Genomic DNA, 144,179 nt, shown 5'->3' on the forward strand with positions numbered 1-144,179 from the left:
GGAGAAAACCGGAACACCCGGAGGAAACCCATGCAGATACGGGGATAACAGACAAACTTCTTACAGGCACTGCAGGATTTGAACCCCGGCCTTGGGTGCTGACGCTGTAACAGCATTGCACTAACCGCTACGCTGACCATGCTGTCAGACAAAACACTGAAGAGACACATAAATAAGAGACACAAAAGCAGGTCAGAGGTTCAGTTTCTTGAGGTGAATGACTCAGATCTGACATCCCAAAGTTTTCCCACCATCTACATGTTACTCACCTGGACGAACGCAGCAGCCACATCTCAACAACCATCCTGTACAAAGCAACCTGCTTGATTGGCACCTCTTCCAGCATTGTCATCATTCATTCCCTACACCACCAGTTCCAGCGACAGCCGTGTTTACCACTGCACAATGCACTGCAGTTACTCATTTAGACTGTTTCGATACTGGAAACATATAACTTCTAATATTGTGAGGGGAAGGAGCGTTACTACCTGCAGATTCCTCTCCACGACACAAAGTATCCTGATCTGGAAATATATTATCCGTTTGTAACTTTGCCAACAGCACTGGAAACTGAAAAGCCAAAAAAAAACCTGTAGATGCTGGTAGTCTGCAATAAAAGCAGAAAGTGCTAGAAATATACAGCAGGTCAGACAACATCTGTGCAAAGAAAAACAGAGCTAATGTTTCAGATCCTTCCAATGAAAGGTTATTTACTGAACTCTCTCCATAGATGCTGCCTGACCTGTTGAGTATTTATTTTGTTCTTTTATTCCATTTGGAATTGTCTTCTATTTTTAAGCTGATTTTAAACCACTAGAAGTTGGGCCAAGAAGTCTCAAAATGCCCCATTTTGTTATTCCAATTAATTACATTTTGTTTCTCCAATAAGAAACTCTTTTATTCCGTGGCTACATCCGAGGATAGTTTGGGAATGTCAGAAGCGCATTCCACAAGTTTTCTTGCTGTTGCTGTACTTACTGAGCTTGAACTATGCGATCTGTCCCCAGTCACCTTGCAATGCAAGACTTGTTCATGTCACAGAGATGTTAAATTTAAAAAGCAATTTTTTTTTATGACAGGCAGTGCTGATCTGTTGGCTTACATTTCTCCTAAAACGCATCATTAATTCAAGTATCTGCCAAAAGGACTTGCAGTAAATTCATAATGTATTGGCTGAACTTACAGTTTAAACTTTTTTAAATGAGCTGTCATAGGCTGCAAATCACATTTTATAATCAAGTCTGTTAAAAATGAAAAGCTGGTGCCTTATGCCAAAGGCTTCCTTTGTGAATTGCTAATGCTCCAAACATTTTCTTTATTAGTAACTTCCTACATTGTGGAATTGCAGATTCCACAACATCTATGTGTCAGATCAACTGACCCACTCCTACTTTTAGGATGTCCTCCTGGGGTCTCTGACCTCTGTCTTGGCCTTTTCCAGGGACTGTTATCTGTCCAACCAAACACAAGCCCTGATTCTCCTGTGGCTGGAGGCAAGCCTGCAAATTTCGTCAATCACATCCACAGATAAGAGAAATACAGTAAGTAGCAATTCATCAATGGATTGAAGGAAAGCGAATGACAGATGTTGTGCTAAAACATTCCATCAGCATGACTTAATAGTATGAAGTAAGCAGTTTACAGAATTACGACAACCATTTATGTCATTTAATCTTTGTCCCAATCCGACTCCCACTGCAAAAATGAAGATGCTGGCTGAGCTTTGTAAATTTAAATCACAATAATTAGTTATTACTTTTCAACAATCTGTCTCTCTTACCTGCAACTCAGCCACAATATTTTGGAAGTTCGTCTTGTAATGGATTTTTGTCATTCATTCGTGTTCATCTGGAAAGGACGGTTCAGGAACTCCTGCTGTTGTGCAGGCAAACACTGCCTGCAACATACCCGACAAATGGCAAGAACAATTGAGCATTGGAGAGGGTGTTTCCCAAGGAGTTAAACTTCTCAACTGCTTCTTCAAATCGTGCAATAGGATCACGGCGTTCATATAAATTCCATCCAGGAACGGCAATCAATATAACGCTCTGTCACTTCTGCACGATGAGTAAAGTGGATCGTATCCTGGATGAGAGTGTGCGGAAGATTCTGAATTAAAGGCAGTTCTTTTAAAAACTAGTACATTTTTTATCTTCTTTAGACAGAATCCTTGCAAACAACAAGTCTTTGCATTATGGTCTCGAGGGCTTATATCTTTCACTTCACTCTGCTCAACAAATAATCCACTCCATGTTGTAATTTTATTGGAATGAAACTACAGCAGTGAAGCCATTGAAATATACAAAATAAAAGGAGATTGTTTGGCTGATTTACTGTATAATTGAAGGAGCAATCAAAAAGGACAAAACTTATGGCTCTGTATATTTCCCTTTATTAACTCGATCTCCTTTTAAAAATTATTATTGAATCTGTTTCTGTCACCTTTTAACATAGTCCAATCCAGATCATAATGCCTTGCTGCTTGTAAAAACATCCCACCAATTTCTTTGTTCAAAATTAGACTCGAAACCTAAACACAGTGCCTTCTGACAGATAGTAAAAAGATGTGAAGTTTGACTTAACTTGCCCCGGACAGGGTGGCATCTTGAATAGAGCTGACTTTGTCCACTTGGAAGAGCTTAAAGAGCAGTGGGACAAAAAAAAATTATGAGAAGTAGTTTAGGTGGTCAAGAGAAGTGAGGTGGCTGATTTGAGTTGAGGTGTAGTGTAGGAAGGTGGAAGGGGCAAGGTTTATTTTCAGGGTAAGCTGTAGTTTGAGATTGTGGATGAGGATGGGTATAAGTGGGTCCTTGGTCAGGGTGAGGGTTAATGTAGGTGGTTGGTAGTCGTGAGGTGGTGCACCAAGATTGGGTGTTTATGTTAGGAGGAGTGATGTTTTTGATGAGGGACAGGGGTAGCAAGGATGTTTGGTAGTGAGTCCAGTCACTCAGCTCTGTGGGGATGGACCATTAAGGCTGGTGTTGCCTGTGAATGAAGAGATAATAAAATGGCGAAGATCCACAGCCATTCAACCTCATCCATCCCACACCTCTCACAACAGTTGCACTTCCACCACAGGGTGAATGTTTCCTTGTAACAACCAGAGCAATTTCAACTGTTCACTGTTACATTAAGCACTTCTACACAGCCATTGAGGGGCAGAAACTTTCCGAAAAAATTCTGCTCTGGCGGCAGTGTGAAAATGTCGGGACGGAATTTTTATGTAAATTTCATCCTGTAATCTTTCCACTCGTACCCCAACACATTTTTACAGAGCAGCTGCAGTGTAAATTGACTGCAGGCACTCTGTAAGAGATAATGAATACGACGTCCACCCTCTGACAAACTCCGCAACTCAAAGGCAATGTATAAGTGCTGTGTAAACGACCATTCCTGAGGTAAGCATGCAAATTCTTAACAAAATTTTCCTTTATTTAGTGTAAAAATCACAAATGACTCTGTCTTCATTATCTGGCTTTCTGAACTGATTAGTGGTGCCATTAGGCATTTCTACACAGCCACTGAGGGGCAGAAAATTTCCAAACAAATTCTGCTCCGACGGCAGTGTGAAAATGTCAAGACGGAATTTTTTATGCAAATTCCATCCCGTAATTTTTCCACTCGTACCCCTACACATTTTTATGGAGCAACTGCAGTGTAAATTGACCACAGCCATTTCAGTAAATCAATGAATACGACATTCCCCCTCCAACAAACTGCCACACAGGAAGGCCGAGTAAAAGTGCCCTAAAAGATCCCCTGTGTAAACAACCACATTGGACGGATTTTTCTTCAGAATAATTCCAGTTTCTGTGTAAAAAAAATGCCAATTTCCTTCATTACCATCCTTAATTCTTACTGCACATGGTGATTGTGCCTGTGAATACCAAGGGCTGCCTCCAACCGGAGATGGTCATGACATGACAATAGTGTAGTTGAACAGACTAACATTTTCTCAATCTCCGTCTGATCATCTGTCTACAAACAGGTAGGGGAAGCCTCATTTTAACAGTCATTGCAAATAGAATCGAACAACGTGCAGTCACTGAGCCAACAGTGAATAGGGTCCAGACCTGGGTTTGAATCCCGCGCTGTCTGTAAGGAGTTTGTACGTTCTCCCCATGTCTATGTGCATTTTCTCCGGGGGCTCTGGTTTCCTCCCACCCTTCAAAAATGTACAGGGGTGTAGGTTAATGGGGTGTAATTTGGATGGCACAGACTCGTGGGGCCAAATTAGTGTGTTACAGTGCTGTATGTCTAATTTACATTTTAAATTTTAAAATTGTAAAATAAATGTTCTCTGACATAACTTAAATTTTTGGTGAAGATGAGAGCAAATATTCAGCCAGCAGAGTATTTGGCTCATAGCAGCTGTTTGAATAAAGTTGTGTTTGAATGAAATGGCATTGCCCAAGATGAAGAACTGGTTGAAGACGCTCACAGTTGGGGTGACTCTCTTAAAGTGTCTCCTTATCCCTGTTTAGTAAGAGTCGCTCCGGTCAGAGGCTTTATCTATAAACTTGGGAGAAGAGGGGTTAATTATCTATAATGATATTGTTTGTCTTTCAGGCAGCTCAATGGAGGGGGAGAAACCTGCAGATGCAGCGAGGGTTAAATGGTTTCACAGAATGTGATTGAAAATAAAGAAAAATGCTTTAAAAGTTTATATATTCATGCAAGGGAAGTTTGTTCAGTGTAAGAACAGCATAGTATTTTTGTCTTTTGTCTTTTAAACTGTTTATTCTTAATGTTGGTGGGTTAGTTAGGCATTGTTAAGTCTCAAGCAACACAAATACACTTCTCCTGCATCTACCAATCACCAGAGGTGCCAGATACCAGGGGTTTTACTGTGAGCATGTGGTAAATCTGACAATGTAGTAAAAGGAATTTCACGTTGATTATATTGTCAACTCATAACATAATAAACATATTAATTAAATAAAAGTTAGTTTTAAAATGATCCATTCTTCAGTTCTGAATTGGCAGTGGACATACAGATGCAGACAAATATGAAAAATCCCATGAGTTTTACCATGATAACATTGCCCCTTATTTGTGCTACAGACAGCTATTTCTGCTGACGCAGCAATCCGGTACGTACAGAATGCAATTGCTTCTCTGAATTAGCAAGGTTCCATTCCTCTGCAGTTCTGAGGACACACAGGAAATAGCGATGAATTCCCTTTCCAGAAAAACAGCCGCTAAGAAAGACAAGCAAATGCAAACAGAACAATGCAACACTTCTTGGGGACAACAAAAGCTGAAGACTGTAAGGTTTTGGATCACACACAAAGCCCCAAGATAAAGTTACTGGTGGAGGGGTGTGTTTGTTGGGGGGGGGGGGGGGGAGGAATTCATAGATAGTAGCAGCAGAATGACCTTGCAACAGGTCATATATATAGCTGTGAGAATGAGGAAAAGTGCTTTGAAGGAATTGAGCTTCAATCTACTGTATGTCGTCTTGCTTGAACTCACTCTGTTGTAAAATGAGAGAAAGTCTCCTCAAAGTTTTTTTTTTTAATTTAGACCTACAGCAAGGTAACAGGCCATTTCGGCCCATGATTACACTCAATTAACCTACACCGCCGGTATGTTTCGAACAGTGGGAGGAAACCAGAATCCCGGGGAAACACACTCAGACATGGGGATAACTTACAGACAGCATAGGATTCAAAATGCTGGTGCTGAAACAGCGGTGTGTTAACGGCCAGGCCAACCTCGCTGTGCTAATGTCTACTCTCTTGTCATGTTGTAACCTTAAGACCATAAGACATAGGAGCATAGATAGGCCATCAGTCATGAGCTGATCTATTTTTCCATTCAGCCCCACTGCTCAGCCTTCTCCCCATAACCTTTGACACCTTGGCTAATCAAATAGCTGTCAATCTCTGCCTTAAATGCACCCAATGACCTGGCCTCCACAGCCACCTAGGCAACAAATTCCACAGATTTACCACCCTCTGGCTCTAAAATGTTCCTCCACATCTCTGTTCTCAGCGAATGCCCTTCAATACAAATTGTGTTCTTTTGTCCTTGACTCTCCCACTATGGTAACCAGAGTGTAGACCCTCAGGTTAACAGCAGGAGATGGAGTACGTATTGAAGTGTTTTCGAAGTAGCAAGTATATTATATGCTGAATAGTAAGGTATCCTATTAATGTGCGTTATTAGATCCTGATAGGATGGAAGGATATATATGGTACTTTGGCTTGGCTTCGCGGACGAAGATTTATGGAGGGGGTAAAATGTCCACGTCAGCTGCAGGCTCGTTTGTGGCTGACAAGTCCGATGCGGGACAGGCAGACACGGTTGCAGCGGTGGGAGGGGAAAATTGGTTGGCTGGGGTTGGGTGTTGGGTTTTTCCTCCTTTGTCTTTTGTCAGTGAGGTGGGCTCTGCGGTCTTCTTCAAAGGAGGTTGCTGCCTGCCGAACTGTGAGGCGCCAAGATGCACGGTTGGAGGCGAGATCAGCCCACTGGCGGTGGTCAATGTGGCAGGCACCAAGAGATTTCTTTAGGTAGTCCTTGTACCTCTTCTTTGGTGCACCTCTGTCACGGTGGCCAGTGGAGATCTCGCCATAGAACACGATCTTGGGAAGGCGATGGTCCTCAATTCTGGAGACGTGACCTACCCAGCGCAGTTGGATCTTCAGTAGCGTGGATTCGATGCTGTCGGCCTCTGCCATCTCGAGTACTTCAATGTTGGTGATGAAGTCGCTCCAATGAATGGTACAGTATTGAGTTAATTAGCACACAGCTCATGTTCATGATACCTGCCTACCATGATAATCACTCCACAGTTGATGGATTATCGCTGGCTCTCCACTCAGCTCTGGATTACCTAGACAACAGCAACACATATACCTGTCTACTCTTCATTGACCACAGCTCAGCTTTCAATACCATCATTCACTCTGTGCTGGTTGACAAGCTCCAAAATGTGAGCCTCTGCCCATCTCCCCTGCAACTGGATTATTGTCTTCTTCATCAGAAAAGACCACCGAAAGTGCAAATTGGAAACGTCTCCTCCTCAACGATGCTCCACACCGGTGTAACTCAAGGATACATGCTTAGCACACTGCTCTATTCACTTTGACTGTGAATTCACGCACGATTCAAATGCTGTCAACAAATTTGACGATAACACCACGGACGTCGGCGGAATTTCATACTAGGGTTTGTTGTTGCGGCTGAAGGAGAGCGTCATCGTTCATTTTAAGCATCACACTTTTGTACAAGCATTGGTGACCATTTCTGTTCTTGTCTTGTGTGCCCAACAGTTTTGGATACCATATTGGGTGCTCTTTTACAGAAAGGACACTAAATTGCAAAATAAAACCTACCATCAGGAAGGAGGTAACAGGAGCCTGCAGGTGAGCACTTAACGGCACAAGGACAACTTTTTCCTGTCCGCCATCGGATTACTGAATAGACAATGAACCCCAGACACTACTTCACTTTCTCTTTTATTTTTTGTAGTATTTACTTATTTTGAAATGTAATTTTTCGCATTATTTGCTTTGTAATGCTGCCACAAAACAAATTTCATGAGGTGTTCTTGACAAAAATTCTGATTCTGATACAACTGCCCATTTAATCCTTTTTAATGTTGCCACCTGGCAGAATAATGCTTTTGAGAGATGGAATGCATTTTCTATACTGTTTCAGATAATCATTAACCTTTTCCTTCTTCATGAACAAACATCAATTTATTAATTCATCCAAAAGCTGTTAATAAATCCAGGCATGTGCCAGACGTGCCCGTATTGTTAATTAGCAAAAATCAGGGGCCATCTCCTTTAATTTGGAATACTGGATCAGAATTGCTGTTCACAGTCCTACATTAGCACACCCAAGGGCTGTGCATGAGCCACGTGTGACCAGGTTATCTGCACCCTGCCCTTGAATGTTGTTCAGCTGGGTCTGCTCTCATATTGTATGGGGTGAGGTCTCCTAACAACATTTAAGTAGTTCTATAGTTCACAAGCAATTGGAGACAACAAATAATTAAAAGGAAATGTATTATTTTTAAAAAAATCCAAAACACACAAAAACAAGTTCCTAAAAAGATTACAACAAAATAATGTAAAAATAACTGCCTTTAATCCACAGGCCACAAATCTCCTTTGTAATCAGGTGTAAAGGTGCAACAGACTATCAAGAAAGCATATAGACTGTTGGCCTTTGATGCCAGAGGGAATGAATTTAAGAGCAAGGAGGTTGTGCTGCAACTGTACAAGGTACTGTTGAGACCGCATCTGGAGTTCTGCTTGCAGTTCTGGCCTCCTCACATGAGAAAGGATGTAGTGGCTTTGAAGGTTGGGCAGGGGAGGTTCACCATGCTGATTCTAGGGATAAAGGGGTTGGTCTATGAGGAGAGACTGAGTCATCTGGGACTGTACTCGCTGAATTTCAAAGAATGAGAGGGGATCTTATAGAAAGGCAGAGATAAGATAAAGGTTGGTTAGTTGTTTATTTTGATAGGGGAGACGAGAACAAGGGGACATAGCCGTAAGATTCAGGGTAAATTTAGGACAGAGGGTGGTGTATTTGTGGAATTCGCATCCCATTGAAGCAATGGAGGTGATCTCAGTCAATATATTTAAGACAAGGTTGGATAGATTTCTACATAGTCGGGGAACTAAGGGATATGGGGAAAAGACAGGTAGATGGAGATTATTTTATCATCAGATCAGCCATTGAATGACGGAGCAGGCTCAACGGGCCAGATGACCGACTCCTGCTCCTATATCTTATGCTCTTATGTAATCAGAGGAGCCTCCGATGCCCTGCCACATCTGAGCTGGTATTGGAGCCATGTGACAATTCTCCAGAGCAGGTTTGGAGGAAATGGGTGTCTCTCAGCAAGACTGGCCTCTGTCACTCAACTCCAGTCAAGGAGCTTAGTGACAGATGTAGTGTCATTTAATGGGTCCCAAACATACAACCAGAATTCACGGTATTTCAAGCTCAGAGAGATCCACACCTTTTTTTTTTCCTTTTCCCACTCCTTTGCTGGGGGACTTCTTTGCACCCTCGTGAGCTGAATGAAGAGGAGGCATCGTCTTCTATCCTCTCACCACCCATCAGCACAGGTAACAGGGAATGTACAAGATCTTGTTTCTCTCATCTTTTCAAGTTCAGCTGGCTTGAAAATTAAAATTACAAAATGAATGCACACTTTGACTGCACATGTACAACTGATGAAACAGGAGCTCTGTGCACAACACAAGCAATGCATAGTCCATAATAATCATATATACATAGATTTAAGTTAAAATAAATATATATAAATATTTTGAGATGATTTACTCAATCTCATAGCTTGCAGGAAGAAGCTATTTCCCAGCCTGGCAGTGCTGACTTTGATGGCCCTGAACCTCCTCCTTAATGGTTAAAGATACTGTGTGTTGAATGGAAAGAGGTTTGTATAATTCTTTGAGCTTTATGTTAACAATGTTCCCGGTAAAACTGGCGTCAATGAAGACCCCAGTGGCATACCAGATCCTGCCGTTTTGATGATCCTCTCCATTGATGCTTTGCCACTTTTAAATAATACTTTACCTATACTTTGCACCTGAGCACAATTGCAAAAGTGGTATTCAAATCAACTTCCAAGGTTCATATATTTGAAAAACAAAATGCAGATGGACATTCAAGTGCAGGATATGAAAGAATATTGCACTGTTAGGGAACCACCAATGGTGTGCCAGGGTGATCTCATGGTGGTAGTTCAAGGAAGGCTGTGAAAAATTCACCCATCCCCCTCCATCCAATGTCCTAGGCAACGCTACTCCATCAATCATCACCCAAGTACAAATTAACTAGTCATTAGCACATTTGCTGTCTGAGATATGGTTGTCACATTTGATTTACTGCAACAGTAACTACATTTAAAATGTAATTAATTGGCAGTGGAGCGCAGAAAGAACTTCTTGATGCTGTGAAAGCTCTTATCTAATTGCAAGTTATTTCTTTATGGTATGGAGATCACAGCTGTGAATAAGGATCAACTGAAAATCTGACATAAAAAAGGAAAATGCTGCAAATGGTCGGCAGGGCAGGCAGCATCTGTGGAAGGAGAAACAAGAGTGAATGTTTCACTTTGATGACTCTCCGTCAGAACTGCAACAACTGAGACATAATCCAGTACAATGACCATTTATATTAGCACCATAGAACATGGGGCAGCACAGTTAGCGTGGTGCTTAGTGCTACGCCATTACAGCGCCAGCAGCCCGGGTTTGAATCCAGCACTGTCTCTAAGTTTTTAGATTCATCCCGTGATCACATGCATTTACTCCGGGTGCTTCGGTTTCCCCCCACCCTCCAAAATTTAGGGGTGTTTGTAGGTTAATTGGAACATTTGGGTGGCAATGGCTCATGGGCCATTGTTATCATGCTTTATGTCTAAATCAATGGTTCTCAACCTTTTTCTTTCCACTCACATACCACTTTAAGTATTCCCTATGCCGTAAGTGCTCTGTGATTAGTAAGAGATTGCTTAAAGTGGTAAGTGGGTGGAAAGAAAAAGTTTGAAAACCACTGTTTCAATCATACCTCACTGACTCGTTATGTGCAGGGTTTCAGAACTCCAAAGGAAATGGGCCAATGACCATTTTTCTCAAGCAAAACATTTCAGTAACAATTGGGTCGAGAGCAGTGATTCTCAACCTTCCCTTCCCACTCACACACCACCTTAAGCAATCCCATACTAATCACAGAACACCGACGGCATAGGGATTGCTTAAAGTGGGAAGTGAATGGAAAGAAAAAGGTTGAGAACCACTGGTCTAAATTTTTGAAAAAAAAAATTAACATCAATGAGTACAGCCCTGGAACAGACCATTTAGTCCACAGTGTCTGCTGAATACAATGTCAAATTAAATGAAATCTTGGCCTGCACATGACCCATATGCCTTCCATATGTCTCCACTCCCTGCAATGTTCATGTATCGATCAAAAACAAAATCGATCATATCTGCTTCTACCACTCTCCTGGCCACCTATTCCTGTGAAATGAACATGCCCTGCACATCTCCTTCAAATGTTTCTTCCCACCTTAATTCTGTCCATCTAGCATTTGGCAATTTAACTCTGGGAGAAAAAGAGATTCTATCCATCCCAGTGATTCTTAACCTTTTCTTCCCACTCACATACCGCCTTAAGTGATCCCTTAAGGATCACAGAGCACCTGTACCATGTGAGTGGACAAAAAAGGTTGAGAATCACTGATCTACCTTATCTATGCCTCTCATAATTTTATAAAATTCTATCAGGTCTCCACCTTAGCCTCTGATGTTCCAAAGAAAACTTTTAAGTTTGTCCAATCTCTCCTGATTGCTTAAACCTTCTAATCCGGAAGCATCTTGATAAATGTCTTCTATAGCTTTTGCCAAGCTTCTACAACCTTCCTGTAATGGGGATGACTGGAATTGCATACAATATTCCACAGTTCAATGATACTTTATTGTCATGCAAATATTACAGAAAATGTAATATTACTCGAAAGTTCCTTCTGCCTGACTATGAATCATCATTAGTACTGCCTGGCGCCCCTTAGAATACGAGAGTATCAAAAGAAAGTCTCTTCAGTGACACCGAGTGTCCACAGATTCACTTCCAGTGCACTCACAGCTTCTGCAGCCACACAGACCCCTGTTCGATCCATCAGCAACCCAAGCTCCAGATCACACCTCTAACACAATCAGGATGCGGCGCTTGAGGCCCCTCAGGAACCCTTTTTTGCCCTCAGCACCCTCACAAATCCCAGTTCCATGGGTTCCTTAACCAAGAGTTTCTGAATGCCTAATCGCTCAACCGCTGAGCCCCTCGCTGGTCAGCTCACTGTCCTGTCAGGTTGTCTCCTCTGTTTCTCCTTCTCAACAGGGGGTTTTGCCCCCGTTTCTGATGCCCGGTGCTCACACAGAGTCTGCAACCCCTTGTAGCCACTGCCGAGCAGAGGCACGGCCATCTTGGGCACAGAGTCCAAGGTTGCAGGATTTTAATTAAAAGCACAGTCAGCTCCTTTAGCAGGAGATTTAAAGCATGTACGAAGCTGCCAACATACGGATTGGGTGGCTGGACCCTGTGGAGCAGCAGTGTGTCTCCATTCCCCCACTCTCCTGGGACCACACCAGTGGCAGTGCTGCCATTACAGTAGCTCCAGCAGCGCTTCAGCCAAATCAAGGCTTTCTTTTGTTGTATATGACTTCCTTATCCTTGGTCAGTGAAGGCGGACATGCCTTGATGAGGTGCACTTGCCTGAGGAAAAAGACGCTCTCACAATATTTAAGAAGCACTTGGATTAATAACATGTGAATTACCAAGGCACATCAAATGACAGACTGCTGGAAAATGGGATTAGTGTCAATAGGCATTTGATGGTCAGCATACACATGATGGGCTGAAGGGTCTGTTTCTGTACTGTATAACAAATAGCAGGATCTTGTTCCCCAAATGGCAACCAATGCTTGCAGCAGGGGTCACACTTCAGCACTACAAATAAGCAAAACTTGTATTCCTCAAGCAGTATTTAAATGTGTTGGCCATTCCTTCCAATCATCTGGAGAGCTCTGCACCTTCATTAAGCAAGTTCTAATCCAGATAATAACAAGCAAGAAATGTTTTTTTTCTAATCATCTCTCAATGTTTCATACAAGTTTGCCAAAAATGGCACAAGCCGACTTTTTGCTATTTGGAATTCCTGCCTTTGATTAATATTGACTTTATTGTTAAAAAGAAATTGAACTCATGCTCGCATCCATTAGGCTTAATAGGTCTGTGCTTAAACTTGAGCTTCTCCGAATGGACATGGTGCAAGGAACCACAATGGCATAAATCTCTGACTCACAGAGACAACTGATTTTTTTTTAAGAATTAAACTCCTCTACCGTAAAATAAAGCTTATTTAATCTCATTTTTCTAAATACAGGCTGGAATGTTAACAAAATGTGGATTTATGAGAATTTATTGTCATAAATAAGTACAGTGGGGCTAAAGTTCTTACTTCAGCTGCAGCGGTGCTTGAGCAATGTTAGAATGCCACAATGCTCATAAGACAAAGACAAATATAAAAGGATGGACAAATATTCGCAAATGTAGTTAGTAACTTATAATATTGAATGTTTTGAAACAAATCTGTTCTTGAACGGAGGTAGGTCCTTTCCTTCTGTCTGAAGATAGCACTTTGAGAAGAGATCATGATGGGGTCCTTTATGATGTTGGGTGTCTTCTTGAGACAGCACCTCACACTGAATGTGGTCAATGAATGGAAGGTCATTGCCTTTGTGGGCAACAATAGACCCATCCCAGCAAACATTTTGCTGCAAGTATGTTGGACATTTTTTTGTAGGTTTAACGTCCTTTAAATTAAAAGAAAACACCCAACACTGTATCCAAATTTTTGGGTGCACAATTGCTTGTGACCACAAGCAATGATCGAATACAGCTTTAACGCGAGTGATGAATGATGGCATTCCTCTCCAGCAGGAACAATAAACCCTTAGTATATTTGGACAAAATTCTTGGATGAGCCCTTGTTATGATGCACTCCATAAACCCATGATTGCATGGGATTGCAATAATTATTCTTTATTGAGCAGTGTGAACCAAATAGCTCTTTCTGCATTAGTAATTTCTATGAACTCTCATTCCACCCATCAAAATGTATTGCTTCACTGATCTCCATTGACAACATTACTGAAAAGTCAAATACAAAACCAAATAGAGCATATATTGCAAGAATCTAATTTCCACGCCAGCTCTCTGAGATTTGCAAACTTAGAAGGGTGATATAGAGCACTGAGCATTAATTTTAGCATTTGATATTTAAGAGCAATCAATATCAAAATAACAGCAAAAGTTTGCCTCCATCGACTAATTGCATTGTTTTTGGAACAGGATCAAAGCCCATAGTTGAACATGCACTGTGTAAATTGTATTTTGCCGTTTAGTTCTGTGGCTTATTGGGGTCCTGCTCGTCTCCTTGATGTTCTGGATATCCAGATTAAAAGCTAAAATCAATGATTTTTTTTCACATTTCTTTTCTTTAAGTTTATTTTTAAATTTCAGACTTACAGCAGGTTAACAGGCCATTTCAGCCCACGAGCCCATGCCGCCCAATTACACCCAATCGATCTACAACCCCAGTACGTTTTTAAGGGTGGGAGGAAGCCTGAGTTCCCAAGTGAAAAAAAACCACACAGACACAGGGAGAATGTACAAGCTCCTGACAGACAGCGCAGGATTCGAATCCCAGTTTCAATCGCTGACGCTGTAATGGCATTGCCAACCACGTTGCCCCACTGCTAAGGGGCAGCTGGGGCAGGAGGAGCAGTATTTATTCTGTCTACAGCACAGTGCAGGACCTTCGGCCCCCAGTGTTGTGCCAAACCATATATTCCTTTTTAAAAAATTACTAAACCATTCCTACCTATTTTCCTTCCATTCATGTGCCTGTCCAAGAATCTCTTAAATGCTCCTAATGTTTCATCTTCCACCACCATCCCTGCCAATGCGTTCCAGGCACCCACAACTCTCTGTGTAAAAGTCTTACCCCCTGATGTCTCCCCTAAACTTCCCTCCCTTCACTGATTTATTTTTTTGCGGTATGATTAGCATAGTGGTCAAGAGCGGATAGGAGCGGCAAGGTTAGCATAACAGTTAGCGCAATGCACCTACAGTGCCAGCATCCAGGCCTGGGGTTCAAATCCAGCACTGTCGGTAAGGAGTTTGTACGTTCTCCCCATGGTTTCCTCTGGGTGGTCTGGTTTCCTCCCACTCTTCAAAACTTAGTGAGGGCTGTAAGTCAATTGGGTGCAATTGGGTGACACGGGCTCGTGGGCCCAAAGAGCCTGTTACTGTGCTGTATGTCTAAAGTTAACATTTAAATTTAAAAACTGATTCACAGAGTTGTACAGTGTTGAAGCAGAGCCTTCACTTCACCGCATCTCTCCTGAATAAGGTTTTAAGACAAATGGTGTAACTTTGTGTCTGGCAGTCGTCAAGCAAGAGAAGACATTACCAGCTCAGCTCACATAGACATCAATCTGCAGGGATTTGGGGGAAATATGCGGCGATACCATTGAATTTTACTTTGCTCACCCAGGGGACAGGAAGAGAACGGATCAACACGTTCATCAGTCAAGAGAACTGCAACCCTTCTCCATCGTCATCTGGGAACAAGACTACTTCCAGCAGTTCATCATTACTTTTTCAAAGGAACAGGTAGACTTCAGTCACAGCACACTGTGGATTTCACTGGGAAATGAAGATTTTGCTTCCTGAAAACTTTAGGGTATATATTATGGATTTTGGGCTGTTGATCATGAAAACCTTAAAATTTTCCTATCACGTACCATTATTTAGAATATGAGCTATTTTTGTGATTTCCTGTTCTATTTTAAATCTACTTCATGCATACAAAATCATGAAATATAACATGTCACTGGAAATTCATTTTCTGCATTCGCACTTGGACTTCTTCCCTGCTGATCCTGGTGCAGTCAGCGACAAACATGGTGAAAGGTTTCACCAGGACATCGCGTCCATGGTAAAGTGGCATTAGGGCAACTGGAATCCATCAATACTGGCCAACTATTATTAGGCACTGACATGAAGCTGAGTACAAAACAAAATCAGTGGAAAAACAGTTTTAGTTCAGTTGAACTAACGTAATGTGTCAGCATTATTATGCGATTAAACCTGCTAAATTCAATTAAAATTTAATTTAACGTTTCTCCAAATTTCTACATGATAGTAAATCTGAAATTATCTTTGTCTTCAGCTTGAAGTTGTCCATCATCAACTCCAATTATTTTTCAGGAAGCAAACCTTCTGAAAAAAAATTTGTTGCCTCGTGTTATTGGTTCTCCAAATCTTCCACAAGCGAAGAGTTGGGATAGAAATGGACAGTCAATGCTTCCGGTCAGGAAATTTTTTCTTGACTCATTAAAGGGTCCAGAACAGAATGGCCAGCAATGCTGCCTGACCTGCTGAGTTCCTTCAGCTCCTCTGTTTAAAATTCCAGTCTCTGGAATTTCTTGTGTTTCTCAAAATCTTCTCTGTATATTCAGAACATCCTCTCTGAACCATTTCTGAACATTCCTTCAAAAGACTAGAAGTTACATAGAAGCTGATAGGCTTTTATTAGTAACAGAATGGAGACAATTCCATGCTGGTTTCACTGTCCTGGACTGAGGAGGGAGTTGTGGCACAATTGCCCGCATTTAGGGGTCTGTGGGAGGAGCCACAGGCACAGTCAGCAAGGGGTGTGTCCAGACAAACTATAACAAGTAATAACACAGCTAAAACATATATACAGTGGTTTACCACAATTATCACTGAGTGTGTGTAGGTGTGTGTAACCAGATTTCCACACAGCCACAGTCCTTCACCATCATCTGACACGAATGATAGGAATGTCAAGAGAAATTGGAAACATGACTAAAAGAAATCATGGCACAAACGACAGTTGTCAAATCTGGAGGGAGGAACATCCCACTGATTCGCAGGCTTTGCAGTCAGCAAAAGGACAATGAGTATGAATGCTGAGCAGTACATGATGGCAGTAGGCCATCTCCCACAGACTCCTTCTATCTGTATTTCAGTGGGCAGGTGTTTCTTCAGAACATCATCAGGTCAATTGGGAGCAAAGCAAGAGACAAATCAACTTGCAAATAAGCAAAGAAACCCCAGCAGCGCTTAACATTTGACAATTACTTCAATTGTCTTTTTTCCTTGGAGCCACAGAGAATGAGGGGTGACCTGGAGGAGGTGTAGAAGATGGTGAGAAGAGCCATTGGTCGTGTGAATGATCAGAGGCTTTATTTTCCCCCAAGGCTGAAATGGCAGACACAAGGGGCCATAGTTTTAATGGGCTTGGGAGTAGGTATGGTGGGGGGAAGAATGTAAGAGGTCAGTTTTCCACAGATTGGCGGGTGCATGGAATGCGCTGTTGGCAATGGTGATGGAGGCAGGTACTAGGATTTTTAAAGAGGCTATTAGATAAGTAAATGGAACTGAGAAAATAGAGCATTATGCAGAAGGGAAATTCGAGGCAGTTTTTAGAGTAGATTATTAGGTCAGCACAACATTGTAGGTCAAAGGGCCTGTACTGTGCTTCTATGTTCTAAAGTCCAGCCTCAAAGGATTCCAAGAGACTCAAGAGGCTTTGCTTGGATTTTATTACCATTCATTTACAGATTTCATATATAGTGAAAATTTTTCAGTGTTTTATGAAAATAAATATTGTACATAAACAGTTATGGCTATTGTGGCAACACCATGTCTCTCGTGACACTGCGTTCAGATCAACACATGCAAACAATGAGACAGTGAATGTTGTAGCATGGCGAGAGGGAATCACTCTCTGTGGCTTAATTTTAAACCTTCAGCTAATTGCTTATTTATTACTCAACCACTGGAGTGTGACTGTTATGTACGAACAAAAAAAATTTAAAACAGAATTGGAAATAATGAGAATCAGGAAATCAATACTGCAGTCCAGGTAGAGAGCCTTTGGCTTCTACAATGCAAAACCTCAAGAAGGCCACGTGCGTGTAGATAGCATCAGATTTCTTAATGAGGTTTTAGCAAGGGTTTTAATGAACAGTTCAATGTTGGAGTATTTAGGGGGGGGGGGGCAGCAGGTGCAGGGGGCTCCTTCATTCTGAAATACCAAGTAAATCAAAGCTGACCAAAGGATCATCCTGTCACTCCTTTTGTAAAACAGAAAGCAATTACCTGAAAAAGAATCCTTTCTCCATTCAACAGCTATTAAAATGTGTCTGCTATGGTTAGAGTGAGGGCAATTTTAACCCAGATCTCTGGGCAACATGCGTACATTGACAATTTAGCCAGCTAATTTGAACCCTGCCTGATTTTCCAGCAAGTTGCCAAACAGCTTATTCATTTGACCACTCTCTCCCTTTGCGTATCCTGACCAAGTCCTCTGCCCGGAATTAAATTTATGTTGCACCTTGCAAAACTTATGTAGATATGAAGTAAAGACAAGCATAAAGATGAGGGTGGCACAATTCGTGTTACCATTAGCGCAATGCGTTTTTTTAGCACCAGTGACCAGGTTTCAAATCCAATGCTGTCTGTAAGGAGTTTGTGCGTTATCCCCCTGTCTGCGTGGGTTTCTTCCAAGTGCTTTGGTTTCTTCCCACTGTACGGAATTGGAGGTTAATTTGGGTGTAATTGGACAGCATGGGCTCGTGGGCTGAAAGAGCCTGTTACTGTGCTATATGTCCAAATAAATTAAAAATTTGTAAAACTCTGCTTATAATTTCTGTGATATGAGAATAGATTTGTGTGAGATCCTAACCACATATACCTACGAGTGTCACAAAACCTGCAGAACGCAGGGCAGTAAATGGGGATTGATGTATTGAGAATTTCTAATAGGATTTAAATCAAACTACAATCAAGTAAGAGAACTCTGCCTTTAAGCACCTGTCAGGTAGAGACAAAGAGGAATATTTTAAAAGATGATGTTCTATATGCTGTGCCGCAGAATTGACTGCGCATGTAGTATTGCTCTAAATAAAAGGAAATATTTTCTTTTAAGTAATTTATAAAAGGCATTTTGACAATAATGTCTAAACCAGTGAATGGGAGGTATGGCTATCAGAAAACAGAATATTCCACACCAAACTGTCAATTTACTCATAATTTAAGGGAAGAGGAAACAGAAGTTAAACTAACGTTCCATAAAAGCTGGGAAATTTTTCCACTAAAAATGCAGTGGGTTGAGGATATTAAAAATAAATTTTGAACAGAAAGAATCACGAGGCCCCAACCTTTGCCCAATGAAAGAGAAGGGGGGGGGGGGGTGGAATGGGTTTTAATGAGCGCATTCTACAGTTTAGAGCCTAGCCATAGAGACCGAAGGGAGAGTGAGTGAGACCAGAATTGGAGGAGCTCAGGATTGGAGGAGCTCATCAATATCAGGGGTTGGAAAGGAATAGAGATATCGTCAAGGGAAGTTTATTGTCATGTGATTGCTCAAGTATAACCTGACGAAACCGTGTTCTCCAGTCCTCAGTGCAAAACATGCAGACACGCATCGAGTCAGAACACATATACAGACAGACAGATATTCATACATACAAATAAATAAATATTGTTTCATGAATATGACCGTCAGCTGGTTAGTGTGAGCAGTTCTTTTGGGGGGAAGGGAGACCCCAGTGATCCTCTCTGCCACTTTTATGATCCTGTTGATTGACCTCCATTCCATTTCTCTGCAGCAGTGATCTACCCAGTGATCCACTGTGATCCAGCCAGCCAGGATTGTTTTTAGAAAGCTCCTGTCAAAGTTTGACATTATGGTGACAGAACGCCTTGCCCGCTACAGTCTTCTCAGGAAGTGCATTTCACTGTTGCCCCTTCCTGACAAGCAAGGAAATGTTATGTTTACATGAAGGGTAATTAGTTAGGTGAACTTCAAGGAACTTGGTGCTGTTGATATGTAGTGTTCTAGCCCAACATCTTTATTCTGGCCTGCAGTCTCCTCTACGTCCTCAGCACCATCAGGAACTGCGTTATGTTCATGTCAAAAGTATCACTGTTAGTGCCTGATTATTAGGTGGTAGAGCTGCAACTGAGATGCAGAGCAAAGGAAAGGAATGACATCTGTATTTCAGACTTCATTTCTACAGGAAGGGCAGGTGAACTGGAGAAAGGATGAGAGGAGTGCAGCTTAATTTCCAGAATGCTAGGACTGGTCAGGCCAGGAAATTACAAAGGCAATCAAATCCAGCGATGGGGCCAAGTGCCACTGTTGCTCAGCCTCCCAATTCAATAGTAGAACAGCAAAGCCAAAGTTAGCCTCCGCTCCCAAGGCAATGGCCCAGCACTTGGTCACTCTACACCAGCAAGATTGATACCCTCCATGGCCAACACCAGGCACTGGACTCTCAGTGATGCCATGGAAAGAAATGGTCTCCAAGTGGAATCCCACCAAAATCAAGCTGAATTATCCTGGAGGGCAGCAAGAACCTTGAGCATCTTTGCTGAATCCTGAGAAAATGGAGACAATCCCACCTCCCATGCAAATCATCCATCTGTCCCATCAAGCACATCCTGCCATATGTGGCAGCACCTGCGGGACCCATGTTGACATCGTCACCACAAGACTGGAGTGGAGCCAAGTCACCCTTGACTGCAGGGGATAACCCAAGAAGTCCAAATCATGGAACCGCTGGCTTTTAAGGGGGTTTTCTCCATGTGCTCTAGTTCCCTCTCACTTCTCAAAGATATCCTGGTTGGTGGGGGTAACTGGCCACTGTAAATTACCCCTAGAGTGTAGGTGTACTGTAGAACTTTTGGGGTGGGGCTAATGGAAATGTGAGGACATTAAAAAAAATTAGATGAATACAGTTCATTATCTGGAATTCAAGCAACTGTTAGCCCGAAGCAACTGGGAAAAAAAATATGTGGAAAATAAATTTAGTAGGCATGCAGCATGGTAACAGGCCCTTTCAGTCCATGCCGCCCAATTACACCCTGGTTCGTTTTGAAGGGTGGGAGGAACCGGAGCTCCTGAGAAAAACCTATGCAGACACGGGGAGAACATACAAACCCCTTACAGACACTATGGGATTTGAACCGCTGTTCCGATCGCTGGCACTGTAACAGCGTTGCACTAACTGCTAACCCCCAGCAAATAGTTCATCAATAACACAACATGCAATCTCAAGCAACCGGCAAATTCATTTATCTTGCATCTACCAATCCCCATAGATACCAGATACCTGGGCCTTTACTGTAGTCAATCAGGCTGGTTTATGGCCAACATCGACTCATTGGACTGAAGGGCCTGTTTCTGTGTTGCATCTATGACTCTAAGAAGAAACAACAAGAAGCAGACAAGGATCTAACAAGGGGGCATTGAGTACCGAGTGGAAGCAAGTGTGACTTTCTCCCATTTTTCAGTTAATTTTATTGTGTGGGACTGTCCCTTCAAGGGACCAGATTTAGCAAAAGCCTGCAGTCTTTGGAAAGTGACTGCGAATTAGCAGCAGGCTTCAGAAACAGCATATTCTTTACTTGATACAAGTTGAAAATGAAGGGGAGAAGCCCTGACCCAGAGACCATGTGACCAGCTTCTTTAAAAAATCAGTACACATTTTGTTCAAGAAGCCATTTTAAGAAGCCAGCACAAGAGAAACATCTCCTCGACCTCCTTTGTGGGATTGAGAAACCCATTTGGCCTCATTGTATGGTTAGAGACTGAATTGTCAGATTTCTTCCTTTTTCTTACCAAGGGACAAGAAACCACTTCAACAGTTCCACAAAGGGGCTTCTCTGTTGCAGAAGAAATACTGCACTCTACTCAACTGACCCATGAAAATGGTTCTCTGTTGGCAGAAGAAATATTTCACTGTACTCGAATGACCCATGAAAATGGTTCTTTGTTGGTAGAGAACTGCACTCTACTCGAATGACCCGTCAAAAGGGTTCCCTGTTGGCAGAAGCAATACTGTACTCCACTTTGACTGAGGTGTAAAAGGGGTTCTAAGTGCTCATCTAAAAGGGACATTTATCTGAAGTACCTCAGCCACAGGGTTTGCGTGAGTTAATCAACTTTCTATCAACCCAGGTTTCTTTCATCCACCTCACAAACTGCTCATTCCATCTAAGTGCGTGTTTCACCATTTAAGGCCTGTGTGTCTCCACCATTCTAAAGCCTGCATGTCTCACCATTTATCTAAGGCCTGCATGCCTCAACCATCTGAAGCCTGCATGTAGCATCAATCTCAAGCCCATGTGTCATCACCAAATGTCTGAATTTTGAACTGCCTTCCCAGAATTGAGCCTTGAGCTGTGGTGGCTTAAGGTACTCTACACATGCCAATGTATTCGCACATAGTTAAAGGTTAAGTTAGATAATTGTATATAAATTTAGTTACGTTTAAATAAGTTCGTTAAATTAGATTAGATGTCATGTAATTGTTGATTAATCGTTAAAAATATTATTTTAAATAAAACACCATCTGGGCAAATCTTTACTACTGCTGTCATGTACATAACACAAAGGAAATATGAAATCTCATGCAATAATTTTAACAGCAGCCTCACTTCTGTTTTGTTTTTCTTTTTGTTCTCTCTTCCGGCCATTTGGAAATCAATTTGTTATTGAAGTCTGTAGACTACTGTTAGTTGTTTAAAATCTGCATGAATCGGGGCCACTCATGAATAGTTTCCTTCCTTCCCCAGGCATCCAGATGGCAATGGCAAAAGCAATTAGAGTTGAGAAACTTGCCCGAGATGCAGGATGCTCCTACCCTCCCACCTGCTCACTCAATGAGCCATGCAAACCATTCGCAATGACCTGTTCCACCTGGAGAAATTAGTGAAAACCTCTGTCTACAATCTGAAACCACTGTTGTCACAGAGGCAGATGCTGAGAGAAAGGGCAAATGGATGTAATTTCAAAAGCCTCATGAATGCAAGATTAAGCGAAAGTCAAGTTGGACACATGTCAGCACCAGGAGACATCACGCTTTTTTGAGAATGAAGTGGACCTCAGAACTCAGATAGAAAGGAACATTTGCAATTGCGTGGTATTCCTTCTTGTTGCTGAATGTAAATGGCAGGTTGGACCAGTTGGGAGAAAAGGATGATTCTGTGCTGCATCCAGTCCTTTTGTGAACATTATTTCATTTTACATCAAAGTAGAAACCGATTCCAGCCATTTAAACGTGTGCCGCCTAAGTCCAACCAAATGAACCCTGTCACTAGCACTGTAGTAGCATTGTGCTAACTGTTGCACCCTGTAAATTATTTTGGTTGTTAGTATTGCAATGTGGGACACACAAGTGCTGATTTGTACTCAAGGTCCCGCTAACCTGGTGCAGAATTTGCATCCACTCGGAATGATTGGATTGAATGGCAATTTCTAAGCATTGTTAAAATCAGAAGAGGCCCTTTGGCCCACTGACTCCAATGTCAACCATCAAGCACCCATTTACACAAATCATTTTTCTTCCCACTTTTCCATCCACTACTGCCAGATCTTTCAAACATTGACACACAGGGAGCAATTTGCATTGGTCCAATAGTGTTGGAGGATATCCAAGTGAACACAGGGAGAACTCTACAGGCAGCATCAGAAGTCAGGATTGCATCCAGTTTGCTGAAGCGTCATAAATACTTCACTTTTCCTGGGTGGGGAACATGGTGCGGCATGGTTAGTGTAGCGGTTAGCTCCACGTTGTTACAACGCCAGCGATTGGGACCAGGATTCAAATCCCAAGCTATCTGTAAAGAGTTTGCACATTCTCCCCAAGACTGTGTAAATTTTCCCCGGGTCACAGGTTTCCTCCCACCATTCAAAACATACCGGGGGTTGTAGTTCAATTGGATGCAATTGGACAGCACAGACTCGTGGGCTGAAAGGGCTTGTTACCGTGCTATATGTCTAAATAAATATTTCTTGAAACCCTCAGCTAAGGAATCTATTTCCATTTTAGGGACAGAAGTAGTGTGCGGTTCAGACTAAATTGGCTGCTGTTTGAGTGGTTGTAGCTTGTGGTCCCCTGGAATGAAAATACAATTGGGAAAGAAAGCATTTTTGGCATTATGTGTACAAAACAGTGCTCAGAAGAAAGGTAATGCTTGGAGATATTTGAATGTATTAATCCAAAGGATTAATCTGTGCTTGAGAAAGTACTTTGAAGTGTATGAAAGTTAAAGAGGATTAGTGTGAGCTTTTTATTTGCTGACAGACTGCACCAGTTAAACTATTCCCGATATAAAATCAGGTGCCAACAGATGACCGCTCAAATAAGTCATCTGATGGCTTAAGGAACTTTTCAAAGATCATTTCACTTGAAAGCTTCTGATTGTTCTTTGAGTTTGAGCAGAGGAGCCAGTTGGAAAGGATCAGCATTTTAGCACCTTATGGGAATCACATCTAAGGTTGTCTGAGTGATAGACCAAGTGTGGAATAGAAGCAGAGCACAGAATCCACGAAAGGCAGGCATTTAGATTTACAAAAAGCCATAGCATCTCAAATTGAGTAATTAAAATGGAAAGAGAGTCATGGAGCACAGAAAAGGACTCTTCTGCCTATCTAGTCCATCCTAGCCCTCAAGAATTCACTTACTTAAAATGCCATTGTGTATATTTAATGAGAAATGTTTGTACATATTTTGGTTCTTATGGGTCACAGGGTGAAAAATAAAAATTTCTTAAGAATTCACTTATATTAATCCCATTTTTCTCTCCCTACATTCTATCCTCTTTTGCCTACACAATGCAGGTAATTTACTAATTAACCCATCAACCTAAACTCCTTTGGGATGCAAGAGGAAGCCAGAGCACCCAAAGAAATCCCATGCAGTCACAGGGAGAATGTGCAAACCACACACAGAAGAGGAATCACTCGTTGGCCAGAGTTGGAAAATTATGTTGCAGAATGGGTACGTGAACCAAGACAAGATTGCTACATAGTCACCCAAAATAAAATAAGAACATTTGCATTGCTGTGGTATAAGTTAAACCCAGACCTCAGCAATGATTTTGAAGCTACAGTCGGCTGGTCCAACTGTTTCATGAACAGGAAAAATCTGGTATTACGACGAAAAACAAAAATTGCACAGAAACTATCAAAAAGATCTCGATCATAAAGTTGTACGTTTTCACCAGTTTATTATACGTAACCGGCAGAGACACAAGTTTGCATTGGCAAATATCAGAAACATCGATGAAACCAACCACCCCACCCATGAATTTTGGTATTATAGGCAATAGAACAGTAGAATGGAAAGGTGTTAAAATTATGAAAACCAGAAGTACAGGCCACGAAAGGTCCAGGTTTACCATGGTGTTATCGTGCATGGGTGACAGAATGAAGTTAAGACCCATGGTAATCTTGAAATGGAAAATTAAACCGAAAATAAAATTCCCTGCAGGTACTTTTGTACATTTTCATGAAAAAGGTTGGATAGATGAAAATGGTGTAAAAATAGGAATAGAAAACATGTGGAACAGGCAGTCAGAGGGTTTATGCAAGGAATGAAGTTTGCTGATCTGGGATAGATTTTGTAGCCACTTAACTGAGAAGACTAAAAGTAGATTAGCATGACATGGTACTTATATGGCAGTTAGCCCAGGTGGTTTGACATCTATATTGCAAGCTCTCGATGTCTACTTGAACAAGCACTGAAAGACCATGTGCGTGAGGAATGGAATACATGGATGTTGAGTGCAGAACAATTATTCACAAAGGAAGGGGCAATGTGCGTTACATTGCTTGATATGCTGTGTGACTGTGCTCAAGGCATAAGACAAAGTTAAAATGGAGGCTGTGATAAAATCGTTTAAAAAGTGTAGTATCTCTTGTGCAATTGATGGTACGGAAGAGGATTTATGGGATATGGAAGCTGAAGCCACCTCATCAGATACAGGCTGGGACCCATATGATAACTGTTTAAACAGTGAGAGTATGATGAGCTCGGCATGATCTTTGCCTCAGACAATAATAGAGAGTGATTTTGAAAAGTTCTAAATGTGTAATTGTTTACAATGAAAAATCTGTGGTAGTTGGGTTTTTATTTTGTTTATCAAGGGTCGACATCCGCCAAATCAGTTTTTCAAGGGTCGATTTATACAATGAATTGATGTGGTTTTTGAGCTGATTTTAAAGTCTCAAAAGTATATCCGGTGTACAAGTCGAACCCCCCCCCCCACCTATTTTTGAGAGATTTTTTAGGCCAAAATATACGGGTATAGAAGGTAATCTTGATTTTTAAACTATAGTCACTTCTAACTTGTATTTTTTTGATAGATAAAAGATCAACAACCAAGATTATTTATTCTCAGGACATAGCTGTCAATGGCAAGGCCTGCATTTATTCTTCATCCCATACTATTTAACTGATGAAAAGCTTGTGTGAAATTTAGCAACTGCTATCGACATTCAGATAGCTCAGTTAACATGGTAAAATGTGGCAAGGTGCTTGACAGGAGTGTTAGCAAACTAAATTGAATGCTGGACCTCATGTGGAAATATCAGGGTCTTAAACACAATCTCAATGGGCTGTTAAAAGCCAACTGTGCAGACTGAAGTGCAAGATAGTATAGCTGATGAGGAGCTGGAAGAATTTTAAATGAGTAAAGATGACGACACTGGAAAACAGTACTGCAATTTTGGCTTTGCAACGAGCAAATAAGTTAATGAGCCTTCATATAGATTTGTGGAAGAAAATAGATTTTTGTTATCAATAAAGAGGCCAAGAAAAGATTATGGAGTTGCAATTTTTCAAGGGCAATGGACCATGATTGGATTTTTATTGCAATTTGTCATTCCTATTCAGTCCTTGCCTTGCACAATCGATCATAGGAGAACGTGGATGGACTAAGCCAAAAGGTGCATTCCATAAGCCAAGAGAAATGCTGATATGTACCACGATGAGAACTTGATTGAATTTGACGTGCTTCTGACCGAGAGGGTGCCCTGATGATTTCACTCAATCAATATCACTCACGATTGCATCCCATACATCATTTAGATTATCAAAAACATAACTATTGAAAAGATGCAAAGAGATGTTTTTATCAAAAAGGTTCATCAAAGTTGCGTACAGTTTATAATATATTTCAGTTCTGTGCAACCCAGAATTGTTGCAGTGCAAGTGCTGAAAGAGTAGCCAGGTTACCAATGCAAAGAGAAGCTCGCCTGAGGAGGATCTACTCAGTAAGCATGCAATAACTTAGACAAATAAATCATGTGCCAATCAAAAAATGTAGAACCGGTATCCTACTGCAAATGTCAGGCTTCAATCACTGATGATTTTTACTGATTTGTGGGTTCCAGCGAAACTTCAAAAAGAAGAAAATACTCCATTTTGATGAGGTACAGAGAGTGTGTTCTAATGTCAAAGCTCTTTGATTAGAAACACATTTGAAGACTGCAGATGCTGGAATCTGAACCTCAACACAATCTGCTCGGGGAACTCAGCAGGTGGAGCAGCATCAATGGGAGTTAAAAAAAAAGTCAACCTTTTGGTATTCCTTTGTCAGGATATTGGTGCTACTGGCAGGCCAAGCATATGTTTCCCACTACGAACTTCCTTTGAAAGGAGCTGGTGAGCAAGCGTCCTTGAGGACATCAATAAGGGAGCAGGTCAAGGCTGTTCAGCCTTCACGCCTGTTCTGCCACTCCTTAGGATTATGGTAGATTGTCAGGTCAATGCCATTTCCCTGTCTATCCCCATATCCCTTGATCAGATATTTAAAAATCTATCAGATTAACTCATGACTGATTTTCCACAGCCCTCTGGAAAAACAAATTTTAATGACCATCACCTTCTGAGAGAGAAAATCTACTTTACTCAGTCCTTAACAGCTTTATTATGGGACCCTGACCCCTGGTTCTACAGAACCATAGAAACATTTTTAATGATTGTACTTTGTTTGTTAGAGAACCATGGAGTCCTCAGCCAGGTAAAGCATCAGTCTACATCCAACCTATTGAGCTCTGTAAACATTCTTTGAGTTTCAGTGAGATCTCTTCCCACTCTTCCAAACTCTTGAGAATATAGCCCCAGTCTAATTCAATCACTTGTCATGCAACAAATCTGCCATGTCCATTGTACACCCTGAACGGCAAGTACAGCTTTTCTTTGTAGACACCAACACTGTTCATAAAACTCTAGGAATGGTCTCACCAAAACCATAGGCAATTGCAGCTTTCTTGAACTGATGGTGAAATTCTCCCCGAAGTACTGAGTGATAGTGAATGATCATCAAATTTCCAAGTCAGGATTTTATCCAAATTGGAAGAGAACTGTTCTTCCCATAAACCAGGTGCCCTTGTTATTTTTGTGATAATTCTCACCACTATTGGAGGTGTGGGTTTAGTAAACAATTACAGTAATTGTATCCAGAATTTAAGTAACCAGCAGTCTCAAGCAACCATCAAAAAAATTTGAGGAAAATAAAGTTAAAACATTTAAATAAATAAAAATAAAATAATAGGTAAAAAATGAAAGTTTAAAATTGTAGAAGTAAATATTCTCTGAAAACATTTTTTTACCCAGAGAAGTGTGAATCTGTGGAATGCTCTGCCACAGAGGGTGGTAGAGGTAGATTCGCTGATTATGTTCAAAAGAGAGATAGATAAGACTCTAGTGGGCAAAGGAGTTGAGGGTTATGGGGATAAGGCTGGAAAGGGGTACTGATGGTAGTGATCAGCCATGATCTGTAAAATGGCGGTGCTGGCTTGATGGGCCGAAGGGCCTACTCCAGCTCCTATTGTCTATTGAGTCTGCTCACTGAGCTCAACCCGTCTGGTTGCATGTGTAATTGGAGGAGCAGTGTAACCGTTACTACAGTAGTGTCATTTAAAATAAAAAAAAAAGAAAAAAAATTGAAGTAATACATAAACTGTTGGTGAAGATGGAAGCATATATTCAACCAACGGAGGGCTTTGGTTGTGCTTTGCTCGTAGCAGCTGTTTGAATAAAGTTGTGTGAAACAGCAATGACGTTGCCCAGGATGAAGACCTGGTTGATATTTCAGATTTATGATTGAGATGTCATAAGGAGGTAGGTTATTTTCTACATTCTACTTGGTCATGTGAGACAGTGAATCTCTTTTGGAATAAACTTAAGGAATTTCTTTCTTTTTCACACATATACAGTGACTTTTTCTTCCCCCCACCCCTCCCTCCTCCCAAGCCACCCCCCCACCCCATCCATTTTAGGTATACAATCTAGGTTACATTAAACCAGTCAGACAATGTTGTCATTCAACAAAAATACACCAGAAATTCTACTGAGTCCATTCTTTTCTTTCCTTCTCCTTCCATCAACTTAGGTAATGATTGTCCCCGGTAGGTTTTCGCTATTGTATTTAATGTAAGGCTCCCATACTTGTTCGAATATTTCAATATTATTTCTTAAACTATATGTAATTTTTTCTAATGGAATACATTTATTCATTTCTATATACCATTGTTGTATTTTCAGATTATCTTCCAATTTCCAGGTTGACATAATACATTTTTTTGCTATGGCTAGAGCTATCTTAACAAATCTTTTTTGTGCATCCTCCAAATCAATTCCAAATTCTTTGTTTTTTATGTTACTTAGGAGAAAGATCTCTGGATTCTTTGGTATGTTGTTTTCTGTTATTTTATTTAATATCTGATTGAGATCTTCCCAAAATTTTTCTACTTTCTCACATGTCCAGATTGCATGAATTGTTGTTCCCATTTCTTTTTTACATCGAAAACACCTATCAGATACTGTTGGGTTTATTTAACTTTTGAGGTGTAATTATAGTCTGTGTAACCAGTTATATTGTATCATACGTAGCCTCGTATTTATTGTATTTCTCATCGTTCCAGAACATAATTTCTCCCATGTTTCCTTCTTTATCTTTATATTTAAATCTTGTTCCCATTTTTGTTTAGTTTTACCATTTGTTTCCTCATTCTCCTTTTCTTGCAGTTTAATGTACATATTTGTTATAAATCTTTTGATTAACATTGTATCTGTAATCACATATTCAAGGTTACTTCCCTCTGGCAAACTCAAATTGCTTCCTAATTTATCCTTCAAGTAGGATCTCAGTTGGTAATATGCCAGCGCTGTATCTCCAGTTATATTGTACTTATCTCTCATTTGTTCAAAGGATAAGAATCTACTTCCTGAAAAACAATTTTCTATTCTTTTAATCCCTTTTTTTTCCCATTCTCTAAAGGAAAGGTTATCTATTGTAAAAGGGAGTAACTTATTTTGCGTCAATATTAGTTTTGGTAATTGATAATTTGTTTTATTTCTTTCTACATGAATCTTCTTCCAAATATTGAGGAGATGATGTAATACTGGAGAAGTTCTATGTTGTACCAATTTTTCATCCCATTTATATAATATGTGTTCAGGTATCTTTTCCCCTATTTTATCTAATTCTAATCTCGTCCAGTCTGGTTTTTCCCTTGTTTGATAAAAATCTGATAGGTATCTTCATTGTGCGGCTCTATAATAATTTTTAAAGTTTGGCAATTGTAAGCCTCCTTGTTTATACCATTCTGTTAATTTATCTAGTGCTATCCTCGGTTTCCCCCCTCTCCATAAATTTTCCTTATTATTTTCTTTAACTCTTTGAAGAATTTTTCTGTCAGTTGTATTGGCAATGCCTGAAATAAGTATAATATCCTTGGAAAAATGTTCATTTTAATACAGTTTATCCGTCCTATTAGTGTTAGTGGTAAATCTTTCCAATGCTCTAAATCGTCCTGTAATTTTTTCATTAGTGGATAATAATTGAGTTTATATAATTGGCCGAGATTTTTGTTTATTTGTACACCTAGGTATCTTATTGCCTGCATTTGCCATCTAAATGGAGATTCCTTCTTAAATTTTAAGAAATCCGCATTATTCATAGGCATTGCTTCACTTTTATTTACGTTTATCTTGTAACCCGACACTTCTCCATATTCCTTCAATTTCTTATATAATTCTTTTATTGATAGTTCTGGTTCTGTTAAGTACACTATAACATCATCCGCAAATAGACTGATTTTATATTCCTTGTCTTTTATTTTTATTCCTTTTATATTATTATCTATTCTTATCAATTCTGCGAGTGGTTCTATAGCTAATGCAAACAATAAAGGTGATAGTGGGCATCCCTGCCGCGTTGACCTGCTTAAGTTAAATTGCTTTGATACATGTCCATTTACTGTCACTTTCGCTAACGGTCCCTTATATAATGCTTTAATCCAATTAATATACTTCTCCGGTAAACTGAATTTTTGCAATACTTTGAACAAATAATTCCATTCTACTCTGTCAAAGGCCTTCTCTGCGTCTAAAGCAACTGCTACTGCAGGTGCTTTATTTCCTTCTACTGCATGAATTAAGTTAATAAATTTACAAATATTGTCTGTTGTGCGTCTTTTTTTGATAAATCCAGTTTGGTCTAAATTTACCATTTTCGGTACCTGCTCTGCTAATCTGTTTGCTAATAGTTTAGCTATTATCTTATAATCTGTGTTTAGTAAAGATATTGGTCTATATGACGCTGGTGAGAGTGGATCTTTCCCTTGTTTTAGTATTACTGTAATTATTGCTGTTTTACATGAATCTGGTAAGCTTTGTGTTTCATCAATCTGGTTGATTACATCCAGGAGGGGCGGAATTAATAAGTCTTTAAATGTTTTGTAGAATTCTATTGGAAATCCATCCTCTCCTGGTGTCTTATTATTTGGTAATTTTTTTATTATCTCTTGTATTTCTACTGTTCCAAATGGTTCTGTTAATTTATTTTGTTCCTCTGTTTGTAGTTTTGGTAGTTCAATTTTAGTCAAAAATTCATCTATTTTCCCTTCTTTCCCTTCGTTTTCAGTTCGGTATAATTGTTCATAGAATTCTCTAAAGTTTTCCTTAATTTCTTTTGGATTATATGTAATTTGTTTGTCTTTTTTCCTTGATGCCAATACCATTTTCTTAGCTTGTTCTGTCTTAAGCTGCCATGATAGGATTTTGTGCGTTTTTTCACCCAGTTCATAATATTTCTGTTTTGTCTTCATTATATTCTTCTCTACCTTATATGTTTGTAATGTTTCATATTTTATTTTTTTATCCGCCAATTCTCTTCTTTTAGTTGTATCGTCCTTCATTGCTAATTTTTTTTCTATATTTACTATTTCCCTTTCCAACTACTCTGTTTCCTGATTATAGTCCTTCTTCATCTTGGTTACATAACTTATTATTTGCCCTCTCATGAATGCTTTCATTGCATCCCATAGTATAAACTTATCTTCCACTGATTCCGTATTTATTTCAAAATACATTTTAATTTGTTTTTCAATAAATTCTCTAAAATCCTGCCTTTTAAGTAGCATGGGGTTTAATCTCCATCTATACATTCTTGGAGGGATGTCCTCTAGCTTTACTGTCAATATTAAGGGTGAATGGTCCGATAGTATTCTAGCTTTATATTCTGTTTTTCTTACTCTATCTTGCATACTAGCTGATAACAAAAATAGGTCTATTCTTGAGTATGTTTTATGTCTAGCCGAGTAATATGAATATTCCTTTTCTTTTGGGTTTTGTTTCCTCCATATATCCAAAAGTTGCATTTCTTGCATTGATTTAATTATAAATTTGGTTACTTTGTTCTTTCTGTTAATTTTTTTCCCAGTTTTATCCATATTTGAATCCAAATTCAGGTTGAAATCCCCTCCTATTAGTATGTTCCCTTGCGTATTAGCTACCTTCAAAAAGATATCTTGCATAAACTTTTGATCTTCTTCGTTAGGTGAATATACATTAAGTAGATTCTAAAACTCTGAATATATCTGACATTTTATCATTACATATCTCCCTGCTGGATCTATTATTTCCTCTTCTATTTTAAATGGCACATTTTTACTAATTAATATAGCCACTCCTCTTGCTTTTGAATTATACGATGCTGCTGTTACATGTCCTACCCAATCTCTCTTTAATTTCTTGTGCTCCAATTCAGTTAAGTGTGTTTCTTGGACAAATGCTATATCAATTTTTTTCTTTTTTCAGTAAATTTAGCAGTTTCTTCCTTTTAATTTGGTTATGTATTCCATTAATATTTAAAGTCATATGGTTCAACGTTGCCAATTTATACTTTGTTTATCTTCCCTTTCCGTTTTTCCATCATTACCTTTCCTCCTTTTCCATTTCTGTTTTCTTATTTTAAACACTTTATAAGACAACATTCCTAAAACATCAAACATTTTCCTTATTCTCCTATTTATAACTTCTTTAGTCCCAATCTCCCCTTCCCCTCCTGAGTTGTCCTTTATCCCTTGTCGGACAACCACATCTCCCCTCTCCATTTGGGTTTGCGAATTCACTCGCAAGCGTCAGCTGATTTTGCAGTGACCGCTATTCCCCCCCACCCAGCCCCCCCCAGAAAAGATTTCACTTTTCATATGTAACAAAGGTCACTCTTTTAATTCCTTCCTTATTCTCTCTATTCCATTACCTTCCCTTATTAATTCTTGTCTTTACTATCTATATTTTCCTCTAAATACAGATACATTCACGTATGCACATTATACCTATACACTCTTATACCTCTTTACCCACATACATATTAATCGTGATCATTTTTACTCTCATTACACGTCTTCATCCCTCAGTCTATTTTGTAATTGTTCTGCAAATTTTCGTGCTTCTTCTGGATCCGAGAATAGTCTGTTTTGTTGTCCTGGAATAAATATTTTCAATACCGCTGGATGCTTTAGTATAAATTTATACCCTTTCTTCCATAAAATCTCCTTTGCTGTATTGAACTCCTTTCTCTTCTTTAGGAGTTCAAAACTTATATCTGGATAAATGAAGATTTTTTGCCCTTTATACTCCAGTGGCTTGTTGCCCTCTCTTACTTTTTCCATTGTCTTCTCCAGTACCTTTTCTCTTGTAGTATATCTTAGGAATTTTACTAAAATAGATCTTGGTTTTTGTTGTGGTTGTGGTTTAGAGGCCAATGCTCTATGTGCCCTTTCTATTTCCATTTCTTGCTGTAGTTCTGGACATCCTAGGATCCTAGGGATCCAATCTTTTATAAACTCTCTCATATTCTTGCCTTCTTCATCTTCCTTAAGGCCCACTATCTTTATGTTATTTCTTCTGTTATAATTTTCCATTATATCTATTTTCTGAGCTAACAGTTCTTGTGTCTCTATAGCCTTTTTATTAGATTCCTCTAATTTCTTTTTTAAGTCCTCTACCTCCATTTCTGCTGCTACTGCCCGCTCTTCCATCTTGTCCATTTTCTTTCCCATTTCTCTTAAGGTCATATCTATTTTATTCATTTTCTCTTCTGTGTTGTTTATTCTTCTTCTTAAATCATTAAATTCCTGTGTTTGCCATTCTTTAAATGACTCCATGTATCCTTTAATAAGAGAAAGTATATCCTTTGTCTTGCCTTTCTTTTCTTCTTCTATTTCACTGTACTCTTCCTCTTCCTCTTCTTCTTCCTCTGGGTTGGCCATCTGTTGTTTCTTTGTTGCCTTTTTCTTCTCTTCTTTCTTGTTTCCATTGTCTTCTGTGTTCTCTTCTTGCTGCAGGTGTTCTGCAGCTGTCGTTGCCGGCTGTGGAGATCGACTCCCCAGCTGGTCCCCCCTCCCGTCGGTGTGTTTTTTTTCATGCGCGGTTGCGCACTTTTACTCGGCTCTGCGAGCCATTTTTGTAGTCCATTATTTACCGACCTGAGGGAGCGGGTTTCTCTCTCCGCAGCGGCCCTCTTCGGACAGGTAAGGCCTTCACCTTTTTCCTCCTTTGTCTTCTCTTCCTCTCTTCTTACCGTTGCTTTCGATTTTTCTTTTTTTGTCGCCATCTTCTTTCCACCTTTATACTCACTTTTCTTTAACTTTTATTTCTGTGCCTTTGTGTTTTCCTTTGTTTTTTCCGACTTTTCTGGAGAGGGCTGGAGTTCACCGTCCGCCCAGTACTCCATCACGTGACTCTTCCTCAACTTAAGGAATATTTTGAAAGTGAAATTTTCATTAGATCCTGTGGTGTTCTTGTTGGGTAATATTAAGAGGATTAGTTTAGAATTGAAATTAAATAGATTTCAAATTGCTTTTTTGAGATTGGTTTAGCTGTGGCAAGAAAATGTTTGGCAATTACTTGGAAAAATGAGATTGATTTGAATATTCAGAGATTGCATATGGAGATGAGGTCTTGCATTCCATTGGTAAAGATTACATAATTTACTTAATAATTATTCTTTTTTAGTAAAACTTGGAGCTCGCATTTGGATTATATGGGGTTGAATTATTAAATTCCCTTTCTGCACGTTAGTGGCATTGCTCCAAACCATGGTAATTAACTGACAGATTTTTATGTTATTTCCTCCTTCTTTCTTCTTTACTTTTTCTTTTTAGGGGTAGGAAGGGGTGGGTGGGATAGGGAACGGGGTGGTAGGGGATTAGTTTTTTAAAAAAAAATCATGTATGTATTTTGAGGCTTTTTTTAAGTTTTATTCATTAATTGCATGCTTAACATATGTATCACAATTTAATAAATAAAATTAATAAATTTTCCAAAAAAAAAATGACCTGGTTGATGCTGCTCGACTTTGGGGTGACTCTCAAAGTGTCTCCTTATCCCTGCTTAGCAAGAGCTGCCCCAGTCAGAGGGTTTATCTGTAAAGTTATTTATTTAATCTGTAAACTGTTAATTACCTATAATTACCTGTACTTGAAGGTACAGAAGAGAGAAATGCTTATGGAACAGCCTTTTTTTTAAAAGACTCGTCTACATATTAGCAAAGTGCTCCAAGTTCACACGTCAGTCTAAATCAGTGGTTTTCAAACTGTCCCCTAAATTCACATTCCACCTTAAGCAATCCCTATGTCATCAGTGCTCTGTGATGACTAAGGTATTGTTGAAGGTGGTATGTGAGTGGGATGGGAAGGTTGAGAATCACTGCTCTAGACCAATTGTTACTGAAATATTTTGCTTTGAGAAAAATTGTTATTGGCCCATTTCCTTTTGAGATATGAAATCGTGCACATAATGAGTCAATTAGGTACAATTAAAACCTTTTCCCTTCCACTCACATACCACCTTAAGCAATCCCTTACTTATCACAGAGCATCGATGGCAAAGGGATTGCTTAAAGTTGAATGTGAGTTTGGGGGGGCTGTTTGAAAACCACTGTTCTAAATTGATAGGATCTGAATGACTCTGGAGCAATGAGAACAAAAGGTGGCCAATACTCACTGGATTTAGAACAGTAGTTCTCAACCTTTTTCTTTTCATTCACATTCCACTTTAAGAAATCCCTATGCCATAGGTGCTCTGTGATGAGTAAGGGATCACTTAAGGTGGTATGTGGGTGAAAAGAAAAAGTTTGAAAACCACTGTTTTAATCGTACCTCATTATGTGCATGGTTTCATAACTCCAAAGGAAATGGGCCAATGACAATTTTTCTCAAACAAAAGATTTCAGTAACAATTGGGTCGAGAGCAGTGATTCTCAACCTTCCCTTCCCACTCACATTCCACCTTAAGTAATCCCTTACTCATCACAGAGGACCAATGGCAAAGGGATTACTTAAGGTGGTATGTGAGAGGAGAGAAAAAGGTTGAGAACTACTGGTTTAGAAGAATAAGAGTTAATCTCCTTGAGAGGGTTTAACAAAATTGATGCAGAAAGCCTCTTGAATATCCTAAAGAGTGTCTAGAAATAACATACAAAATAGAAGATGAAGGAACTGGAATGAAAAGAAATAGCAAACTTTGGGGTTTTCTGCCCATTAGAGCTCCACCGTTTAAAACTTAAGGTGAGGATGGCTGGTTAATGGGATAAAGGATCAATCACATTCTTACAAAAGGTGGAAACAGAAATGCTGGATGAACTCGTGGATCTTGTAGCATCCATGGAAGGTAAAGCTATATTACTGACATTTCGAGCCTGAGCCCTTCTTCAAGGTGTGAGGAAGCAGCTGAATAAAAGAATTAGTAGGGGGAGGAGAACAGATCAACAGACAAAAGGTAATGATTAGATATGGAGGGGAGAGGAGAACTGATAGGGGGATGGGGTGTTGATTCTGCGAATGCAGAGCTGAGGTAAAGGAGAGAGGTTAAAGGGAAAAGAGAGAGAGAGAGTGCGCTACAGGAATGGTCTCCTTTAACTCAGCTCTTCATTCACAGAACCAAACCCCCCCCAATCAATTCTCATCATTTCTTTCTCCAGGCCTCTCTTCTCTCTGTTCAATTATCATCTTTTGTGTGTTGGTCTGTACTCCTCCCTGCCATTACTTTTATTGAGATGCTACCTGCTTTTTCCACACCTTGTAGAAGGGCTCAGGCCCAAAAAATCAGTATTAGATCTTTACCTCCAATGGACAGTGCTAGACCAGCTGAGTTCTTCCAGCATTTCTGTGTTTTACAATCACAGCGTCTGCAGACTTTCGTGTTTCCACTCCTTACAAAAGGTAGATCAGGTGTCAACTTCTGTTCCTTTTTCTTGTGTTCTTATCTATCATTGTGAACATGAGAAAAACACCACATGCTGTGTTTATTATGTTCCTGTCATGTTAGTTTTAATTTTTTTAAATGTAGACATACAGCATAGTAACAGGCCATTTTGACTCTTGAGTCTATGCTGGCCAATTTATACCCAATTACGTTTTGAACGATGGGAGGAAACAGGAGTGCTCAGGGAATACTCACGCGGACATGGGGAGAATGTACCAACTCCTTACACAGCATGGGATTTGAACCCCGGTCCCAATCACTGGTGCAGTAAAGGCATTGCACTAGCCAGTATGCATCAGAGCAAAATGTATGTCATAAAATTGTCCAAAATGAAAATATCCTTATAATTCATATGTGACTACATTTCCAAGTCAGTCGTGTTCTGCTTCAGAACAACCTTGCTTATTTTCTGAGTTTGAAATCATTTGCAAACTTCCAATATAAGGACAAATAAGATACAAATTTCTGTTGGATTTCTACTGGTGTCTCCAAAGAAACTGTTGAATATCAGGAATATAAGATACAGGAACCAAAAATAAAGGGATTTAAAAGAATTATTACAGTTCACTTCAATAACATAATCGACAAATGTTTTACTGTTGCTTCAGGGCACAAGTCTCGATGAGAGCAGTTTAACTAGAATTCCAAGTTTGCATTAAAAGTAATTTCTGATTAGGAACCATACATTTCCAATGTATTTATATTTGGCGAGCATGTCACAGTTTCTTGATGTAAAGTATCGTCATGGTCATATTATTGAGATATACATGCACAGAAAGTTGTGATAAGACATGAATATTGCTTGTCTTTCTCCAGACAAAATTACAATAGATGTTCTACGACTGCGTGGATCTTAACTTTATTTCTCTGTGGCGACTCACCTAAACATGTGCCAAACCGGCTCCAAAAGTCCTGAATGCCACGCAGACGTCAGCCAGCGGGAGGATGCTGACTGCAGGGCAAACAGCGATCAAGAAGATGACATCACTTCTGTCCCGTGTACGCGAGGTTTCCTGAGAGTGGGGTTTAAAAACGTGTGTGTGTGGAAAATCTAGTAAAGCTTTTCCAACTAGATGCCAATCAAGTAAGACTTCTTTCTCTCATCACAACACAGTGCGACTACAGTACATTAATTATCTCTGCTTTTATTTTAATGACCCCCATAGTTATTATTATTAGTCGTGTGCTCCTCAACTTAGCCAGAAACCCTCTTAGGGTGGGGGTTGATTATTCGCTTAGGAATATATTTTTTCTTTTACTTTCTTTCCATTTAACACCATGGGTTCATTTGTACCTTGTTTATCGTTACTTGAATCTTGTAACTTGATATTAACTTACTTTATTATTATTATTGCTAGATGTAGCTATGTATTTTGCATATATTAAAACCAATAAAATGATTGTAAAAGAAAGATTTGAACATTGCTGAATCAACATGTTAATTCTGTGTAGGATATGATGCATTTCAGGTTATTACTGTATTCTACTGTGCATATCCAACAGGCTATGGACAGTAGGAGGCATTTATATATTAAAGACAACTAAATCAATCAAATCCTGGAAGCAAAATACCAGTTCAATAAATAATATGGGCAACACCTGAGCAAAGTCAGCTTTTAATGTATTGGCCCAGAGATTGCTGTCAGCAGTAGAAATAAAGCAATCAAACAATTTTGGAGAATTGGTAATGTACATTATAAAAATGGCATTGCTGTAACTGGTGCGGTCCCACAGAAAGCAAGGAGTGGAGACACAGTCCTCCCACGGGGTCCAACCGCCGTCAGCTCCATACAGGCTTTAAACAGACTGTTTATGGATGCGGGTGTGCGCCCAAGATGGCAGCACCTATGATTGCCAGCAGCCACCAAGGATTGCAGAGCCTGGGAAAGCAGGGCACCAGAAAACAGGGAGAACACTTCCCCCTGGAGAATCAGTGGAAACAACACACGGGACGGTGACCATAGTGTCAGTGAGGGGTTCTGCAGCTGATCCACAGCAAGGAACCTACGCAGGCTGCAGGTGACTGCGGTCAAGGGATTCACACCAGGTGATGGACAGCTGGAAACTGGATTGAGTCTGGCTGAAGGGGTACTAGGCATTGGAAATGGGATGTGAGAGGGTGCTGGAGGTTTCCTGATCGTGTTGGAGGATCAGATCTGGAGCTCAGACTGCTGATGGTTTGGACTGGATTCTATGCTGCTGTGGGGGCTGTGGAAGTACTAGAGGCGAATCCATTGACACCCGGGGGCCCTGATGGGACTCTCATTTGCTTCTCTTTTCCTGACTGTAAGGGACAATTCAGGCAATTTCTGCCGATGGCAAATCTGTCTGTCTTATGGCAGTTAACAGCAAATTCCATGTAATATTGCAGTGCATTTATTACATGACAATAAAAGGAATCTTGAAACTCAGCAGATCAAACAGTGTACTTTATATAGCAAAGATAACCAATGTTTCGGGCTTGAGCCCTTCATCAAGATATGGACAAAATGTGGGCAGGTGCCTGAACAAAATGGTGGGTAGGGGCAGGGGGAGGAGCACAGGACCAAAGGCAGGAGATAATAGGTGGATAAGGGAGGGAGGGCACACAGGAAGTCAGTGGAGGAGGGATGGCTCTGTGAATAGAGAGAGAAAGGGAAGGAGAGATGGAGGAAAGAAATCAGAGGGATGGAGAAGAGAGAGGAAGTAGGCTAGAAGAAACCAGACAAGTCGACGTTAATGCCATCCAAATGGAGAGGGTCAAGGTGCTCCTCCAATTTCTGAGTGATCTTGGTCAGAGAGTACGTGAAGCTGTGGACAAACACGTCAGTGTGGGAGTGGAGGACAGAATTGAAATGGTTGGTCACTGGGAGATCCGGACAGAGTGAAGGTGCTCAGAGAAATATACATTATTTCCTTAGAAATGCCATTAGCATTCCTGGCACCCCTAATAGTAAGAGAAAGAGAAGCCTACCGCCTCTGCAGTCTCACAGACCCCCATTCGATCCATTAGCAATCTGAGCTCCAGATCCATACCTCCAATATGATCAGTGCTTGAGGTCCTTCGGGAGCCTCTCACCCTCAGCGCCCCCCTCAACCCAAGTACTGATACCTGGTTCCCTTCGCCAATGTCCAACAGCCTGCAGCCTGTAGGGGTCCTTCGACTTTAAGTCACCAGTAGCCCACAGCCTGTGTACGTCCTTCAGCGCTGAACCTCTTGCTGGTCCGCTGCAGTCGCCACCCTTCTGTAGGTTCGTCTCATATGCTTCTCCTCAACGAGAGGCGTTCTCTCCATTTTTGGTGCCCTGTACTAGTCCGCTGCTCCCCTTGTGGTCTGCTGTCCAGCACAGTTGGGTACAGACCCCATTGGTTGTAGGATTTGTTAAACAAATAATCACCTCAGGCTCCTTTAATAGGCCATTTTAGAGCCTGAACGGAGTCATCGGTATCATGACCAGGCAGTAGAATCCGGCTGAGCAGGGCTGTATCAGCTCCCCACTCTCCCAGATTTGCAGCAGTGGTTGTGCTGCCATTTTCCATCATCTCTTCACAGCCAATTACAGCTATGGGAAGTTTATCTCAGTCTGTCACCTTCTGCAGGGGATTTGTGAGTGAATGAAGAGTGAAAAAAAGAGCATCTCTTCAATCTATCATTGAAGAATCTTTACTAGGACGAATAAACTTGTAAAAGTGAATTTGAATATTAAATTCAGTGTAAGATATCAAAATAACGAGGGATAGAGAGAGTTGAAAGAGGAATAAAACAGAAAAGACAAAGTTACTTTTTACTTTTCATGAACACCAGCAATATTAAAGACTGAAAAATGAGACTTTATTCTTCTGAAAATAAATTTTGTGTCAGAGAGACTGGTTGGCAGTAATCAAGATTTATCATTCCAGTTAAAAATAAATCACATGCACTCAAATGTGCAAGCCCAATTTTTCCTGACCTGTTTAGTGGGAATCAGCCAAGCAGTACAGGAATATGACATCCCTTGGGTATTAATGCTGAGTTTCTCCGTGAGTTTAGTGTAGTTTGTGGAGCATCAGAGCTGAGTCGGGGCACTGCGATCCCCACACGTACCTCCTCAGCTGTGATTGTCAGCAGTTCCTTTTCGAATTTCTTCAGAAGACATTGAGAGCCGAACCTCTCTCATCACTCTGCTTGTTGCCTACACAGACCTCCTATCATCTTACTGCCACTCTACTCTCCCAGAGACAACAATTTAATCAGTGGAAAATGCAGGCATAGTCACAACTGCCACCCACTATTCCTGCCACAGGGAGGATAGATACGACCCAGATGAAGGTCTTTAGCAGAAACTGATGGCAAAGATTTACAGCATCCTGATGTGTGTACCACAGGCCACTTGCTCTTCTTTTTGCTCTCATTTATTTTAAAATATAATTTATAGCAACATTTGCACTACAAAGCTGCAGCAAAACTACAGATTTCATGATACGTTCGTGACCATAAATTCTGAATTATTTTGGACAGAAATACATTTCTTAACCAGTGCAACCAACCTTCAAAGAGAAAACAATGGATACTGTGGCATTGGAGTTCTGACTTAATCCAGGATGGCTCTGATCACATGACTCTGCTGTTTAACTTGAAATTGAAGGAAGGAATAATATCTCTCCAACAGGGCCACAAATTATTTTTTTCTCTCTGCTTTAGTCTCAACTTGTCATTACTATTTAAATACCAGATTTCACACATGGTTGTTTTTCAACATTTGATGTATGCATCCAGACTAGGTGGAGGGCAATTTGTCAGTTTGCAAGATTAGATTTTCCCTTGGTTTACTGTCCATCAGTAAGACATCAAGAACCCCGAATTTACCGATTTTAACACGTTCAATCTAAAGTGAGTAATCCATATCTGAAAAGAACTTGTGTGAGGAATTTGAGCAGAGATTATTCTCCCATTCTATTCAAGCAAACCTGTGAACATTTTAGGCTCTAAATATCTGGCAATGGCTTGGAACAGCCAATATAACTCTACAGCATAAAATTCTTCAGCATTTTGTGTCAATGCTAGCACTTTGAAATTAGAATCCAGTTTTTTATCCATTATCCCTGAAATGTTTTCGTTTGGAGCCTGTCAATTCTCTTTTGAAAGATGCTGTTCAGAATCAGAATTTATTGTCATGAACATGTCGTGTGGTTTGTGGACAGTCATGTGGCCCCTCTGTCTGGAACTTAGTTGGAAGTCACATCACCTGGCAATCAAGATTGGACTCTGCCCATCCATTAGTGCACTCCTGACCAATGGCCCCTTTAAATCACTTAGCGATTACTTGGGCCAGACTCCCCGGCTTACTGCACTTTAAAACCCTACCACATGTAGCAGCTCATTCTCTTTGCTCCTTGGCCCTAACTACGAATGCTGCTCCACGCCACAAACTGTGGACCTCGCTGGAGAAGTCGTTGGTCAGGTGTGCACTACATTGAGAGTGGGACCAAAGTATTGTGTGGGAAATACTTGGCATTGAGCCCTACACCGTTGGTACAGGGAACCAGGAGTACGCGCTGACGTCCCTGCAGTTGATTGGGAGTTAATACACGAAAGTTCTAGAGAAACTTGGCAGGCCTGAAACATTGGGTGTAAAAATTTTTTTTTTGCCTCTAGGACCTGCTGAGATTCCCCATCACTTTTGTGTACTAATTTGAAACATGCTAAATCCAGGCTTTCAGGCACATGACTGTAGCTTGAATTACTGAAAAAAAAACCTTTAATATCAAAGTAACAAATAATTTAGTTGCTCTGCTCCGTATCCATGATACTATGACCCAAAACACAAGACACAAAATAAGATCAACCATCTGAGCGAGGAGTCACGTGATGGAGTAGTGGCCGGACGGTGAACTCCAGCCCTCTCCAGAAAAGTCGGGAAAAACAAAGAAAAACACAAAGGCACAGAAATAAAAGTTACAGAAAAGTGAATATAAAGGTGGAAAGAAGATGGCGACAAAAAAAGAAAAATCGAAAGCAACGGTAAGAAGAGAGGAAGAGAAGACAAAGGAGGAAAAAGGTGAAGGCCTTACCTGTCCGAAGAGGGCCGCTGCGGAGAGAGAAACCCGCTCCCTCAGGTCGGTAAATAATGGACTACAAAAATGGCTCGCAGAGCCGAGTAAAAGTGCGCAACCGCGCATGCGCGATACTTCGCGCATGCGCGATGCGAATGAAAAAAAACACACCGACGGGAGGGGGGACCAGCTGGGGAGTCGATCTCCACAGCCGGCAACGACAGCTGCAGAACACCTGCAGCAAGAAGAGACCACAGAAGACAATAGAAACAAGAAAGAAGAGGAGGAAAGGGCACCAAAGAAACAACAGATGGCCAACCCAGAGGAAGAAGAAGAGGAAGAGGAAGAGTACAGAGAAATAGAAGAAGAAAAGAAAGGCAAGGTAAAGGATATACTTGCTCTTATTAAAGGATACATGGAGTCATTTAAAGAATGGCAAACACAGGAATTTAAGGATTTAAGAAAAAGAATAAACAACACAGAAGAGAAAATAAATAAAATGGAGATGACCTTAACAGAAATGGGAAAGAAAATGGACAAGATGGAAGAGCGGGCAGTAGCAGCAGAAATGGAGGTAGAAGACTTAAAAAAGAAATTGGAGAAATCTAATAAAAAAACTAAAGAGACACAAGAACTACTAGCTCAAAAAATAGATACAATGGAAAACCATAACAGAAGAAATAACATAAAGATAGTGGGCCTTAAGGAAGATGAAGAAGGCAAGAATATGAGGGAGTTTATAAAAGAGTGGATCCCTAAGACCCTAGGATGTCCAGAACTACAGCATGAAATGGAAATAGAAAGGGCACATAGAGTATTGGCCTCTAAACCACAACCACAACAAAAACCAAGATCTATTGTAGTAAAATTCCTAAGATATACTACAAGAGAAAAGGTACTGGAGAAGACAATGGAAAAAGTAAGAGAGGGCAACAAACCACTGGAGTATAAAGGGCAAAAAATCTTCATTTATCCAGATATAAGTTTTGAACTCCTAAAGAAGAGAAAAGAGTTCAATACAGCAAAGGCGATTTTATGGAAGAAAGGGTATAAATTTATACTAAAGCATCCAGCGGTATTGAAAATATTTATTCCAGGACAAAAAAACAGACTATTCTCGGATCCAGAAGAAGCACGAAAATTTGCAGAACAATTACAAAAATCAGTTGACGCTTGCGAGTGGATTCGCAAATCCAAATGGAGAGGGGAGATGTGGTTGTCCGACAAGGGATAAAGGACAACTCAGGAGGGGAAGGGGCGATTGGGGATAAATAAGATAGAAATAGGAGAATAAGGAAAATGTTGGATGTTGTAGGAATGTTGTCTTATAAAGAGTTGAAAATAAGAAAACAGAAATGGAAAAGGAGGAAAGGTAATGATGGAAAAACGGAAAGAGAAGATAAACAAAATATAAAAGGGCTACGCTGAACTATATGTCTTTAAATATTAATGGAATACATAACCAAATTAAAAGGAAGAAACTACTAAATTTAAATGAATAAATGTATTCCATTAGAAAAAATAACAGATAGGTTAAGAAATAATATTGAAATATTCGAGCAAGTATAGGAGCCTTACATTAAATACAATAGCGAAAACCTACCGGGGACAAACAGTACCTAAGTTGATGGAAGGAGAAGGAAAGAAAAGAATGGACTCAGTAGAATTTCTGGTGTAATTATGTTGAATGACAACATTGTCTGACTGGCTTAATGCAACCTAGAATGTATACCTAAAATGGATGAGAGGGGGGGGTGGGGGGTTGGTTTGGGAGGAAAGGGGGGGGGAAGAAAAAGTCACTGTATATGTGTGAAAAAGAAATAGTGTATATCATGGCTAATGTGATTTATGGTGTGAAAAATAAAAAAAAAACAAAACCATCTGAGCCAAGCATATTTGCTCATCCTTATTTGTGCTTAAAAAAAAATTCTCCTTTAATTGAAAAATATTTGGACAGATTTAGCCAGTAATGATTTGAAGCGATAGCATACCCCATGAAAGAGAATTGCTGCTTAAACAAAATCCATTAGAACAATAAATGTGCAAATGCTTCATCTTCATGTTTAGTATAATTTTATGCATCCTTCAGTGTGCTTAAAATTACTTTTAATAAAATAGCAAGTTTCTGGATCAATATATTTGCTTCATTTGAGGAATTAGAATATTAATGCTGCTAAAGAAGTAATTTCTTTGAACCATTCACATTCCGTAAACCTACAAGTTATATCCAAAGCAAAGTACATTAAAGGCACAATCACTACACGCATCTTCAGATTGGGCAGAATCTGCTGACCTTGGCCAAAGGTCCTGAAAGACGTTACTGAGCTTCAGCTGGCTCCCACAAGTGCAAGAATCTGAAACGTACAGGGACCTGCTTTTAAGATGGGGGGGGGGGGGGGGGCGGGCATGCTGCCTCCTTCACTGGTGTTTGTCTCGGAGCATAGCCTGGGGTCAAAAGGAAGGGCCCAACAATGGCGGGAATAGCATGCTGGGAAAACCTCTTCCACAATCAAGACAGGTAACCGTGAAGGGTTCCTTGAATAGGAATGCCTGCAAATGCAGGCAATACGCAAAAGTGCTGGAGAAACACAGCAGGTCATGCTGCACCTAGAGGAAGGAAAGGGGGACCAGCATTTTGGGCATGAGCCATTTGAAGTAAAGGTTGAGAAACATTTTGAGTCTGAGCCTTTCAAATGATCAGAATCCCTCTTCATTCAAATGAAGATTCCTAGCTAAAGGTCAGGAGAATGACGACAAGATTATGTTATTTTTAAAAGCTTGTTTAAGTATTCTTTAAAAAAAACAAAATTTCAACATTTTTTCATGTTGAAACAACCTTTAATAATTTAAAATTGTTTGAGAAATGCTTATGTTTTTTTTAATGTTTAGAAACATCTAAAGACTGCTAAAATTGCCTTAGAGCATTGTAAGAAGGCCCCAGTTTTATCTTCTGATGTAGGCTGTCAGGGATTCAGGGGATGGGAACAAAGTACAATGTCACCCAAACTCCATTCACTGCTGTAGCCTCACCATCCAACTTTCTGACTTGCATTACTTCTGTGTCTGACTCAGATAAGTGAGAGAGGTAGGAGGTTTCTTTTATTTTTGTAAGTACAACATGGAGATATAGCAAAACTCTTTCTTGCTGCCATCACACAGGTACAGAGGAAGGTTTAAATTAAATTAATGCAGTATGTCAAGACAGAAAAAAAAGATAATATGTATAAAAGTTGTCCTCACTGGGACTCAGCACCTCTCTCTGTAACTGAATTCTGGCTTTCCTAATGTAAAGACCAGAGTCTATCCGGGTAGGCAGCAGAATGTGGACCACTATCACTGGCTCACCTCAGGACCATATGCTCAGCATGCACATGTTCACGCTACTGACCCATAACATCAACATCAGAACCAGCTCCAGTGATTGGCCTCATCCGTAACAACGATGAGGCGCCCGACAGAGAAGAGCTGGAAAATCTCCTGAAATGGCGCGAGAATAATAACCTGAATCTCAACATGGACAAGACAAAGGAGATGATTGTGCATTTCAGGAGGACCAGGAACGACTGCCCAACACTACACATTAATAGCTTTAAATTTGAGAGTAGAGAGAACCAAGTTCCAAGGAGTCTAAGACGCGACCTATCCTGGACACACAACACTTCCTTACTTGACAGGAAGGTGCAACAGCAAATTTCCTGAGAAAACTGAGGAAAATCAGGTTATTGGCCACCATCATCTCCATCTTCTACAGGAGCTCTATTGAGAGCGGCCTGGCCAGCTGCATCACGGTCTGGTAGAGTTGCTGTAGAGCATCAGATCAAAGGTCAATCCACAGGACCATAAGGGCGGCAGAGAGGATCGCTGGGGTGTCCCTAACCCTAACCCCCCCCCGCCGCCAAATCAATATGATTTACTGGGAATGTTATCCAAAGAGGGTTCATAAAATCAGTGAGGACCCTAGCACCCCACACACAGCATCTTCTAGCTACTCCCAGTGGGAAAAAGATACAGGAATATCAGAGCCAGAACCACCAGACTGAAAAACAGTTTCTTCCCATGGGCAGTGAGAATGGTGAACGACTGATGAACTGCGACTCTACTATTTATTTAACAATTAATATTTATTTTAATATTTGTATATACATACTGCATACATATCATTTGTCTGCAAGTGTGTACATCTGTAGGTGTGTTTGCAATGTTTTTCTCCAAGGACTAGAGAAAGCTGTTTCATCAGGTAATACTTGTACAATTGGATCATAAATACACTTGCAAAAGATAGATAAATATTATCATTTGCAAATAGTGAAAGAATTTAGACATTCAGATTGTTGAGTAGGTTTACATAAATCCTCACACCATCAAGGGCTAATGGGCCAGTACTGTGCTGTAATGTTCCATGTCCTACGAAATGCTCAGCAGGTCAGACCAGATAAGATGTTGTGACCTGAAATGTTAATTCTGTTTCTCTCTCTGCTAAGGAATTTTTAAATCCCTGCAACCGTGGGGGTCTGGCATTGCCTGTATTGGGCAATGGACCCAAAGGAGTTGCAGATTCTGGGAGAGCAGAAGATTGGCACTGAGCACCAGAAGTGGGGAGAATACCCCCTGTTCAGAAGGAGATGACCCTGCAGGACAGTGAACACGACAGCAGGCTAACGATGGGCTCAGTAGATGTAGGACCCACATAGGCTGCGGGCAACATGTGATCGAAGGACCCACACAGGCTGTGCACCGCTGGAGGCTGGCTCATGGGAAACAGGTATCAGAACTGGGATTCGAGAGGGTTCTGAGAGCAAGAAGGACTCCTGAAGGGTCTTGGGCAGCAAAAGCTTCCTAATTCTATTGGAGGTTTGGATCTGGAGCTCGGGTTGTCAATGGTCTATGTGGCTCCAGAGGCTGCGGGAGTGCTGGAGATGAATCCACGGACACTCAGCAGCTCTAAAGGGACTCTCTTGTGCTTTCTCTCACTGTTAGGGACGCCGGGCAATGTTAATGGTGACTCTTACAGCAGCCAGAGGAAATTGATGTTTATTAATTTTTTTGGATTATTACATGACAATAAAAGGAATCTTGAAGTCCACTTGACCTACTGAGTGCTTACATTTCTTCAATAAAACAGCACTGGGGGTTGGGATTGAACAGAGGATCCCTGGATCTCTGAGGCAGCAGCTCTGCTAAGTGTGTCATTGGGCCACTCAAAGTTGGCTGAGAATTGACAAAGATAACACTGAACAACCCTATTATTATACAAAAATGGAAAAATTAGAAAGAAGAGGGCTCCTCAGCTGTCAGTCTTCTCCCTTTGATGAGAAAGTCCCCTTTGCTCTGTCCTAACTCTCTCTGTAATTTTCACTCTGGATTGTGTTTTTGATCACTATGTGTGGTGATACACCACTAGCCGACTGCAGGGGGCGATCTCTGTACCTGCAGGAAGACCACCGGAGGGCAGACTACACCTGGCCGGCTGTCAATCAGCCGACCTGAATAGACCCCTAGGGGGCTAACTCCACCCAGCCGGCTGTCAATCAAATATGTCTCATGAAGCAAGGTTAGCAGAGCTGGGGATTTTTCTCTTTGGAATGAAGGAGTGTGAGAGGAGTGTGATAGTAGAATAGAGGTCTTCAAGATTATGGGAGGTACAGATAAGGTAGATAGCCGGCGCCTTTTTCCTGGCGCGGGAGTAGCAAACACTAGAGGACATCTGTATAAAGTCAAGGGATGAAAATTTTGGGGAGACATCAGGGGTGTTTTTTTTAAACACGGTGAGTTGTGGGTGCCTGGAGTGCATTGCCAGGGATGGAGGTGGAGGCTGAACATTAGGGGCACATAAGAGACTCTTAGACAGGTACATTGATGAAAGAAAAATTGACTGTTTTGAGGTAGGGAGAATTTTGGTTTTTATTTTGGTAGGTACCGGTATATATGGGTCAGCACCACATTTTTGGCTGAAGGGTCTGTATTGTGCTGTAATGTTTTATACCCATGAAATACTGACTATATCTACCCATGCATGTTATCTGTCCTGCTGTTCCTCCAGTAAATTTTTGCCTGATCAAGATTCCAGTATATGCAGCTTTTGTGCTTCCCTACTGAACAGGTAGCCTTTGGATTCTCTGCAGTGAGAGTGAGAGGAGGAACCCTTTGTTAGACAGAGCGACAAGCGGAGAATTGCAGATATCTGTGGTTGGACAGAGTCAGAACAGGAAGGAGTGTGATGCTCCGAGTTAGAGTGATGCAGGTTTTTTCTGTCCCATGGACGTGGTTGTCATCCATCAATCCATCACATTGTGTGTGAAAGAGTGACAATGCCATCTACCCAGAGGAGCAAAAATGCACCTGGGTGAAATAGATGTAGTGATTTCAATACCACTGAATAAAACAACAGTGTCCAGTTCTACATTATAGCTCGAGCTGTACTTCTTGGCCAATATTTATTTTACATTTCCATCCAAGTTGATAGTAAACAGTATTAATAATTAAGTAGGCCTGACTCATCATAGAATTCACGGATTCATTCACACAATGAAATTTAATGAGCACCATTGATCCCCATGTGAATTAGATCTCAATGGTCAAATGTTTAGAAAATGGAAACTAACTTGTTATGTATTTAGTCATTATTAAGGTTAAAAAAAAACCCTCAGGTAGGATTAGTCACCAGGTGCCTCAATAATTCAAATAAATTAAATTTAAAATTTTATTTATAGCATGGTAGAAGCTGATTCCAGTCACGTCGCCGTGACACCCAAATTAACCTACAACCCCATATGTTTTGGATGGTGGGAGCACCCAAAGGAAGCCCACGGAGACATGGGGAGAAAGTACAAATTCCTTACAAACAGCGTCGGATTCGAACCAGGGCACTGGTGCTGTAGAAGTGAATGGTCAGGTGTCAGCCGCAGAATCCTATGGTTACTTTCCCAACCAGCACGTCTTCATTATTTACAAGCTTGCACATTGATCAGTACCAGGTCTTCATAAAGGCCTTCCATGAAGGTCATTTGTTTATGAGCACCCAAGTGTCACTCTCTGCTTTAAATTTCTCCATGATAGTTATGGAGGCACTTGTGATATTATTAGATGAGTGGTTAGTCAAGGACTGGGTCGTAATCACACTGTGCCTCGGGCTCTGAAGCTGACCTGAGCATCTTTGCATCTCCTCTGCGTTATGCTCGCTGCCAAGCACTGCACTTTATGATTCAGATTTAAGTTAATGGGGAGCAGAGATTTCTTGGAAGGCAGCAGGTCTGGAAAAAATACTGTTTGCTGACTTTCAAGTTCAAATAGCACTTCACTGCCCTCAACAGTAACTAAAGACTGAATGGCCACCAACCAAGCTCTGCAGGTGATGGGTTATTTCTGTGGATTTTTCAATTATTTTAGCTCTGCCTTCCCCAAGGCCTTTATCCCTTCTGCCTATAACCAGAGAAAATACAGCACAGCAATCTGCAGGCTGCTGGCCTAACAGAGATAACCATTTTCTCCACCAAAAAAAAAGCAAATCCAGTATTAATCACCAGATCTTTCAGTAGCTCCTTTTAGAATGGAAACTTCAACTACTGAACCTCTGGAAATAGCTTCTTGCTTCATGAGAGTGCAGGTAGAACATTTTTCAAATTTAATTTGCTACTCCAAAGCTTAAAATAAACGATACAGGTGCACAAGGATGAAAGGAGACCTAGATTCTCACATTACAATATATCTGTACTTTTGAACAAGCTAGGCCAGAAGTATTATATATACTTGTTAATAGTTGCTCTGGAATGAGAACACTGATTAAAGGGAACAATTACTCACACAATTCGCTTGATTGAAAGAGCTCAATAAAACAAACAATGTAAAGAGCAAGCAATGGTGATAACACTTTTAGCGGGGAGCGATATGCACAGAAAGTAAAGGTGAGAAGGTAATGGAGGTGGTGTGAGGTGAAAACAAATAGGAGGTGTTTCCAGTCAAACACAAATTACAATGTTAACAAAAGAGAAAAAAAAAGACTGAGAAGATGCTGGAATCTGGAGAAAAAGAACATAATGCTGGAAGAACTGAGTGAGTTAAGCAGCATCCTTGGAGCCAAAAGGTACATGTCAATGTTTTGCAGCAAGGCTCTGAATTAGGACCATTTTGACCAAAAAGCTAGCTTTAATGCTGAAAAATTATTTGCTGCTCTATGTACCTTACATTCTAGATGAGTATTTCTCATCTGTATCTATTTCGTTGAAAGCTAGAGAGTTCCATAACGATATCATTTATTGTCATTTACATTGTGTAATGTACATATGCGCCAAAATTCTTATTTGCTCAAGGAAGTAAACAGAAATGACTTGAAGAGAGACCACAATACTGAAGGGGAGATGCTGGAGGTGTTAAAAGGCACAAAAGGTAGGTAAATCATCAGGGGCCGATGATGTGTATCCGACATTATGAGAAGCAAGGGAAGAAATCGCAGGAAACCTGGCAGAGATATTTGCTTCAGCATTAGGCGAGAGTGAGGTGCCAAAGGGTGGAAAATGTTGTGCCTCTACTTTAAAAAGGTTGCAAAGACAAGCCAAAAAGGTTGCAAAGACAAGCCAGGAATCTAAAGGTCAGTGTGTTTAAACACAACACTAAATGTATGCAAATCCATCACAGAACAAGACCTCTTGCTGTTAAACAAGGAAACAGTGCAGGAGCAAGCAAGAGAAAAAAACAACGTGAATACATTAAGCATGCTGATACCAATCTCTGACAAAATCCTGGAATAAACAGGATTGGGCAGACCATGGAAAGAATGTTATTGATAAAGCAATTACAATTTGTGAATCATGCCATTGCATTGTCTCACATTTTCATGTGGATCGTTGACATTCAGATGATGTACTGAGCGCATTTGTAAATGCTTGACTGGATAAAGTTAGCTGCTGGGACTGGAAGGAAATAAATACACAAGACTTGCATTACATTATGCCTTCCATCACCTCAGGAGTAGTTTATAACTAGACCAATAAATTGGAAGTAAATTCATTTTTGAAATATGGGAATTGCGGTAGTAATTGATGCATAATACCCCACACGAACAATGTGGTAGCACCTTGTATTCCGTCTGGGCACTCTCCAACTGACCGCATTAACACCAACCTCCAATTTCCATTAATCTCCTTCCCCCAATCCCTCTCTTTCCTTTCCTCCAGCATTCCCTTCCTTCTCCTATCAGAGAGATACCTTTGACCCTCTCTTCTACCCACTCCCCCCACGCACCATCTATTGCCTCTTACCCTCTGGCCTATCTACCCTCTTTCCCTACCTCCTCAGCTTTTCATTTGGACCCTAACTTGTTTTTGCTTATACCTGACAAAGGGTCAAGGCCAAAATATTGGTTACCCTTTACTTCCTATGGATGCTACGTGACCTGCTGAGTTTCTCCAGCCTATTTGATTATTGTACTCGACCCCAGCATCTGCAGACTTTCTTGTTTAACAACGTGGTTGCACCCAGAGTTTAGGATTAAACACTAATACTGACTAGGATACTAGGACATGTCTCTCCTCTTCATCATAGGAACTTCTGTGCGTAGCTGAAGGGACAGATAAAGTTGTAGTCATATAGCACAATCCCATTTACCCATCGCACCCATGCTGACTAAGTTAGTATTCAAGATTATTTCATATCCTTCTAAACCCTTCCTATCCATACATGTGTTCAAATATCTTTTGAATATCATAATTAGCAGTTTGTTCAGCTAAAGACTACTCAGTGAAAATTTTTCTCCTCAGATCCCTCTTCAGTCCCTCTTTCTCAGCTTAAACCTGTGTCCCAGAATGATCACGGCTGAGGAAAAGGTTGTGAGTATTCAGTTTATCCATGCTCCACGTAGGTTTGTTGACCTCTATAAGGTCACTGTGTATTTCCTACACTCCAGGGAATTAATAATTGCTGCAGAGAAATGGATGAGTTCAATCCACAGGACCAAAGGAGTGGCCAAGAGGATCCCTCCCCCATGATCTACCAGGATTATTATTTCAAGAGGGTGTGTAAAATCATTGAGGATCCCTTCACTCCACACACGGCATCTTTCAGCTGCTCCAATCAGGAAAGAGATACAGGAGGATCAGAGCCAGCACCACCAGGCTGAGGGACAGCTTCTTCCCACGGGCAGTGAGAATGCTGAATGACCAAAGGAACTGCTCGCACTTACCATACACTCTCATATTTATTTATTTTGTATGTATGAATACTTGTCCTGCATATTATTGTTTGCCTGTACGTGTGTTATGTCTGGTTGAATGTCTGCGTATTTTTCATCGAGGACCAGGAAACACTGTTTCATCAGGTTGACTTGTGCAATCAGATGACAATAAACTTGACTTGATAAGTGTGCCATCTTTGATCCCCCACCCCACCCTATCTCTTCTATTTTATCTCTTCTCTTGCGTCCTCCCGAATAGGTTTTCTATATGTTTGGTTTGAAAGGATCCTTCAGGATGAGGTCCAATCCCAGTCTCTGCAGAAACCTTTGACTTCTAATACTTGCGCCAGCTGCTTCAACTGATGGCATTGAGCTCTGGGATTTCATGCGCGGACTGGAATCACCTCGACGTGATAGGCATTCCAACCATACATTTTGCTGTGTTCATGTAATTAATTTAGCCAGAGTCCAAACCTATAAATTAGCTGCTGTTGAAATCTAGGGGCTAAAATATCACGGAATATAGGACTATGTAACAATTTTTATATTTACTTCATGATTAAGGGAAAAGTATAAGTGGCAATCACAGCATGGAGCAAAGTTGGCTGAGTATAGTAGGGGTAGAACTGTCCTGCTCCCAAAATACAAGGGAGAGGAAATGGATGAGACGATTTAGGAGGAATGCTCAAACTGAAGGAGGTGTTGAGTAGCGCAGGAGACACAGGTCAGACCAGAACAAAGAGTATCCTGTAAGAAACAAAGGGAATGGAAGGCCAGTCTAGGAAGAAGATTAAGGCATGAGGAGTTAAGGAGAACAGAAGACATTGGCCAGACAGGAACAGAACGATGATTGGAAATATCTGGGGTAGGAATTGATTTCTGGTCAAAACAATAGGATGGTCTGATCTGGAAAATCTAAGATAAGAGGTCTACACCCGAGATAAACTGTAGAATAGGAAATTGCTGGTGATATACTTTATGTAAAAAATCTAGCAAAGGAAGCCAACTTTTGTTCTGTATGGTAATTTGGATCTATATAAACTGAGCAGACTGGACAATAGGGGTCAGTCTTGGGGAATAGCTCACTGTGCAGGTGACCTATGAACTAACGACTGACCCAGAGCTCTGTTAAGTTTTATTCTTGTACTGTATAATAAACTGATTGTTGAACCGAATACCTTCTCCTATCACTTCATTCAACGAACACGCTGGACTCAGACAACACATAGACTAAATTAAGGGTAAGGTAAAGCCAGAGTCCGACACTGCCTCTAATTGTCAGGAAGGCACGGGCAGTGAGTACAATGCTATTATAGTACCAGCAACCCGGGTTCGTATCCGGTGCTGTATGTAAGGAGTTTGTACATCCTCCTTGTATCTGCATGGGATTCCTCTGCATGCTCTGGCTTCCTCCTACGTTCCATAGATGTATCAGGGGTTGTAGGTTAATTGGGTGGCACGGGCTTATGGGCTGGAAGGGCCTGTTACCTTGTGCTGTACGTCTAAATTTAAAATTCAAACCTAACAACATGTTCATTGTGTGGGCTTTATGATATGATCAGTGTGCTGTCAGTTATCTATTAGAGACTGCAGTCACAGTAGGTCCAGCAGGCAGCTTGCTGCAGTCTATAATGTACAAATGCCCTCTAATGCAGCAGAATTCCAATCAGCCTGAAACATAAAAAGGACATTAGTCCTAATGCACAGGCAATGTCCTTTCTTTTTCTCATTACCCTGCTTAATGGCCTATCCTGCACCTTATTCACTGTAATTTCTTTCTGTGGTAATAGGCTATTATAAACATTAATGCTTTTTCCAGAGCTCTTGTGAAATAAGCTTCATTAAATGAATGAATCTCTTCAAATCTTAAATTTCACTTTTTTTATCCTGATATTATACATGTGGAACAGTGATTGTCAGTTCTTAACTTCCAATTCGCACTTATAAATCAACTCAGTTATAAATCAAATGTTATTTTTATTGTTCATTCACAGAGTATGGATGACATTGGCAAGGCCGGCATTTATTACCCATCCCTAACTGCCCTTGAGAAATGCCATCTTGACAAATAACTGGCTTGGCAATCCACTTCAGAAGACGGTTAAGAATCAACACTGTGGTTAGTGGGTCTGCAGTCACACAGATGAAATCAATATGAGATTTCCTTTCAAAGGAGCACTTGTGAAATACAATCCAGCAAATTGAGGATCACTAATTTTGACACTCCATTTCAAATTCAAGTTTATTTATCATCCAATTACACAATTACAACCCATTGAAACAGCGTTCTCTGGTCCTCAGTGCAAATCAAGCAAACACACAACCAGACATAACACGCATACACACAAGCAATGCATACAATAGATGCCGTTCTATAAGACGCTCCTAAACTTAAAATTTGCACCTTAAAAATCAGGGTCATCCTACACAAATGGACTAAAATTCTTACCTTTACGACAAAGTCACAACTCCACCACCATTTTCCTGCCAAATCTGATGCAATCTCGCGCATGCCCCATTAGTTATTTGCAAAGTCTCAGCACTCCTTTGCGGGGTCCATCCACTAACTTCATCTGCCATCAGCTCTGTACAGGTTTTAAACAGTAGTTTATTTTAAAATATCCAAATAAAATTTAAACCTTTAAATGATAATTTGCTATTAAATATTGTGATTTGCTTTTAACAGCACCCACTGCCAGATTTGAGGGGCTCATCTTATTCAAATGGAATCATTCAAAACCAATATTTTAGATGGAAATTCTGGGGTCATCTATACAGAGTCATCACTTTAGCTTAGGGGTCTTCAAAGTGGTCAATATCGACCCCTGGGGATCAATGGAACTATCCAAGGGGTCTAAAATTGCCAGGGAGGTCAAAAGGTGTTTGATAAACAACAGGGGGAAGGTTGATTGAACTTTTGGGGTCAAAAGAATTGTAGAGCCCGAGGACCTCGGTCTTGCCTGGGAGCCCAAGGTGAATTCTTCAATGCGGACAGCATCACACCCGATGTGGAGAATGGAATCGCTGTTGCCGATGCTAAAGACTTGGACCCAGCTCCATCTGGCATCTTCCTGGCTAGAAACAAAGGTTTTTTTTTAAACTGTTATTGTAACCACTTGCTTGCTTAATTTACAGATATGTTACTTGCTGATTAAGGTGTTGTAACAAAGTTTGGGTTGTTGCTGGGAGGCCCAGACACCATGCGCATGATATGCAGTTTCTCTCACAAATGCATATGGAAAGTACCCATCTATTTATTTATTATACATGCCTGGGGTTCTATGAGGGAGTAAGGATTCCATGAAGAGATTCGATAATCTAAAATGTTTGGAGCCCCTGCTTTAGCTGATACACTCCCACAGAGGGATTTGGATTCAGATGTCTGGGTCATTAATCCATCATTCTTAGCTGAGACATATATCCATGATTCAATCATACCCACACTAATATTGAGGAAGCAACTGATTATTTCTTAACTGGCACCAACAGATTTGTAAAAACACAATGCTGGATAAACACAGCAGGTCAAACAGTGTACTTTGTAAGGCAAAGATACATAACCATCATTTCAGGATTGAGCCCTTCATTAAGGGCCTTGATATCTTGATAAGGGCTCAAGCCCAAAATGTTGGTTATGTATCTTTGCCTTATAAAGTACACTGTTTGACCTGTTGAGTTTTCCCAGTGTTGTGTATTTACTTCAACCACAGAAGCAAAACACGAAAGACTTTAGACTCCAATAGAAATGAAAATGAGGCCAAGAAAATGTTGCACTGATTATTGCTACAAGAAATATTTCTGCAGAAGACTGTTGTGTAAAGTACCATACAGAAGGACAAAATGCATTGAGATTCTACTCCACTAATGTTTCCCACAATGAGACACAGCTGCTAAACAAAGAGAGCAGCAACATTCAAATTAAAATCTTCACCAGTCAAGGGAGAAATCAATTCACAATTACTTGGGAACCATGCATAAAAATGGGAAGCATGAAGAATCCTGCTCCCAGCCCAATAAATCGAACAGTTGTAGAATAGATGACAAAGTAAGTAAAATTACAGCTTCAGTATCAGTCAGCACTAAAGAAAAGCTTCCCTATATTAATATATAGGGAATGTGCGGGTGAGGTTAGAAATAGGAGAATAATGCAAATTAACGTGACTAAAGACATGGTGCAGGAGGGAGGGCTTCAGGTCTCTGGATCACTGGGTTCTCTTCCAGGGAAAGTGGGACCTGTTCCGATGGGATGTTTTGCATCTGAGCTGGAGGGGGACTAATATACTGCGGGAAGGTTTGCTCGTGCTGCTCAAGTGGGATTAAGCTAGATTTGCAGGGGAATGGGATCCAGAGTGCCTGAGCAGATAGAGGAGTGGAGGAGGGAAAAAAAATTACGTGAAAATTCCATGCACCATTAGAAGTCAACGGGTTGTACGTGTATAAATTTTCTAAAGTGCACCTATTTCAATGCAAGGAGTATTGTAGGAAAGGCAAACGAGCTTAGAGTGTGGATTGGCACATGGAATTATGACATTGTGGTCATTAGTGAAACTTGGTTGCAGGAGGAGCAGAACTGGCAGATTAATGTTCTGGGCTTCCGTTGCTTTAGATGCAATAGAATGGTGGGGGGAGGGGTCTATATGGGTAGATCTTAGGAATGGGAAAGGTATACCCACAATCATGTATTATAGACTGTCCAATAGTCAATGAGAATTGGAGGTGCAAATCTGTAGAGAGCAGCAAGAAACACAAGGTTGTGATAGGAGATTTTGGCTTTCCACATATTGACTGGGACTCCCACACTGTAAAATGGCTGGGTGGCTTGGAATTTGTCAAGTGTTCAGGAAAGTTTTCTAAATCAACTAGAGAATGCAATACTGAATCTCCTCTTAGGTTACAAGACAGGACAGGTGACAGAAGTATGTTTAGGGGAGCATTTTGGGTCCATTGATCAAAATGCCGTTAGTTTCAAGTTAATTCATAGGTCTGGGCCTCGGGTTGAAATTCTAAATTGGAGAAAGGCTAATTTTGAGGAAATGATAAAGGATCTAGAATGTGTAGATAAGGATAAGGATGTGCGAGGTAAGTGGAGGACCTTCAAAGGTGAAATTTTGAGAGTACAGTTTATATGTTCCTGTCAGGATTAAAGGCAATGTTAGCAGGCATAGGGAGTATTTCGAGGGATATTGGGTATCTGGTTTGGAAGAAAAGGGAGGTGTACAAAAGGTATAGACAACATTAAGCAAATTAGGTACTTAAGGAGTACAGAAAAAGCAAGAAAAACCTCAAGGAAGAAATCAGGAAAGCAAAAAAGACACGAGGTTGTATTGGCAAAGAATCTGAAGGAAATTCTTCAGGATTTCTACAGGTATATTAAGAGCAAAAGGATAGTAAGGGATGAAATTGGTCCCCTTGAAGATCAGAGTGGTCAGCTTTGTATGGAGTCAAAAGAGATGGGGGAGATTTTAAATGTTTTTTTAAATCAGTGTTCACTCAAGCAATGGGAACAGAATTGTGGGAAGTAAGGAAAACAAGTAGTGAGGTCATGGAATCTATAACAGATTAAAGGGGAGGAAGAGTTTGCTGTGTTAAAGCAAATAAGGGTAGATAAATCCCCAGGGATTGACAAGATATTCCCTCAGACCTTGAGGGAGGCAAGTGTAGAAATTGCAGGGGCTCTGGGAGAAATATTAAAAATGTCCTTAGCCATAGGTGTGGTGCTGGATTGGAGAGTAGCTCACATTATTCTGTTCTTTAAAAAAGGCTCTAAATTAACCCTGGAAATGATAGGCTGGTAAAGTATTGGAAGGTGTTTTAAGAGATAGGATATACAATTATTTGGATAGCCAAAAACTGATTAGGGATAGTCAACATGACTTTGTGCATGGTAGGTCATGTTTAACCAATCTTATGGAGTTTTTTGAGGAGGTTACCAGGAAAGTCGACGAAGGAAAAGCTGTGGATGTTGTCTGCATGGACTTTACTAAGGCCTTTGATAAGGTCCCACATGAGAGGTTAGTCGGGAAGGTTCACACGCTAGGTATTCATGGTGAAGTAGTGAACTGTATTTGACAATGGCTGGACAGGTTAAGCAAGAAAGTAATGGTGGATGATAGGAGTCTCAGACTAGAGGCCTGTAACTTGTGGTGTTCATGGATGGGAGAGGTATGGCACTGGTCCCAGCATGGATCGGTGCTGGAACCATTGTTGTTTGTCATCTATATCAATGATCTGGATGAAAATGTGGTAAATTGGATCAGCAAGTTTGTAGATGACACTAAGAATGAAGATGCTGTGGACAGTGAGAAAGGTTTTCAAAACTTGCAGAGGGATTTGGACCAGATAGAAAAATGGGCTAAAAAATGGAAGATAGAATTTAATGTGAACAAGTGTGAGGTGTTGCATTTTAGAAGGACAAACCAAGAAAGGACATACACTGTAAATGGTAATGCACTAAGGAGTGATGTAGATCAGAGGGACCTGGGAATTCAGATACATAATTTCCTGAAAGTGGAATCACAGGTGGAATAATGTTCGCAAAGAGAGCTTTTGGCACATTAGCCTTCATAAATCAAAGTATTGTATATCGGATCTGGGATGTTATGGTAAAGTTATATAAAAGATAGGGAGGCTAAATTTAGAGTATTATTTGCAGTTTTGGTCACCTAACTACAGGAAAGATATCAATAAGATAGAAAGAGTGCAGAGAATATTTACTAGGATGTTGCCCGGACTTCAGGAACTGAGTTACATAGAAAGATTAAACAAGTTAGGACTTTATTCCCTGGAAGAATGAGGGGAGATTTGATAGAGGTATTTAAAATTATGAGGGGGACAGACAGAGTAAATGTAGATAGGATTTTTCCACTGAGGGTAGGCGAGATACAAACCGGAGGACATGGCTTATAAGGAGAGACCTGATAGGCTGGGACTTTCTTGCATCAAGTCACCAACAGCAACTTTGTCTATGTTTCTCAGCCTCAGAGCCCCTCATTGGTCCGCTGCATAGTTACTGTCTCATGGGTCGTCTCCTCTACTTCTCCTCAGATGGGGGGGGGGGTGCAAACAGGAGCCTACCAGTCATTGAGGCCATCCCTCCGACATGTGACAGGAGGCCTTTTTTTATTGCGACGTGTCACTAGACATTGCTGATGCTTCACGCATGCTAGTGACTCGGCAGGGGGCAGGTGAGAGTCGGTAACATGCATCAACCTAGACACTACTGATGCAGGAGGGAAATGGGCGGGTCTAATGGCCAGGAATGGCCGCAACCATATGGTGGAGGCACAGCACCTCATTTGAGGGAGCAATGCCCATGGATGACCCCTTGGCACCGACTCGGGGGGGGGGGGTGGAGGGGAAGAGATGTGGTCTCCCTGTTTTCTGGTGTTCTGCGCCAGTCCTCCACTTCCCCAGAGTCTGTAACCCCTTGTGCCTGCTGCCAATCATAGGCACCGCCATTTTGGGTGCAGACCCCACGATTTTAAATAAAACCACCGTTGGTCTCTTTAACAGACCATTCAGAGACTGTAGGGAGCTAACAGCATTTGGACTGGGTGGTTGAGTTCCCATCAATGGAAACAGATTATAATGAGGAAGGATGTCAAGAACAGCTGCTTTGTGATTCCAAAAGCTGACAACACTGCCAGGAAACAGAATATATATTATTGTACCATCAGACATAAAAAGGCCAGCACAGGAGCAGGCTCTTTTATCCCAATGTCTGTGCTGGACATGATGCTAATTTCAACTAATCCCACCTGCCAAGGATGGTCTCCCATCTACTACCTGTTCATCTGCCTGACTAAAGGTCTGTTCCTGTTCCCTGAAAGTCAGAGAAACTCTACTTTAACAGTCAACTTTTGGCAGAGCCTCGTACATTTCCAGATCTCCCACGATGGCTTGGGGAAGGACTAACAAGTTTCGGCCAAAAAAATCAGAAAACTTTTCTAGAAAAGTTTATTTGTTTTGCCCTGACACTCACGCCCATCACAGTGGTTCTCAAACTTTTTCTTTCCACTCACATACCCCTTGAAGTAATCCCTATGCCATCGGTGCTCTGTGATTGGTAAGGGATTGCTTAAGGTGATATGTGAGTGGGAAGGGAAGGTTGAGAATCACTGCTCTGGACCCAATAGTTATGGAAATATTTCACTTGAGAAAAATTGGCCCATTTCCTTTTGACATAGGAAACCGTGCACCTAACGAGTCAATTAGGCACAATTAAAACATTGTTCTTTCCACTCACATATCACCTTAAGCAATCCTTCACTAATCACATAGGGATGACTTCAAGGGTATGTGAGTGGAAAGAAAAAGGTTGAGAACCTCTGCAAATACAACCTTCAATCGCACTGGAAGGGCTTCAAGGTGAAAGTATGCAAAGATTTACATTAAGCATTTATACTGGTATAAAAGTTGGATGTTGCATACCATTTTTAATGTTAAATTTGGGGTGGACTATGACCTGAGGGGGCTATAATTCCCTCTAGAATCCAAAACCCACCAGTAGCAGAAATCCAAATAATCTCCAAACGAATAAAGAATAAAAACACAATGAATTAAAGTGATAATATAAGAATGTGTGTATCAAAACACGCGTCCTACCCTGAGGGGAGGTCGGGACCTCAGGTGCTGTCTGCGAGGTCAGAGGCGTCGGGCCGGGGCCGAGAGCTCCGATGGGTGGGCGGGGCCGAGTTTGCGCGTTTGCTCCGATGGGTGGGCGGGGCCGGGAGCTCGGATGGGTGGGCGGGGCCGGGAGCTCGGATGGGTGGGCGGGGCCGCGTTTGCGCGTTTGCTCCGATGGGTGGGCGGGGCCGGGAGCTCGGATGGGTGGGCGGGGCCGAGAGCTCCGACGGGTGGGCGGGGCCGAGTGTGCGCATTTGCTCCGATGGGTGGGCGGGGCCGTCCGGGTTGGAGGCGCCGGGAGCTCGGATGGGTGGGCGGGGCCGGGAGCTCGGATGGGTGGGCGGGGCCGCGTTTGCGCGTTTGCTCCGATGGGTGGGCGGGGCCGAGTCCGGGTTGGAGGCGCCGGGAGCTCGGATGGGTGGGCGGGGCCGGGAGCTCGGATGGGTGGGCGTGGCCGAGTTTGCGCGTTTGCTCCGATGGGTGGGCGTGGCCGAGTTTGCGCGTTTGCTCCGATGGGTGGGCGGGGCCGAGTCCGGGTTGGAGGCGCCGGATGGGCGGGCCGGATGGGCGGGCCGGATGGGCGGGCCGGATGGGCGGGCCGGATGGGCGGGCCGGATGGGCGGGCCGGATGGGCGGGCCGGATGGGCGGGCCGGATGGGCGGGCCGGATGGGCGGGCCGGATGGGCGGGCCGGATGGGCGGGCCGGATGGGCGGGCCGGATGGGCGGGCCGGATGGGCGGGCCGGATGGGCGGGCCGGATGGGCGGGCCGGATGGGCGGGCCGGATGGGCGGGCCGGATGGGCGGGCCGGATGGGCGGGCCGGATGGGCGGGCCGGATGGGCGGGCCGGATGGGCGGGCCGGATGGGCGGGCCGGATGGGCGGGCCGGATGGGCGGGCCGGATGGGCGGGCCGGATGGGCGGGCCGGATGGGCGGGCCGGATGGGCGGGCCGGATGGGCGGGCCGGATGGGCGGGCCGGATGGGCGGGCCGGATGGGCGGGCCGGATGGGCGGGCCGGATGGGCGGTGCCCAGAGGCCAGGATCAACTTTTACACGAGGTTCATGCTAAATCCCAGAATTTTTATCCTAAATTAAGGCGTCAACTTATACGTGAGATCATCTTTGCACCATGTATGATGGTAAGCACCTATTACTGCTATAATGCCCACGTCAGGAGGGCACCTGGGAATTGGAAGATAAAATAGAAATACATTATGGAAAAGACCAGCATGCTGCAGAATCTGGGCCAGAGCAGTGACTCTGGGACGAGAGAGAATATTTTGGGTCAGTGCTTTCTCCTTCCAAAAAAAATCATAACCTCATTTTATCTCTCCTCAGATATTGCCTCCATTTATGGAAGGATTCCTCGTTTTATTGCTCTGCTTGGGGAAAATAAAAGCCAGTCATTGAAGCAGCCAACTTGGTGATGAGGCTCACTTCCACTGATAAGAAAAGACCACTCCCCATTCTTCCCCTATGATCATGTGTGCTTAAAAAAAGACATGAACAAATGTTCGCTCCAATGTACAGAGAGAGACCAAATCACAAGATCACAAGGTATGTGTTTTTTTTTCTTTTATACAGCATGGTAACAGGCCATTTTGGCCCTCGAGTTCGTGCCGCCCAACTTGCACCCAATTAACCTACACCCCTGGTACATTTTGAACAGTAGGAGGAAATCGGAGCCCCCGGGGAAAACCCACGCAGACATGGGGAGAACGTACAAACTCTTTACAGACAGCGCCAGATTCGAATCCCGGTCACTGGCACTGTAAAGGCATTGCGCTACACCAACCGTGCTGCCCTGATATAGAAGCAGAAGTAGACCTATTTGCCATTCGAGTCTGATGCGCCACTTATCGTCAGCTAATTCATCTTCTTTCTCAACCCCACTCCTCGCTTTCTCCCCATAGCCTGACTAATCAAATACCTGTCAATCTCTGCCTTAAATACATTTAATGACCTCAATTCCACAACCACGTTTGAGAACAAGTTCCACAGGTTCACAACCCTCTGACTAAAGACATTTGTCTGCACATCTGATTTAAATTGTTGGCCTTTTTTCCTGAAGTTATGCCCACTTGTCCTAAAATCCCCTACCATGAGAAACATCCTTGCTTCATTTATTCTGACAGGCATTTTAGCATTCAAAATGCCTCTGAGGTTCCCCTCTCATCTTTCTGTACTCCAATAAGTACAGTCCAAAAGCTAACAATCATTTCTCATATGCTAACCCTCTCATTTCTAGTATAATTCTAACACATCTTCTCGGAATCCTCTCTAACACCAGAATATCAAATGCACCAGGTATCTTCTGACTCAAATGTTCTTGTGTGGATGTTGAATAATACTAATGGCCCTTTTAACAAAAGAAAAGAGAAACAATAAAGAGGTTCTTCACAGAATGCAGACAAGTAATTCCATCTAGTATTGACTCATTGCAGTTGTTGATGTGGCAACGAGAGTGTATCATTTTTCTTTTGCTCCATGGCTCCTTCTAATTGCCACTCCTGGCTGTTTTTTTTTTTGGTAACATTTCAGGATAGCTTGTCAAAATGATTATAAACTTTGAGTGACCCAAGGGTGTCAGAGTTACAACAGTATTGTCCTATCATGTGAAATTTAATATCAACAGCATTGGATCCTGACACCTATCCATGTCATTCCATTCCTCAACCCAAGCTTACTCTCTGCAATGCGATAGCCATAGACATTTTGCCCAAGGACAATTTGTGCTTGTTGACTTTTCATCCATCAAAATGATTGTGCCTCTAAGTCTAGCCTTGGTGTTGAATGTTGTCATGGCATTTAATGCCCTACAATCTTCATTACAGAAAGCTTCATCACATCCTGAAGCACAGAAATATTTTCAAGACAGCAGGTATAAGGGAGGGAGGGCACAGCAGCAAGCTTGGAGAGGAAAGGGGTTGAGAGCTAAGAGAAAGAAGACAAGGGAGGGAGAATGGAGAGTAGGTTAGCAGATACCAGAGAAGTTGATGTTAATGTCTTCCGGTTGGAGAGTGCCCATACGGAAAATAAAGTGTTGTACCTCCAATTTATGAGTGGTCTTGGTTGGATAGTGCATGAGGCCATGGGCAGACATGAGGATGGGAATGCGACGCAAAATTGAAATGGTTGGCCACTGGGAGATCCCTGTCACTGATGTGGACTGAGTGAGAGTGCTTTGCGAAGAGAACTCCCAGTCTCTCTGATGCAGAGGAGGTCACAAAGAGAGCACCAGGTGCAATAGATCACTCCTGGAGATACACAAGTGAAATGTTGCTTCACTTGAAAGGATTATTTGGGGGCCCCCAGTTGTGGTGAGGGAGGAAGTGTGGGCACGTGTGGTAATTCCTAAAGCCACAGGAAATAGCATATATTTTAGCATGCAAGTTGAGTCTTGAAACTGTCAAAAAGCATTCATAAATCAGGGCTTGACTTGTATGCCCAGATACAGAAATGAGACGTGAAATACAACTCAAAAAACTGCTCGATTATAGATATGGCGTATAAGATGACCCAAGGAGCACCTCCCCACCATCGGCGCTGCCGCTCCCCGACACCTCCATAACCCACCAAGACATTTTACAATCGTAGAGCCTGAGGTCACCACTCTTGCCCGGGAGCCCGAGGTCCCCACTCCTGCCAGGAGCTGACATGTCGCCATGGTTCCTGCAACGAGCACACTTGGGCAGTGAGGCAACTTTTTTGATGCGGATGCCCCCACGCCCAATGTTGAGAATGGAGTCGCCGACTCTGGCTGCAGCCATTGCTGAAGACTTGGAGCCAGCTCCGTTTGGCATCTTCCCGGCCAGAAGCAAAGGTTTTTTTCACTTTAAAAAAAAAAAAAAAAAAAAAAATTGCTTGCTTTATTTACAGATTTGTAACTTGTATCAAAGTTTGGGTTGTTGCAGGGAGGCCAAGACACCAGACTCCAGCACGTTCCTTGCAGAAAATTGTGGGGGGGTGGGTTGAATTATATGCCTGATATATGATAAAACAACGAAAATGAGGCTGAAATTGTGGACCTATCTGAAGGTCGACTTATACACTGAAATATACAGAATGTTTCAACTGTCCTATTGTTCCAGATGGAAATTATGAGTTTGTTTTACGTTGAACCAAATTTGTGGTCTAGACTCAACTGGCACAATTCTGAAGTGAGCCTCATCTTTTGTTTCCAGTACTCTCGCCTTGCGTTAGTCTCAGAGCGCCTGTACAATTTTGGCCTTGGCCTTCAACCCTCCTCGGTATCAGTGGAAAATAAGAAGCAACACTAGTTTGCATGAAATAATGCCCTCCTCTGCTCCATGGACCTTTTGAAGACATAAAAGGACCTGCATGAATACTCATTTAAGAAAAAGTACTTCCCGGTGTAAAGAAGGCCATTAACGGCTGTGGGTTTTTTTAAAATTCAGCAGCAGAAAGATTGTAGTGATCATGGAAAGATAAGTAAACGTGTGCCAGGAACACATTAAGCTTGCATGTGGCCTTAACACAAGGGCAACAACTCAAGTACCGCTAAGTCTCTACAAACAAAAAATTACTTCCTTTGCTCACTGGACATTATCCAATAATTTAAATTCCGTGCTGGCAAAACACATCAATCACCATTGTTTGATCGAAGCAAGGTGTGGCTCGGGGAATAAGATTCAATCTCTCTCTAGTACCTACTAAGGAATCAACAAGCAATCCTGTCCAACAGAACAATCTTAATTTCTCTACCCAGCAATACTAGGCATCTCTCTCCTGGATTGTCCTGTTCACTGATGTTGAGAGTCAAGGAAGCTACAGGAAAAGGTGCAGAACATAATAGGGCCCAGTATCAAGGGCTCAAACAGTGATTTTCAAACACTTTACTCCAAACTGTTCTCATTTCAATTCCTCATAGAGTCTGTATTAGAAATTATTTGTTGCTCCCACACAGCCAATGTTTTTGAATATTTTAATATGAGATTTCACATCCAAAGTACAGAGGATAGATGTTAAAATTCTCAAAGATACACTACACTTAAAATCACCAATGCCTGAAGAGGGCGCACAAAATCAGTGAACCGGTGCGGACTCGAAAGCCCAACATGGCCTGTTTCCGCTCCATAAATGGTTATATGGTTATATTTTATTGGATAGAGAAGTTGCTGATAAAATGGAGACAATATTTTGGTATTGTATACATCCTTTTATTGCCTGAAGTCCTCTGTTAGCCAGCCTTGTCTGTATTCTGGCACTTTCCTGTTCTTTGCTTATTTCCTTGAAGAAGGGCTCAGGCCCGAAACGACGGCTGTATATCTTTACCTCATATGGGTCCTGCAAAACCAGCTGACTTCCTCCAGCATTTCTGTATGTTTTTACTCTAAAATTGACAATGACCTTGCAATGCTCACATCACAGCCTGCCAGCCTAAGAATCGTTCTTAACCACATTATCTTTGAGTAGAAATTGGAACTACCAGCATTATTCCTCCAAATAAATGGGTTCAGCAGGGAAATTGCAGATGAGGGCATTATCGTCAAGTGAGAGTAAAGCCAATTACAATTCTTATCTCATGTGCAAGGATAGGTTCAATCTAGCTGCATCAACACCAGTTACTAAGCATTCAGCTGAGTGAAGAGATCTTTGGTAATGTGCAATTTTCACATAAGGTCAGAAACTAAATCCACTCAGATATATTATCTAAAAAAAATCTAATGATAATTTTTATATTTTTCAAGAACAATAAAAATGCAGTGTATCGAAATAATACTAAGTGGCGTTCACAAGAGTCTTATGGAAATATCAAAGCAGATGTCAAAGGCTTGGTCAAAGACATTGGTTGTAAGCAGCATCTTACCTGAGCAGGCTGAAGGACAACATTGCAAAGTTTAGGGCAGCTGAAGACACAGCTCTGATAGCAGTGCATTAAAGATTTTGGACAGGCATCAGACTGCTGTAATGATCGGAAATAGACTCAGTTATGCTGGCTGCATCTTAACACCAAGAATCGCAAGGGGTATACGAGAGGAAGGCTGCTACCGTCTAACTATTGGATAGAAAGACGTGCATTTCTATAATGACATTCACATTCCTTTCAGGATTCCGGATTGTCCTTTTAAATGCATTCAACATTGGGTCACTACTTTAATTAATGCAGGAAATATGACAATCATTTTGACCACCGTAAGCTTTCACAGCCCCAGTTTGAAGAACGGCCAAATTATTTCTTTTTGTGATATCAATTGAAGGAGAAGCGTTTGCCCCAGGATACTGGATATGACTGCTGTACTCTTCAAAGTATTGCCACTCAATGACCCTTCAGATGCTTGAATCTGGAGGACCTCAGCAGGTCGAGCAGGATCAATTCTTGAAGGATTCATATCCTAAATGTTGACCATTCTTTTTTTTTCTGCTCGACCCAGAGCTCGTCCAGCAGATTGGTTTCTTTTTTTCTCCACGGGCCACTGCATATTTTGTTTCCATCGAGATGGTGCCTTGGTTTAATAGCTCATGTGAAAGAGGAAACCCACAACAGTTTAATACATGCAACCTCACTGGTGACATCAACATCCTGGGAATGATTACAAAAACTTGCATGTCTCAATTGTTGCCTGTGGGGGTTTTCAGCCCCACAATTACCAACTTGTTCTCGAAACAATTGATTTTTTTTTTTTGTTTTTGTCCGTGCCCTCTGAAGGCTTAACTACATTCAAAGGCAGTTGTTGGGTGCATTCAGATATAGCTTGGGCTCCCCATGAAGTGAAACAGTGTTTAGTTTTTAGAATCTTAATGGGAATTGCTTCTTCAGGCTGCTTTTGGAGATAAAAATCAAAAGTAGGAATTGTGACCAACTCATTTCCCTTCTGCTTGAGAGGATGAGCAGGGTTAGGTTCTTGGGAGTCACTATCTCAGAGGACCTTTCCTGAACCCAACACCGTAATGACATCAGGAAGAAAGCAAGTTAGCGTACCTACTTCATCAGGAGTTTGCAGAGGTTTGGTATAACAGCGAGATCCTGGCAAATTTCTATAAAAAAACATGGGCAAAGCTCTCCATACATCTACAGGGAACACTGCCATTGGAGTGCAGTATCAATCATCAAGGATCCACATCACCCAGCCCACACTCTGTTCTCGCTGCTACTATCAGGAAAGAGGTCAAGGTGCCACAAGACTTGCACCAGCAGTTGAACAGCTGAACCATCAGACTCCTTAACAGCAAATTCAATCAGACTCATTTAAGGTCTCTTACTTTTGCACTTTATTGATTTTTTTTTCTCTCTCTCTGTATTGTGCAATCAGTTTGTTTACATTTCTTTATTTGTTTACATCTGTACAATGAGTACATTTTTGATATTTCTAATAAGTGTCTGGACCGGAGGTTAAAGAATCTCAGGGTTGTAAGTGGTGTCATGTATATACTCTAATAAATCTGAAATCTAAATCTTGTGCTCCAAGGTTAATCCTAAGATTCTGGCAACGATCCTTGCTGATTGAACCCACTTCATTCCATAGATTGAATCCAGTATCTTCTAAGTTCCAATTACCACAGATTTTTTTTACACCGAGGCATGGTAATAGGTTTGACAATGTTAGTGCTGTTTGTTATATTTTCTAATAATGAAGAGCTCGACTTCATGAAAGCAGTTTCTATGAATGCAGTGAAAGAATTACCCACAAGTCATTGCCCACATGTTGTCATAATGGCCACATGAGACCATACCACTAAGGAACTATACGGATCAATCCATTGTGCCAAATGCTTTTAACAATTTTGAGTAGATTATATTCCGACAGCATTTCCTTTTATTAAATTTACAGCAATTTCTTTTATTAAATTTACAATCATGATACAGTAGACTACATTATTTTTTTCAAATGGATTTTAATCAGATCTTATTTAAGTATGCATATTTGGCCAGAAGGTTTAGTTCTATCGCTAATAGGATTGCATACTTAACGGGAAATTTTTGGAAATCTAATGACCAACTTTAAGTTAAAATATTCAAAAAGAAATCCATGTAATTATCATTATCAGAAATACTTTGAACATATGCAAATGAAGTTCAATATTGTCAAATTTTAATTAGAGACCCTATGGCATTCTCTGATAGTTTGAAGAGTCTACAGGAATACTGTCAGCACAGATTATAGCTAAAGTCTATCGTGCAATACTTAGTTTCAGGAGAAAGATTCATAGAATTTGTTATTGCAGCATTGGCAATTATATTGTGTATGCTCCACAAATAGAACCCAGACAAGGAGAAAATGTTGTAATTTCATTTAATTACATTTCGGTGCCTTTACCACTGAATCGTCAACAAAACAAAAAGTCAAAACTTGATACAAGCCACTGAGGAATATATATGGAAATGTATCCAAGGGGCTAATCTAAGATGCATGATTTAAAGAGGAAATGAGGAAGATCCATGAAGGACTTCAGGGAGAAAATTCCAAGGGTCAGCACCTTAACTTTGGGGTTGTAGATTTAGGACCAAGGTGAGGAGGAACTGCTTTTCCCAGAGGGTGGAGAATCTGTGGAATTCATTGCCCATTGAAGCAGTGGACGCCATCCCGTAAAATATTTAAGACAAGGTTGGATACACCTTTTCATAGTCCGGAAATTAAGGGATATGGGGAAAAGGCAGGTAGGTGGAGATGAGCTTTTCATCAGATCTCTTTGAATGGCGAAGCTTGCTTGACCTAGTCCTGCTCCTATTTCTTATGTTCTTAACTGAAGGACAGCCACAAATAACAAGAAAATGAGGAGAGTTGTGTTGAGGAGCACCAAGAAGTGTCTAGGTTGGAGTGTGGTTGTGAAGAAACTTGAGCATGAGGGTGAGGAATTTAAATTGGGTTGATTGAAAAACCAGGAACCATTGAGATGGGTAAGCATCCCTTATTTAGGTTTAAAAAAAATATGGGTTGTAGAGTTTTAAATGAGCTTCTGGAGACTGCAGGATAGGAAACCAAACAGGAGAGAATTGGAATAGTTAAATCAGAGAAAAAATGGCAGCTCTGTCAGTGCTGCATCAATGGCAATGCTTCTGCCACTGTGGATCTGGGTGAGCAGGGAGCAGAGATACACTACTCCTCCGCAGGGTTCTAGTGTCCAGTCCTACCACCGATGGCTCTGTACAAGCTTTAAACAGCTTTTTAAAGGAGCCGATAGTGTTTTATTTTAAAATCCTCCAACTGCAGGGTTTTAGCCCAAGATGGCGGTGCCTGCAGACTCTGGGAAGCAAAGGACTGAAGCAGGGCACCTGAAAATGGGGAGAACACCTCCTGTTTGAGAAGGAGAAGCAGAGGAGACAACATGACGTGGCAGTGACAACAGCGGCGGGCTAGTGGGGGCTCTGTGGCTGAAGAACACACAGGTGATGGGCTGTTGGTGACTCGAGGCAAGGAACCCATGCAGGGTGCAAGCTGCTGGCGACTTGTAGTCAAAGGACTCATACCGAGCTGTGGAGAGCTGGAGATTGGCTCGAGACAGGCTGTGAAGGAGTACCAGGTATCTAAAATAAGAAGCGAGAGGGTGCTGAGGGCAGGAGGGTGCTGAAGGCCTCCTGTTCGTGTCTGAGGTTTGGATCTGAAACTCAGTTTAGACTAAAGTCTGTGTGGCTGCAGAGGCTATGGTAGAGCTGAAGGTGTAACTACAGACATTCAGTGACTGTGAAGGGACTCTTCTGCTTTTCTTTCTCTCACTGCATCTGTTTTATTACATTTCAATATAAGAATCTTGCATCTTGAGAATGTGAGAAAGAAACATTGGAATCTTTCAATCAGCAGACAAAGGCAGATAATAACTGGGAGATAGACATGAGATGTAAACAGTAGAGTAGAACAGGAACTCAAACCTGTGAAGTAAACATTGAACCAGACTGAAGATGAGGAGAAGGATGGAATCAGAGGACGTGGCAGGAGTATGATTAAGTCACAGAATTTGGATTTAGAGGAATGGGTGGTTAATTTAAGGATGAGTTTGAGTACAGCTGAGAAATGCAAGTCATTAAATTCATCTCAATCTGTTTCGGTGATGTCCTTCAGGGAAGAACATTTGTAGTCTCAAAATGGTCAGGGAATACAGAATTTCAGATTCATAGCAAGGTGGTTGACTCTTAAATGGTCTGGCAATGCATTCAGTACATGGGGCAATGAATGCTAGCCAGCAGTGAGAATGTAAAGGTTGAGAAGAGAGATGCAAGAGTGGGTCAAAGGAATGGCTTCATTCCTTCAACTGATGGCTTCCTATATGCTGTAGGTTCTCTGTGGCTGGTAAAGGGTTACTTAAGGTGGTAAGTGAGTGGGGTGGGGGTGGGGGGGGGGGAGGGGAGGCTGAGAACCATTCTTATAGATAAAGGAGAGGAGTGAGGTAAAAATGCAAAGACAGATTGTTGATGATAATACTCTGGCCACAACTGAATAGACGTTTGTCCAACTCAGCAATTAATCTATTGAGAATGATGGTTGGATCAATCTTGTTAAATTTTAGAGAGGATCAAGGATTCATTTCACTATGGTCAGTGTCAAAGATGTAGCTTGTCATCAGTTAGAAAAACCTAACTGCACAACAGTTGGAATGTAATGAAAATGCATATTTGGAGATGGTTCCAAAGAATGTTACCTTACAGCTTTCTGAGTTTGAAAAGTCATGTGAAAACTGGTTTAAAAGCATGATTCGGATCTGGAACTCGAGTTGCCGATGGTTTGGACTGGAGTCTGTGTGACTATGGGAGCGCTGGAGGCGAATCCACGGACACTTTTGTTTCCTTCCTCTGAAATGTAAGAGGCGCCCAGAAATTTTGGCTGATGCCGAATTTGTCTCCCTTATTGCAGATTAAAGGAAATTTCATGGTAGATTACACCTGCTTTATTACATGACATTAAAGGAATCTTGAATTTCATTGTCTGGAAACATTGAAGCTGAACTTCAAGGATTTTCGAGCTTGGTTGCCTTAACTTCGGGTGAAACCACATACACATGGTAAAAGTGCATCAGTTGTGATTATTAGATGGAATAGCAAGATCCCACCAATAGTGTTAGGTCATTGGGAAATACTTTCACTCTTTGCCAAACTTTTAAAATAACGGAGATTCCAACAGATGCACCCCAGCATCTAGCATTGCCCATCCAATTACTCTAGAGAACAATTATTTCAAAAAGTTTTCTTCCTGAAAAAAATTGGTTATTATGATATGCATCTTCAACCTGAACACAAGGATAACTTCAGATTTGCTGCATCACATAGGAAGTTGGTGAAACATTACATTAACATTTATTGGATTTAGCCTGGTTAATCGCATAATGCTGATAACACATTGTGTGAGTTCAACTGACCTAAAAGCGTTTTCCCACTGATTTTCGTTTGTACTCAGCATCTGATGGCTCTTGTGTCAGTGTCAAACAATAATCAGCCAGCATCGATAGATTCCAATTGCCCTGATCCATGATCGCCATGTCCTGGTGAAACCTTTCACCATGTTCGTTAGTGGGAAAGATGTCCAAGTGCGAATGCAGAAAATTAATTTTCCATGACATGTTGCATTTCGTGGTTTAATATGCTTGAAGGAGACTGAAAATAGGACAGGAAGTCACAAAAATAGGTTATATCTGAAAAAAGGTACATAATAGGAAAATGTTAAAGTGATTTTCATGATCAGTAGCCCAAAGTCCATAAAATAGACCCCAAAGTGTTCAGGAATAAAATCTTTGTTGTTCAGTGTATTGATTAATTTAACTATTAATTAAATAATGCCCACATGCCCCCAACCTCATTACTTTTAGCAATGCTATTCAGAATGGAGATCATTCTGTGACTGAACCATTGCGCGGAAATGATGCCAACTGCAAATGTAGATTGTGGCCTGATCCTCCGTTCTCGAACTGTGAGGCAAAATAATAGCCGTGTGCCTGAAGGTGTTAACAATAAACTTTTGTTTTTTTTTTATACATTAAATTCCTTTGAACTTCCACATTTAAATACCTTTGCGCTTCTGGATGCTCTGATGTCAAAGAATGCATGAATGAATCTCCCATCACTGAAGTAACCTGTCAATTGCTGCTAATTTGTCAGTCGCATGCACAGTCTGATAGTGTCGAGCACAGCGTGGAGCCAACAATTTTCAGTCCTGCCACTTGGCCCATCTGGTAGCATCAGAATGAGTTAAGGCAAAGCTCCCCTAACATTGGGCTTGGAAGAAGCGAATTGTTTTTGTCAATAACAGCGTGACAGGAACGAAATCTTACCTTTTAATTGAGCCAATTTCTCACAATGCCTTTGCAGCAACAAAGGGATTAACGTTGGTTCTGTTATCAGTTTAGGCCAGCTTTGAGTTGATGGACTTGGCTCGAGTTCAGACTGAATTCGACCAAGCGATCAGTTCCAAGCTCATCATTTATCCCGACAATCCACTCAATATAATGCTCTGGTACCCATCATTTTGGAAACGAGGTTACATTAAATTTGTAAAGTTGCTGCCAATTTATATAAAATAACTGATGGCTTGTAGTGAGATTTAGAGCAATAATTTTGCTGAAACGGCACACCTGATATCTTGGCATGGGGGTTTGACATCTCCACGAAACTCCCTTCTATCGTAGAACCTGGGCAATGGGGATATTGTAGCCAGTGGTATAGCTGGGGAGGGGAGCGAGCAAATTTTTCAAAAGTGGCACCTTTTCAGCTCGGCAGCGCCCACGGCCCTCATTTGAACTTCTGAAAACACTTTGAAGTGCAGCGAGCTAGCAGGAGACCGCGAGAGTTGTGCAAGTGCACAGTTCAAAAAGGGGCACCTTTTTTTTGCACTGGTAGACCACTAGCACATTGCAGGGAAAGTGTTGTTTCCCCTGGATGGCACTCTTGTACTGAATCTGTGCACCAAGGACTCACCCAGCCTATCCTCATTGCACGTACAACGATCCGGCCTTGGGCTGGGGAGCAGTTCGCAATGCATCCCCTCCCCTCATCCCCAGGAATGAGCAGGAAATCCATTCGCAGATAAACAGACTTTACCCTCGCACACTCAGAAATTGCAAACATTTCACTGCTACATCGCAAACTGCTGGAAAATACTCGGCAAGACCAGTGGACTGCCTTCAGCATTTGTTTGCGTTTCTAGCATCTGCAAGTTGCTTTCTTGAACTCTCATGCAATCCGAGAGTCTCTTTCTCTTGGCCTACGTCGATCGTGATCGACCATTAGTATTGCACTGCTAGTAGTCACTGGTTTGTTTAGCAGCGTTATCTGTGGCCATGGAGGCCGATCCTAGAACGGGAGGCTCTGCCGCAGTTGCTGCAAATATAGCGCATCGTTGAATTGTTGTCTGCTGTCCGCTCTGCTTTTCACTTAGCTCGCCGCTCCTCAAACTAACTCAAGATCATTCTTTCGCCTTGCTCTAGGTGTTGATGAAGAGGACCTCACCATTTGTTGTCGTCATCTGCTGTATCCTCCCAACATTCTGTGTTGATTTTTAAGGCTTTCATGTAGCGCTTGCAGAGGTCCTTGAAGCAAAGCAGGGGTCTACCAATGTTCCTCTTGCCTATTCCTAGTTCTCCGTAGAGGATATCCTTTGGCAGTCTACCATCCTTCATGCGACGGATGTGACCCAACCAGCGCAGTCTGTGTTGTCTTAAAAGCATGAACATTGTAGGAAATCCAGTGTGGGTCAGGACCTTAGAATTTAGGACTTTGTCTCTCCAGTTGATGCCGAGTATGTGGCAAAGGCTGTGCAGGCAATAATTATTGAGTTTCCTTTCCGCCCTGGAGTAGGTGGTCCAAGACCATACAGGAAGGTGATGATAGCACATGCATTGTACACATCAGTCTTGGTCTTTGTTTCTGAGAGCCACACAAGATGGAATAGGCCATTTGGCCCCTCGAGTCTGTACCCTCTCCCATTGACCACACACTTATACTTAACACACTCTTGATACGAAAGATGCACTGTGATTCATTCTGTCCACAATAACACTCCTGTATTCACACACGGCATGGAGTCAAATGCACGGTCACATCACGCACTGCATTCAGAACTGTTTGCAAGACAAAATGGACACACTTCACAGGAACAGGCCCGCGCGCGCGCACACACACACACACACACACACACACACACACACACACACACACACACACACACACACACACTCACTCTTCTGGAGCGATTGGCCACTTTGCTGAGAATGGAGAGGTGTTTTTCCCCCCCCCTCCCCCACTCCGGTGGTGAGCCCCAAGGTATTATTCATGGAGGAAAGATGTGTGAGCTGGGTGCTGGGTAACAGCTCCTAGCCTCAAGTGGCAATGGCATGAACTAAAACAAAATAATGGGAGAAATAACAAAGGGGTGAAATTGATGCGCCCTGGCTAGGAGTATCTGTGTCTGTCTCTGAAATTCAGAAGCGTAGAAGAAAGGTGAGAGATGGGGTAAGTCAGGAGAGAGATGATTGGATGCCTCGGGTGAGAGATGGAAGAAAGATCTGGCCTGAGACAAAGAGGTAAATTGCATGATCAGGGAGGGGGGGGGAGAGACAAACTCAAGAGGAGGGTCACTTGTATTTGGGGAAGGAGTGAGAGGATAATCAGATGGGAAAGCACAAATGGAATTGGATGGAATGCGGGCAGGGTGTATTCAGGAGGGGGATAAGCCAGATTTTCTCTCATTCTACATTTGATTGGATTTCTGCACCTTTTAAGCATTCTGATTGTAGCAATCAGGTCAGAGCAGTTTTACAAAACAAGCATCAAATCTGGTTCATTTTGCAAATAGAGTTCAGATACAACACGTAGACATTGCCTTGTTCAGGAGGAGTGCGCTTCTTTATACTGTAAGTGCACACCCTAGCCAACAGCAGAGATCTCCAGCCTTCTCTGTCATTCACAAGGCCACTAAAAGCTGCCCAAATCCATTCAAAGCCTCGCTTCCATTAGCAAGCAAGCGATCTTTGGTGTCGCTAAAGAACTATGGCTTTAATCAACAAACAATTTTTTTCTGCCACCGATGCCACTTGACCTTTTGAGTTCATATAGCAGAGTGTGTTTCGCTTCAGATTGTAGAATCTGTAGTATCCTGTGTGGCTCTTGTCCTTTACAGGTCGATATCTAATACAGTAGATGTCTTGCACAAGGTGCTATATTACAAACTTTAGTAGTTATTAGATATTTAGAAGATTGTTACAACAGAAGACATTTAATGTCATTTGAACAATTAAAAAATAAATATGGGGTACAAAATAATACACTTTTTTGTTATTATCAGTTAAGAGCTTACTTGAGAGATAAATTGGGTCCAACAATGTTATTACCAAAATGTGGTGAAGTAGAAATGCTGATGCATGGTAGATACATTAAGACATTTATTTCAGCTATGTATACTTTATTGCAGAAGGGAACTTCCAAACAGGGGATACATAGGTCCAGACAGTGATGTGAGATGGATTTAAAGATTGATACTAATATTAGTCTACTGTATTTTGCATATGGGTATAATTCCATGTATGAAAACATTTTTAAATAACATTTACAAAAAAAAATCTTAGTAGCTGACACAAGAATATGGACAATTAGTTGTGAAATTTTGAAGATTTAAAGCAAGGTAAAGATCAGTTTATTTATCTCAATGCATACATTATAACATTAAATCAGAATGGTATGTGAAATTAACCTTGACCTCATAATATAGAACATGGATCATCGCAACACAGTGCAGGTCCTTGAGGCCACCATGTTGCGCAGACCCACAGATACCCTCCCTACCTCAAAACCCTCTATTTTTCTTTCAATCATGTGCCTGTCTCAGAGTCTCTGACCTGGTGTGGCTCAAAATTATTGCTGCACAACAGAGTCCATTCAGCCTATACTGACCCACTCAGTAGAGTAGAGAGAGAGAGAGACGCCCAGTGCCATTGCCCTACTCTTTCCTGATTCCCCTTCAAGTTATTATCTTGTGTGCATAACCTATCATTTTTAAAGGTAATGATCCAATTTTTCGCAAATCTACAGACAGTGAATGCCACATAATAACTTTTCTCTGTGGTGGTTTTTCTTCACATTTCCATAATTTTCTCATCAATATCGACCTAAACTGGATTTACAGAGGTGTGAATCAAACTGAACAATGCAACCAAGTATGTTTAAGACCACATTTGTTAGCTCCTGGGCTTCTTTGAAAGCTTTTTGGCTAACATTGGTTCCATAACACTTTAAAGGCAGCTTACTGTCATACAGAATGGGGCTGGCACTTCAGTGACCAAATGGAAGAAATAAATGTGGCAGTACTTCAAGCCGAACAAGACTTTGAGGAAGTGAAATCTTTTGTTGAAAAGACAAATGAGGTCAAGCCCATCAGACAGAACCAAATAAAGGCCAAAAGCATAATATCGAGCCTTCACCAGTAGCATGTGGCACTGCAGCCTCAAACACAAAATAGCAGGCTTAAATGTTTGCTGGTAGCAAAGATTTAAAAAAAATTCTCGGCCGTCAAATTTTAAATGCAACACTAAACACTCAAAGTAAACAGGAAGCAAAATAGATTGTGATTTTCCCGATCTGCGTCTCCTTTATTTGGCTGCAAATTTAGTTGGATTATACCTTATTCTGAGCATTCCAAATTGTCAACGCTAAAGTTGAGAAGCATTAAAAACAGAAAGAGTTGAAGGACTGTGCCTGAAGTGTCTGTACTTTTCACCGCGAGTCAGCCACTATTCCAAGGGGAAACCAAGGAGTGAAACATGAAGGCCCGTAGTCGCTGTGATTGTACAGAAAACAGAAAAATGCTGGAGGAACTGAGCTGGTCTCACAGCGTCCATAGGAGGAAAAGATATATAACCTATGTTTCGGGCCTGAGCCCTTCCTCAAGGTATGAGCAAAAAAGCAGGCAGGCACCTGAAATAAAAAGGGCTGCGGAAAAGGAAACAAAGGGCAGGGGGAGGAGCACAGGCCAACAGACAGAAGTTCATAATTGGACATGGAGAGGAAAGGTGAGAATTGATTGGGGGAGGGATGGCTCTGTGAATGCAGAGGCGGAGGAAAGGAAACAGGGGGAAAGGAAAAAGAGAGAAACAGGGTAAGAGGAAAGGAGAATTAGGGATAGATGAGGGTGGGGTGGGGTTTGCTAACTGAAACTGGAGAAGTCAATATTAATGCTATCTGATTGGAGGGGGCCCAGTCGAAAGGTAAATCAATGTGCTCTAAATCAGCTGCAATTTCTTTAGAATCTTTCACATTTCGGTTTCACAAAATAATCTGGATTTAAGTGCCAACCCCTCAATTAAGCTTTGCCGTTTAACTCTAACATGGTGAAAGCCCCATGTGTAATGCTTAAAAGATGTCAAGAAGGTGATTTCCATTCACATAAGGTGTGCATTTGCGGTGCTGGCAACACCAAGCTGACTTCACCAGTATTAATCTGGTTGCTCATTTGATATTAAGCACTGCTTTTGGTGGGTACATGTGGTGGCTGTTGTTCAGTGTTAACAGTTGACAGCATTCTCAGGTTTGAGACTGAAACTTGTGGACTCAAGTTCAGCTCTAAAAATCTCAGCTGACACTTTAAAGCAGTACTGAAAGAGTCCAACCTGGTCAGAGGTGGTGATTGTCTTACATAAGGAAAATTTTAACCTTGGCTACATTTATTTAGTAAGGTGAACGAACATGGTGATCATCTGTTGTTCGTGTTCATGTGGGTCCCACAGGTTAAGAACCAGACCAAAGTGCAGGTAAAAGCATATGTTTATTTCAGGGATGGAATTGAGACAACAGGGTCAATATGTCATACAAACTTCTACACATACACAATACGCAGGGGATAAATATACACTTTCGGATGACGTGGGGAAACCGACAAAAACTGGGGAAGTTACAAGAGCATACACATTCAACAATCAGATCAAGATGATATTACGTGCCCCCACCCCTTGACCGGTACTAGCCTCGAGACTCTCCCCAACCCAGTGTGGAAGGTGATACATACATGCCACAAGGAGTCCAAAGAGTCAGAACAAAGGAGCACATGGTCCTTTATAGTTCTGGGGGAAAAGCTGGGGGGCAAATCGTAAGTGTCAGTGTGGTTGGTTGCTGTGGCCAATGGCTCGAAGCCAAGTGGAGGGACTCAGCAGGGGTGAACTGAGGTGATTTATCTGGGCCAATTGGGTGAAGGTCAGTCTGCCTGGACTGTAGCACCTGGTGATTTAGGTGGGCCAATCGTAAGGGTCACCTTGATGGCTCGAGGTGAGCCTTTGATCTTGATTGGCAGGTAGTGTGTCCTCTGAACAGGAGAGCAGCAGCGCCACTCAGTGGTGGATGCTGCCTCTCCATTACATAATCCCCAATTCCCCTAGTCAATGTTTAACAGTAATTGAGAAGATGATTTAAAAAGATAACTGTGGACAATACAGTTAGCATAATGACTATTGTTACACGATTACAATGCCATTATCCCGGGTTCGAATCCAGCACCGAACGTAAGGAGTTTATATATTCTCCCTGTGTCTGTGTAGGCTTTCCCCAGTTGCTCCATTTTTTCCCCCACCCTCCAAAACATACAGAGTTGTAAGTGTATTTGGGCTCAAGCTTGTGGGACGAAAGAGTACGTTATCATGTTGGTTGTTTAAACAAAATGATTTTGTCATTGTCACTTTACAGTTAGTGGGAACTAGCGCCCAAATTCGCTCCAGTGTTTTGATATTAAAACAGATGCAAATGTGTGCTGTTAGTTAGAAAGCTCATTGGAAAGTCCTGAAAGAACTGTCAAGATTGAACTCTTCCTTTCTTTACTAAAGCTAATAATAAAAAAAAAGAAAAAATTGAAATGGCTTCTTGACATCCCCAAAAGATGTAGAAATATACAAGTCCTGGATTTCCAAGGATCATGAGATAGAGAGGAAGGTTTTAAAAGAAACACATCTTTGAAAAAGAGTTCATAACCAATCAAAGTCAAATGTTTCCATTAGTCACTCTATATTCCACTCAAACACAATTACACTGGGAATAATTAAACTGTGAATTAAGAGTTGTATTAGATTCCAAAATGGTAGACACATGGACTTTTTGATGCAATTTTTTTTTTTGTATGTCTCACTTGATGGAGTTATTTTTAACTTGGTGTGCTTGCTTTTAAATTAAAGCTGTCCTTGCCTCATTGTAACAAGCTTTCTTAAGTGATGCATGATGTTCAGTTTCATGATAATAATTAATTACCTGGAGTAAATTAAAGGAAACAAAATAAGACCCAACCCTGCAATATTGTATTATGAAATGAGCATCCCTTCAATGTAATAGTCCCATATCCAAGTGGGTTATGAAGAATCTCGTCTGTCGCATGTCCATCCCAGTGAGTACCTAGTCAAAAGCTGCATCACTTGCCAATCAAGGTTGGACTCTACCCACCCATTTGTGCACACCTGACCACTGGCCCCTTTAAGTACCTAGCGATTACCTGGGCTGGACCCTCCAGCTTACTGTACTGTAAAGTCCACCATATGGAGAAGCTCGCTCTCTTTTGCTCTTTGTCCTTGAGATGAACCCTGTTCCACTCCAGGTTGCACACTGTGGACAATGCTGGAAGAGTCGTTAGTCAGGTGTGCACTACTTAGGGATCGGGGCTGTTGTACATTAGTGTTGTAGATTGTATTGGACCCATGCCCACATTAGACAAGGAACAGCGGGTAGTATATTGTAGTCTTTAATTGTGATAAAGTCTGTATAAATAGTTGCTTATATAAGTAATCGTATCCGATGTGACTGGGCTGTATTGTGCTTGTATGAGTGTAAGCAGTGTTACAGAGTTCTGTGTTGTGTATTGGCCTATGTGTGGTGTGGTTTTATCTTAAAAAAAGTGACAGTTTGCCTTAGAGAGCCAAGATGAAGGTGGACTGCTGAGAGAGTGGGAGACAGACTGAGCATGTGCAGAAAATGATCTAAAAATTTCTGGACTTGGATGATAAACTACCACTATGTGGTGCTGTGGAGTGGAAGGAGGTCCAGAGCATGAGTCATGGTCTGGAGGACAGTTTAGAAGGTTGGGCATTTTAAGAGGGATGAAGGCAGCCAGAAGGATCCGGACCAAGCCAGTGGTTCCTCTCTCTGCAGCAACACAAGACAACTTTGAATTTTGTGCTCTCTCTCTCAAAGATCTTTTGGCTTCAGTTTACCAAACAAACTGAATTTTGTTTATGATCTTTGCTTCGGTTGAGATCGAAGTTTTATGAGTCTTGTGTGTTTTGTGTCTAAGTTTTTGTGGGGTGGTTGGAAATATAACTTGGACTTTAATTACAAATGTTATATTTAGGTTGGAAAATTTATTAGTTTTACACTGTTGTAGGAATTTGGATAGCAGCCAGTGGGCATGGTTATAAAAGGGGGGATTTTGAATTAAAGTTTGAAGGTGAATTTTTTGTTAATAAAGTAATTGTTCATTTTTACCCCTGTGTGATCTGCCTTCTTTGTGGTTGCTGGTTTGATCTCGTAACAGCAGTTACTAGCATCGGTGGTGTTGAGTCCGATGTGACTGATTAAACTGTGTTGTGTGATTGAGGGTACTAGTGAGTGTTATCCTTGTTGCAATCCCCTTGTGTGTGTTTCAATAAAGGTAATTCCCCTGTTCAGCCTGTGTCCAGACTCATTGTTCTTTGAACCCATCAAACTTGTTTCTCTTCCCACACAACACCAAGGACTAGCATCTCAATGGGCTAAATTGTCTGTTGCTTGTGGTATAGGTCTGCAATATTGGAAAATTTCATTAATTACTTGATATAACTTGGTTAGTCTTTGATATGTAGTGAAATGTATGATTAGTCTTTGATATGTTGTGTAAAAAAGGCATTATAGATTATGCCATTTGATACAAATATATTACACTTTTTATTTAGAGTGCAGTCCATGGAAATAAATAAAAACAACATTAAACAAGATGTAGATGAATTGTCGCTTATCATTGCAGCCCAAAGGAATAATAAGCTGCAATATTTCTAAACAGCCATTGGAGAAGTGCAGGAATGAAATCCCCACAGTTACAAGGAACTAACTGGATCATCACAGGAGCTCGGAGTAACATTCATACAACACTTGTCCTAACCTCAGGAGTCCTTCACCACTTATAAAGTATGCAGAGAATGTAATGGAGATAACACAGCTGCTAATTTGTCCTAGCCCATGATCAGAGACAGAGATAACAACACAATAATTTGGGAGAAACCCTCTGATAAGTAGTAAAGAAACATTTATGTTGAATATCTCTTCGAAAGGGTGGCAACGCTCCAATAGTACAGGAAGTTGACTTTAGGGGAATCCGAGACTGCCATATTCATGAAACAATATTTATTTGTATAAATGAATACTTGTCCCACATATGTATTGTTTGTCTGCATGTGTGTTATGTCTGGTTGTATATCTGTATGCTTCGCACCGAGGACTAGAAAATGCTATTTCGTCAGGTTATGCTTGTACAATCAGATGATGATAAACTCGACTTGACAAGTAGGTGAAAGGTTGGTCACAGTGAATGTGTAGCACCCATCCACTTTTTAGATCTGCTTCTACTTTGATTGAAGCTACTTAACCCTCAGGTACCCTAACGTAAAGCACCCAAGCTGGCAAAAAGTTAGTTTGGCTTATTGTGGTCGATTTATTCATTGACAGGGTGTGGATGGTACTAGATGTCCTGCACTTGTATGATTGGCCCTGAACCATGTGGGCAGATTACTCCTGAAAAATCAAAAAAACTGCAGATACTAGAAGTTCAAAGTAACAAAACCACTGGAACATTTTCCAGGTCAGGCAACATCTGTGGAAAGAAAATTGGTTAACGTTTCATACATTCTCAGTGTTCCAACTATTCTGGTGGAATGGAAATTCATGATTCAAGATCAGTAGACAAGATTCAAGGTACATGACTTAACCATACTATTTGATCTTTAACAATATGTTTAACCAATAACTGTTTTAAAATCAAAAATGAAAAATCACTTCTGTGCTGAACTTGGTGTTAACCAGCTATTAAATGAGCAACAAAGTGGTTGGATAATTCCACCTTGTGTTCCTTATTTTTTAAAAAAAAGGGGAAGCTTGCTATTCATAGCTTGCACAGGGCATTTGTTTCCAAGCTCTTCATAGAAGTTATAGCCATTAAAAGATTTGCAGTACATGCACAGGCTGCAATGATTCCATGCTCCAGAGAAATGCTGTTTGTCTCATTTATATACAGTCAGATGAATTTTTAAAAACTTGAACTAGTTAGGCATATGAATGGGACTACTGAGATAGGTCCGAATGCTGGCACAACAATGATGGGCTCCTCGAGGAAGGAGTAATCGTGGGTTATATAATCTCTTAGCAATAGCTCTCACTGCTACCATCAGAAAAGAGATATAGGTGCCACAAGGCTCGCACCATCAGGTTCAGGAACAGCTGCTCCCCCTCCACCATCAGACTCCTCATCGACACTCAATCAGGGATTCATTTAAGGACTCTTACTTCTGCATTTTATTGATTTATTTAGCTCTCTTATTGCATAGTCAATTTGCTATCATTTCTCTGTTGACGTGTTCACTGAGTATAGTTTTTTTTTTCACTCTCCCAATAAGTGGTAATTCTGCCTCGCCCACAGGAAAGAGAATCTCAGGGTTATATGTGATGTCATGTATGTACTCTTGACAATAGATCTGAAATCTGAAAGGAGGCCAGAGGGGTTCAATTACAAAGCAGGTGGTCAGACATTATCATCTTGCTCCATCTGCTATTGTATAACATTTTCATTAGGAGCTCATCATCTGATCAACACAAACTTCAGAAGCCAACCTGCCAAACTTATTTGATGTCCACCAGTGGAAGCAAGTAGCCTGTGTAAAATGTTAGACATTTGAAGTTGGACATCCAATCAGATAATGCAATCCAAATTCTTATCTGCCCAACATGCCATCTCCATCCCATTAAGCCTCAGCTGATCTTCTGAGCACTAACCACCCTCTTTACGTCTTTATCCATTAACACCTTCACTTAGCAATGAATCTCTCAACTTTGTGTTGACTCAGCCTTTCAATGATGAGTGGATGAGCCCTAGACTGGTGTATCAGAGCAGCTCTAATTCCTAGACTGGTGTATCAGAGCAGCTCTAATTCCTAGACTGGTGTATCAGAGCAGCTCTAATTCCTAGACTGGTGTATCAGAGCAGCTCTAATTCCTAGACTGGTGTATCAGAGCAGCTCTAATTCCTAGAATGGTGTATCAGAGCAGCTCTAATTCCGAGACTGGTGTATCGGAGCAGCTCTAATTCCGAGACTGGTGTATCGGAGCAGCTCTAATTTTTAGACTGGTGTATCGGAGCAGCTCTAATTTTTAGACTGGTGTATCGGAGCAGCTCTAATTTTTAGACTGGTGTATCGGAGCAGCTCTAATTTTTAGACTGGTGTATCGGAGCAGCTCTAATTTTTAGACTGGTGTATCGGAGCAGCTCTAATTTTTAGACTGGTGTATCGGAGCAGCTCTAATTTTTAGACTGGTGTATCGGAGCAGCTCTAATTTTTAGACTGGTGTATCGGAGCAGCTCTAATTCCTAGACTGGTGTATCGGAGCAGCTCTAATTCCTAGACTGGTGTATCGGAGCAGCTCTAATTCCTAGACTGGTGTATCGGAGCAGCTCTAATTCCTAGACTGGTGTATCGGAGCAGCTCTAATTCCTAGACTGGTGTATCGGAGCAGCTCTAATTCCTAGACTGGTGTATCGGAGCAGCTCTAATTCCTAGACTGGTGTATCGGAGCAGCTCTAATTCCTAGACTGGTGTATCGGAGCAGCTCTAATTCCTAGACTGGTGTATCGGAGCAGCTCTAATTCCTAGACTGGTGTATCGGAGCAGCTCTAATTCCTAGGCTGGTGTATCGGAGCAGCTCTAATTCCTAGGCTGGTGTATCGGAGCAGCTCTAATTCCTAGGCTGGTGTATCGGAGCAGCTCTAATTCCTAGGCTGGTGTATCGGAGCAGCTCTAATTCCTAGGCTGGTGTATCAGAGCAGCTCTAATTCCTAGGCTGGTGTATCGGAGCAGCTCTAATTCCTAGGCTGGTGTATCGGAGCAGCTCTAATTCCTAGGCTGGTGTATCGGAGCAGCTCTAATTCCTAGGCTGGTGTATCGGAGCAGCTCTAATTCCTAGGCTGGTGTATCGGAGCAGCTCTAATTCCTAGGCTGGTGTATCGGAGCAGCTCTAATTCCTAGGCTGGTGTATCGGAGCAGCTCTAATTCCTAGGCTGGTGTATCGGAGCAGCTCTAATTCCTAGGCTGGTGTATCGGAGCAGCTCTAATTCCTAGGCTGGTGTATCGGAGCAGCTCTAATTCCTAGGCTGGTGTATCGGAGCAGCTCTAATTCCTAGGCTGGTGTATCGGAGCAGCTCTAATTCCTAGGCTGGTGTATCGGAGCAGCTCTAATTCCTAGGCTGGTGTATCGGAGCAGCTCTAATTCCTAGGCTGGTGTATCGGAGCAGCTCTAATTCCTAGGCTGGTGTATCGGAGCAGCTCTAATTCCTAGGCTGGTGTATCGGAGCAGCTCTAATTCCTAGGCTGGTGTATCGGAGCAGCTCTAATTCCTAGGCTGGTGTATCGGAGCAGCTCTAATTCCTAGGCTGGTGTATCGGAGCAGCTCTAATTCCTAGACTGGTGTATCGGAGCAGCTCTAATTCCTAGGCTGGTGTATCGGAGCAGCTCTAATTCCTAGGCTGGTGTATCGGAGCAGCTCTAATTCCTAGGCTGGTGTATCGGAGCAGCTCTAATTCCTAGGCTGGTGTATCGGAGCAGCTCTAATTCCTAGAATGTGTTCTGGATACTAACAATTAAAGGAAATGGGGAACTTTACCATATTGGGATTTGTAAATCCTACTCATCATCCCTTAACCTTCGATACTCAAGGGGAATAATGGTCTATCCTTACCTCAAACTCAATCTTTTTAAGCTAAGTTAACATGCATCTCAAGACCAAAGTGCCCTCTTGAACAGCAGTGCCCAGAATTGAACATGGCACTTTGAATGGAGACTAATCAAGGTTTTATATCCGATAACACAACTTCAAAATTTTTGTAATCCATCCCTCCTGAGACCAAGACATACTGTCCATTTGCGATTAAAATAAAACCAAAACTGCACTGTTAGGAAAGATTCAGATCTCTCATTCCCCTGAAGACTTGGACATATGTAGAAGTAGGAGCTGATGGTCCAAGTGGCCATTTTTTTAAGAAATGGTGTAGGGTAAATGTTAAATAGCTATCCACAGAAAGCATTGTAATTATAGAATTGCTATTTTGATTGTTCAGACCACAACACAGAGAATTAGTTGTGGGGGAGGAGGGTGTAGAAGTTGATCTACTGCACCCATTCTCAACAGGGGTGATACAGCAATCCTGGGGGTTCCAGCACAGTTAAGAGGGGCGTTAGACTGCAGTCGGTAGGAGAGAAGTATAGTAGAAACCAAAAAAACTCGACTGCTTCACAGAGAAAGGGACCCATAAACTTTGAGCAGGGTTCCAAGGGGTCCATAGCCAAAACAAAGGTTGAGAATGGCTGATCTGGAGTAAGTGCGAGAAGAGGAATACCAATCGTTTGGGAATGTACAAATTTATCAAGTCAGGATTGAATGGATGTTATGGGGGGGGGGGGGGGAGGAATGCTGCAACGCTCATAAACTCGCTCAGCAGGGAGGGGGATGCTGTTACTATCATCTGCCCCTTCGATGTAGGTGCCAAGAGCACTGCTTTTATGGAGTCAAGCGTCATTAGCCACTATTGACACTTGATGCACGATAGTGATGCGAGGGGTTGGGGGTGGGTGTGATGTTGAGTGATGGCCACATGGGGGGGCATAGCACCTTGGTTAGGGTGGAAATTCCTGTGTTTATCCCCCCCTTGGCACCAACCCTGATCCTGTCCCAACTAATCTCTACACACACAAGCTTGACAACAATCAGGGCGTTCATTGCTCAATCGAGAAACACTTGAGTGTATTCCAAAGTTTCAATCACCATCATGGCTAAAAACAATTAGCTCAATGATTGTTTCCAATGTGGCTCACTTTTATATTTGAACAATGTACTTATTACAGAAGGTGGAGAGAGTTATAATGAGCTGCATACATTAATAACTTTGACAAAGGTAACAGAAAAATCAGTTTTGGATAAAATCTGTCGTAATGGGAGAACCAGTAGAGATCTTAATTGTATTTCCTTGTCTCTGCTCAGTAGAACAATTCTGGAGCCTACCCAGAAAGGACTCATTAACATTGTGTTTCATTAATCACTATCTCAGTCTGACGACATCCACAGACTACAGTGATGCACCACCCAAAATCTGCTTGGTTTCTAGAACATAACTGACAGAAGTTTGGATGAATAGCTCAGAGGGGGAAAAATTGGCAGTGCTGACGGAGCAGCTGTAACAGCAACTCTTCTGCTGGTGCGGACCCATGGAGAGCAAGGAGATGAGACATAGCACCTCCGCCTGGAGTCCAACCGCCCAGTCCGATTGCCATCAGCTCTGAACAGGCTTTAAACAGCCCATTAAATGAGCTACCTGTGGTTTTAAAATCCTTTGACTACTGGGTCTGGGCCCAAGATGGCGGAGCATGTGTTCGGCAGTGGCCATGAGTGGTTTCAGACCCCAGGGAAGCAGAGGACTGGTTTAGGGCTCCAGAAACCAGGAAGAAGAGGCAGAGGAGATGACTCACGGGACCAGTGAGGGGTTCCATAGTTGAATAAGACATAGACAGCAAGCTGTTGGTGACTCGAGGCAAGGTACCCACACAAGTTGTGGGCTGCTGCCGACTGCAGTTGAGGACTGCAGGTTCTGGACTGCTAGTGACTGGCTTGAGACTGGATGAAGTGGAACCGAGATGCAAGAAGATGCTGGGAGCACTGAGATCTTCCTGATCATGTCAAAGGTTTGGATATGGAGCTTGGACCGAAGGCTATGCGGCTGCAGTTGCTGCAGGAACACTGGAGGTGAATCCATGGATACTCTTGGGGACTGTCTTTGGCTTCTCTTTCTCTGATTGAAAGGGGTGTGGAGAAATTTGTGCTGATGGCATATCTTTGCCTCATGGTAGATAAAAGGAAATTTTGTGTAATATCACATTTTTTGTTTCATTACATTACAATAAAATAATGTTGAATTATGGCTTTCACTTGTAATGGCCAATCACTATGTCCGAAAATGTTTCACATCCAATGAAGTACTTTTACCAAGAACAAATACATTCATGGCAACAAGAATCCATTTTTTCAACCATGCAGCTCTTGAAATGGCTTTGGGCAAATATATTTCAAACCCAAAATATTTACAAATTGCATTATTCCATATTTCCAGCATTGATTCCAGATTTTTTTTAAATCCCGTATTTCCCCTCAGTTTATCAACAGCAAGTTCTCTAAAGGCAAGAATTTCAGTTTATCTTTGGTTAAAAAAAAACATTAAAATTTAAATCAATGTCAATTTACAAGTATTGTCACTAGATTCATACAAAGCTGAGACCATTGCTAGGCAATTGAAAAAGCAGATGAGATTAGGGTTTAAGATTTCATTCCATAAAAGTGCTGGAGAAACTCAGCAGGTCACGCAGCGTCGAGTGCAAGAAAAGGGTGACCAACATTTCCAGCTTAAACCCTTCATCAAGGTAAAGGTGCTACATGACCTGTGGAACTTCTCCAACACGTTTGTGTGCGGAACTACAATCACAGTGTCTGCAGACTTTCTTGTTTAACTTAAAATTTCATTAACCTCCGCACCACTTAAAAAAAAAACCTCAGCACACCTGACTGTGTTGTATACTCCTACCATTATGGTGAGGAGTTAGTATTGGTGCTTGTTCCCACAGAGGGACAATGTTACAACAACTGAAATAAATCAGAAAATGCACTAAATATTCAGCAGGACCAGGCAGCATCTGTGAAAAGAGAGAAAAGAGTTGTCATCTCGGAATGGAAATCCTTTGTCGATGCAAATGTGGGAAGGAAACATTTTCTTAAAACTCATCTTTGTTGCAAGGTTATTATTTTTTTTCTTCGCGGACGAAGATTTATGGAGGGGTAAATGTCCACGTCTGCTGCAGGCTCGTTGGTGACTGACAAGTCCGATGCGGGACAGGCAGGCGCGGTTGCAAGGGAAAATTGGTGGGTTGGTTGGGGTTGGGTTTTTCCTCCTTTGTCTTTTGTCAGTGAGGTGGGCTCTTTTTTCTTTGTAGCCTAACCTTAACATGCCTGGTTTACACAAATGGGAGAGGAAGCTCGATCCTTGAAGAAGATAAATCCAGTTAGAGCTGACATGCAATTAGCACTTCTTTGACAAAGACCGAACGAACTCAGTAATGCAATAAAATCAATAATGGAATATTTTACTGGGTAGAATTCATTCTCAGTTGCTAAATGCTATTCCATGCAGATAACCCAGCTACGTAACAGTGATGTCCCTGAATACTTATCACGTTAGTGGCTGAAGTATTGCAAATTATTTCCAAAAATTGAAGAGTCATTTCTTTGGGAACCAATTTTACCCAAGTAAACTAATAGGAATGCTGACAAGTAGAACTTCTACTTATTTATTTTTAATGGCAACAGCAATATTGCAAGGTGTAGAGTCATGTGCACGGCACGTCTACTTGTCACAGCAGCATTGAGGTATGATCGCATGCACTCTGATCCCAGGGATTGATTCACACGGCAGCATTCGCACTAGGTGAAGTTATGTGGATTAGATTTCAGATTTCAGATAGGATTTATTGTCAGAGTACACACATGACATCACATTCAATACTTAGATTCTTTTTCCTGTGGATGAGGCAGAATTACCACCTATTGGTAGTTCAAAAACAACTGGACTCAATGTACACATGTAAACAAATAAAGCAAAATAAACAAACTGACTGTGCGATTATAGAGAAAAAAAACAATGAAGTGCAAAAATAAGAGTCCTTAAATGGATCCCTGATTTAATTTGTTGCTGATGGTGGAGGGGTAGCAGCTGTTCCAAAACCTAGTGATGCGAGTCTTGTGGCACCACCACCGTGGTATCATCAATTAATTTGTGGATGGTGTTGTTGTCGACGTACTATAACACACTCATAGGTGTACAGTGAATAGGGGCCTAAGAACAGAATCCTGGGGTACTGATGGAGATTGTGGAGGAAATGTTCTTACCAATCCTCACTGTAGTGGTGAGGAAATCCATGACCCAATGACATAATTATGATATAAGATCTTGATTATACCCATCAGCATCAATGATGTAAGGCACACATTAATGGAAAGCTAGCAAACAAGGGTTTACACTATCAAGTTGTTTCTCACATTAGTGTGAGTCCCCTCTAGTGTGTATTAATGCTAGCACAGTTGCACGTGGCATGAGTTTACAGTTTAGCAAGAGTTAAAACAAGAGTTTTGTTTTAGGTCATATTGTAGAGAATGTAGAGAAACAAAATGATTCATTGATTCTTTTGCAGAATGTGGGCATAAGGCTGTTCAAATATTGCAAAGGGAAATATTGAGGTCAATTCATTGGATTGCCCTGTTACAACTAAATATTTCTCAGGAGTTGATTCCTCATGATGGAAATGAGTGACTTCATGATTAGAGAAAGCCAACCAGCTAACTAGGAGAAGGATTGGAGAAGAGTGACACACATTCTTTTGCCAATGAGCAGTGGGTTTCTGGAACACTCTGCTTTGAAGGATGGTGGAGGCAGAATCCATCAACATATTTGACAAACACTTGGATGCGTACTTGAAGGGAACATGTCTATAAATTATGGACCAAGCAGTGGAAGTGGGGAGAAAGTCCAAATAGATCTATTTTTGACAAGTGTGGACACAATGGGCCCAAATAGCCTCCTTGTGTATATTTTAGCATATTCCTCAAAGACTCCAGAAAGGCGAATGCAACTAGAATTTTGTGTTGGATAATTAAAGGACAAAAATGTACCTGCAATGGACTGGAGTACTGTGTGAATGGCAGAGTCAAGAAAAGATTATTCACACGCAATGGTGAAGATGAGATAATCTGTGTTAAAGTCTCTGATTCATACATTTCTGACAGATATGATCACAAGCAAACTCAAAGCAGAGATGTAATTGAATATGGACTGGGCCTCGACTATTAATAAACATCCTATTTGCCTCAGCTGTCAGCGATAATAATCAATCTGTGTGAAGAAATGACAGCGAGCAGCAGAAAATCTAAAAGGAAACATTTTTAATTGAAACACTATTCGAGGATGCTGTTGACTTCAAGCTTTCCTTTTCATCCTCTGCAGGAAGGGCTTAAAGAAACCAACTGCAATATTGTTCGAAGGAAATCTGACTGAGAAAGAGGGAGATTTTCTCCTCTGTCTAAGACACAAAAAGGTGCTGGAGAAACTCAGCAGGTCATGCAGCGTCCTTAATGGCCAAGAATCATTGCCAATGTTTTGTGTCTGAGCCTTCGAAACCCTCGAAACATTGTTATATATCTTTGCCTGAAAGAATGCTATGTGACCTGCTGGTTTCTCCAGCACTTTTGTGTATTGAACTACAATCACTGCATCCACAGACTTCCTTGTTCAACGCGATTTTCTCCATTGATCTGGTTGCTGAGATTTCCAAGAATTCAGCTGGAATTTAAAAGATAACTAATTTATGGATTAAAAGGAGTAATTTTCTTTCAGGTTCTTTGATTTAAATTTTTTAAGGAATATAGGAGTTTATCGTCATAAACAACATAGAAATGCACTGAAATTCTTACTTGCTGGAGCCACACAAGGGCGCAAGATTCACCACCAACAACAGCATCAATTACCATAAGCTGCCATGAGACAGGAAAAAATAATATATATCAAAGGCTAGATTAATAATTATCCACAATTACAATTAATGCAAATTAAAAAAGGGAGATTTCACTGATGCAGACAGATCGTTTGGTTGTTCCAGAGTAGTTTAGATTGAAGGGAAGGTTCAAGAGCTTGATAGAAGGTGGAATAAACTATGCTTGAACGCGATATAGGAAATAAAGGGAAACAGGCCATGTCATTCCAGTAGATGTGGGAGACATATGGAACTTGCAGTAAGACAACCCTGAACTCCAGGCCACTTGGTTTTGTAATCTGTCTGAGATGTAAACTATGGGGATGGTTGGTCGACAAAAGGTAAAAATCCACCCTCAAAAAAACAAAGGTTCATTTCCAAATGGATGAATGCTTTTTTGTATCGGAAGCTTTTCTACAGAGGCAGAAATATTAGGAAGATCTCAGTGCCAAAAATGTGGAATAAACTGAAATTAATAGTGTAAAACTTCCTCAGTCTTCTTAGAATGCTGCACAGATAAATATCACTTCAATATTAGTGCTGTCATCGTGCTATTTCATATACCACAAGTTAAGTTGCTCAGATGGACGTGTGATGAATGAACTATCAAATTGTTTCCGATGACTTTACTGAGGTATAAAGTGAATTCAGCCACCAGATGTGCTGTCTGCTTTTCAAAGTGTTTGTGGAAAAGGCTTAGCCACATCATATGGCAACAAAGAACATAGCTGTGCAGAATCACAGAGGATTTTAAAACAATTCTGTCACTCGGTGCCTGTGGCTGCTCTGTTACTCGAAGGAATTCCCAGATCACAGACTGCTGAAACTTATACCTCAGGTCGAGGTTTTCCACCAAATATCGATTGCGTGCAAGGCTTTTAATCATCTGAGCGGAGCCTTGGAAAACGTCAATCATCTCCACTCAAGAGCAGCATAGAGAGAGACACTTGGGAGCAATGCATGTTGAGCAAATCATTTTAGGTGGGATGACTTCGACTGACAATTAAACCAGGAGTGACAGTAGGAATGACAAGCCTAACCAAATGCAAACAAATTACATCCTTATCTCGCATGAATTATTGAAACTCTACAACAACAACTTGCAATTTAAATGAGACTATAACACAATAAAATGTTCCAAAACACTTCACAAGAGTCCTATCATGTACATTTTGACAAGACAGCACAAAAAGATAACTTATCTTTTGATGAGAACAAAATTGGAGAGAGGAGAGGAATTTAGTGGTGGGTTTATGAGCATTTAAGAGAAGAACTGAAAGATGGAGTGAACAGCTGCTAGAATTTATGATATGATGGAGTTCTACAGCATGGAAACAGGTCCTTTAGCCTGACATGTCCATGCCAACGAACTCATCCCATTTGTCTGCATTTGACCATATAAAACCAGGGGTGGGCAACCAAAAAATCACATTCTACCTTAAGCAATCCCTATGCCCTAAGTGTTCTGTGATTGGTAAGGGGTTGCTTAAGGTGGTATGAAAGTGGGAAGGGAAGGTTGAGAAGAGCTGCTCTAGACCCAATTGTTACTGAAATATTTTGCTTGAGAAAAATTGTCATTGGCCCATTTCCTTTGGAGTTATGAAACTGCACATAACGAGTCAAGTAGGTACAATTAAAACAGTGGTTTTCAAACGTTTTCTTTCCACTCACATACCACCTTAAGCAATCCCTTATCAATCACAGAGCACTTATTGCATAGGGATTACTTAAGGTGAAATGTGAGTTTTAATGAAAAGCTGCCCTATTCTAAACCTTTCCTATTCACACATCTGTCTCCACGTCTTTTGAACATTACATTTGTCCCACTCTACCACTTCCTCCGGCAGCTTGTTCCATATACCCCACCACCCTCTGTATGAAGAAGGTGGCCCTCAGATCCCTTTTAAATCTTTCTCCCTCACCTTAAATCTCTACCCTCTAGTTTTGATCTCCTATACCCTCAGACAAAGCCTATGACTATTTACCTCATCTAGGTTTCTCACGGTTTTTTTAAATAAACCTCTACAAGCCTCCCACTCCCCAGGGAGACAAGTCCCAACCTATTTCAGCCTCTCCTTTTAATTCAAACCGACCATTCTCGTGAATCTTTTTAGCACTGTTACAAATGTTTTATGCAACGGAAGGAAGCTCTATTTTATTATCATCTGTACACCGACCAGCAGACGAAAACAGCATTTCTCCAGTCCACCGGGTACACACATTTCTCACTAAGCACATAATTATCAGAGTTACAAAATAATGTAGTACAAAATAAATACAGTATGTACAAACATTCCCCAGAGTCCTAAATGCATTCAATGTCCATCACCCTATATTTGCTGACTTGAACTGTCTCTATTCAGATAAGGCCTTCATTTTAAAATATTCATCCTGGTCACATCGTCATCTCCATCCCAACAACTTCTACTTTCCCTTCCTCCTGAATCATGCATATATCCCTATTTTATTTGCTCTGTTATTGATAGCTTTCCTTTCAGCTCTGTACAAGTATCCTGTAACATTTGGGTCACTTATAAATTAAAATAAGTATTCCTGAATATTTATACCTATTTATTTTATATTAGATTTTTATCTATGTACAGACTATAATAAATTTAAACTTCCTTGCAGAAAGAAAATTGTGAGAATGCAAGGAAGATGGAGCATGGGAAACTTGTAGAGGTTTATAAAAAAAATCGTGAGAAACATAGATGAGGTAAATAATCATAGACTTTTTCTGAGGATATAGGAGGCCAATTGGGACTAGCTTGGGTAGACCATTTGGTCGGCATGGACATTGGGAGCAACAGCCTTTTCTGTGCTGTAAGACTCCGCGTGGTTATCAAGGATAAAAGATGAGAGTCGGTGAGGAGAAAGCAAGAAGATGAAACAGGAGGTAAGACAAAACAATCCAAAAAAAAAGCAAAGATAAAAAAGAAATCAAGGATGAGGGCTCACTGATACTTAAATTAATGCAAACACATCCTCATGATAAAATGATCCAAATGTGACTGAATCTCTCACCCCAAGTAGGTTAGCTGGAGTAGAAGAAAGCTCAATGGGGAGCAGGCCAATGGTATTACATCTTGTATTGGAATGATACAGCAAAGCCCTCTGTGAAATTTCACAACCATAAACCATCTTAATCCCGCTATCTCATTTTATTTTATGTGCTCCATCACACATTTTAAAATATAATTAAAATTTATTAGCACCAACAAAACTCAATTTAATGGAAGGAAATATTAAACAAATCATGATCTCTTTGCAAGTAGGAAGCAATGTTTCCTTATATCACTCTGCGGGAAGGATGGGCAGAGATTTATGAGCACGATCCCCAGAATGGAAAAATCTTTTCGACGCGGAGTTGATCTTCTTAAAACAAGGAATCCTAAGGGGAGATTTAATTGCAGTGAATGCTAAGAGAGAGCAATACTGGAGGACACAGACTTGTGGTAATTGGTAGAAGGATTTAGAGGGTGTTGAAATATTTTCATTGAGAGATTGGAGGTTTAGAACTTAGTGCCTGAAGAAATGGAAGAGAGGGAAACACTCAGTACATTTGTTTTTAAGTACATGAAGGACTACAAGGGTTTGAACACAGCCAGAAAACCACTTAGATATTGCATTGTGACAGACATGAAGTCAAGAAGTTGATTGGACATAATCTGTGCTTTAAATCACTGTGCTTTCATTAAAAATTATCCTTTTTTAAATTTAAATTTAGAGATACGGTGCTGAAATAGGCCCTTCTGGCCTTTGAACTAGCACCACCCAAATATACCCATGTGATCAATTAATCTACTAACCACATATATCTTTGGAATGTGAGAGGAAACTAGCACCCAGAAAACACCCATACAGTCACAGGGAGAATGTACAAACTCCATCCAAACAGCAGCAATTCAAACCTGGGTTGCTCACACTGAAATAGTATTGTGCTAACTACTACACGAGCAGAAGAACACAGGATTTCAGATGTATTGTCAAAGTACACACATAATATGACATAAAACCCTGAGGTTCTTTTCTTCTGCAGGGCAGGCACAATTACCACGTATTGGCAGTGCAAAAAAAAACAAACTGTATTCAATGTACACATGTAAGCAAATAAAGAAACAACCTGCCTGCAATACAGAGAGGGGGGGGAAAAAAAATCAATAAAGTGTAAAAGTCCTTGACTGAGTTTGTTGTTGAGGAGCCTGATAATGGAGGGGTAACAACTGTTCCTGAACCAGGTGGTTTCCTGATGGAAATGCAAGACAGGGTGTGTTCTGGGTGATGTGGATCCATGCTGATTGCTGCTGCTCTCTGACAACAGCGTTCCCTGTAGATGTTCTCAGTGGTGGGGAGGGTTTTGTTTGTGATGTTCTGGGCTGTGTTTTGCAGAGCTTTATGATCAGGGGCATTGGCATTCCCGTACCAGACCATGATGCAGCTGTTCAGCACATTTTCCACCACACATCTACAGAAATTTGCCAGGATTTCCAAGGTCATACCAAACCTCCACAAACTTCTGAGGAAGTAGAGGCGCTAACATGCTTTCTTCACAATTCCATTAGTGTGTTGGGTTCAGGAAACATCCTTTGAGATAATGGCTCCCAAAAACTTAAATTTGCTCACCCTTTCCACCTCTGATTCCCCAATAATCACTGGATCATATACCTCTGGTTTTCCCTTCCTGAAATCAACAATCAGCTCCTTGGTTTTGGTGACATTGAGTGCAAGGTTGTTGTTGGTGCACCGTTCAGCCAAGTTTTCAATCTCCCTCCTTTCTACAAACCACTACTGTAGTTTCATCAGCAAAGATGTTTGACCTGCTGAGTTTCTCCAGCATTATGTTTTTTACATTTTAAGTCACAGGTGTATAGCGAGTAGTGCAGAGGGTAGACCTGTGGTTCTTCGGTACTGATGTAGATCGAGGAGATATTTTTACTCTACCTCACTGATTGTGGTCTGAATGTGAGGAAATCCAGGATCTAAATACACAGTGGGGTGTTCAGTCCCAGGTATTGGAATTAGATGATCATTTTGAGCGTACGATCACGTTGAATACTGAACTGCAGTAATAAAGAGCATCGTTGCTGTCCAGGTGTTCAAGGGCTTTGTGTAGAGCGAGTGAGATGGCATCCGCCATAGACCTGTTGCTATGGTAATCAAATTGGAATGGATCCACATCACCACTCAGACAGGAGTTGATATGCTTCAACACCAGCCTCTCAAAACACTTCTGCTGTGGATGTGAGTGCTATTGGTTAGTAGTCATTTAGGCAGGTTACCACACCCTTTTTGGGCACTGGTACAATTGCCACCTGTTTTAATTGGCATCTTCCAGAACATGATTTTAGGTTTATTTTTGAAATTCTTAAAATCTACAAGTAGGAAAACCAACACTGCATTATTACACTTGGCTACTGAACATTGTTGAAACTGAAGCCCTAAAAATCTTAAATGTATTTCAAAAATATTTGAATGATTAAATTAATTGGTAAAATATTACAAACTGTCTTGTTATATTACAGACAAATATACTCAACTGTACACAGTGGCATTCTGATAGTTTTATTAAGCTTCCTGAATTCCATCTTGGTTACCTGGTACCAACATGGTATCAAGTGCATTGAATAATTATTATGATTAACAGAGCCAATTTATGTCTTTTGAGGGACTTAATAATAAATATAATTAACCTAACAACATAGTGTTCCGTTATCTCCAATTGTGTTTTTTTAGGGAAAAGAGGGGACTATTAATCGTCCTACTAATATGCTCAGATATCGAAATTCTAATTTAAAAGGGGAATGCAACCAAATTTATCTCAAATATATATGCTCTGATCCAAGATCAAAGCCCAAAATCTGAACGACATAGATTGAGGGAGAGATGGGAATCAGATTTGGGCATTGTAATCGATCCAAAATGCTGGTCAAATTTATGTGTAGCTAATATGACTACCTTAATTAATTCTAGATGTAGATGGATTCATTATAAATTTCTGCACCAATTATATCTCATACCTCAAAATATTCATAAAAATAAACCAGAATTTTCTGATAGGTATTTTAGATGTTGGTACCTTTTTACATTCCACCTGGTTATCCGTTTTGGATTGAATTGTGACAAAAATTGTGGGGATGAACTTCCCTCTAAACCCAAAAATTGTTTCTTCTGGGGAATTTGGCAGTTATAAAAGTTAACTTCTCCAGAAGTAAACCTAAATTTATTAAAATTATGTCGTCAATAGCCAGGAAAAGCATAGCAGTAACACGGAAATCCGATTCCCTATTTCACATTGATCATTGGAACGTGGAAAGGCAAAGTTGAATTCCCCTTGAGAAAATTATTTAAAGTCTTAGGAATAGATATAGTATGTTCATCGAAATTTGGAAACTTTATTTAGATGACTTAAATGCCCAGATTTTATAATGGATGTTGATATTTATCAATTAGTATACTCCTGATTATAAATGTAATACTTTAAAAATTATGTTACTCTGAGATGTCAAACCTTGCTCTTGTAGCTTTTTCCTTTCTATTTTCTTTCTTTTTATCTTCCTCTATTCCCTGCTGCCTGTCCCCTTTTCTTTTGAATCTGTGGAGGGGACACTGAAAGAAGAGGGAGTCTCCTTTTTATTTTTTTTTTGGGATCTTATGTATGTTTTTATATTCAATGTATTATTGTTACAGGCATTATCTTAATTGAGTCCTATATTTTGTTTTTTTCTTAACATTAAATAAAATATTCCAAAAAAGTTTCCAGAACTTGTCTTCTCAAAGATATAAAAATATATCATCCTTTCAGTGAAGAATATTTTCATCTTTCACAGCTACAAGCATCGTTGGTCTAGCTGAATTCAGTCAGGAAAAAAAGTTTCTGTAGTTTGTCTGTAGTTCACAAATCAGTATCACCAAAAGGTTTCTGTCCGAGTGACAGAAGTAAAACACAAATCTGCTCCTCAAAACCAATAACACAGTTAGAACCATAGAAGATTATAGCACAGAAACAGGCCCTTCAGCCCTTCTTGTCTGAGCTGAACTATTTTTCTTCCTAGACCCGCCCCCAGTTCATAGCCCTCCATACCTTTCCTATCCACCAAATTCTTCTGAAATGTTAAAATTGAACCCACATTCACCACTTCAGCTGTCAGCTCAGTCTACACTCCCACCACTCTCTATGTGAAGAAGTTCCCCCTAAACGTTTCCCCTTTCACCCTTAACCCATGCCCTCTGGTTTGTATCTCACCTACCCTCAGTGGAAAAGCCTACCTGCATTTACTCTGTCTATACCCCTTATAATTTTAAATACTTCTATCAAAACTCCCCTCATTTTTCTACGCGCCAAGGAATAAAGTCCTATTAACCTTTCCCTTTAACTCAGTTCCTGAAGTCCTGACAATATCCTAGTAAATCTCTGCACTCTTTCAATCTTAATGACACCCTTCCATGATGGTTTTTTTTATTCTCACAGAAGAATTGTGTACTGGCTGAAGGTGAGGAGAAATCCTTGCCTTTAACATGAACCCAAATGAGCATATGACAAGTTCTAATCTTCAGTGGGAAGTCCATTTTTAGCTGCTGTTGACATGGTGGACCAAATGAACTAAATTGTCTTTTGTCAAATGTAACCAGTTTTGTTTGCATGCAAGTAAAGCATTCAGCAGTTTCTTCCCATGGGCAGTGAGAATGCTGAACAACTAAAGGAACTGCTTACATTAACCATGCAAGATTTGCACATTACAAAACAATATTTATTCATTTATTTGTATAGATGAAATAATTGTCCAGCATATATACTGTTTGTCTGTATATGTGTAATGTCTGGTTGTGTGTCTACATGTTTTGGACCAAGGACTGGAGAACACTGTTTCGTCGGGTTCTAATTGTGCAATCAGATGACAATAAACTTGACTTGACTACCATACCTTTCCCTGAGAGGTATACAACCCTGAGACTCTTTTCCCTGCAGGCGATTCACAATTACCACTTATTGGCAATACAAAAAAGAACTACACAACATACACATGAAGAGATGTAAATAGATAAAGAAATGTAAACAAAGTGACTGTGCAGTACAGAGAGCATAATTAAAAATTCAATAAAAAAATAATAAAAACTCAATAAAGTCCTTAAATGAGCCCCAGAGCCTGGTGGTGCGAGTCTTTTGGCACCTATACCTTTTTCCTGATGGCAGTGTTCCCTGTAGATGTTTTTGATGGTGGAGAGGATTTTGCCTATAATGTCCTGGGCTGTGTCCACTACTTTTTGGAGGACTTTACACTCAGGTATGGTGTTCCCATACCAGACCGTGATGCAGCCAGTCAACACACTTTCTCTGTAGAAATTTGCCAGAGTTTCTGGTGTCATACCAAACCTCCGCAAACTCCTGAGGAAGTAGAGGTGCTGACGTGCTTTCTTCACGATGTCATTAGTGTGTTAGGTCCGGGGGAGTGGCGTGATGGCGTAGGAGAGGGATGTGCTGAAACATCTCTCCCAGCAGATATGAATAAAAGCCCGTGTCGAAGAAACCTAAAAATACATCAAAGTATTTAAACTGTGATTTAAGTAATTAGTTATGAAGAAAACCAGAGGTCAAACAATGAAAAAAATCAACTTTAAAGCAAGCAACAAGATAGGAAGAAATTCGGCCTACCTGTGAACTGAAGCCTGTGACCTTGGTTAGTTCTTCCCCCCCCCCGCGAACAGTGACATTGCCATCGGGAGTGCTAGCCTCTGTGCTGAGGAGCCGCAGGAAAAATGGCACTCGGGGCTCCCCACCCGAAACTGAGGAGTCACTGCTCACCTCTTTCAAGTCGAGCAGCAAAATGTAACACCATCACTGTTAAACTGGGACTGTTAGGATCTCTACAACATTCTTTTTTTTAAAACTTTATTTAAGATTTTATAACATGAATAACATATAGGATTACATTTAAAAAAAATTAAGAATAAAATAATAAAATTACAATACAGTATCAGTAATCTAAATAAACTATACCCTCCCAAATAATTATTACACATTAATAACCCAACTCAAATTAGTCCAACCCCCCCTTTTCCCCCAAAATAAAGAGTGAAGAATTAATAAAGTTAATAATATATGTGAGAAATAAAACCCACTTACAAAAAAAAACCAAAAACATAACCGATTAAAATACTAACAAAAAGAAAAGTAATTAATACTAAGATATCAGACTTAAAAAACATATTTAAATCAAACTTAAATGCATATATTTAACAAATGGAGTTAAGATGAAACATATATTTAACTCAAACTTAATATAAAAAATTAGTAAAGTTAGTAACAAAAATTCTTAAACAATAATAAATTCTTTAAAAAAAAATTGTAGCATGAAAAAAAAGATGAAAAAAAACTTTCTCTATAGAGATAAACCTTCACCAAATATCAACTAACTTACATCTATCATCATATTAGTCACATAAACCACCATCTTAAAACAAAATTCAAACCTCATTAAGTTTTAATTCAATTTTAGTACTCTTCCACCATTTTTCCCTTTTACTCTTGAATAGTTATCCAATAAAAGCTCCAGGATCTCTACAACATTCAAGCCATCCCTCACTAAATGCAAATCCAGTTTATGCCCTTCTTTTTGATTTCCAACTGAGGACAAGGAATGAAGCAATGAAGGGTGTTTTAATTACAGAGGGCAACTCTGCCATGTGAATTCTTTTATGAATCTGCTCTCTGATAACTAACAAGAAGTTTTTGGCATTAAAGTTATATTACATGCACACAGTGTTCTATTGGGTTTGCAATGAGTTTTACAGACAGGGAAATACGTTGGATGACTGAAGCCTCCAATGACCAGGTCTCCACAGTCCTGAGACTAATCTGCCTGGATCATAAATAAATGGACCAGATTTCTTTGCTTGTAATTCCTCATCCACCTCTGTCCTTTTAAAAAAAACATGTTTTCCTTATTCCTTTCCCCTAACCCAGCAGTATCCATGGTGGCTGCTGGTAACTCGAAGCAGGCTGTTTAAAAAGTAAATGCAAAAGAAACATTTTCTGAGGATTGGGAAATGGTTATTTTAATCTTGTGGTTTCTGTCAAATTAGTAATGTGATGTTTTGTACCTGAAAGAGCCTGTTTAAACTCCTTTGGGATCAATGTTGCTCACGCCCCAAGAATACCTAGAACTGATGAGAAATATCTTGCACGTGATATGTCTTTATTTAACCTAATCTTACATCTGTGATGTGAGGGACAAATTGGGCAAGTCCGCAGAGTAACAAGTCTGAACACAGCTTACTTAAAAAGAGCCTGTAGCCACTTTCAGGTGGCCACAATACCCGACTGTAAAGCCGCCTATTCTACACCTATGCAGCTGTCGGGTGGCCACCTGAAAGTGGAGAACCCGGCTAGGAGGTTTACCTACCTAACTCTTCTCCTGTAGGTATAATAGCCTGCTCCAAGAATCCCCCGCTGTACCTGAAAGCAGCTTTTATCAACGGATAGGGGAAGTCAGAACGAGGGGTGCACTCACTTACACACACAAGTTCACATTGCAGTGGATGCAACTAAACAACCAAGAGACACTACAATCCATGGTACCCACAGGTAGTGTAAAAAGAGAGTATAAAAGATACCTGACACCTCTCGGTGGCCAGCAGGCATGGCACCATAATCAGTTGTAAATATGTTACAAGGTGACAATAAAGGATAAATCACAACCAACTGAATGACCAAAGGAACTGCTCACATAAACCATCCAAGGCTTTCCTATTCATATTAGGGGCAGCACGGTTGGCGTAATGCTATTACAGCAGCAATCGGGTCCGGGGTTCAATCCCCATGTCTGCATGTGGTTTTCCCTGGGGGCTCTGGATTCCTTCTCCCATTTGAAATGTACTGGGGATGTAGCTTAATTGGGTGTAAATTGGGTGGCATGGACTCGTGGGCTGAAATAGTCTGTCATCGTGCTGTATGTCTAAATCAAAAATCTAAGTATTCATGAAACAATTTTTTTTTATTTGTATACATGAAAATTTCTCCTGCATATGTACTGTGTCTGCGTGTTTTGCACTGAGGACTGGAGAACGCTGTTTCATCGGGTTGTACTTGTACAATCAGATGACTTGACGACAGTCCTACAGGCATGCACCAACTATAGCCTCCCCACCCTGTACTGCCACACACCTTACAATTTCAAAGGGGAAAAAAGAGGAAGAGCTGCTCCATGTGGTGGCTGGAGGGGGCGCCTCAGGTATGCCCAAATGAGGCAAGGTGTTCAAGAGAGCCAATCCTCACCTGTGGGATGGCTAACCTTGATTGACGAGGTCAGGTAGGAGCAAGCACATGGATTATCTTTTGTTCGTAATAATTTCCTGTCCGACCTGTTGGATAATCCTCTGGAAAACAGGGAAGCTTTCACATTTGCATCATAACTGTATTAATATGAATGACATAAAAGATCATTTCTAAAGACCAACAAGACATTGGACATTGAGCATCCATTTGAGACCGAGGATTGGCTGGCCTGACAGCAACTTTATGTTGGGGGTTCAAATTTAGGCATGCAGCATGGTAACAGGCACTTAAGGCCCACGAGATCATGCCGCCCAATTGACTTACAACCCCCGCAAGAGGAAAGCGGAGCACCCGGGGAAATCCCATGCAGACATGGGGAGAACGTACAAACTCCTTACAGACAGCGTGGGATTCAAATCCCGGTCCCAATCAATGGCTCTGTAACGTCAATTGTGTCACTCTGCTAACTGGGCTGCCCAGGGGTATTGTGTAAGGGGAAAGTTTGATGCCATGATAGATTGATTACCAACGTTAAGGGGACCTAACACACATGACCTGAAACACTGACTGTCCTTTTCTCTCCATGGATGCTGCCCAACCCCATCAAGTTCCTTCAGCTTCTTGTGCAAGATTCCAGCTCGGCACTTTTTTGTGTCTCTGTGTAATTAGCTGTCATTGTAATCAACCTTTTATAATTCAATTATTTTGCCATTTTCTTGCATTATTCAGTCTCTGCTGCATCCAATCAACCCAAGTTTTAGAACTGTGCCTGAAGTTATTCTCACATTTATTTCCCTCACAAGCATCATGAGAACTATTCTCCACCACGCAATCTAGAAAATAATGCCCTATACACCTGGGCAACTTGCTTTATATTTTGTAACATGTTTCAGGCTTTAAATTGCCCGTGCTTCACCTGAAAGCATGCTCGAGATACTTGGCTTCTTGCTCCATGGAATAGCGTTTACAAATTTCATTTCATATCATTTCTGGTCTTTATGACAAAGAAGTCACAGTGGCCTGTGAAGCCATGTTACTGTTACACCTGACCGAATGAAAGCTATTCCTGCATCCAAGATCAGATATCCTTGTGCACAGATTACAAAACTGGTACTGGTTGGGGAAAGGTTTGCTGTCAGCCATGAGCTGAAATATAATTGACTTTGCATTTGTAAACCAATACAGGGGCTAGTTTGAAGCCTAGTTTCTTAACCCCTTCATGGGCTACCAGATTAAATTTTGCCATTCTGCAAAAGGAGCAAAAGAAAGGACAGGGGATGGAAGTCACAAGATTATCTCTGCATAGGCCATTCTACACAGTATCTTTGACCAAATGCCATCAAGGAGGTACAGGAGCTTCAAAATCAGGAATGTCCAACTGGGAAATATCTTCTTCCCACAGGCTATGAGATTGAAGAACAATTATCTTAGAACTGAGTAAATAATTTCAAAATATGTATATATATTTATTTTGAATTCTATTTCCCATGGTACCTGGCACCTATGGGGATTGGTAGATGCCGGATAAATGAAATTTGCCGTTAATTGACATTGCATGTTGTGTGGATGGGCTAGGGGACACTGATTTTAAATTTTTGGGGTTTTTTTTACCTATTTATTTTTCACAATTCTTTTGCCAGTTGCTTGAATTCTGGATAATGGGGATTTTACTGTATATGGTGTGTGTCAGGAGCATAGCCAGGTTCTAAAGTTAGGAGGAGTGAACACATGAAAAAGGCACCACAATACGTATCAAATAATTTTACATTCATTAGACATTTGTAAAGCAACCTTTTACCATCCCTGGTCCAGACGGTGAGTCAGTGGTTGAATGGCAGGCTGCACTGATGTTTTGGCAGCAGCAAACCGCGGGCGGGTGTGGTGGGGGGGTGTTGCTGGCAGTGGCAGCGGACTAGTGGGTGGCAGCGGTGTTGGACCGGGGGTGGGGGGGATGGCGACAATGTAGGACTTGAGGGGGGTGGCTGCACCATTGGGCTGGGGATGAGAGGTTGTGGTGGCAGCTTCAGACTGGGGTGGGGATGGGGTTAAGGCGCCACTTTTGATGAATGCTCAGGGAAGAGGTCACTCCCCCAGCTCCCCCTCTAGCTGGGTGGGTGTGCGTGTGTCTACACTGTGGTCCTTTTGTTGTACATGTACAGTCAAATGGTAATGAACTTGAACTGCTAATACAGATGCAGACCAATTTGTTTAATCTCAACTGATCTCCTTATCCTTTTATCACTTTCTTGCACTTCCATCTCTCAAGCTTCTTTTAAATGTATGGTCAACCACTCTGGGTGCTAGCAAGTTCCACCCTCTAACCACTCACCAAGTGAATGTAGAACATGGGAAATGGGTGAGGTCTTCAATGAATGCTTCCCATCTGTGTTTACCATGGTGGCCCTGGAAGTGAGTGAATTCAGGGAAGAGAAGTGATATCCTGCCACATATTGACCTGATGAAGGACAAGTTGCTAATGGTCCTGAGGTGGTTAACATGGTTAAATCCACAGAACCTGACTGAGCATGTCCCAGGATGCTGTGGGAAGCTAGGAAAGAAATTTCTGGGACTCTGGTATGAGAAAGCGGGCAATGTCTGAATAAAAGAAATAGCAGGGGAAGGTGTACAGGCCAAGAGACTAAAGGAAATGAATGGATATGGAGAAGAGGCCAAGAGAGCAGGAAGGTAAGAATTGATAGGGGTAAGTGTGGGAACCATTTGGCTCTGTGAATGCAGAATGGAGGTAAAGGAGACAGAGGGAAAAGGGAAGAGTGAGGGACAGAGCTACAGGAAAGGCAGCATGTGTGTGGGGGCTTGGGTGGTGGTAAAACTAGAGGAAAGATGAAAAGTGGGGGCTCTTAACAGAAACCAAAGTCAATTGTAATAGCATCTGGTTGGAGGGTGCCCAGTCGAGATATGAAGTGTTGCTCCTCCAACCTGCAGGTGGTCTCAGTCTGGCAGTGCTTGAGATCATGGACATAGACATATCTGCAAGGGAATAAGGCGGGGAATTGAAATCCCTGCTATTGCAGTGGACAGAGCCAAGGCGCTCAGCAAAGCGATCTCCCAATCTGCGTCCAGTCTCTCCCTTGTAGAGACGTCCAGTGGGAATGACGTAACTTGACTAATCTCTGCAAATCTAACAATAGGAAGTGCTGGATGAATTCTTCGGGAGGTATAACTAGCATAGAAATGGTTCCTGATGCATTTCACTCTTTGGGAAGCAAATTGTTTGTCATATAATACTGAACTGAACAGCAAAAACTCAGGCACATTGCTTCCAGAGTAGACGAGTTACAGGCCTGATAGAGCAAGACAGGCTTTTAACTTTAAAAGCCTAAAGGTGACAATTTGCTTTCATGACAATCCTCCAATAAAACAAAAATAATTCACCAATGTCCTGTAACATGCTTGTTCTTTTTGCACAAAGGCAAAGTGCATGTTAAGTGAAGATACATGGCCATCTAAATTCTATACAAGAATGAACAAAGTCATCCAAGTCCAACCAATGAAAGAAATGCACTCTCTGATGACAAAAATACTGTGAAGCCTAGCTTGAAGCAATCCAAAGACATGTGGAAATGATTAAATCTGCATCAAAGGAGAAAAGGGCAACTCTATAAACTCATGGGCTATAACTTGTGTTAGGTCTGCTTTGTTCATGAATGAGTGAGACAAACACCAGACTGAGTCGAAATCAGGGTTCTTTGTTCTTTATTACCGGATTGTAACACTTGCGACTAACCATGTTAGTCGGAGAATGCATTCTGCCGTTATCAGCAAAATGGTGATTTTTTATACCCTTGGATATGTGCTTAGAACATCATCATATCATTACTTGTCCAATGACTAAAACTGTTGCTATCCTTTCCCTGCTAGCTTCCTGCCTCTCAATCCATCAATGTCTCTCTTATCTTGTAAGTACAAGGATGCATTCACATCTTGTTACAGCCCTGCACATTCCCATCTCATGATGTTTTACCTTACACTTGGGAGTATGTGACAGACTCATGCTGGGGAAAGTGTTGTACTGTTCAGTACTGCAGGGGGAGAAAGGAAGAAGTTTAACTACACTAAGTAAGGGAGGCAGGATGTCTCTCATAAATGTTTGCGTTTAGAACATCGGGCAAGACACCAGTGAAATGGAAAGTTGCAAAGCTGTAAATTCTGAAGGGGAAGAAATTAGAACTGGGACTATTGACAGACAGTGTGTTTAACTACATAATCTCTCAATAGAGGAATAAGAGAGGGTGAGGCTTTTCCACACCCATGGGTGTGAAAAAGCTCAACAAGAAATGAACTTCCCCGAATGCAGCAATCACGGAAATAGCTGCAAATATGGAAAGTGGCGAACAATGCCCATGGATCTTGACAAGCATGGCTGGTGATGAAAGCAGCCAAGGTTAACCACGCAAGGATGTTGCCACAAAACACAGTGAATTCAAGGCAAACACAGAAAGGAGGAGCTCCAGCCAGGAAAAGCAAGCACGGGATCAGACTCTTGTCGGTTTTAAAGTAGGTTAAAACTGTGCGGAGGTTAGCCTATATGCAGTCCAGGGCCAGAAAGCTTTGTGCAAATAGAGGCTTTATCTTGGCAGCAAAATCACCTGCAACAAATTACTTTCTAAACTCGAACCATGTGCTTGATACCTCTGATAACTTGACCCCACTGTCAAGATAGAAGGATAAACACAAGAACCATAGACCAATACAAACACCTTTATAACAATTACACTAGCGGGAATAAGTGATATTAATGTCAGGTAGGCCCAGTGTCACCCTAGTTAATACCAGAATCTCATTCGAAGGTTCAAGTGGAATAGTACAATATTTAAGGCATATTCTTGCATACAAATTTGATAGATATCTTGTTGAACCCATTGTTGCAAGCATATGTTTTACATTTTCCTTTCTAAAGAGAGTTAAAGTACAAGTCATAATTAAAAGATATAATTTCTTGCAGAGGAAATTGGCAAAAGTCTAGAAAGATTGTTTCTAATACACATTAACATCCACGATCTGTATGCCTGAGTTTTAGTCTTTAATAATTACCTGTGAATGGTTGGTCTCACACACATCCTAGAGATACCTCTCTTCATCCTGAACCTAGTTACCTCTGGCCAATCAGGGTATTGGTGTAGCTTCTGTACATAAGGTATGGGGTAACCACATATCCTAATTTACATGACCACATCCAATTGATCATCAGCTGTGTCCTATGTCAAAGATAATATGTCTCCTTGTATACAGTAAAAAAATTTACATCAACTTCCTCAGTTATATAACTGTAGGTACCATTTAATAAAAGATGTCATATTGTACCCTGCTGTCCTCCACATGTTCCTATCCTTACTTCCACTTCTCTGTGATCTGTTTAGTCTTAAAAATCCATTCTATCACTTCCTACATGGGGTAGGGGCTAGGTCCTGTGAGGGATACCTCCCATTGGGTTGGTTAGAATATGGGAATAGATTCAACAACTATAAGCATTCATCTTATCAACATACAAGTAAGACACATTTAAAAAGGTATTATTCTGTCACCCAAAATTCCCTTTTCAGTCATGACTCTGGCATTCAATTCAAATGTCAAGGCATCTAAAAGTCTAAAACAATAAATCCCTCCTGTTGTAGGTGGATTCTTTTTTTCCACTCTGTTAGAATACAAGTCTTTAGGTGGGCCTTTTTCCTTCAGACTGTTTGGTGTATCCAGAGAGGCTGTCCTTCAAGCTTTACTGCAGTCGTTGTTAACAGCACCTGGAATGGCTCTTCCCCACTGAGTTTCTTCCGATCCCACTTCCTCATGAGGATGTCATTTTCAGATTCGGCGTTAGGATGCTCACCACGTCAATCTGTTAGATCACCCTTCTTTAGGTGTGATTGATGTACCTGTGAATGCACCATTCGAAAAGTCTTAGATAGATTACTCACGTCATCGCCTAATGATAAAAATCCATCATACTGGTGGTGCGGACTTTTGCTCCCCAAGGTGTTCATCTTGGCTGTCCGTGGTCCATCTCTGGAGCAGATGGCCCTGACTTCGCCTGTGGTGCCACCCACATTTTAAACAATGTTAGGGGTAGCATTTTTTAACCAATTTTAGCCCTGTTTCCTCAGTCAATTTTGTCAGTTTATTTTTTTTAAATGTTTTATTCACATATTCCACTATTCTTGCTGTCTGGGTTTGATGGAAATAGTGGAATTATTCCAGGATCCCCAATTCCTTACACAATTCTTTGTTTACCTTGGCTACAAAGTGAGGACCATTATCTGAACTCAATGCCTCAAGTGGTCCATAGCAGGGAATTATTTCCCTTAAGAAAATTTTAAACTAATAGTCAAAGAAGTATTGTCTTAACAATTATTTAAAGTATCATTTTAACAATTATAGCAGCAATATTTACAGCAATGCACTCACGATAATTCAGTCAAATCTGATTCTAAACAAAACTGGTTAATTATAAACAAGAAAATGGCCTCATGGCAAGAGGTACGTCCCTGCTGGCACGATGTCCCTTTACCGACATTATGTTATTGGATGAAGCATTTCTTTGTTCTTTTTTTCTTTTTGTCTGCAGTGAGGTATTTACAGTAATTTATCATTCATTTACAGTAATATTTATCATTCCCACCTTGCCAATGTGAGTATAATTGTTCACATAATCAAGTAACAATGACATCAGGTTCTGTACATGTTTGGCCGGCCAGCATAATCTATAACTGAGTATCGGGATGGGGCACAATCTTTCCATTCCCACCATTGTTTCTCAATGGCAGAGATATCCTTCCACTGTATCATGTCTGGCAAATCCGGTTTGTCAGGCAAAAGAAAGCAGCTTTTAATTTTCTCACTGTCTCAGTTGTCCAGAGACTTGCTGTGGGCCTGGCAAATCATCTCAGCTTCTTCGTGCTCCCCTTCTAACATGATGAAGTAATGTATGAAAGTTTCAGAAGTGAGTCTGCAGGGGAGAAAAAAAAGGCACTGATAAACAACTGTCTCTTTTTTAATGCCTAAAAAGTTTTATTTTCTGTGTTCTAAGAATTGGTAATTAGTTGCTTGTTCTGGTCAATAGTATGTTTTATCTTCGAGTAGAAAGAGTAAGCTTAGTGGGAAAAGTAGAAAATTTAACGAGGGCTCAGTAGGAATGAAACAGCACTTAAGATGCACATACAGATGAGCAGAACAACAAAGGGTTAAATCAGTTACCACAGGATAGCAAACAACTCTCTAAGGTGGGGGTCTGGGGAAGAGAGTATAAGTGAAGTGAACAGAACACCTTGTTGCGATCTGCTCACATTCAATTTTTTTAAATAAATCATTTGCGTCTGTATTTTCCCATGATATAAATTGTGCACGTTTTTTTCCCCACTGGCTAATATTTTAACAGTGAATACCAGTTTCACATTCTATAGTTAGCGCTGGACTGTTCCTCATTTAAATTTTAACCATTTGTGGCCTTCAAATATACCATTTAATATTTATTTAAGTATTGATCAGAATTGAGCAATGAAAACTACAGGGCTTCTGTTGTGACATTTGGAAGTTTTCTCTCTAACACCTTTTAGCTTGATATATGCAGCTCTTTCAAATGGTTAGTTTCTGTAACTCCTGAAGGAAAGTTTAATCTCAGAATCTATTAAAAAATATACTGCATGGGGATGATAGGCCGGGAGTGCCAATCATTATCAGGTTGCTTTTGGTTATCAAGGTCAGGGTCAATATACCAGACATGTAGTTGCTTCCTTTGTTCAAAAGGGGTGCCAAGAGGTAAAAAAGGGGACAATTGCCTGTCTCATTATTAGTGGGGCAGTTCCTACACCAGTGTCCTCTTCCTCTACAATTGAAGCATCTACTGCTAGGTGGTATAGCGGGTGGGTGGGTTCATTTCATTGGTGGGCATAGTGGGTCCTCTTTTCCTCTACTGTTTCCTGGTGGGGAGGGAAGCTGGTTGAGTATGCATTTTACAAAACTGAGAGTCTTTATCTCATTTGGGATATGTATCCTCTCTTGAGGTTTCCAGGGAGGGTATAGTTCCATGGTGTCGAGCTAGTTTGAATGTGCCCTTGGGTTTCTGTCTGGTAATAGTCTGTTATCCTTTTTACTTACTTGCTTTGGGCACATTCTCACTGTTTTGGCTGTCACCCCACATCATTCATTCTCTCTTTTTGTTCTCCTTCTGGGTCTGAGTGTGGTGGGGCTGCTGGGTGGAGGGCAGGTCTCACAAATAGAGTGGTTATGCCTGACAAGTGGTCCTTAGGTGTACTTTTCTTATGGTGCTTTATTAAACATCTGCCATTTTTGTCATTTCTCCCCGTCTTTCCTCTCCTGCTGTTTGTCGTGCCATTCACATTCTGACTGTCAAATCTGCCAGGATTTATGTTCTCCATTCTGAGTGCATATCCCTATCCCCCTGCGGCTCCCGTTTTCGCTCCACCTCTTATTTTGTTCATCATCCCGCTTCTTGTGGGCTTCCTCTTTCCATTCCCTAATCCTCTTTTTCCATTTCTTAGCTTGTTTTTTTTCCCCCAGATGAATTATGCTGCCTTATGTTTCACATTCCTCCTGCTGGCCACGCCTTATCTCCCAGTCTTTTATTCAAAAGTACTGACAGGAGACTATCTTGTTTTCCATGGTTTGGATGCAGAAAACACATCTGCTGCACTGGGGTACTCCCATTGCTTTTGTCTATAGCCTGTCCCATTTCCCTAGCCTGATTGCCTAAATGTTTCTCAGACGGTATTGTTCCTAATGAGAGCAAAATTTCTCAGACTAGCAGGCAGTCATTTCCAAAATGTGCATTAAATTTCCTGGACTAGCAAGCAGTTGTTTCCAAATTGGTTTATACTTCAGTCAGCCTCGAGTATGAATTTTCAAGGACTGGACGCAGTCGTTTCCAAAATCTGAGTTAAATTTCCCAGACTGACAAAGTAGTCATTTCCAAAATACGAGTTAAATTTCCCAGACTGACAAAGTAGTCATTTCCAAGGGACAGGAAACATCTTAGACTTGAACCATGTCATTAAAAATGTGGCAGGTACATTTGAAAACAAGGCCATTGAAGATAGGCTCAGGAAATGCTGGAAATGTAAATTGATGCAGTGTGAATCAACAGCCAGTGCCTAAGGCCCTAAACCATCTAGAATATACATTAGCCTCTTTCACACTGGCACCTTGTCGGCCAATCTACTGGTTAAGGGTCCAGTGTGAGAGCTCCTTAATCGGCACGCAGTCATCATCAGATGCTGCAGATGATACTATCTAGATAAGTTGTATCACCCCCAGCTTCACATGACAGCTGCATGCCGATTAGCCTCGTGTGAAAGGGACATAGGGTATCCTGGTATATTCTTTCTCTCTTTGGCTTGGCTTCGTGGACGAAGATTTATGGAGGGGTATGTCCACGTCTGCTGCAGGCTCGTTGGTGACTGACAAGTCCGATGCGGGACAGGCAGGCACGGTTGCAAGGGAAAATTGGTGGGTTGGGGTTGGGTGTTGGGTTTTTCCTCCTTTGTCTTTTGTCAGTGAGGTGGGCTCTGCAGTCTTCTCCAAAAGAGGTTGCTGCCCGCCGAACTGTGAGGCGCCAAGATGCACGGTTGGAGGCGAGATCAGCCCATTAGCGGTGGTCAATGTGGCAGGCACCAAGAGATTTCTTTAAGCAGTCCTTGTACCTCTTCTTTGGTGCACCTCTGTCTCGGTGGCCAGTGGAGAGCTCGCCATATAACACGATCTTGGGAAGGCGATGGTCCTCCATTCTGGAGACGTGACCCACCCAGCCCAGCATGGATTCGATGCTTGCAGACTCTGCCAGCTTGAGTACTTCGATGTTGGTGATGAAGTCACTCCAGTGAATGTTGAGGATGGAGCGGAGACAGCGCTGATAGAAGCGTTCTAGGAGCCGTAGGTAATGCCGGTAGAGGACCCATGATTCGGAGCCGAACAGGAGCGTGGGTATGACAACGGCTCTGTATACGCTAATCTTTGTGTGTATATATTGACATGTTGATTGCGTTTTTGCTTGTGCAGGAACGTGAAGGAAACAAAAGATTAAAAAGGTATAAACTTTGCCGACCTAATATAAACCTTTATAAATGACTAAACGTCCATGGGAAAGTCACAGCGGGAGAGGGAGTTGGCAGATCTGCCTTCCCTGAATTCCTTGCAGCAAAGAAACCCTTCCATGAGTGTTCTGTGCATACAGCCTGCTGCACAGAATTCTGGGAGGGCAGGTCCCTCTTTCCAACAATCTTTACAAATTAAGCACTATTGCCCGCTAGGACTTTCCCCACAGTGTTTATAAATTGTGCCACTGTACTTTCCCATGGTCTTTTATAAAATTATGAAGGTTTATGTAGGTTGGCACAACAACAGGGAATGAAGGGCTCATACTGTGCTGTTCATAATGCTTGATTATACTATAATTAGGCATGATTAATTTTGTTCAAATGCAAGATCATAATACATTGATCAGGATTTAGGGCAGGTCCACCATCACTAGATGTGTCACTCAAACGCCATCGGTGGAGAATAGAATCCCCTATCCCTGGGGATACCTTGTGATGAGTGTGAAAGGACCGGTTTACGGTAGTCCACTGTGAATGGCAAAAACGATTTCCTTAACCCCGGTTTACTGAACAGCCGGTCTACTGGTTAGCCAGTGTGAAAAAGGCTACTGATAGAAGGCATCTGCCTCATTTGCACAAGAACCCAAAAAATGCAAGTGTTTTGTTTTCTGCTCAGATACACCTGTGACAAAGGGATAATATATTGTGTTGCAGTAATCCCTCCCACCACCGATGGAGGCCACACAAAATCCCTAAAGCAAAATTATCCTTGAAGTTTTTCCCTCACTCCCATTCACCGAATAAACCAACCCCACTGAGGCCATACTGTGTATTGTGACCTTCGTCACTTAAGAAGTTTCATCAGCTTGGATGTGTAGTCAGATGCTAATGAACATGAACTTAAAGAGATTGAAAAAGATTTTTGAATGAAGGGGCATTGAGAAAGAATGAAAATATATGATACTTGCCTTAAATATTGTATATAGAAATAGAATGGATAGTTAAAATAAGACACAAGAAATTATTAATTTAATGGCAAACGATTGTAGCATACTGCTGTGCAGAAGGACTTGGGAGGGCTTGAGCATGAATTGCAATAGGTTGATTTGCAGGTACAGCAGACTATCCAGAAGGCAAATGAAACGTTAGCCTTCATAGCTAGAGGGATTGAATTGAGGAACAGGGACGTTATGCTGCAACTGTACAAGGGAGTGGTCCAGCAATATCTGGAGTACTGCGAGCTGTTCTGGTCTCCTTACTTGTGAAAGGACATTCTCATTCTCCCCCTCCCTCCCTCTCTCTCTCTCTCTCTCTCTCTCTCTCTCTCTCTCTCTCTCTCTCTCTCCCTCCATTCCACCAGGTCTGCATTCACAGAGCACCCCTCTCCCTCCCCGATCAATTCTCACCTTTCCTGTCGTATTATCACCTGTTGTCCTGTGCCCTGCCCTGCCTGCCCCCAGCCTTTTCATTCACATGTGGTGCCTGTGTTTTGGTCACACCTTGATGAAGGGCTCAGACCCAAGATGTTTGTTCTATATCTTTACCTCCCATTAACGCTGCGAGACCTGCTGAGTTCCTCCAGCATGTTTTTTGTTTTTACTAAGGCTTTTTAATGGTCTGAAGGATGTGTGATCAAAGGGAATTAATTTAAAAAAATACAATCCTGAGACTAAGCACTACAGTTGCTGGAAATGTAAAGAAAAGTAAAAGTCCAAAAATCCAGGTGCCAGAAATCTGGACCCTCTGAGAATCCAGACTTTTCAAACTTTTAAAATTTAGCGGTCTCTTGTATTCACGCATGCATGCGCAAGTGCTCCAGACACATAGTGGCAACATGTGTTGACTTCATTTTTCTTTCTGCATTTTCCATTGAATAAATTATCAAAATTTACCTGTTCATCTCTTCTTTATTCCTCCTTAAATTTGAATTTTAAAAGTACTGAGCAGTCCAGATTTTGGGACTTTTACTGTAAAAGAAATGAGAGCAGGCAGCATCTGGAATGAGAGAAAAACCAAGATAAAGTTCTGCAATCCTTAAACCAGAATAGACTGTCCTGAAACAAGCTGGTTATTTGAAAATGTTGTATTCAGTTGAGGGCTGCAGTGTGCCCTAATAATGGTCCTTTCTCCTCTTCTCTTCCAGCCATCCTGCAAACCAAATAAATGTTGAAAATCAGTCAAGCAACATCTGTGGAGAGAGAAGTGGAAATAACACAGGTTCCTTTTATTGTAGCGTAATAATACATAATTATGTAATATGCATGATATACCATATTTGACAGCATATAGGATCCACTGGCATTTAGGGACCCCCCCCCCCCCCCCATTTTTAATGCGAGATTTCAGGAAAAATTGTTTTAGTGTATTTACCTCATTCAATTGCTCCAGGGTCCTGTTACTCACTCCCTCCCTCTCACCATACTTCGAGAGAGCTCTGGGCGTCGATGATCAGGCCTCGTTTGACGAGCATTGCACCCCACCCCCCCAACAGATTAAATGAGGGGCAGGGCGGGCGGGCTTCTTACCGAGCTGGAGGGCTTCTTCCTGAGAGCGATCCTTCTTAGTGGGGGAAGTGAGAGGCGGCAACTACAGAAAGCACAGGCGACTAGTTTGAGTGCTTTCCTCCTGTCACCATCTTGGTGCAAAATGGCGGCACCAAATGGCAGCAGCAGATGTCATTTTCACATATAGGACCCAGGGTGGTTTCTGAGGCAACTTTTGGGGAAAAAAAGGGTCCTATTTCCCATCAAATACGGTACTTTAACTTTTACCTGCCATAAGGCAGACAAAGAGTTTCCACGAGCACCACCTGACATCCCTACAATAAAAGAAAGAGAAGCAAAAGAGAGTCCTTTCAAAAGCAATGAGTGTCCATAAATTTACCTCCAGTGCTCCTGCAGCCACACAAACCCCTGTTCAATTCCTCGAACTCCAGGTCCAAGCCTCTGATTTGATAGCACCCATGCCCCTTTAGGAGTCATTCTTGCCCTCAGCAACCTCTTGAATCCTGGTTCTGATAACTGGTCAATAATTTAGGTCAATGACTATCTCCATCTATCAAACAGACATCATAAAGGAAACCATGGTGTCAAAGACCATTTTTAATAATACTTAACTTTTCAAACAATGGAGTTATAAGAATACAGTAATGTTTGGCTAATCAAGTTAATCTTTATTTGAATAACATGATGAATTGGTCTCTAGGCAGCTGGCCTGTGACACAGTGGGACTTTGGCATTAAGAAAGCATTGGCAACTTGCATTGCTGTGGCAATTAATGACACAGTAGGTTCAAAGGGGCTATTGGAGCAGACATCAAGCAAAGGCTAGAAACTGCTCCACAGGGAAGGAAGTCAAACACAAATCACTGCTGGTCCCTCCCACACCTTTCTAGTAACTACATCCAGAGCTGCTGTCACTGGGCTCTTGGAACAGGTGTCTTGCTCACCATCCTGGCCCGAAAATAGAGCATGACACAGAGAATAGTGACTAGCCAAGCACAGAGCAGAGCACATCTTCCATATCAGACATCAGTTGACTAATTATACACTGCACCTACTATTGGTACACAATTCATGCTTAATATTCTAACACAAATTCAGGTCTGGACTGTTTCTAAACAGTCACAGTTTCTAAACAATAAAAATTAATGATGCCTGCTTTAGGAAAAGAAACAGTAATTTATCTTCATTAATTGGAAGCAATATTAATAATTTGCCTTATATAGAAACATTTTATTTTCCCCTGTGCACCACAATTTTAAATTTGTAATCATACTATTCATGTGATTAAAGAGTACATTTCAAGTTTTATTCAAGGTTATTTATATAGATTGTAGTTTGACAATGTAGAAATGTTATCGCATTTTTTTATACATTGTCCCCTCATTTCAGGGCACCATCAAGTTTGAGACACAGCAATGGTCTATATATTGAAGTAGTCCTGTTTAGTACCTTGTTGCATATCCCTTGCATGCAATGACTGCCTGAAGTCTGTGTTTCAGAGACATCACCAGGTGCTGAGTATCTTCTCTGGTGATGCTCAGCCATGCTTCTACTGCAGCCATCTTCAGCTCCTGCTTGTTTCAGGGGCTTATGCCCTTAAGTTTTCTCTTCAGCTTATGAAAGACATGCTCAATTGAACTTCGATCACGTAACTGACTTAGCCACTCAAGTATTTTCCAGTATTCAGCTCGGAAAAATGACTTTTTTGCTTTAGCAACATGTTTGGGATCATTGTCTTGCTGTAGGATAAAGCACCAATGAGTTTGGAGGCATTTTCTCAAACTTGAGCAGATAAGATGTTTCTGTACATCTTAGAATTTATTTTGCTACTGGCATCAGCAACTACATCATCAATGAAGATAAATGTACTAGTATCATGGGTCATGGTACGAATCATGGGTCCTCTACCGGCACCACCTACGGCTCCTAGAACGCTTCCACCAGCGTTGTCTCCGCTCCATCCTCAACATCCATTGGAGCGCTCACACCCCTAACGTTGAGGTACTCGAGATGGCAGAGGTCGACAGCATCGAGTCCACGCTGCTGAAGATCCAGCTGCGCTGGATGGGTCACGTCTCCAGAATGGAGGACCATCGCCTTCCCAAGATCGTATTATATGGCGAGCTCTCCACTGGCCACCGTGACAGAGGTGCACCAAAGAAAAGGTACAAGGACTGCCTAAAGAAATCTCTTGGTGCCTGCCACATTGACCACCGCCAGTGGGCTGATAACGCCTCAAACCGTGCATCTTGGCGCCTCACAGTTTGGCGGGCAGCAGCCTCCTTTGAAGAAGACCGCAGAGCCCACCTCACTGACAAAAGGCAAAGGAGGAAAAACCCAACCCCAACCAACCAATTTTCCCTTGCAACCGCTGCAATCGTGTCTGCCTGTCCCGCATCGGACTGGTCAGCCACAAACGAGCCTGCAGCTGACGTGGACTTTTTACCCCCTCCATAAATCTTCGTCCGCGAAGCCAAGCCAAAGAAAGAAAAGAAAAGAAAAAGAATTTATTTTGCTACTGGCATCAGCAACTACATCATCAATGAAGATAAATGTACTAGTATCTGTGGCAGCCATACATGCCCAGGGAATAACACCCCCTCCACCATATTTCACAAATAAGTTGATATGCTTTGGATCTTGGGCAGTTTCTCTACACCTCCACACTTTGCTCTTGCTCTCACCCTCATGCAGGCTTTGGTGTCAACTGCCCACAAGACCTTTTTTTCCCAGCATTCTCCAGGCTCTTTTAAATATTTCTTGGCAAGCTGGAATCTGGCCATCCTGTTTCTGTGGCTAACTAGTGGTTTCCATTTTGCAGTGCAGCCTCTCTATTTCTGTTCATGAAGTCTTCTGTGGACAGAAGTCATAGACACATCCACACCTGGCTCCTGAAGAATGTTTCTGTTGGACAGATGAAAGTTTTCTGTTATCAGCAATGGAGGCCTTTCTTGGCCTACCAGTCCCTTTGTAATTACTGAGGTCAATAGTACACTCCTTCTTCTTAATGATGTTCCAAACAGTTGATCTTGGTGATCATAAGGTTAGAGCAATGTCTCTTACTATTTTATTCTTGTTCTTTAGCCTCATGAAGGCTTCTTTGTCTTTCATTGCCACAGCTCTGGTCCTCATGTTGACAAATGGATGCTTAAAGGAAAGCCTAGCTTACTTATACTGGCATCAATTAAGCAATTAAACATATCTGAGCAGCCAAACGTCCCAATCATTATGGTGCCCTGAAATGGGGGAACTATGTATAAAAGGTGTTGTGATTTCTACATGGTCAAACCAAAATGTATAGAAATAATTTTGAATCAAATCTGGAATGTGCACTTCAATCACATGTAAATAGTTTGATTACAAATTTAAAACTGTGGCGCGCAGGGACAAATATCTTTGACCCAAATATCATGGACGAGTTAGATTTTTAAGGGTGGAGAAACAGAGTGGGGGTGGGGAAATTCAAGTTGTAGAGCCTTGTACGTTTAAGGCATGACTGTCAGTGGTGAATGCTTAAAGCTGCAACTGTGCAGGAAGCCAGAATAGAAAGAAGGCAAAGATCTCAGCGAACTGTCGGACAGCACAGCCACTGAGTCAGTAGATGTGCTGCCTCACACCTTCGGAGATCAAGCATCACTCTCAATACAATGCAATAACGTGCTGGAGAAACTCAGCATTACATTTCTAGGAAGCCAAGGATAACAAATGTTTTGAGTCAGAGCCCTTTGTCAAAGAATGAGCAAAAAGTGGGCAGGTGTCTGAATACAAAGGTGAGGGAGGAGAGAAGGAAGAAGGGGTAGAAGCACAGGCCAAATGGGCAAGAGGACATAGGAGGACAGAAGGTTTTCACCTGGTGCTCTGGCTTCCTCCTGCATCCTACTGATGTGCAGGTTGTTAGATGAACGGTCACACTATATGTTGATGAATAGAAGACCCCAAGGTGGAGTTGATGGGAAAAGGGAAGAAAATATGACAAGAATATTAACTGAAGGAATGGATTGGTCTGTGGAGCCAGTATAGACTGAATGTCCCAAAATAGTCTCCTCTGCATCGTATGGAAATATGGAAGATATGGGGGTAAAGGCTTGGAAAGATTTGCAAAAGGGGAAAGTTTAAAACCAAAGTTTGATTGAATAGAAGCCAGGGAACTTGGAGAGATGAGCAGGGTTTTGATCATCTCAAGTTCACATACAGCAAAGTGAGAGTCCAACGAGGATTGTATTCGCTTAATTAAATTAGGGTCAGTAAGAATGTGCATAAGGGTTTCAGCATCGGAACTGAAGCAAAGGTGTTACTAACAAGGCTATGTTTTGCCCAACAGCAGCCAGTGTTGCTGTATCAAGATTTGCTCCAAAGAATTTCTAAGAAAGACAAGCATCTGAATGAGTTAATCTGATCTCCACAACCATTACAAGCTTGTTTTCACTCAACTGAAAATATCCATTTGGAAGCTTAATTTTGCTGTGAGCTTAAATGAGGTAAACATAATTAATGGGGGAAATAAGATGATAGAGCAAATGTCCTCCCTTCACATGTTCAATGGGCCCAAACATTTGGATAATTAAAGTGTGCGCAGTTTTAAAAAAAAAGTTTTCTCCCCATCAGAGAATGCTGAAAAGAACATTTGCATCGAGAGGGCTTTAAAAAGGCACAGGGAGTTAATGATCGATATCTTTCCCTGAATGGCCATTTAAGAACGACCGTGGAAACTGCCTCTGGTGCTCAGGATCTGACCTGACTTAAACCTCTGTGGCACTCAGCCCCATCCATGAAATAAGGGACCTCTCAAGGCTACAGTTGCCAAACGCACCATTCCATTGTCTTTAAAGATGTTGTATATTATCTTACAAAACCAATCTTGTGAAATTGAGAGCTATAAATGCACAATTAATTGAAGGATTGTTAACACATCAAAAATTGTTCAATCTGTTATAATCACACCCAAGAGAGTTTCTTAAGTTTTAAAATTGTTCAAACACATTACTTTAAAATGAATAGTGAACGTCATTGCAGGTGTCGGGTTAAAATTCATTCAGTTAATCTAACAATCCCCAGATCATTTTTGAGCCAGCATTTTAACTATATAGGTTCCAACCCTCAATGTTTCTAATGGTATGCATTGTGTTGACTGATGCATTCAATTTCAACGATAGCCTAGGGATTGTTAAAGCTAATTTGCTCTCTCAGACATCAAATTTAAAAAGTTTGTTGACATTCTTATAGCTGCTTCATTGCAGCCTCAGTGATGCCAAGTGGCAATAATTGCAGTTGTTCCCATTCGTTTCAAAGCAGGTTGTGGCCATTTGTCCTCAAGTTCTGGGCCAATGCTCATCAAGCATGTCCTGCTCATATGGTTCCCTGGCAGAGTGTGGAGATGGCTGAGTAGAAATGGTCTGCTGCATTTCTTCCATTGCAACCACATTTTAAAAATCCCTCCCCACCCCCCCCCCCCCCCCCCCCCCCCCCCCGCTCTCGACAATGACCTGGGTTTGGATCCGGTACTGTCTGTAAGGAATTTGTTCGTTCTCTCCGCATCTGCATGGGTTTCCTCCCATCCTTCAAAGTGTATGGGCTTGTAGGTTAATTGGGTGAATGTGGGCACATTGGCCAGTTACCATGCTGTATGTCTAAAAAAATCTACCTTTCTTTTCCAAGCAACTACTTTATAGAAAAAGGACAAGGTGTGCCATGAATATGAATGAAACAAATGCCTTGGACTTTCTTAGCCCTGTTTATTACTCTTTGTAAGATTTATCTCTCTCTTTCTCTCTCTCACTCACACACACACACACACACACACACACACACACACACACACACACACACACACACACACACACACCTTTTGACTACCGCAAGTACCTGCGCTATTCAAAGCATAGGGAGCTCGGATGGCCGAGACCGGCTGGTAAATCTGTGTTTGAGGAGTCGCAAGCTTGGATGGGTGGCTGGCAGGGGCCTAGGAGAGCATGTGAGGATGTGAGGTTGGCGTGTTGTGGCCGGTAAAGGCAAGGATCCGCGGTCGGGGCATCAGGAGCTCTGGTGGGCGGGCAACCAGAGTGTCTCGATCTCAGTTGAGTGGGCTGTCAGGACATCAGGAATTCAGATGGGCAGGAGGTCGGGGCAATGGAAGCTCGGATGGGTTGGAGGTCGGGACATAAATGGAGGGGATGGGTCGGATTTTACACGGGTCATCAGAAAAACGTATGATTTTTGTGGCAATAAAGGGGGATTCGATTATGACATTACAAAGATTAATAGAACAAAAATGTCCCACAATTCTTAACATTTAAATTAAGGGATTCAAACACTAGAGAAGCAGTTAATCTATTTTACTGTCTCTGGATTAACTTCAAGGCTACTCTATAAAAAATGGATTCCGTTCAAAGATATTCACACGGACCACATCCCCAATGACTTGATTTAAAACTGGATACGTTTTACATGCTGCTCACCTGGAAAGCAGCCTAACCACCTTTTTCAATATCCTGATCATTCAATTTACCCACATTAAAATACAAAAAATATTTATTAAATTAATGTAGATAGAAATGTGGATGGATAAGGGACAAGCAAGCCTGAAAATATTTCCTTTCAATGTTGCAGCACAACTTGTTTTCATGACTAACTAGGTGAGCAATAATATTATCATTTTTCCAGAGCAGATTCTAACTTGTGCATTATCTTCAACTCAAGAGGTCATTTGGCCCATTGACTTAATGCTGACTCCCAACAAACCAATCCCACCACTCCTTTTCCTGCTCTTCCTTATTTCCCTGCATCCCACCAGCTCATCAACACCAGTTTGATGATTTTTGCCATTGACCCCCATCAAGGGGACCTTACAGTAGTTGAGTCACCTACTGACATACCTTGTGGGTGTCCGGAAATTGTAGTGACTGAGGAAGCCCGTGTAGAGAATGTGCAAGGTCCACACACACAATTGTGCCTGGTCCCTGGAGCAGTGAGGTGGAGCTGTAACCTATTACACCACCATGGCAATGCGTCTGTCACACTGCGCGCAGATTATAGGACAGGATTTTGATACCTGCGCAACAGGTTCAATTGGATAATCAGATTTTCACAGGCATTAACCTTGGGAATAGAGGGAACTTCCTGGCAGAATCACCGCATTTTAAAATAGACCCCCCCCCTTAATGCTGCCCATATGAAATAAAACATTGAAACATAAACAGGCCTTGCAGTGAAGAATTACTGAGGAGAGAGTAATTAGGTAACTTTCGATGACTGGAAAATACAGGAATGAAAGAACTAAAGTGTTTTGACTATAATTGAGGAGGTAAAGCTGTTCAACCAAATCTAAACTAATCAAACAAAATGGTGACAGCAATATCTAATTATGAAGAAAATTCTACTATACTTGTTGGAAGCAAACCAAACTTTTGAACTTCAACCATGCTACTTGAACTTTTAATGTTCTCTGCGATTGATTAAAGGTATCATATTTAGTTTAATTTTTAATTTTTAAAAATTAATTAATTTTTTAAAAATTTTAATTTAGATATACAGTACAGTACATTTCGGCCCACGAGTCCATGCCACCCAATTTACCTATACCCCGATACGTTTCGAACGGAGGGAGGAAACCAGAACACCCTGAGAAAACCAACACAGACACTGAGAGAACATACAAACTCCTCATAGACAGCAAGGATTCCAAGCCCAGTCCCAGTCGCTGATGCTGAAAAGGTGTGGTGCTGACCACTATGTCAACCGTTCAGGAAGCTGAACAAATATGAGCTACAATCAAGGAATCCACCACAAAAGCCAGCGATGGTCAAGGTAAGGTGTTCCTCTTTCTCGGGTACAGTGGAAGGACTAGTTGCAACCACATTTCGACACATCCCCCTGGGATGCCTGATTGCATTTTGAATATTCAGGGTGTTCTCAGTTTGGATCTTTCCTCCTTGTTTCTGAAACTGAAACAAAAACACACAGAAATGCTGGAGGAACTCAGTTGGTCTTTCCGTGTCCATAGGAAGTAAAGATATGTTACCAACGTTTTAGGCCTGAGCCCCTCTTCAAGGTATAAGCAAAAAACAGGAAGGTGTCAGAAGAGAGACTGAAGACTGGCTGGGGGAGGAGTCCAGCCCAACAAAAAGTGTTAATCAGATTATGATAAGAGGAAAGGTGAGAAATTATTTTGGGTCTGTGAAAGGAGATTCTTGTTCTTTGCTTATACCTTGAAGCAGGGCTCAGGCCTGAATCATCAGTAGTATATCTGCAGACTTTCGTGTTTCATTCCTTGTTTTTGTATTCTACTTCAGACCCACTACTTAGATCAACCGCTTTTTGGGAACTGCCAGTTTAAATACTCCTGCCACTGCAGAAGATCGTGTGTGTAGTATTCCCTCCAGAAACACCTCTAGAAATCTCTTCCAAAGATTATCACTTCCCATTTCTCTACTTTGCTTGAAAGCCAACTGATATTTTTTTTCTCAACCTTTGAAGTGCTATTTACTTGTGTCCCAGTTGACACAACTGTGAAGTAAAATGATATTTAATAAATAACTTAATGAGACCAAATGTTGAGTTCACGGATCAGAATTGCAATGACTGTCAAAAGTCTTGTGCTTAAAAAGTACTCCCAGAGGCCATCATGGTTGTAACACATGCCACCAATTTAGTACACCTTCTCAATCAATGAAGTTCCTCTCCAAAATATGAGATTAAATCTATTGAAGGTCCAACATGTGCAATGGTTTAGTTTATGAACAGAAGCACCACACTAAGCATCAGTTAGTTATCATTTTCCTTTTACTTTGTTATTCTTCGCAAAGGTGATCAATTATCCCAAAGTTTAACATAGTTAAAGTTAAGTGCATTATTGGAGCAAACATTAAAAAGGGCATTACCTCATGGCTTCAATAAACTCTTACACTTATAATCAGTACTGTATTTAAAGGAGCCAAGTATACCAATTAGTTAACACCAGTCAACTAGATTCATTACTAAACACAATGATAGAAGCCTTTATCAGTCATTAGATTTCTGATCTGGTCTTGTTCTGACTTGGTCCCATTTCATCATCTTTTAAACATAATTGTACTTCATTACCATGTCATCTGGGTTGTAGTTGATAGAACTCTAGAAGCTCATTGGGTTGGTGGTGCAGTACTGCGGGAGAAGGAGGTGCTGTATTTCAGGTGAGATTTGATATATCATCAAAGACTCTTGCAAATTTCTACAAGGGTACTGTAAAGAGCATTCTGATTGCCTGCAAGACTCTCTGGGTTGGAGGTGCCAATGCACAATGAAAAACGTTGTGAACGCATCCAGTGCCATCAGGGGCATTAAGTCTTCACTCCATTCAGGTCATCTACAAGAGGCGGTGTCTCAAGAAAGCAGCCTCTATCCTCAAGGACCCTCAGCATCCAGGCCATGCCCGCTTCTCACTGCTGCCATCGGGAATGAGGGCATGGCCTAGGTCAAAGCGCCTGTACTGTGCTGTAATGTTCTATGATTATGTTGCATGTAAATTGACTGTCTCATTTTCTACTTTATAACCATGATTATCCTTCCAACGTACTTCATCAACTGTTGAATGTGTTTCCAGAAATTGGAGAAGGCACGACATAAAGGAAACTTTTCTTTATTTCCAAAGTCTTCCTCTAGGAGTCTAAATCCAGTGACTTTCAGTTCATGTAGCCAGCAGTTGACAACCAATATTTCAGGATTCCCTCTTTGACAATGGAAGATGATGGCTGTCTACCCAATCTTGGCTCATATCGATCAAGCTCAAATACAAATTTTTGTCACATTATATCTGGCGCAGCGAGAAAGATTCATCTGCAAGCAGACCAGCAAATGAACTCTGATAGACATACAAGTAGAAGAGCAAGGGCACAATTAGAGAAGATTGTGTTACTGTGCAAAAGGTAAACGAGGAAACATGAGAGCACTTTTGTGGAGTTCATTCAGGAGTCTGATGGCTGCAGCAAAGAAATTGTTTTTGTCTGTTGGTGCGCGTCTTTGCACTCTTGAACCTTCCTCTCTAAAGGGGGAGGAGGAAGAAGGGAATGTATCCAGGGTGGGATGGGTCCTTCACTTTGTTGGATGTAGGGGTTGCATATTGAACAAGGGCATCTCACAGTCTCGGGAGTTCAGGATGGTAGTTCACTATTACTTTCTGAAACTGACTTACCAGAAACAAATCTTTAAATGAATGAAGTTAAAATCAGGTAACATGAAACTACACTAGAAAAGATGGCTTTAATTTCCCCAGACAATTGCAATGCCCTGAAGGGACACACCCTGACTTGACCAGAGGTGGGTAGCTCTGCGCAGAGCAGTGCACCCCTCTGACCTGGCCTGTTGGGGGCCTTGAGAATCGGAGAACTTGCTGCAACCACACACTGTGTGTACATTGGGGAGTTGTAATCATTCTTGGCTACTGTTAAACTGACCTTATGGAGGAGTCACGTGATGGAGTAGTGGTTGGTCAGGGAATTCCAGCCCTCTCCGGAAAAGTTGAAAAAAAACACACAAAACACAAAGGTACAAGAATAAAAATTAAAACAAAGTAAAAATAAAGGTAAGAAGAAAATGGCAGCAAAGAGAGAAAAGTCAAAAGCAACGGGAAGAAGAAAGAACGTCGGAAGAAGAAGGTGAAGGCCTTACCTGTCTGAGGAGGCCCGCCGCGGAGAGAGAGGCCCGCTCCCTAAGGTGGGTGGAAGTCCCGAGCTCGGGACTACAAAAATGGCTCGTGGAGCCCAGTAAAAGCCGAGTAAAAGTGCGCAACTGATGCGCATGAACAAAAACACACTGACGAGAGGGGGGATCAGCTGAGGAGTCGATCTCCACAGCTGAGAGTGACAGCTGCAACACAGCAACAGGAAGAGAACACAGAAAACAACGAGAACAAGAAAGAAGAGAGCAAAAAGAAAACAAAGAAACAACAGATGGCCAACCCAGAGGAAGAAGAAGAACATAGAGAAATGGAAGAAGAAGGGAAAGGCAGGACAATGGATATATATTTTTTTAAAGAATATATGGAATCAGTAAAAGAATGGCAATTACAAGAATTTAATGAAATAAAAAGAAGAATTAAGAGTGCAGAAGAAAAAATGAATAAAATAGAAATGGTCATATCAGAGATAGGAAAAAGAGTGGACAATGTGGAAGAACGAGAAATAATTGTAGAAATGGAAGTAGAGGACTTAAAAGAGAAATTAGAAGAATCTAATAAAAAAGTTAAAGAGGCACATGAGCTGTTAGCTCAGAAGATAGATATAATGGAAAACTATTATAGAAGAAATAATATAAAGATAGTGGGCCTTAAGGAAGATGAAGAAGGCAAGAATATGAGAGAATTTATAAAAGATTGGATCCCCAGGGTCCGAGGAAGACCAGAATTACAGGAAGAAATGGAAATAGAGAGGGCACATAGAACACTAGCTCCGAAACCACAGCTGCAGCAAAATCCAAGATCCATTTTAGTAAAATTCTTAAGATAGACAACAAGAGAAAATATATTGGAGAAAGCAATGAAGAAAATAAGAGAAGACAAAAAGCCACTGGAATACAAAGGTCAAAAATTTTTTTTCTATCCAGACATAAGTTTTGAACTTCTGAAGAAGAGGAAGGAGTTCAATACAGCAAAAACGATCCTATGGAAAAAAGGATATAAATTTATGTTAAAGTACCCAGCGGTACCTAAAATAGTTATTCCAGGGCAACAAAACAGACTATTCTCGGATCCGGAGGAAGCACGAAAATTTGCAGAACAACTACAAAACAAGCAGAGAGATGAAGACATGTAATGAGAGTAAAAATGACCACGAACTATATGTATGTGTGTATATGGGTATATAGATGTGTATGTATATATGTGTGTTCATGAATGTATCTGTATTTAGAGGAAAATATATAGAGTATAGATAAGAATTAATAAGGGAATGAAAGGGAACAGAGGAAATAAGGAGGGAATTAAAAGAGTGACCTTTGTTATAAATGAAAATTGAAAACTTTTCCGGGGGGGCTGGGTGGGGAGGAGTTACGATCACTGCAAAATCAGTTGACGGTTGCGAGTGAATTCGCAAATCCAAATGGAGAGGGGAGATGTGGTTGCCCGACAAGGGATAAAGGGCAACTCAGGAGGGGGAGGGGAGAATGGGGATAAAGAAATTTTAGATAGGAGAATAAGGGAAATGTTTGATGTTTTAGAAATGTTGTCTTATAAAGTGTTCAAAACAAGAAAGCAGAAATGGATAAGAAGGAAAGGTGATGATGAGGAAACGGAAAGGGAAGATAAACAAAGTATGAAATGGCTACGTTGAACTATATGACTTTAAATATTAACGGAATACATAACCAAATCAAAAGGAAGAAACTGCTAAATTTACTGAAAAAAGAAAAAATTGATATAGCATTCGTGCAAGAAACACATTTAACTGAAATGGAGCATAAGAAATTAAAGAGAGATTGGGTAGGACATGTAACAGCAGCGTCATATAATTCAAAAGCTAGAGGAGTAGCTATATTAATCAGTAAAAATGTACCAATTAAAATAGAAGAGGAAATAATAGATCCAGCAGGGAGATATGTAATGATAAAATGTCAGATATATTCAGAGTTTTGGAATTTACTCAATGTATATTCACCTAACGAAGAAGATCAAAAATTTATGCAAGATATTTTTTTGAAGATAGCAGATACGCAAGGGAACATATTAATAGGAGGGGATTTCAACCTGAATTTGGATTCAAACATGGATCTAAACTTTTAAAGAATTTTAACGGGCATTTCTAGACAAAACAATAAGATAGAGTCAGGAGAGGACTGGAAGGCACGTCTGATCCTTACGCCATCTTGCCACGCCCCCGTGACAATAAATTTTGATTCTGATACACAAGTACCAGGTACAGATGCCGAACATTATTTCTTGTTACAGCCACACAGGAACATAAGATATAGCAACAATAATAGTATCAATTAAATGAGCATAATATACCACAAGGCAAAAGATGATTTAATAAATGTAAAGCATATGTAAATAAATACAGTTACAGTTAATGCAAAAAAAAAGTGATTTCAAGATTGCAGACACATCATTTGGTGATCCTGGAGTAGTTTCTGGGTTGGGTTAGGATTGTATGGGCAGGTTCAAGAGCCTGATAGCCAACGGAAACAAAAACTGTTCTAAAAGTGCCGGAGATTCGATAAGGATTGGGAAGTGTATTGGGAACAGGACAGCTGTGATACAAGGCAAGCAATGGCACGATGGGTTGAATGGTATCCTTGTGCACTGTCAGATTCAATAATTACACACTGATAGCAATAGGAGTTGGCCATTCGTCCCCTCAAAACTCTTCTGTAACATTGGAGTTCAAAGCTTTCGCAATGTTTAAAGCACCATGTGTTTATCACTAACTCTGGCTTGAGTTCCTTTTATTGGTCTCTTTTAATTTCCATCAGTATCCAAAGTGGGTTATTTTGTGAAGCTCTGTTTCCATGAGGACAGATTCCTGCTTTTTACTCTGTCAGTTTTTTTAAGGCAGGCCGCACGGTAACAGCTCCTTCTGTCCTACAAGACCGTACCACCCAAATACACCCAACTGACCTACAACCCGTGTACGTTTGGGAGCAAACCGGAGCACCTCGAGAAAACCCAAGGAGACAGCGCTGGATTCAAACCTGGGTTGCTGGTGCGGTAACTGCTACACTAACCATGGTGCCCCCACACTAACCGTGCCGCCCCAGCGTTGGTACACCAGCGTCCAGTTGAGCACTCACCCATTTCCCTAGGTGCTCATTCTGTCCTCATGGTGCTGCACTCCATCCATTGGGAGTTAAGGGACATGGAAGTACAGTCATGCGTCGCTTAACGTCCATGATAACCTTCTATGAAATAGGACGTTATGCAATTTGTTCGTTGTGCGAACACCATATTGTATACTCAGCAAAGTTGTATGGGATACTGTAGTGTACCAGTATTGTCTAGATAGTCAAGATACTGTACAAATAAAGTACTTTATTTCAGTTAACGTATCTGGTCTCGGACAGTCCCAGTTCAACTCTTTCCTCCTGAAGTCAGTGCGTATAATTTGTGCCCAAGAACTTTAATCTCCCTGTTGTTGGATGTTGATTTTCTTTTCCGCATTCACCATCTCACAAACCTGTCTCTGTTTATGTTCAGCTTCATGTTCGTACATTGTCTTCGGTTAATTGCAGATTTTCTTCAATACGGTAATTCCCATCACTGTTGCTCTGATCGCACCTTCACCTGCCACCGCCGCACGGAACCATATTGTTTGCCAGTCTTGCATGAACACAGTGACCGGCATTCTGCCCATATACCTCGAAGCCTCCCCTTTCCATGTCCCTGTCTAGGTATCTTTTGAACCATATAGTTGGCCCGGATTCTGGCACTTACTTTGGCAGCTCTTTCATCCGCTACGTCCCGACCACACACGTGTATGTGGCCGGATGTTGCACAAACGGACACTATGTGGCGCGTGACTTTACTGTTCATGTGCCCCCCCCCCCCCCTTGTCTAACCACATAGCTGCTACATATGGCGGAATACGAGGGCTGAATTCCCAGGAACAATTACTTTCCCTGCCTTTGATCTGAGCTGACAGATGAAAGGATTGATCTTCACTCTCTCTCTGCTTCCTGTTGCCTAGTTATCCATTAACCTCCTAATTAGATCTGTCAACGATCTAAAGGGTTTTGTGCCTTCTCAGCCAAGATCAGTTTGGGGCTTCTTCACCAAGGGAAAAAAAAGGGAAGGCAGCTCATCCACGAGGGCGGAGAAACTCCTTCTGTTGTTTATTTCAGCTGGCACAACTTCTCAGAGAGACAAAAGATATTTCATGCAATTTACAACCAAGAGACAGGCCATTCAGCCCAACTTGGCCATTCTTGGAATGAGAATCCTCCCACCTCTTTAACTATCCTCTCAATCTTCTATTGCTTTCTCCTTCCTGTTTCTATCAGCTAAACATGACATTCATGGTTTATGAATGGGTTCTGTTTTTATAGGTGTCCATTAGTCAATTTTGTCCTTGTCTGAAAGTACACAAGAAAACACGCAATAACGGTAACTATCTCCCCATTGTGGTGTTTGATGAGGATCAATTAACATGGACATGTGGCAGCGCACATCCTCATGGTGAACCGGCCCCGCTTGTATTGCCACATGGCGGAGCAGCCATGGGGTAATGACGTCATCAGAGGTTTCTCTCTGACTCCAGCATCCCTTCCAGCGATGGGCAGCGATTATGATGTCACGATGCACCAGGTGTCTAAGCTCATGCTGCCCTTAAAGGGGCGCGCTGAATGTGAATAAAAACAGTCGTTAACGACCCTCAACGTGGTGGCTGTGTTTCTCCCACTGCTCACACAGCCACAATATTTATTTATTGTCATAAATTGCCTCGTTGCAGTGGTACAGAATCAGATGTCCAACACTCAGTGGCTGGTTTTGATAGGCTTGAAGTGTCAGTGGATGTTACATTATTTAATTACCGGTAAGTGTGATTGAACAAGTGTCAATAGAAGCGATTGCTTGTCAATTTACAAAGCAAGTGGTGCATCGCAACGAAACTGGCAGCTTTGTTAAGAGACAAAGCTGTGGGCACGTTACCTGTAAGCAAGTTTTTTTAAACTCTCGTTCTCATTGAATTCAAAAATATTTATGGGAGTTTGTATTATAATTGGGATGTACATAAGTTGGGAGTTCCGAAGCCGGGAAAGGTCCTGTTCCTTAAAGGCGGCCTTGCTAATCTGTGTACCTAGTCCCCACGCCACTGTCAATCATGAATTCTTCCTTTTCGTTCAGAAACGTCCTGGGTGCAAGTATTATTCCAGGACCTTAAACACAGAGTGATGCTTGTTTGCTCTCTCCATTGTAGACAGATAAACCCCTTTAAGATTCTTGTGAAGAAGACCAGGAGACTTATCCCTGGTGACTTGGCCAATATTTGCTCCTCAATCAATCAACAAGAGCAGATTATGCGGTTGTTTTCACATTGCTGTATCTGTGATCTTACTTTATCTGCATCAGCTATTGGTGTTTTACTTCAGAACAGTGACAGCATATTGATTGGCACTTAAATGTTTTATGGTCTAATTTTTGTAATATTTATTTTCATAACCTTCACTTTCTTACTCCTCTCTGAGGAACAAAATTTCTCCTGAGTTTCTTTTTCAGTGCGCAATAACAACATATTGCAGTTGTTGATTTGTTCTCTTCCAGAAGTCGAAATATTATATTTGCCTTCCTCTTCTATTGTTTTTATTCCCAGCCTATTGATTGATATCATTACTCTGGTCAGTACCATCCTTGTATAATCTCCATAAGGTAGACCTGCTCTTTGCCTGTGAGTGAAGTAGAATCAGATTTTTTGTTTCATGTTTGGGTGTTGAAGATGTTAAGTGAACCTTTAGAGCACACATATCAAACTCAGGCCCGCGGGCCAAATTTGGCCCGTGATATAATTATATTTGGCCCGCAAGATCATATCAAATATGTATGAGAGCTGGCCCGCTGGCCGCCGTGCCAGTGTAGCACATGCACAGCTAATACTACAAATCCCAGAATGCTTTGCAAATGCATTGGCGTCAGCCCGCTAATCGCCCCCACCTCCTCTTTACTTTCGTTAGCATCTGCGACCTGTCGCCAAACTCACATGTAATAAACCCCTTACGAAAAATGGCCAAATGAAAGACAGAAAACAGGACCTTTCAAGACAGGTGGGAGGCAAACTGTCCTCAAGGTTTGATGAACTTGCATCTAAGAAGAGATGCCAAGTATCTGGTTTAGACCCAGGTGCATCAGAGTAAATCACAGTGTAGCAAGCTAAGCTTGGATTAATATTTTCTTTGGTTAACTTTGGACTGTTCATAGTTGAAAGATTGGATTTTCATCGAAGCAAGTTATTTTTTTGACTTGTTGGCTTGTGGAAAAAAAATACATTTAAAAGGAGCTTAAAGGCTATAGAGAAATATTATTTATTGAATATTTTATTTCTCATTTGTTAATGCTTCTGGAAAGAGTTTAACCAAAACTATTATTAAACATTTATTTTAATAAGAAAAAGTTTAACATTCCATATGTTGAAAGAAGAGAAAACATGCAGATGTTGTTGAAAATTTTCAATCAATATTTAGTTTGGCCCACGACTTAGTCCAAGTTTTTAATTTTGGCCCTCTGTGATGATGTGACTTTGTCCCTTGATTAGTCTTGATGGAGCCTCACCCATTACAGTAATCAGCGATCCTTGAAATGTAAATGATAATTATTGTTGTGATGGTGACCAAGTTAGTTCAGGAGCTGGAACTATGCCAGAGATAAATTAAACCCAAATAGCTGGAGTGCGATGATAAGCGCAGTGGTTAGGGCATTGCTGTAACAGAGCCAGAGACCGGGGTTCAAATCCGGCGCTCTCTGTAAGGAGTTTGTACGTTCTCCCCGTGTCTGCATGGGCTACCTCAGGATGCTCCGATTTCCTCCCACCTTTCAAAACATACCAGAGTTGTAGATCATTTGAGTGCATTTGGGCAGCACTGCCTCATGGGTCAGAAGGGCATGTTACCATGCTGTAAGTCTAAATAAGTTGGCTCTTTTATCGTGTAGAGAATGCCACTCTGTTCATTGCATCCAAGATCAGCTCTGAATCTCACCTTGTTCCCATATAGGCCACGACTGGACCTTTCCCCCTCCACTCCAAGTACCTCAGCAGCCTTGAGGAGAAATCCTTAATCCTGACGCCAGGCAGACAACACTGTCTTTGAGATTCATAGCAGCTACAATTCAACTTGTGTCTCTGGCTTGTTCGTTTTAGATTGGTCACAGTGTTTGAGCTACCAAAAGAAAATAGACACACACGCCGAGAGCACTTCAGTTTTTACAAATCTTTATTACAAATTCTAAAGCTGATATCAAACTACAATATGCAAGCCCTTCCAAATTATACTTATCAACGCCTGGACTGGTCCCAACTGCAGAGGCGAGGCAACGACTGCACACTTGTTGTAGGTTGTCGGGGCGCCGGTAGCAGCTTCTCCACCTCCCCCAACCGGGGCGTTGGCTGGACTCTAGAAGTTCTTCTTCTTGCTGAGAGACGTTGCCACCTCTCAGAGAGTCTCAAACTTCAGAAGCGGGACCATTACCCAAAAACTGCTTACCCAAGCACCTATTCCCAGCACAGTAAGAAAGAGAAGCGAGCAAGCTAGCATGCCTAGGCTTCTATCGAATAACACAACTTTCTAGCTTATCACTTTGGATACAATGGTTTATTTTGCTTCAAGGTTAGGTCGCTGTCTGACACTCTGTGACCAATATACTAACAAGCAGGAAGATTAAACGTTCTTGGTACACAGATGTCTTTTTGTCAGATAACTGCATCTCTGGGCCCCATGGTGGAACTGAGCTTATGCCTGCTGATACTTACAGTATTCTCAAAGTAGGTTACTGATACTCAGCCTTGCCTCAGCAAAAGCAAGGTCTAAATCCTCCATTACAATATCTTAATTGTGCTGCTCTGTAATAATTCTTAAAGTTTGGTAGCTGCAAACCACCTTGTTTGTACCATTCTGTTAATTTATCTTGCGCTATCCTCGGTTTCCCCCCTTTCCATAAGAATTTCCTTATTATTTTCTTTAGCTCCTTGAAGAAGTTCGCTGTTAGGTGAATTGATAACGATTAGAATAGGTATTGTATCCTTGGGAAGATATTCATTTTAATGCAATTTACCCTTCCTATCGGTATTAGTGGTAAATCTTTCCAATGTTCTAAGTCGTCTTGTAATTTCTTCATTAATTTAATTTGTATAGATGGCCTAGATTATTATCTAGTTGAATATACTTGTGTTTGCCATCTAAATGGTGATTCTTTCTTAAACTTTATGAAATCTGCATTATTTGCGTTGATCTTGTACCCCAATACTTCTCCATATTCCTTCAATTTCTTATGTAATTCTTTTATTGGTATTTCTGGTTCTTTTAAGTATACTATGACGTCATCTGCAAATGGACTGATTTTATATTCCTTCTCTTTTATTTTTATCCCTCTTATTTTCTGTTCTTATCAGTTCTGCCAATGGTTCTATTGCTAACGCAAACAGTGAGGGAGATAGTGGACATCCCTGCCTAGTTGACCTGCTTAATTTAAATTGGTTTGATGTATATCCATTTACTGTCACCTTCGCCAGTGGTCCCTTATATAATGCTTTAATCCAATTAATATATTTCTCTGGTAGTTGAACCTCTGCAGTACTTTGAATAACTAATTCCAATCTACTCTGTCAAAGGCTTTCTCTGCGTCTAGGGCAACCACCACTGTTGGTGTCTTGTTTCCTTGTATTGCATGGATTAAGTTAATGAACTTACAGACATTGTCCAATGTTCGTCTTTTCTTAATAAATCCAGTTTGATCTAGTTTTACTATTTTTGGTACATAGTTGGCCAATCTGTTTGCTAATAGTTTAGCTATTATCTTATAATCTGTGTTGAGTAGCGATATTGGTCTATACGATGCTGGTGTTAGTGGATCTTTCCCCGTCGCTGGTATGACTGTAATTATTGCTGTTTTGCATGAATCTGGCATGTTTTGTGTTTCTTCAATCTGGTTCATTACTTCCAGGAGAGGAGGAATTAATAAGTCTTTAAATGTTTTATAGAATTCTATTGAGAGTCTGTCCTCTCCCGGCGTTTTATTGTTCAGTACTTTTTTTAATATCTCCTGTATTTCCTCTATTTCAAATGATTTTATTAATTTGTTTTGCTCCTCTTCTTGTAATTTCAGTAGTTCAATTTTAGCTAGAAACTCATCTATTTTGTCTTCTTGCCCTTCGTTCTCAGTTCGATATAATTGCTCGTAGAATTCCTTGAAGTTTTCATTGATCTTCATTGGGTTATATGTAATTTGTTTGTCCTTTTTCCTTGATGCCAATACCGTTCTTTTACTTTGTTCTGTCTTAAGCTGACAAGCTAGTATTTTGTACGTTTTTTTCTCCTAGCTCATAATACTTCTGTTTTGTCTTCATTATGTTCTTCTCCACCTTGTATGTTTGTAGTGTTTCATATTTTTTTTGTCCGCCAATTCTCTTCTTTTTGTTGTATCTTCCCTTGTTGATAATTCTTTTTCTGTACTTGCTATTTCCCTTTCCAGCTGTTCTATTTCCCAATTGTAGTCCTTCTTCATCTTAGTTATAACTTAACTAAACATCATAACTTAACATCATAACTTATTATCTGCCCTCTGATGAACACTTTCATCCCATAGTATAAATTTATCTTTCACTGATTCCTATTTATTTCAAAGTACATTTTAATTTGTCGCTCAATGAATTCTCTAAAATCCTGTCTTTTAAGTAGCATGGAGTTTAATCTCCATCTATACGTTCTCGGTGGGATGTCCTCCAGCTCTATTGCTAATAACAGGGGTGAGTGATCCGATAACAATCTAGCTTTATATTCCATTTTTATAACTCTCCCTTGGATATGGGCTGACAACAGGAACAGGTCTATCCTGGAGTATGTTTTGTGTCTACCCGAATAATATGAGTATTCCTTCTCCTTTGAGTGTTGTCTCCTCCATATATCCAAAAGTTGCATTTCCTGCATCGATTTAACTATAAATTTGGTTACTTTGTTCTTTCTGCTAGCTTTTTGTCCAGTTTTATCCATCTTTGAGTCCAAATTAAGGTTAAAGTCCCCTCCTATCAGTATATTCCCCTGCGTATCTGCAATCTTGCATAAATTTTTGATCCTCTTCATTGAGCAAATTCCAGAGTTCTGAATATATCTGACACTTTATCATTACATACCTCCCTGCTGGATCTATTATTTCCTCTTCTATTTTAATTGGTACATTTTTACTGATTAATATAATTTCTGGCATTCCTAGGACCCTGGGGATCCATTCTTTTATAAATTCTTTCATATCTTTACCTTCTTCATCTTTCTTAAGGCCCACTATCTTTATATTGTTTCTCCTATTATAGTTTTCCATTATATCTATCTTCTGAGCTAACAACTCCTGTGTTTCTTTAATTTTTTTATCAGTTTCTTCCAATTTTCTTTTTAAGTCGTCCATTTCCATTTCTACGGCTGTTTCTCGTTCTTCCACCTTGTCTACTCTTTTCCCTATTTCTGTCATGACCAGCTCTAATCTACTCACTTTTTCTTCTGTAGCTTTTATTCTTCTTTTTATTTCATTAAATTCTCATGTCTGCCATTCTTTTACTGCTTCCTTATATTCTTGAATTTTTAAAATCTATGTACAGTCCATTCCCTTTATCTTCTATTTCTCTGTGCAGAGCTTGATGTTCTCCTTCTTCTTCTGTGTCTGCTCTAGGGTTTATGTCTTCTTCTCTTCCTTGTATCTGTGTCTCTTCTGACTTTCTTGTTGGGCTGTTTGTCTCAGTTTGTTGGGTATTTTTTTTATGGTGTCTTGATGTTGATCCGCTTCTTCTGGGCTGGTTATCTATTGTGTCTCTGATTTCCTTTTTTCATTCTCCTCCCTCCCGTTCCCATTATTTTCTATATCTTCCCACTGGGAGCCCCGCTGTCGGGTCTTTCTCAGCTCTTCAAGCTGTGGAGTTCCACTCCACAGGTGGTCCCCCCCTCCTGTCGGTGTTGTTCTTGTCGTGCGCATCGCGCATGCGCGGAAAGTGTTTGAACTTGAATCTGAAAATGGTCTTTGGCTTCATTTTCATCAGTGGGAGTAACTTCCAATCGCTCCAAAGGTAACTTGTTGACCCAATTCATCCATGCAGAACACTGATATGGTCTCACGAGCCTGTGCTTGGCCCATGTGTCTCAGGTCCATTCCTCTCCAAGTGCCTTTCCAAATTCCTTTTAAATGTTGGAATTGTATCCGGCTCTACATGAATGGCGGTGCAGCTAAAGCTGGTCTAACAACAGCATTGCCACTGGTGTGACACAAGACCCTGAGATAATGGAAAGTAGAGACACAGTGCTCTCCTGTCAGGTTCCACCACCCAGACCTACTGCCAACGGTTCTGTACAGGCTTTAAACAGCCTGTTAAAGGTATCTCATTTAAAATCCTGCAACCTGTGGGGTTTTGGCCCAAGATGGGATCAGTTCTGTTTGGTAGTGGCCACGAGGGGCTGCAGACTCCAGGGAAGCAGTGGTCTAGTGCAGAGCACCGGTAATGGGGAGAACACCCCTCTCCCCCAGCCCCTGCTGTGAAAGAGAAGATGAGGAGATGATCCTCAGGTCAGTGACCACATTGGTGGGCCAGTGAGTGGATCTGAAGCTGAAGGACACACACTGGCGCCGTGTTGTTGGTGACGTGCAAACGGGGAACCCACACAGTCTGCAGGCTGCTGCCGACTTGAGGTCAAGGGACTCGCACCAGGCTGGCGACTGGCTCATGAGAACCAGGTATCGGAACCAGGACACAAGAGGATGCTGAGGGCAAGTAGGCCTCCCAGGGGGGCCTAGGCTCTGAAGGCTGCCTCATCATGTTGGAGATTTGGTTCTGGACTCAGGTTGCCAATGGTGTGAACTGAACTGGAGTCTTTTGTGGCTGCAGAGGCTGGGGGAGCTTACTTCATCCATATCAGCTTTCAGATAGCATAGCACAGTGATGGCATATTGATTGGAAATCTTTATGTTCTCATTCTTTTTTTATATATCGTTTCATAACCTTCACATCCTCACCACTTTGAGCAACAAGGTTTCTCCTGAGTTTCTTTTTCAGTACAATAACATTGCAGTTGTTGATTTATTCTCTTCCAGAAGTGGAAACGTCATATTTACCCCTGCTGAAAACCTTAAAGCCTCTGCCAAGGTTACTTCTTAACTTTCTCCTTCTTCATTCCCAGCCTTTTGATTGATATTGTGGCTCTGGTCAGCACCATCCTGGTAAAATCTCCATGATCATAAGATGCACAGTGAAACCCCTGGTTTCTGACATCAATGGGGATTGGTAGATGCCGGATATGTGAATTTCATGGTTGCTTGAGACTGTGTGTGCCGTGATTGGCGAACTAACGGTGAAGCGAGCCAATTTTAATCTTTTTTTTACCAGTTTATAGTCCACAATTTTGTTTTTTCCAGTTGCTTGGATTCCAGATAATAGGGGTTTTTACTGTTCCGGCTCTTGGTCTATGATAAAAGAAAACTCATATTTACTGTGACGCTGGAGGTGAATCCTCAGACACTCAGTGATTCTGAGGGGACTCTCTTTTGCTGCTCCTTCTCTGACTATAAGGGGTGCCTGGAAATGCAAATAGCAAATCTTTGACTGCCTTATGGCAGACTAAATGTAGTATTACATTTCTGTTTTATTACATGACAATAAATAGTATCTGATCTGATCTTACCACTTCCCCTGGCAGCTCATCCATAGACCCATCATCCTCTGTGTTAAAAAGTTACCATTCAGAACCCCTTAAAATCTTTCCACTCTATGGCCTTACATTTGGACTCTCCTACACTGGAAAAAAAGACTTCCCATTATCTATGCTCCTTCTTTATTTACCTCTATAAGGTCCCATCTTCTACCTCCTACGGCCCAGGGAAGAAAAGTCCCAGCCTTATCTAGTCTCTCCTTCTATCTCAGATTTCAGATTGATTGTCATATATGATATCACATACAGCCCTGTGATGCTTTATCCTCCGGCCAAGGCAGTATTACCATTTATTGGCAGTGCAAAAAAAATTGTTCTCAATGTAAACATGTAAACAAATTGACTGTGCAATACAGAAAAAAAACTCAATAAAGAGCAAAATAAGAATCCTTAAATGAGTCCCTGATGGCGTTTGTTGTTGAGGAGTCTGATGGTGGAGGGGAAGCAGCTGTTCCTGAACCTGGTGGTGTAAGTCTTGTGGCACCTGCACCTCTTTCCTGATGGCAGCAGCGAGAACAGGGCATGTGCTGGGTGATGTGGATCCTTGATGCACTCTAGTGGCAATGCTCCATTCTTGATTGTGAAGAAAGTTTTGCCTGTGATGTCCTGGGCGTGTCCACTACCTTTTGGTGGGCTTTACACTCAGGGGGTATTGGTGTCCCTTTACCAAACCGTGATGCACCCGGTCAGCACACTTTTCACCACACATCTGTAGAAATTTGCCAGGGTTTCTAGTGTCATATTAAACCTCCGCAAACTCCTGAGGAACTAGAAGTGCTGACATGATTTCTTCATGATACCATTAGTGTGTTGGGTCCAGGAAATATCCTCTGAGATAGTGACTCCCAAGAACTAAAATTTGCCAAACCTCTTCACCCCTGAACCCTCAGTGATTACTGGATTGCTCACCTCTAGTTTTCTCTTCCTGAAGTCAACAATCATCTCCTTGTTTTTGGTGACAAGGTTATTGTTGATGCACCATTCAGCCAGGTTTTCAATCTCCCTCCTGCATGCTGACTCATTGCCCCTCTTTATACAACCCAGTCCCATGGTACCTACAGTGAATTTGTAGATGGTGTTGTTATCATACTGAGCCACACAGTCATAGGTGTATAGTGGGTAGAGCAGGGAGCTAAGAATGATGCTCTGGTGCTAATGGAGATTGATGGAGATTAACATAGCCATTAAATTGACAGCTTGTCTGTGTAATGATACTTCTTACCTTTCTCTTGACGGGTAATATTAGCATTGTGAGTTCACTGCCCAATTTTCCTTTCTAAAGAAATCACTTGAAATGGAAAATATGAAAAGTCACTGTATATGTGTGAAAAAGAAAAAGTGTATATCATGGCTAACGTGATTTATGGTGTGAAAAATAAAAAATTAAAAAAAAAGGAAAATATGAATTACTTGGTGCTAGAAAAATCAAAGCCCCATCCAATTGAATAGAGAGTAGGATATTGTAAGGCTTGTCAATATTTTAAAATATAGTCACCATGGTCATGCTGAAATCAAGGTGCTGATGTGTGCAGGGCAAGCTCCCAGCTCCCATGAACAGTGATGAGATTGTGGTCCAGGTATGCTAGTTTACTAACACTCTGCTGGAGCAGCTCAGGGGACTGAGCCATATCTTGTTGAAAGGTTCTAGCCCAAATCGTTGACTACTCTTTTTCTCTCACTGATGCTTCTCCGCCTGCTGAATTCCTCTGGAAGATCATTTCCTGCTCCAGATTCCAGCATCAGGCAACTCCCTCGCGTGTGCGTCAGTTGATAAAGGGCAACACGGTTATGACAGCGGTTAGTGAGGCTCTGATGCAGCAGTAGCGATCTGGGTTCAAATCCGGTGCTGTCTGTAAGGAATTGATATGTTCTCCCCGAGTCTGCGTGGGTTTCCTCAGGGGGCTCCGGTTTCCTCCCACCATTCAAAAATGTATCAGAGCTGTAGGTCAATTGGCGTAATTGGGCGGCACTGGCTTGTGGGGCGCAAGGACATGTTAGCATGCTATATGTCTAAATAAATAAACTAATAGATGCCAGCAAGATGCTGTAGAGATGATGATAATGAATTATTGACTAATCTTCATTAACAATTGGAACACTGTTTCAAACCTGAAAGGAGAATATCTGAAAGCGAGAGAGAAACAAGGGAGGGGAGCCGGAGCATAGGGATAATGAAAGAGAGAGAGACAAGGGGAGGGGAGCTGGAGGACAGAGGGACAGTGAAAGAGAGAGAGAGAGAGAGACAAGGGGAGGGGAGCTGGAGGATGAAGGGATAGTGAAAGAGTTACAGTTTGATAAGTTGCGCTGTGACATAGAGAAAGTGTCCAGACTTGTGCTCACTGAATGTTGATTCATTTTTGAAGCGCTTAAAATAACTAGGGTCTGCAGCACAAGTTAATGTTGCAGGTTGTTGTTGGTTGGGTATGGCACTCAATGGATGAGGATAATTTATCATAAAGAGGCAAGAGGGGATGATAGAGAGACTTCACTTAACACTTTGACCAGCCAATGTTTGGCTAATTTTGTTATCAAATATAGACCATTACAGCAAGGTTCAGGCCCTTTGGCCCACCATGTTATGTTGACCTTTATAAACCTATTTAACAATTGTTATGAGCCCAAAGGACCCCAAAACTCAGCAGCAAGAAATATTCACCAAGTCAAATGGTTACTTAAACAAAAGTTGCTTTTAATTATCTTTAAACATGAAAACAGGATCAAACTTTATCTTATCACTATTAACTTAACTAACCTAACTTAACCCCCTTCTAATTCTAAGCGCATGTGTATGTAATGTGTGTGTAAGTTTAGAAACGTTATTTGATTCACAGTCAAATCTCACTTCTCATTCCTCCAAGTTCACTGGTTGCAGGAAATTCGTATACTATGCACAGAATTTAATAGCTATGGTGCTTGAAAGCTAAATGGTTACCGCTCAGGAAGGTTCTTGACAGTTTTCAGAGAGAGATTTGTTGTTCCTGGACACAAACTGATCCCGTTTAATCAGCCACATCGGTGTCTTGCCAAGGAAACTTGCCCCATCAGGGTTTTCCAGATGATAACCTCTTTTAGGTCACCACAGAGTTCCTTTTTGGCTCTTGTATTTTGTTCCTTATATTTTTTAGTTTTAGTTTTAGGTTTCTTTAGGTTTTTCTTAAGTTCCCTTAAGGGTTTGTGACTTTACTGATATTTGGTTCTTTTTATTTAATTTATATTATCATTTCTTTGTTGTATTCAGGCATGGGAGGGAGGGGAGAGGGGTGGGGAAAAATAGACTCTCTATGTTGTATACTATTGTGGAAAGAGATTGGGTTGTTTGGATTTGTATGAGTCTTTGAAAATAAAAATAAAAATTAAAAATGATGCGTGCTCAGCCCATCATTATACACCTATGTTAGTGTGGCCAGCCACAATTCTGAAGCTATCTACACAGTTGTCGCCAGAATCACAAATGGCAATGAGGAAGCGAACAGGAGGGAGAGAGATTAGCTCGTTGAGTGATGTCACAACAACAACCCTTGTGCTGAATGTTAGCAAAGCCAAGGAGATGATTGTGGACATCAGCAGGAAGTCAGGAAAACATGATACAGATCTCATCGAGGGCTCAGTAGTGGAGAAGGTCAAGAACGTCAAATTCCTGGGTATCAACATCTCTGAGGATCTGTCCTGGAGCCTCCATGACAATGCAATCACGAAGAAGCCTCCTTTGTCTGAGGAGATTCAGTAGGTCACCAAAGGCTCTCGTAAACTTCTACAGGTTGGTTGTATCACTGTCTGGTGCAGAGATGCCAAGGCTCAGGACAAGAAAAAAACTGCAGAGAGTTGTTAATTTGGCCTGCGACATCACGAACACCAGGCTTCACTCCAAGACACTGGTGTGGCTGATTAAAAGGGATCAGTTTGTGTCCAGGAACAACAAATCTCTCTCTGAAAACTGACAAGAACCTTCCTGAGCGGTAACCATTTAGCTTTCTGCGCCAAACCCACTTCACTGATCTCAATCATTCCATTATGGGCATAGATTGTTGCATTTCCTTTAATCAGAAGGGGTAGAATTATATCTGTGGGCCAATATGTTGCAGAGAGAGCTGCCACAACCTAACAAATGTCCCTTATTTCTTCCTTAAATTGTACGTGGTTTTCTCCAGGGGAATACAACTCTGCATTTCCGTATTCCACCGTGTAATGTTTAGTCGGGAGTCGGACTTCAACGTGACCGCTACACACTTCCTGGCTACTGACAAGGCGACCTTCACAAACTGAATTTGGTATCACGACCGTAATGTTTCCCAGAAGGTAGAATTCTGGATCCCGTGGAAAATCCACCCTTGTCATTTTTTTCAGAGTGTCCCCCAGGTCCTCCCAGAAGGATCTCACCTTTATAAACTGACGGGTTGAATGAATAAAGGCTCCAAACTCCATGCCACACTTAAAG

At 41.3% G+C, this 144,179-nt stretch overlaps 2 long non-coding RNA genes across 4 annotated transcripts; one reads left to right on the plus strand and one right to left on the minus strand.

The window, feature by feature from the left end:
• Nucleotides 1-1,785: 1,785 nt before the first annotated feature.
• Nucleotides 1,786-61,848, minus strand: LOC138746496 (uncharacterized). Of its 3 annotated transcripts, XR_011346993.1 has the most exons (5): nucleotides 61,774-61,848; nucleotides 56,119-56,244; nucleotides 55,619-55,754; nucleotides 8,984-9,145; nucleotides 1,786-2,085 (listed from the first exon to the last, which is right to left on the minus strand). It is a non-coding gene; the product is annotated as an uncharacterized lncRNA (long non-coding RNA). The 3 variants fall into 3 exon arrangements; XR_011346994.1 differs by lacking the exons at nucleotides 1,786-2,085; nucleotides 8,984-9,145 and adding an exon at nucleotides 50,643-51,910; XR_011346995.1 differs by lacking the exons at nucleotides 1,786-2,085; nucleotides 8,984-9,145 and adding an exon at nucleotides 55,234-55,298.
• Nucleotides 61,849-62,847: 999 nt separating this feature from the next.
• On the plus strand, nucleotides 62,848-120,867 carry LOC138747619 (uncharacterized). Its single transcript, XR_011347580.1, has 4 exons — nucleotides 62,848-62,933; nucleotides 63,133-63,351; nucleotides 116,036-116,109; nucleotides 120,717-120,867. It is a non-coding gene; the product is annotated as an uncharacterized lncRNA (long non-coding RNA).
• Nucleotides 120,868-144,179: the final 23,312 nt, after the last annotated feature.

Source organism: Narcine bancroftii, chromosome 12 (genome assembly GCF_036971445.1).
Source record: "Narcine bancroftii isolate sNarBan1 chromosome 12, sNarBan1.hap1, whole genome shotgun sequence".
Taxonomy (NCBI): Eukaryota; Metazoa; Chordata; class Chondrichthyes; order Torpediniformes; family Narcinidae; genus Narcine; species Narcine bancroftii.